At 45.1% G+C, this 110,822-nt stretch overlaps 1 protein-coding gene across 1 annotated transcript; it reads left to right on the top strand.

The window, feature by feature from the left end:
- The first annotated feature begins 23,119 nt into the window (after positions 1-23,119).
- CABLES1 (Cdk5 and Abl enzyme substrate 1) lies at positions 23,120-98,029 on the top strand. Its single transcript, XM_059815282.1, has 10 exons — positions 23,120-23,628; positions 62,547-62,618; positions 64,913-65,005; positions 72,042-72,119; positions 82,529-82,628; positions 84,138-84,294; positions 85,070-85,173; positions 95,026-95,132; positions 96,056-96,263; positions 97,856-98,029. Exons 1-10 carry the CDS (start codon positions 23,120-23,122, stop codon positions 97,994-97,996), a joined length of 1,569 nt encoding a protein of 522 aa, XP_059671265.1. The 3' UTR covers positions 97,997-98,029.
- Positions 98,030-110,822: the final 12,793 nt, after the last annotated feature.

The raw sequence follows: 110,822 nt of genomic DNA, 5'->3' as shown, positions 1-110,822 counted from the left end.
TGTGTGTGTCTGTGCAAAGGCAGATGAGAGCATCCGCGTCCAGCCACTGGGTAGACTGGTGTCCATGACTGGTTACTGGAGGGGTCCATAGCCTCTGTGTGTGTGTGTACACACAAGGGAGTCTGTGTGCCGGTGCCTGGAGTGGGGCTGGGGCCCTCAGGGGCTTGTGTGCCCCCCAGGTGCCAGCAGCTACTGGGTAGACTGCACGTATGAGGACAGCTGCTGTCCACACGGTATGTGTTTGTATTTCCCACCGACTGACCTTCAACCTGATCAGACACAGAGGGGGACAGGAGTAAGGCTGTTTGTGCTGCTTGTGTGAGTGCTGTGTTTTCTGGGTTGTGCTGTGTGGCCACATGTATACAGGTTTTTTGTGTGTGTGCCTGTTGGGAATTCGTGCTCAGCCTGGTACAGGCCATCCTCGCCTGTTGGGCTGCTGGATCCAGCAACGCCCAACAAATAAAGCCTGATGAACATCAAAACGGAGTCCCCATGTCCGGGGCTCTGCTTTGCTGAAAGCAGTGGGGATGAGTGAGTGACCTAAAGTCTGATATTAAAAGAGTTTTAGATTATTGGGGTTTGTAAATGAAGGATTTTCCTCAAACAGGAAAGGCTTACACACACATGGGGTCCGCCTGGTCTCTGCTGGTGGCTGCTCAGGGATCTGTACAGGGGAAATAATTTCTGACTGCTGCACTGGGACCTCTAACTCAGCCTCTCTGCAAAAATAAGAGAAAGAAACTACGGAGGGAGAAACTTTGAGCTTCAACTAGTGCAGAGGCTGCAGCTTCTCCCATCAGATTTCACTAGTGCAGGGCCGTGCTTCCAGGATGGCCGTGCCTGTGGGTTTCATTCTCTCATGCTGCGAGGGATTACACAGCTTCGAGCACAAGATCATCAGCTACATGACCTGGGCCTGCAGGTCTCTCCCACTATCCAGTTACTAGGAATTTTCCAGTAAGCGAGACCCCATAACGAGGTGTGAGTGATAAAAGCCAACCTGAGAAGAACCCTCTCAGTGTCAGCGCTGAGCACACTAATAAATCATTTAGCCCAGCACCTTCTAAATAACAGCCCCAAAGCAGCAATATTTACATAAGTTTCTCCAGCTCATGCACAGATGGTCTCCTACCGCTTATGCTGCGAGAGAGCTCTCAGTGTGAGCAAGAAGTGCCCTGAATGGGGGAACGGCTCAGATTATTCATGGGGACAGTTTGTGTGCTTAGTTTCAGGTACTAAACAGTGCAAAATAAAGCAGAGAGTATTTCCTACAAGCCTGGGAATTCTGACCTGTTTCTAAACAAGCATCTGTTTGCTCCGAGCATCAAAATCATAAACAAGCACAGGAAAAACCTTCTTGCAAAAACAGAGTGATGGAAAGCTTTCAAACCCTTTAAAATTCCTGAGATCCTTTAAAATTCCTGAGATCCTTTAAAATTCCCTTTAAAATTCCTGAGACATGATATCAGGTGGAAACGTTGCCTCAGCACACGCCAGGATGACTGGCTGCTTGGCTATGATGCTGCTTGGAACAACTGATCCACTGCCCAACTGACCAGAGATGGCAAACTTCACAGGTGATGCCTCGAGTCCTTGCACCAGGAAAACAAAAGACGCAGTGGAATCAGGTCAGCCTTGTTCACTTGTCTGCCTTTTGGTCCCAAGCAAGAAGGTTTTTGGAGACGCTTATCTTGAGGGCGATCACGGGACACGTGCAGGATACCCAAGGGATCAGGCCCAGCCAGCACGGGTTCATGAAAGGCAGGTCCTGCTTGACCAACCTGATCTCCTTCTATGACCAGGTGACCCGCCTAGTGGGTGAGGGAAAGGCTGTGGATGTTGTCTACCTGGACTTCAGCAAAGCCTTTGACACTGTTCCCCACAGTATTCTCCTGGAGAAGCTGGCGAATCGTGGATTAGACAGGTACACTCTTCGCTGGGTAAAAAACTGGCTGGATGGCCGAGCCCAGAGAGTTGTAGTGAATGGGGTGAAATCCAGCTGGCGGCCGGTCACAAGTGGAGTCCCCCAGGGCTCAGTTTTGGGACCGGTCTTGTTTAATGTCTTTATTGATGATCTGGATGAGGGGATAGAGTGCTCCCTCGGCAAGTTTGCAGATGACACCAAGTTGGGCGGGAGTGTTGATCTGCTCGAGGGTAGGAAGGCTCTGCAGAGGGATCTGGACAGGCTGGATCGATGGGCTGAGGCCAACCGGATGAAGGCCAAGTGCTGGGTTCTACACTTCGGCCACAACAACCCCAGGCAACGCTACAGGCTTGGGGAAGAGTGGCTGGAAAGCTGCCCCGCAGAAAAGGACCTGGGGGTGTTGATCAACACCCGGCTGAATATGAGCCAGCAGTGTGCCCAGGTGGCCAAGAAGGCCAACGGCATCCTGGCCTGTATCAGAAACAGTGTGGCCAGCAGGAGCAGGGAGGTGATCGTGCCTCTGTACTCGGCGCTGGTGAGGCCGCACCTCGAATACTGTGTTCAGTTTTGGGCCCCTCACTACAAGAAAGACATTGAGGTGCTGGAGCGTGTCCAGAGAAGGGCGACGAAGCTGGTGAGGGGTCTGGAACACAAGTCTGATGAGGAGCGGCTGAGGGAGCTGGGGTTGTTTAGCCTGGAGAAGAGGAGGCTGAGGGGAGACCTTATCGCTCTCTACAACTACCTGAAAGGGGGTTGCAGAGAGGTGGGTGTTGGTCTCTTCTGCCAAGTGACTAGTGACAGGACAAGAGGAAATGGCCTCAAGTTGCGCCAGGGGAGGTTCAGGCTAGATATTAGGAAAAAGTTCTTTACTGAGAGAGTAGTGAAACATTGGAATAGGCTGCCCAGGGAGGTGGTAGAGTCACCGTCCCTGGAGGTATTCAAGGAGCGTGTGGATGTGGCATTGTGGGATGTAGCTTGATGGACATGGTGCTGTGTGGTGTTGGGTGGGTTGGTTTTTGGTGTGTTGTGCCTTGTTGTTGTTGTGTGGTGGTTGGCTTTTTTTTTGTTTCCCTTCTTTTTTTTTTCTTTTTTTTTTTTTTTTTTTTTTCAGGTTGGACTTGATGATCTTACAGGTCTTTTCCAACCGTAGTGATTCTGTGATTCTGTGATTCTGTTTCACTTTGCAAGCATCGCTAAGTGTGAATAGCTGGTCAACACTCTCACTCTCCCCTGCAAAGTAGCTTTTTAAAGTAACCTTTTTAAGCCATGCATTGATAGGAGGCAGTCCTGTCACACAAGATGCACGCACAGCTGGGGCTGTGACACGGTCCTGGGCTGAAGGCTTCGGTTGCAGCCCTAGGTTGAGGAAAAGGGTGAGAAAAAAAATAAATGCTTCCTGGGTTTTAGAAAAGCATTTCTAATGCTTTCCATGACAGAGTGATAGGAAAAAAAAAATAAAAATAAAAAGGAGGCAATAAACATGTCAGTTCCAGCCGCTTGCTTTGGAGGTGTCCTTGGGGACAAGGTTGGGTTTACCTGGTGATGTTTGCAAGCTGGGCAGCCAATATCACTGGGCCTCCTCTTTTTCTCTGTATTGTCATCTCCCGTTTGCTTCTCTCCAAGCTGTGCTCCTGCAAGTGCTTCAATAGGCAGAAAGCTCACTCAGTTGGGGTCCCGCCTGTGGGAGGGGGACAGGCATCTGTCCCCATCTGCATCACACTGTGCTGACATCCACCACCCATGTGCAGGTGTGACCATTGCTACAGCAAAGTAGGAACATCCTCTGCCTCAGCAGGAGTGCGGAGCACATCTCAACATGATGGTCCCTCAGCAGAGACCACTTTTCAGCCCCCACTGACATTTTCAGCTCCCAGATAGATGTGAGTTAGGATTTAATTCCACCCAACAGCCTCGTGATAAGAAAAATATTAAAACTTGGAGGAACATACTAATTTAAAAGTCCTAATATAGGAACAGTGGATAATGCACCAGCTCCACGGAGTATGGTATAGAAGCATTCCCAGGCCAGAACTTTACTGCCAGGTGCCGTGACCACCAGGTGCCGTTACCACTGTGTGACTTCCCTTGCAAATCTTGTGTCCCATTCTGCAGCATGTTGCACAGCTTAGTGTGGTCCTTTTTCCAAGACACCCCTCTCCCTGGCTTGTGCCTGTATCCCCAGTCTCCTCTCTAAAGCCAGAGCATTTCTACCTTGCATGATCTTTCTTCTCCAGGGCTGGGGGAAGGGAAAAGACCCAAGGTCCCTTGCCTCTCCCTGTGCTCACAACTTGCAGTTCCCTCTCCTTGGGTAAGTTCCTTGAGACAGCAGAGCCACCATGAACATGGGGTCAGTGAGTCACAGGAGACAGGGGAGGGAAGGGGGGAAGGTGCTGTACAGAGGCAGAGGGGCACATGTAGCTTCCAAGGAGACCAACGTAGGAGAAAGTGCACAGGACTCCTGCTACCCCTTCTATGCTGCAGCCTCCTCCATTGGGTGAAGTTGCAGGTCCGAGAAGGATTAGATGGGTGGGGAAATTGGAGTTGACAAAGCAGGCATCCCTGCCCTAAACCACTGATTCCTTGTCACAAGGTTTAACAGCACTGAAAACTTGACAGTGTGTGGCAACGAGCATCCCCCATTGTCTCAATAAGGGGCCTTAAAGAAGAGAGGAGATAGGGAGAAGCAGCCGTTTTTGGTAGCAGTGCAAAAAATGCACACTTTGGTGATGGTGAGTGGGCTCAGAGAGGCACATGAGAAGAGTGGCTTAACCCTTGGTCTAAAGGAGACTGAGATGGGTTTTCAAATTCAGCTGTCTAGAAGGAAGCCTGATCCTACATCTCACCAGTTCCATACTATGTGGCAAAGAAACTCTAAAGTGACTGAAACAGCTGGGTGAAGGCAGATGTGCATAGCGTCGTCTACGCTTGAGCTGCAAAACCCTCTGCATTGGGTTTGCGTGGCAAGGTTTTGGTAGTGGGGGGGCTACAGGGTGGCTTTTGTGAGAAGCTGCTAGAAGCTTCCCCTATGTCCTATAGAGCCAATGCCAGCCGGCTCCAAGACAGACCTGCTGCTGGCCAAGGCCGAGCCCATCAGCGACAGTGGTCGTGCCTCTGTGATAACATATTTAAGAAGGGGGGGGAAAAACTGCGCAATTGCAGCAGGAGAGAGGAATAAGAATATGTGAGAGAAACAACTCTGCAGACCCCAAGGTCAGTGAAGAAGGAGGGGGAGGAGAGGCTCCAGATGCCGGAGCAGAGATTCCCCTGCAGCCCGTGGTGAAGACCATGGTGAGGCAGGCTGTCCCCTGCAGCCCATGGAGGTCCACGGTGGAGCAGATATCCACCCGCAGCCTGCAGAGGACCCCATGCCCGAGCAGGTGGGTGCCCGAAGGAGGCTGTGACCTTGTGAGAAGCCTGCAGCAGAGCAGGCTCCTGGCAGGACCTGTGGACCCGTGGAGAGAGGAGCCCACGCTGGAGCAGGTTTGCTGGCAGGACTTGTGACCCCATGGGGGACCCACGCTGGAGCAGTCTGTTCCTGAAGGACTGCACCCCGTGGAAGGGACCCACACTGGAGCAGTTCACAAAGAACTGCAGCCCGTGGGAAGGATTCATGTTGGAGAAGTTCGTGGAGGACTGTCTCCCATGGGAAGAACCCCATGCTGGAGCAGGGGAAGAGTGAGAGCAGTCCTCCCCCTGAGGAGGAAGGAGCGGCAGAGACAACATGTGATGAACTAACTGCAACCCCCATTCCCCATCCCCCTGCGCCGCTGGCAGGGAGGAGGTAGAAAATTCGGGAGGGAAGTTGAGCCCGGGAAGAAGGGAAGGGTGGGAGGAAGGTGTTTTTAAGATTTGGTTTTATTTCTTATTACCCTACTCTGATTTGATTGGTAATAAATTAATTTCCCCAAGTCAAGTCTGTTTTGCCCATGATGGTAATTGGTGAATGATCTCTCCCTGTCCTTGTCTCAACCCATGAGTTTTCCATTACATTTCCTCTCCCCTGTCCAGCTGAGGAGGGGGAGTGATAGAACAGCTTTGGTGGGCACCTGGCATCCCATCAGGGTCAACCCACCACACCCTCTGACCCTGCATGTCTTAAGAAAAAGAGCAAAGACCTCTCTAGCCTCCACCTAATATTCAGCCTGCTCACTCAGCAGGTAGACATTTCTGGAGCATGGATTTCCAAAGCATGTACCAGGGAAACAAACGGTGAAACATGACAGTCAAAGTGAGAGGTCAATACAGTGACTCAAATGCAAAATGGTCTGGCACTACCTGTTCCACGTCAGCGCACTGAGCGTTTGTGCATGCTGCATGGACAATCCTCCTCACTGAGGGCCAGATCCTGACAAAGCTCCCCTTTCCCCGTACTGAAATTTTCAAATCGAAAGGCAGCTTCAAGGCTTGGTCTGTATGTCTAAAAGATAGCCACAGGAAGAACAGCACACCTAGTAGGAGCAGAGGTCCACTAAATCACAGCTGTGACTCAAAGAAAGAGTATAGAAAAAGACACAGGTAAAGTATAGCAAGTCATTCTTCCCACGGCACAACACCCCAGCTTCTTAGAGTTCGGAGATTTCCTGCACCAGATGTTATGCCTGGACTATCATCTGGACATACAGCTTACTCACACCCTCCACGGAGGGGGGAGGCTTGTTCCTATGTGAAATAAGCAGATATCCCAGTGGAAGTACTAATGAGCAAAACATCTCTGTGGGAGAGCGCTGTCTCACGTGCCCCAACATGGAGGGTCAGGAGCGTCCTGCCACCCTGCCAAAGGGTCCCAGCTCAGAGCCGGCTAAAGCTCCCAGTCAGTAACGGTACCCCTGTGCTGGGCATTAAAGGAAATATTTCCATTTTTTCCTTTCAGACTGTGTTCAGATTGCCTCTGTGCTGTGGGGCTGCGTTACCAATGCTTGCTCACGGCAGGCAAAATCCAAATCTCAGGTGATGTTAATTCCCTCGTAGGTCTTACTTTAGGTCCCATCTTCATCAAGCAGGGGGACTGAGCTGTACACGCAGCAGCAACGTGAAACCAAGGAGAAGGAGCAGGCTGGCCAGCAGAAGTTGACGGTGTCCACGTTGACTTGTGACCCACCTGGAGGTCTCAGTATGATCTCAGGAGGCACGGTGGGGTTCAGCAGTGAAGAAGAGAGGTGCTTTTCTCCCTGCAGACTACACTGCCAGCACTACGCTTGGGGCACTGCTGCTTTCTGCTGGCTCAGTTAACATTAAAAGCATAGACTGTCTCCATGAAAAATCCCCAGGGAAAGCAATCTTCTGCCATTACGCCGAGGAGGAGGAGGAAGATGCAATCCCCAGGGAAGCTCTGCTGGCAGTTGAAGTCTGCGCACGAGCCTTTACTGGCTGGGTTAGGGCAGGCAGGGGAGGAAGAGGGCTTCTTATGGCTCTTTATCCCCAGCACGTGCATGGCTTCAGACACAGGCTTACATCTTCTACACTTCGGCCACAACAACCCCAGGCAACGCTACAGGCTTGGGGAGGAGTGGCTGGAAAGCTGCCCCGCAGAAAAGGACCTGGGGGTGTTGCTTGACAGCCGGCTGAAGATGAGCCAGCAGTGTGCCCAGGTGGCCAAGAAGGCCAACGGCATCCTGGACTGTATCAGAAATAGTGTGGCCAGCAGGAGTAGGGAGGTGATCGTGCCTCTGTACTCGGCGCTGGTGAGGCCGCACCTCGAATCCTGTGTTCAGTTTTGGGCCCCTCACTACAAGAAAGACATTGAGGTGCTGGAGTGTGTCCAGAGAAGGGCGACGAAGCTGGTGAGGGGTCTGGAACACAAGTCTGATGAGGAGCGGCTGAGGGAGCTGGGGTTGTTTAGCCTGGAGAAGAGGAGGCTGAGGGGAGACCTCATCGCTCTCTACAACTACCTGAAAGGAGGTTGCAGAGAGGTGGGTGTTGGTCTCTTCTCCCAAGTGACGAGTGACAGAAATAGAGGAAATGGCCTCAAGTTGCGCCAGGGGAGGTTCAGGCTAGATATTAGGAAAAAGTTCTTTACCGAGAGAGTAGTGAAACATTGGAATAGACTGCCCAGGGAGGTGGTAGAGTCACCCTCCCTGGAGGTATTCAAGGAGCGTGTGGATGTGGCATTGTGGGATGTAGCTTGATGGACATGGTGCTGTGTGGTGTTGGGTGGGTTGGTTTTTGGTGTGTTGTGCCTTGTTGTTGTTGTGTGGTGGTTGTCTTTTCCAACCGTAGTGATTCTGTGATTCTGTGATCTATGAAGACTAAGATTTGGTTTTAATCATGTCTTTAAGAGAATGTAACAAAAAGATGTGAGCATATTGGTTTGAGGTATGAATATCTAATGGAGCAAATACCAACCCAAAATGAAAGCTGCTATAAGTAACCGCTGTGTAACAAAAATTTCAGTTCATCGTCACAGTACTTTTTAAAGTGGGGGTTTATCTGCATGTAAATCGTTAAAATATTTTTTTTAAAAGGTAGTAATCCTAAAACAACTTGATTTGCTCTAGTTACACATTCTGGAAGTCAAATTTCTATTTATTTATAGACAACCAAAATGAAAATATTATGTCTATTTTCATGTGGCAGGCTTAGAAAACAAAACCAGTCACAGGAAAAGCATTTGTGATGGAAAGTTACTGTCTTCTCACTGGAACTGCTCAGCCTGTTAGAAGAGAAGGAAAGGGGAGGGCAGGGCTATGTGTGTATATATATTTATTGAGATATATATAGTGTGTGTGTGTGTTTATTTTCATATATATATTTATATATAGAAATAAGAATCATAATTTCAGGAGAAACCTATATGAATATTTTTAGTTAACATGAGAAGAAATAATAGTGTTTCCTAGGCTAGAAGGGAGCAATGTGCGCTCCACAAATGCGCGTGTCCTTGCTGTGAGCTGGAGACCCGGCCATTAGTAGTTTCAGTGAGGGCACGAACAACAGACGAATAAATCCAGGCCCTGGCTCCCACCACCGTAGCTCCTAGCACATGTCCCCAGGATGTAGAGGGTGGCTGGGTACAGAGAAGTGTGCCCAGGGGCCTGGGCGCTCCCCCAGCTTTCCTGTGGGAAGCCTCCAGGGAGGCTGTGGGCTCTATAGGAGTCCATGTGCTGCGCTCCGCATTTGTGAAAAGCAATTATAAGGTCAATCATAATATTTTTCTTCTTTCCCTGTAACAAAGGACATCCCTAAGAGAGAGCATCTCATCCAAACTCCTTTGCTCTGCTGCACCCTCCATTTCCCCAGCTTTGGCTGAGCCATCCCTTAACAAACACCAGCCCTGACCCCCTCCCCTCTCCATCTGCCCCAGGGGCTCAGCATCTCTGTAAGAAAAGCTGTCATTGCCTTGCATCCCAAAAAATCAGCATCTAAAAATATCAGCTGGTGCTTTTATAAATAAAAAGGGAGGCCCATCAGATAAACCCCATCGGAGACCCAGCAGATGCTCGGTGCCAGCACGTGTGCATGCACACCATGCCGCCCACCCGGGCGGACGAGCAGCAGGCAGCGAGGCAAACCTCACACGCAGTGATGCCGGCCGACTTGTGGAGAACAAAACCCTCCACCAACTCTTCCAGAAAAAAAAAGGCCTTGAACAAACCAGCCCTGGGCCATTTCAGCCAGCGACAAAGCTAACAAGCAAATCAAACAGAGAAATATCCCAGCAGACCTCAACTGGCTGAACAAACAAACTGAGAAACTCAGGTTCCAAAGAGCAGGGGAGCTGGGTTATAAAACAAGATTTTTGATACAAAAGGAAGCTTACAGCTATCTCTGGTGATTAGACACGGAAGAGGAAGGTCGCTCTGGGTGTCAGGCCGCACTTCACACGCATGGAGATTATTCAATCAATATTTGTCCTGGAATTACATGCAGTGGAAAAATTTGTAAGTGAATGGTCAGCAGAATTTAATGCTCGTATTCATTCATGTTGTGCTCTTGGATGGACATGTGTTTTTAAATGTAGCACAACCTAAGCTTCAGAATCCAGCAGGTTTTTAATCAAAACACAGGAAAATCTTGGAATTAAACACTGTATTTGTATACGCCTTTAAATTACATTTTCAGCAGGACAGGGACCCCTCACCTATGATTTTAGAAAGGGATCTGTGGTAGGAGGAAGATTATTTGAATCTCCACATTCTGGACCTATCGGGAAAAATAGTTTAGTTAAGGCTCCAGAAAGACAACCCTGTCCACAGAAACCTCCCCAAAGCAGAAGGGAGGGATTTATTCCTGACATCGCTGCATTCCCCAGCCACGCCGCTGCGCTGGCATTAGAGGTTTTATTTAGGGTCACGGCCGTAACAGCGTGAGGATATAATCCTCTGATGAACAGACAGCTGTTACCCCCTGCCTTCGTGAAAATGATGATCTCAGGTTGAGGATATTGTTGCCTTGAATCATCTTTTTTTTTTTTTTTTTATCCTGCCATGAGTTCACCACAACAGATTGTTTGCTTATGTTCAGATCATAAGGTCATGACTCAGTTTCGCGCCCACCCCCCCCACCCCCCCACCCCCCCCCCCCAAGAGTTAAAGGAAATTTGCCTGTAGGGGCCCTAACCATGGACTTTAGAATTTGGCTGCAAATAATGATGATTAAAACACAAAAAAACAGACAAACCCCAACCCTCTTGCCTAGTGACTTAATGACAAAATACGCGCAAGGCACAGCACAATGTCCAGTTCACTTCAGGTTGTGATATAGTTGATGGGTGGCATTCAGATAACTCACGGGGTCAGGATGTCTCTAAGTCCTTAAAATAGTGGGTTTGTGTGACTATAGTGAGGTATTAGTGCTCTCTAAGATTGCATGGGGGGTAATTTCAGCTGCACAGGGGATAGCCTGGGAGAAGTGAGCCCCATTCAACAGCACAGACATCTATAGAAAGAAGGCAAATATAGAGGCAGGGTGGCTGCTTCAAGGCAGAAAGCTTTGGGGAAGAAGTTTATTTTAATACCCTAGCTGGAAATTCACTGGAAAAACAGCTCCACCAGCCCTGGCCAGAAAGAGTGAGGGCAGAGATGATGTTCCTCTGGCAGTCTGTCCTGCCGAAGCCCCATGCTCCAACATAAGACAAAGCATTGCCATGTCCTGCATCCAATGTGCTTTATTCCTTCTGCAGCTAATGCAAAAGAAAAAAGCCTCTAAGTCCATCACACTGTATTAAAGATCACTTTGATGGACTTCAAACAGCCTGCTGAAATCATCCGCTGTGCATGCAGGGCCACACTGCTTCCAGAGGAGATGCTGCAGGAGGGCAGAGGGATGAGCAGGGAGCACTGCCCATCTCAGGGACCACATCCAGGGGAAAGGCTCTTTGTCTATATGGTAGGTGGGAAACCAGCAAACTCCATGCCAAGGGGACTTGGCGTAGCACCATCCTGGTGCATTCACAGGAAAAAGCAGTCCTGCTTCTCCTGCAAACTTCACTTGCAAATTTCTCTTCCACCTGCACACCTCCTCCCTCCTAAAAACACTCGCCCTCAGGGCAATGCTGACCCATGTCGCTGTCGTTTGGGGAGAGGAAACTCCCTATACAAAGCAGGGCACCCTAGCATGAAACCGGCTTTATCCTGTGAATGGTGAACAGGGCTGGCACGCTTCACACAGACGGAGTTGCTCTTTCTAGGTTTCACTCACACAAGGCTATCGCATTTACATTTTGTAACACTTGCAAGGGAATATTCAAATGGGAGAGGGAAAAGACAGACCCTCTCTGAATGTGATCAGTCCCTTTTCAGAGCTCAGACTGTTTGGCACGGAGTGTTAGTGTCCTGCATCACTGCATGCTGTCCTCTGGCTCTGAATTGGGGCAAAACTGCACAGATTCGGGCATAATGAAAATGATGTTTCATGGGAGTCGCTCTTAATGCTCTGTAATGTATTTCCTTAAATAGCCACATATTTGGCCTAAAATTACTTGGTTTGATGCCCTTTAAAAATATCCACTTTGGAAACAATTGCATACTGAATTAGAGTATTTGAAGTTCTGGTACAAGTGCATTCGTCATCCTCTTACCTTTATGGGCCATCATCCTCCTGCTTCTCTCTGCAGTCCAGGTATGCATCGTACCGAGCAATAAAAGCAACATATCCCTCACCTACCTTGTTCTGGTTGGCAAGCAAATACTAAAGGCTCAAGACCAGCAGATGGTTATTCAAACAAATTCACATCTTATCAAGCCTACAAAGGATTAACACACCCATGTTTTCACTGTGTGGTTCTCCTGTGAGCTGTAAGACAGAAACCGCAGAAGGTTGTTTCCAAGGGCACAGTATGCTTCATGATGTATTATCAGATATTATATTCAGTCCACTGAAATGCTGCTTAGGTGTCAGTCAGTTTAAAATTCCTGTACCTTCTTAAGAACAAAAACAGGGAGTGGTAGCAGCATGTCATTGCTGTTCAGAGCCATAGGAAATCTAAATCAGGACATTTCTTGAGATTAGAAAGAGGAATCTCAACACTAAGTGAAGTTCTGCAATTTTCAAACCTTTACAGTCTGTTCCTCTTCACTCCTTTTTCTCACAAACATGCTTTCTGCCCCCAAAAATAAACACTCACTCAGGTGAAAATCCACAGGGAGGTGGGACCTTGTGGCCCCTTGTGAGATGCTGAGATGACCCATAACACCAGTACCACATAATCCAGTGCAGGCAGCAGATCTCTCCTGAAATGTGCTTCAAGTTTCTCAACACCTTTTCTTGGAGGTTTTTACTGGTGTCTGAAATCTGCTGTCTTAGCACCTATAGGATTTCTTCCTAGGGTCATCTCACTATCGTCTGCCCTAAGGATGACAGGGGAACTGGCACACACAAGGTCCCTGTGCCTTCAGCAGGTGGATGTATCACTCTGGCCACCCTCTGCACCTCAAGCAAGGTGCAAAAGCAGTTGTACTGCACTAGAGCATCAGCGAGTGAAGCCAGGACCACGCCAGCAGGGACAAGACATAGACCAACTGAGAACAGCACTAGAGAAGTTTCAGCAGCAGTTACAGGAAGGGTAAGACCAGGACTGGAAGATGCAACTCTGACATCCTTGGTTCATTTCTTTCCACTAGAAAACTGGTATTTCTGGATTCGTAGTACCGGATGGGACACAATGAGACCACGCTTGAGGCTTCATTTACATCTCTGCCCTTGATGTACAGCACATCTGACTCCATTTAACTGTGTGTTTCCCCCAACTTAGAAGCTTGCCTTGAAATTTTGAGTCCCAGCCTCCCCATAACTTCCAGTCTGTTCATTCATGACCTGCTGGCAAAGAACTGCATGTTAAGTTCTGTCTCTTTCATATCACTTATGGGCATAATGGCTACTTTGCTGGCAATTTTAACAGCTTGGAGTTAAAAATAAGGCACAGATACATTTGATCAGCTTCAGTTCAGGGAATGAACACTCAGAATATTGATTCAAAGAAGTATGGGGCTAGCTGCAGCAATCACTCTGGTCTCTGGCCAACTGGTCAGATCAACGCTTTTCTTCCCCAGAAGCCCTTCTTTCAAGACATATTTGACAGATCTTTGAAGTTCCAGGGTTTTCTCCTGTAAGCATTGTTCCTGCTGCAAGTCAACATTAAGGCAACAGAAGACTCTTACAATATACAACACAAGACCTTGTTTTTCAGAGCAGATATGCATTTAGGGCAAACATTAAATCAAGCCAGATTCTAATATGCTCCCTCACAAAGAATAGTACTTTAATCCAGCAGTAGTCCCATTAAAGCCTATGGGATTACCCCTGCAGTATGGTGCTTTTCAAAAGGGGTATCATCATTAGAGTGCATCATTAGAGTGCATCTCTAACAACATGGTTCCAAAGAGGGTGCGAACAAGCTTTTACTACTGAGGATCTACTAGTTAGTCCTAACGATGGCTTGAATGTGGGTGATTGCATCTTGCCTCATTGGCAGAGTAGAATAGAACTCTTTCAATTAGTTTTGAAAATGAGTGAATTTAATCAGGATATTGCAGAATAATTGATATTTATAGAATATTTAGTTTTGTGCTAAACCCCAAGTTTTTAGCCAGGATTCACCTACTCTTGCTATAGAAGCCTCTTCTTTGAGGCAGCCTGTTCCCATAGGAACACAGTCACGCTGGCATCATGGAGACGGCTAAAACATTTCCAAAATGTAACAGAATAATTCTGCTATGTATTCGTTCTCCTGCTCTAGTTTGAGGATATGTATTATGTCCTATTATATCTAGTTGGAATTACATCCCCGCAGGGCAAAGTGAAATATATATATATAAATATATATATATATGCACACACACAAACATTCATATATATATATATATACACACACATCCAAAATCTTGTTAATTCCTTTTGGGGTGTATCTGAACATTTCCTTTTTTTCCTGAGGGACTGGCACAAAATCCAGCCCCCTCCAAAGACATTCCAGTAAATTATAACTAAACTTTGGAAGATTTAGTTGCAGTAAATTAGAACTAAACTTAACCCTTCACTTTGGAAGAAGGAAACACTGGTGTGTCAAGCTTCCCAACAGAAAGACCTGCAAAGGCACTGAATATGTACCAAATGCCATGCTAGGAGATGTGCTCCCTCCTGCTACATTGCCATTTCTTTCAGTTTGCTTTCTGGCCCCTAAGTAAGTTTTATTTTGTAATATATCTTAGAATGGATCTGACAGACTCTTTCCATCACTTACTTCTTCACAGCTTAATGGATTTATCCTTTCCTTGGGGCTCAAGGAGGCTTGAATTTTAGTCTTTTGATTTGAATGTCATCTCTCTTCCCTTACTTTCTTCTACACTTGAATGCTTCATTTACTTAAACAGCCTCATTGATCTCAACATGAAGATTATTTCACTGAGGTGCTATTCAATTTGAGCAGAGACAGCAGAAGACTTTGGATCTGTCTTGCCAGGGCATCGCCTTTCCATTTATGTCATTTCCATTTGCTGCTTACAAAACTTTCCTGCCAAAACGTTCAGAGGAGAAATGCATCCTGTTTAGACCAATTTTTAGCAGCTTTAATTTCTATCGGATTACGTGAGACGTGCATGTGGCACGTTACAGTTACTCGGGCTGGGGTTGAGCTGCTGGTTTCCCCCCGATGGCAGCCAGCTGTCCCCTGCCCCATAGGCAGCCAGCTGCCTTGGTGGACCCCAGCGCAGAGCTGGGGCATCCACGGCCATTCCTCTGCAGGTGAATTTGCTGTTCCTTGAGCCGGGGGCTGGACTCCCTCCCTTCCCAGTACGGAGGCAAGAAGGAGGATTTGGGAAGTGCAGGCAGCAGCCCCACGTGAGCACCGTGGCGGCAGCCCAGGGCTGCAGGGTGCCATGAAAGACCTCCGGAGGGCTGTGGTGCGAAGCCCGTGACCTGATCCAGCCTGTGATGAGACCCCCCTGGCTGGGCACATGCCAGCACCAGAGGTGCACAGCCTTTGGCAGCTCAGAGGTTTTTGGGGAGACAAGCTGCCCACCATCATCCTCCCACTCAGCCCGCAGCTGAGGCTGGCCCCGTATCTCCCCGCCACCAAGGTCGCCACCATTTCACCTTCCTTTTCAGCAGCTCAGTTGCTTGTGCCAGTTTTTCTGGCTGCCCTGGGACAGAGGCAGAGCTGACCTGGCTGGGTTTTATTATGCTGGAAATTTGCTGGTAGCAAATACTTACCTGGGAGTACCGCTTGGAGGATCCAGGCAGGACCCGTGCCCCCTCCTGGGGGCAAGGAGAAGTGGCTGCAGACCCCCTGGACCCCCATGCAGGTGGCCCGAGGTGACAGGACAGAAGGGTGCAGGCGCAGGTTTTATTTGTCCCCTCTGGTTGCCTGCTTTCCACACCGGCCTGTGATGAGCACTACCCACTGAGGATCTCCTGAAGTTAAAACGTCTCTGAAACCTTCCCTGAAGTTTCAGAGTGAACTGAGCGTGGCGCTCATGGGAGATCATGTTGCACGCAGACCAAAAAAGGCCACTGAGCTGAACGCAAAACTCCAGCTCCCACCGCCAAAAAGTTTTCCGTTTGCCTCCTTCGTTCCCCTTGGAGTCACACTCCTTGAATTTAACATTTTCAAGAGGAGAAAAAAAAAATCCTTTGAACTTTTTTTTCATTTTCTTGGATAGTAAACATTTCCAGTCAAGCTGAACTCATAGGAGAGTCTCTGAAGTGAAACACTCCACCAGCACGTCCCTCCAGGAACTTCAGATGCTATTTATTTAATGTTTTTACTCATTGAAGACTGTGTCTGAGAAGGTGTCAACAGCGTTTTCACTCTCACCCAGCTCCTCAGTCTGACTGTCCCGTGAACTGGAGGATTTTCCTACCCTCGGCAGCCAGGAAACTGAAGGACTTGCTCACATGAATGTTTCAGAAACCTGCAGCCTGTTCTAAAATTATCCAGAGGTGATTAAAAATTAACAGATGCTGTGATGAAGACGGATGTTCTTCCAGGCTTCCCTCTGAAACCTTAATGTCCAGTGATTCTGTACTTGATTCAAATTGTCTCAAAATGGTAAAGAACAGGATAAATCACAGCTATCACTTAATGAAAACCTTAAAAAAAGCTCTTTTTAGTGACCAGTCGTTCTGTTCTACTGCAGTTACAAGTTGCTTTTTATTTACACCGCTGCTTAAGGAGATTTCCAGGCAGACAGGACATTTGCCCACTCCTCGTTTCAGTGAAGACTACTCCATTTTGAACCTCATGCCTACGTTAACTTATTATGATACTGCAAAGAGAAATAATTGTGATTTCACAGAAGAAAACTGCAGCAAGACAAGGACAAACAGAGACAAGGGTTGATTTCTGTACAAATGCCCACAGTTTTTGTTTTTCAAGGGAGGGAGGAGCTATGTGGCCCTGTTCCCACTTCATCACTCCAGTAGGAGCCAGCAACGGCCGCATTCCAGTTGCAGTTCCGACATGGCCACCTTCCTTGTTTTGTCTAGTTATCCTGCAAGCTCACTGAGGCATAGGGGAGCATTTTAGCAGCACCCAGTAAAACAGAGCTTCCATTTCAGTGTGAGTCTTTAAGGGATCCAGTAGTATGTAGAGTGAACAAATGACAGCAACAACAAAAAACCTCAAAGCCAGCTTAAGCTGAATGAGGAATTTTAAAAATTCCAGCATGCAAAAAAAAAGTGAGGAGGAATTCAGGTTGGATGTGCAAGCCCTCAGCCCCCCCCTCCGTGTGTATGCATCAACCCGAGGATGGTATCTTTTCCTCCTGCAGCTCCTTCCCTCTCCACATCCAAACAGGCTGCTCCCTCCTCTGCTCCACTTGCCCGCTCTGCACCCGTGGTCTGGCAGCTGCCTCCACCGTGCCCCAGAACAGCTGGGAACATCCCTCCCAGCGCTCCTCTAGGTCTGGGGACTGCATGTGCTCAGACGGTTCAGCAAATGCGGAAGGCTAAGGTTTGCTCCATGAAGACATATCCTCACTGGCAGTTTTAGCTGCTAGGGGGGAATAAGTCCCTAGCTAGCATAGGTGAGCTATGATTCAAAGGCTTAAAATTGGACAAAGGTGGGTGGATTTTGACAGGAAGGGCACCCCCTCCTCCCTCCCCAGCCCCACCTCAAAGACAGAAGCCCACCTCCTGAATTCTTCTCTTGGTGCAGGGATGCTGGGGTATTTCAAAGGAAAGGTCACAAGAATTTCTAATGTGAGCGAAGCAATGTGTTTTTCTTGGTCTTGCCCTTGGAGCTGACCATTTCGACCAAAGTTTTCCAAGAAATGTTTGGCCTGAATTGGATCTAGCATGCATCTAGCAATGGAAAATGTTAAGTATTCTTAATAAATGGCTGTAGCCACCAGACCCACCTAAAGGTACTGTAAGTTGGAGTAATGATACAGATGCCAGTTTTGACCACTTAACTAGACTGCCCTCATTTCTCCAAGAGACAAACGACTATCAAATTGGCTCTACTGCCCGTATGTGCACTACTAGCTTACTAGAAGATCTCAGGAACCTTTCAATGCACACACAAACACCACACACGCCACACCTCTGACAATCGAAAATAAGCAGCAGGTTGGGTGCCCTGACCATCCACACCTCAGCTGATCTGCAGAGACACCGTTTCATCTTCGCTGAGGGCATTTGCTTCTGCACGTCCTGCCCCGCAGTCACACATGACCATGATGTTAGGCACTGACAAATCTCTCCCACTTTCCCACTGCCATATGTGAATTTGGTTTTACGTTAACTTGGTAATGTTGGCACCTACCCTGGAACGATGCAAGCAGACAAAGTTAGGTTCTTCATAGAGAGACAAGTGTGGACCTGCACCTATCCAAGCAATACTGCTCTTCAAACAAGGTGACGCTCATGCTAGTGTCAAGCTTTTACGTTTCAATTAGCAAAGCCGGTCCTCAACAAGTAAAACACTCAGGCTCCTGAAAAATCACCAATAGGAAGCATAAGTACTTAGTATTTCTGAGAATCAGTCTAAATTTACAACAGGCTGAAGGTTAGGGCCTGGCACCAAAACAGGCCTTGCTATCCAGACGCAGTATTAGTCTTTTGTAAAGAATTTGTACTGTCTTTATGCAATTTCCATTCTTAACTATGGCTCTCAGTGAAATGTGTTCAAACTCCCTCTACTTTTTTGCTGCCAGACACTCCTTCTAAGCAGAAGGCTTATTAAATTCATATTCCAAGTCTTTCTCCAATGTTACAACTGCTTTCCTCTTTTGAAGTGCAATTCTCTTCCAAAAAGGGACTCTGGGAAGAAAAGAAAAAAGCGTTTATAAAGATCGCACATTTCTTGTTTCTCCAAAGTCTTGCACAGCAAAACTGCTCACAGGCTACAGGAAACCTGCCTGACTCTTGGGATTTGAAAGTGCTATCTATGGCCACCAGTAATAACGATCTCTGTTCTCAACCACAGGAGCACAGAAGCATTATCTCCAGATTACATCTTTGCTGAGCTTTGCGTAACAGCGTCACCTGATTGATCCGGACAGTCAGAAAACAAGCTTGTCAAAATTACAAGAGACAATTGCATTTACTTTTTCTTCCACTAGTTGCCTCAGTTCTGCAGCTCTAACAAGTATCAGTGACAATAAGAAACTTGGTTTTGTCACTAAAGCAGGCAAGCCCTATGCTGAGGCCACTCAAGAACTGGCCTGGTGACTCAGGACCGGTTATTTCTGCAGAGTTAACTCTCGGTATAATAAAAATCTTGCCTCTAACTCAAATTCGAGGTGAAGTTTTTGATTCACCTGCAAAGATATTTTTAAGCTTGGCTTGGCAAGCCGCACAGGAGCCCAGCTTTAGCCCAAGGGCCTTTCAGACTGGCTCTTCTTGTCCTGCCGGCCTCACGCTTGCATTGCAGCAGGACTGCCCTCATGTTGCCCTCTAGTTGCAGGAAAACCAAGACAACGTGAGGCTTCCACACTTGGATTAACTTTCCTCTGAAGGCAGGTGCACAGAGGCACCATTTCTACGATATTACTTCTCAGACTGGTCAATTGCTGAGCTTTCATTTTCATCTAAACTCCCTCCACCCTCCTCAAGCTCTTTAAACCCACTCACCTGTGTTGACCAGCCCCCCAAATTCCATGTTGTCTCCGAACACCCACAACTGATGAGCGTCTCTCCCAGCTTGGTGCACTGGGTGAAAAAGCCATCATGCTCTCCCACTCCTATTACTACTTGTCATCCAACCACTTACATAAGCCTGTGACCTCTGAAATAAAAACATTTACTTGCACTTGGGTAGAGCTGGTTGGTTGGAAGAGAATTCGGAGAGGGAAATGATTGAAAACACAGTCACAGAAGCAAGCTTCCAGAATATGTCTTTTCGGTTTTCCTTTCAACTTCGCTATTTCCTCTAGTCAACCACTGGTTCCCCATCAAAGAAAAAAGTTTCAACCGGCAAAGTCAATTTGTTTAACATTTCCACATATCCTCCAGCAGGCAGAACTACTATAGCACATGTAATTATCTATAGTTTTGCTAAGCACAGATCAAAAGGACATAAGTAACTGGAAAGAAACATTCACCTTAGGCTGTGCACGTTCATTTAAACTTACTACTAAATGTATAAACAGGTCTACAGAACTTGGTATTTCTAACGTGACAATTATCTTTGTATTGCGGTACCCCACTTGCTATCAAAAATAGCTTCACTTCAGACTGAAAAAGTCATGCACTTCTTCTTGTATGTGGCTTTCTCAAATGGCTTTATTCTCACGTGCAGTGGAAGGGATGTTTTAACACACCTTCAATGTGATTTTTGGAAAAGGCAGTCTGTGCACACGCAGTACCCCCAGAGGGGCCTGTGTGTGTTAGACCACGGGCATCAGTTTAGGTCCACTGAGGTATTTAGGCTGGTGAGCACAGACATGCATTTTGCAAAGGTTGCGCTGGGTGACAAAGTGAGCTCAGCTGAATAAGCCAGGCTAGCAAAGACCTACAGTTTATCCCGACGCCTCTAATTTTGATGCAAGGAGGTTCGATAAGCTCAACCATTCACATGAGCATTCCTGATCTCAGAGACAGTACTGTAAAAATCAGGTGCCAAAAAGCATCTGGACACAAGAGTGGACAAGGGGGGGTAACGCTTTCCTCTGGGACAGCTCTAGAGGAGCTCTAGAGCAGAGGTTGTGGCTCCATTAAAAATAATGCTTGCAACAGAGCATGATTTATCCTATCACAAGAGTAATTTTGTGAAAGGAGTGCACACTTCCACACTCATAAAAATTGTCCCAGGTTAGACAAACCTCTGGAACCCCACCTGGCATTTTGGTGGTGGTTCTCTTTCACAGACCTATCTCTCGTGAGAGGCTGGATTTGGAAAATATGCTCCAGGACACGGTTGCCATAGCAAGCTTTTGAGCTCCAAAGAAAAAAATAAACACTGTGGCTGCTTCCCCTCAGAAATGCAAGAGGAAAAAAATAATCCCAGTGTATACCTTACTCGGCTGTAATGTGGGAGGCCTGAGTTTCGTGACCTATCAACCATCTAGTAGTAGTGCTTGGACCAGAGGTCAGCATCCAGGGAACACACTGACCATCAGGCTACAGAGCTGTGACACTTCTCTGGAGCCCAGAAGCCCTCCTCCAAAAAGTTCTGAATTCTTTTAAGAGCGGCACTGTCTCAAAAGGAGCATGGAGCTCCTCCACGGGAGCCGAGTGCATCGTTGCCCCAACACCAGCCAGCCCGCTGGTTCCCACTGCAGGGATGGGGCCTATGGTCAGAAACGGGCATTACCTGCCCCATCAAAGGAAGGCAACAGATCTGCAATGCCTCAGACTTCCTCTCTGAAACAGAAGTTTGAAGGACACTTTGCAACCACAGGGCTACAGAGCATCCTCCCAGCATGTGGGAGATGCCAGATGGGCTCTTCTTTGAGGAGGTAAGTCTAGCACTCAGGCCGATCCACTTGCCATCCAAATGATCCATCCCTAATGTGCCACATAGAGAGGCACACCAGTGCCCTCTGTTAGGAAAGACAAGTATCAGCTTAAACCTCAAGAGAGCAGTCTGAAATGAGAGTGCCTATCTCAAAATAGCACTTACCTCTCTAAGAAGGTGGGATCTGGGAAACATCCCTTTCCTCCATCATTTCCCCTTCCCTTGCTCAGCACTTCCTGCTCAGGATGCAGCATTCTTACCATGTAAGGAGCCCACCCTAGGGACTTGGCTCCTTAAAGTTCAGGTTTTGTGGCACTCAGTGTCAGTAAAGGCCAAGCTTTCAGAAATCATTCCAAGTCACAGAGTTCAATTCTAAAGTCACTGAATGCTCAAAAGGTCAATTTTGAGAGGAACACAAACCTGGGTCTATAGCTTCCTCCAACAAGAGAATAGGTCCCCCTCTCCAACTGAACAACCTCAGTTTTTTATCAAATTAGCAAACTTCTGATAAAATTGTGGGGGCCACTACAGTATTTATGCCAGTTTGGGATAACTGTAAATCCTCCACCAACTATAACTGGAATATAGTACAAGTCATTGTAATGCTGTATGAAGAAGGCACATGTCACTCTCTTGCAACAGCCATATGTTCTGCTGTTTGTATCTGTTATCCAACCCTTACATAAGCTGTTGGTGAAATTATCACCACAGGACAAGAACACTTGCACCACGGTCGAGTTGATCAAAACAAAGTAATGAAGAAATGAAGGAGCTTTGTGCTGAGGTGGGACAGGCCACTCGTCCTCCCCGGCCACAGCTGCAGGAGAAGGGAGCGTGCAGACCTGCAGTCAGCTGCACAACAGCCATCACTTTGGGGAAGACAGGCAATACTCAAATTCTGGGGCTTGGGCTACATAGGAGAGGGCAAACTAAATACCTGCACTTTCTCTGGTGCAGGTGAGAGGGAAGGGTTGGGGAGGGGGTTGCTGTAACTGTTTAGGGAACTCGTGAGACTTTACTTACACACACAGGCGCGCACGCACACACACGCACACGCGCCTTACACTGCAGCACGCCGCCTGTGCGAGCTGGGGCAGGCCAGGCTTGCCGCACCGGCGGACGCGCCGCCGGCAGCCAAGCGCATCCCCGGGGGCTGCCCCCCCGCCCCTCCGCCTCCGCCTCTCCCCTCCCGCCTGCCGGGGCGCCAGCGCCTGCCCCGGGGCACTGGGGAAAACCGCGGAGCAGCACCCGCGCCGCTTGCCACGGCACGGCTGCAGCCCGGTGCCGCTCCAGCAGCCGCGGGCGGGCCCGGCCGGGCCGGGCCGAGCCGCAGCACCCGGGTCCAGCGGTGCTGGTGCCAGCCTCCGAGGGCCATGTGCCGTGTACTACGGGGACTGACTCCACCTTCCACGGCTCCCGCCCGCCCCCACGCATCCAGGAAGGGAAACAGAAGAGGAGGAGGAGGAGGAGGAGGAGGGAAGGGGGTGAAAGGGAAAAAAAAAAAAAAAAGAGAGGTTGAAAGGAGGGAGCTCGCCGAGACCCACCCTTCTCCCTCCTCCTCCTCCGGGCTGCTGGCCGGGCTTTTGTTTTCCTCCAGCTCCCCGTTTCCCACACGTGATTGCCGTGTTATTGCACAGGGCGCTCGGCGGCGCGGCTGCACCTATAAATACGGAGCGGGCAGGCGGCGGGGGCCCGGGGCAGCGCGGTGCGGCGCGGCCGGGCGGAGGGCACCCCCGCGCCACCCCCATGCATCCCGGCGGGCCGACGGCACCCATGCCCCGCCGCCGCCCTCCCGCCTAAGGGGCAGGCAGCGAGAGGCAGCGCCCGGCCAGCGGGGAGGGGAGGGGAGGGGGAGCCGGCCGACAATGGCGGCGGCCGCCACCGCCGCCAGCCCCGGCAGTCCCGCCGCCGGGCCCCTGCCGCCGCCGGAGCCCTGCCCCAGGAAGGGGCCGCCGCAGCCACCGCCGGCGCGCAGCGACCCCCGCCGCAGGCAGGCCGCGCTCTCCTTCCTCACCAGCATCTCCCTCGACGGGCGGCCCCCGCCGCCGGGCAACGACGGCCCCGCCGCCAGGCCGCGCCAGGCCCCGCCGCCGCCGCCGCCGCCGCGGCTGGGCAGCCCCCCGGCGGCGCCCGCCGAGCCCCCCCTGGCCCAGGAGGAGGAGGAAGAGGAGGAGGACGCCTTCGCCGCGGTGCAGGTGCCGGCCGCCGCCTTCCTGGGCGCCGCGGCGGCGGGCAGCCGCGGCCGCCTCAACTCCTTCACGGCGGGGGTGCTGCCGGCGCCCTTCGGCCGCGCCAGCCCCCAGGGCCCCGCCGGCAGCAGCGGGGAGCTGGGGCAGCCCGGCCCCGCCGCCGCCTTCGAGCTGCAGCGGTCCCGGTAAGCCGCGCCGCGGGGATGATGGATGCGCGGGATGCGGGGATGAGGCGCGGGATGCGCGGGCGATGGGCTCGCCCCGCGGGAAGGGCGGGCACGGCAGCCGGGCGGCGGGGGGCCGCCGGGCGGCGGGGGGCAGCCGTGGGGAGGCCCGTTAGCCGCGGGGCCGGGCGGGCGCCTGGGCGCTCGGCTGCCGCCTGGCCGGGGGGAGCAGCGGCACCGGCGGGGACGTGCGAGCGTGCAGGGGCAGCTCTGCAGAGGTGCCCAAGCCTCCTGGGCGGCAGCGGCCGTTCACGCCCGGGCGCGAGTGGCTGAAAGTTTCGCTCCTGCTAAGCAATGCAGGCGACCGGCTGCACAGCCGCCGTCCCTTGCTGCAGCCGAGCACAGCTCCGGAGCAGCTGTCACCCCTTTCTCACGGCTGGTGGCGGGTTCAGCCCGCCGTGCTGCCTGTCTTATAGGCAGCAGGCTGGGAACCAGCCCTGAGCCAAGTACACTGTAGCCAGATCTGTAGCCCACAAAGGGGAAGGAAATCTTCCCATCGATGTCCACGGATTACAGTGTAAGCACACGGTGTGAGCAGCATCTCACTACCTCCCTAAATAAGCTCTTTATCTACAAGCACTTCATGTTCCTCTGGGTTGTTCCTTGCTGCTGGGTACTCTTTAGCCTTTTAATTCCCAAAGGAATAATCTCACCTGCTTGAAAAGCTGAGACTTTTGGCTAAGAAGGTGCACTCATGTAAAAATGTGCAAATGCGTATGGATTAATTGCTCCATGGCTACAAAATCATCTTCCTTCACTTATATCAAAGGCTGGGGGAGGGGGGGGAGAACCAGGGAAGAAGCTGGAGGAAATGACTGCGCTCCCCAAGCCCACATCGGTCACCACTCCCACATTCTCCATTTGCCATACTCCCTTCTTGTTTCTCCCTTGGACAAATAGGTAGAGTTTGAGTCACATATTATTGCAAGGGTTTATAAGTGTAATTGAGCATAGATTGCTGTAGAAAAATTCCTTTCAAAACCAACCAGCTTGGAGAAATTGGAGGTATTCCAGGAGAAAGTTGTCTTAGCTGTGTGCCTCACCATTGATTGTTTGTTGGGTTTTTTTCTTGCATCTGGATTGTATTGGTGGCTTTTCTGAGCCCCTTTTCAGGTGCTGTGCTAGGGAGCCCCACCTTCCCAAGTAAAGTGCCTGCTGGTGGGTTACCACCCATCTTCTGCCAGTCATGTGTCTCTCAAAACATTTCCTGCAGGGACAACCCTCTAATTGGACTGTGCGTTAGTGGCACAGCAACACGACACACACACGCTTGTGCATTTTAGTCTGTGACATGGTTCTGCACACTGCTGCCCATGGCCTTGCGAGTTAGGAGTGACCCACAGGCCGTGATTTGGGAATTGCTTTTCTACTCTTGAACTTTTTTTACTTGTTGGTGATAGTGCACTTGGCGGTAGCCTCTTAGTGTTCAAGAGACTGGTTTCTCCTTGGCCTTGCAGGTAGTGAGTTTATTTTTCATGCAGGATTCCTGTGTCATCTTTCTGGATTCCCAAGGATCCTCCTTGGTTTTGCTTTCTTGCATGCTTTGATCCTGTGCTCCGTTCTGGGAAGGATGCTCAGATCTCACCTGTATCACTTCATCCCTCTGCCCATCATTGTTTTCTCTTGCCCCTGTTTGCCACTCTCTGAATTCCTCCTTCCACAATCAATGCTTTTTTTTGTTACATTAGAACAGTGTGGAGTTTAAGAGGGAAAGGCAATTACTGTTTTTGTTTACAACCTAGAAATCCAGCATCATGCAAGTTCAGCTGTGCTGCTAGCATGCAAACAGGCTGCATGGATAGCCCAAGTCCATGGCAAGGGAAATCACCTAATGACACCTTGTCAAGGTGCTCCTCCAGCCCTATAACAGCCCTCCTTTGTGCTGTATATTTTCTTGTGGTGTAAGATATAAGGAAAGTGTTGGTTTTCTCATTCTTTTTTGTTTTCATCACAGCTAGATTCAACACTGGTGGAGACCTTGCATAACTCCGGTGACAAGTGTGAGGGTCTCTATTGTAGCACTTGCTTACGGCTGGTGCAGGAGAGCTCTGGGTTATGCCCCTGGCTTTGCTGACTGCCGTGACGCTGCACATGTGCAGCCTGGGTCAGACTTTGGCCTGCCTTCAATAGATCTGTTTCGGTTCTGGAAAAGGTATATATTTTTAAACATCAGGAATGGACAGCTGCAAACCACAGAGGTTGAATCGAGCGTCTGCTCCTCCTCCTCATCTCAATGAAAAGATGTGGTAGGAGCTCCAATTGCTGGGTTCACTCTTAGCTGCACAGAAGACAAATTGCAGGCATGCACAGGGCTGGTGCCAGCCCAGGGACGGAGGGTCGAGCAGACCTTCTACTGCTCTCTTAATGGAGAGGAAGGAGCCAAATGCCCAGCACATGGCCTGCCCTTCTTGGCGCGTCAGGGTGGGAATCACAGCAACTGCCCAGAGACAGGCATTAGCTCACCTGAAGGAGGATGCAGAGAAGCAGAGAGGAAAGTCAGAGATTTTTTTTGTAGTTCGTGTGTGCATCTACTGTCTCTCCTCCCACCCTTCTGCTCTCCTTGCAGCGGGCTTGAAATTGAGTTAGATGCACTGTTTGACAGACCAGTCCTCTGTGCCGAGACATGTAAGTTATGTTGTAACGTGAAACCATTTTCTATTACAGTATCAGACAAGACAGGCTGCCTTATGTTGTTGTTTTTATTTAGTTTTCAGAAACCGTTGTGAACATATAATCAGAGTTTCCTGGCTTTTTTGTTTGTGTTAGCAGTTTGTATAATTGCATACTAGTTTATATTTAACAAGGTTATCATTAATGTGGTTTGGGTTTGTGCTCTCTGTGTATTCACAAGAAAGAAATGATACAAAAAAAGAACATGGAGCTTCTAGTTGTTCGGAGGCTAGTATGTAATTACACGTAAACGGGAAAAAAAAACGCTTGTTCAGAAGTCGCCTTGTTGATGCCAAAGGCTCCTGTCTGGCGCTGAAGGAGTTTGTTTCAGTGTTGTGGTGAATGGGTGGCTGAGGACACGAGGCTACTGGAAACTAGGGCCAGGTTCTGCCAGGTTTTCCTTCATGTCAAATTACAATTTATTTGAATAGCTTCATCTTAAATTAGTGAGGAGCTCTGTGGAACAAGATTTCAGCAACGCTGGTTTAAAATAATCTCAGATCCTGTAGATGAGGTGATCATCCCAGATGCTTGTTTTTGTATATGCCTAGAATTCTTGTTGCCGTAGTTTTCTTTGGGAAAAACACTGCTGTTTCCATACGTGAAGTTTCCTTTTCTACATAAGGCCTTTTCCAGTGGGCTGGGTGGTTAGAAACAAGCACATGCTTTTTTGTGGTGGGTTTTTTTTTTGCTAAGGAAGCAAATCAGTGACTGGATTTGGAGTTTGAACATCACTTACAGTTGCATTTGTCTGTGTTGCTGTGTCAGGCTTGAAGGCAGATGGGCAGGAGAATTCTTCTGGGAGCAGCTGGTGCTGGGAAGGAAGCAGAGAGGAGTATGTGCTGAGTAATTGCTGGGGGGGAGGTCCACTCAAAAGGACATTGAAGTTATCGTGGTCTAAACAGATTTATCTTCAGGATTTATTGACCTACAAGACAAATCTCATTTCCTGACTAATTCTAAAATTAATTTATGATTAGTAAAGCTTGTGAAGATTCAATTTGTTTCTACCCATTAGAAAATACAGAGCTGTGTATGGCCTCACTATCATCTTCCGGAGAGACCCAGTGGAGGGGGATGGATGCTGGAATGGTTGACTTGCCTGGCTTTTGTAGGGCTCACAAAGTGCGATGCGTTGTTGGTGCTGGAGGAAGCCTCCAGGATGTTGCTGAGGAGCTGAATCCCACTGTTTAGTTTCGCGGTGGAGGACTGTGAGGTCAGAGCCCGGTCCTCCATGGCCTTGGGCGGGCAGGCAGTGCAGGCTCAGCCCACCACAGAAGATGCTTCCAAACTGAACATGCCGGAGACAAAAGAAGAGTCTCTCCGAAACAAGTGTCTTACAGGCAGAGTCCTGAAAGAGGAGCAAAACAAAGAATTGGAGGCACCATCCACCCTGCGGGGTCATCCCAGCATCAGGAGTAGGCTTGTGAGATGCTGGAAGCACATCGGACCTTTTGTGTCTGATGGAGCATCCGCTATTCACTGAACCTAAAGCCCTTCAGGCAGCCTGAGTTTCAGAATGCTGTATACAAGAATAGCGTGAAAACAGCAATTTAATGGTCTGAGAAGTGAATGGGAAGTGCACATGCTGAACTAAGTCTTTTCATAGGTGTGTGACCTTGTATACCACTGATGGTTGCTGTCTCTGAAGAAGGGGATGCTTATTGACTTCAGCTGTCACTTCAGGAGGCTAAATGGCCTTCCTGTGCCACCCTGAAGAGGGGACGTTCAACAACAGGGTTAAGACTCGGGTAACAAGGGCTGTTTCACTGATTGCACCAGTGTCCTGCTGCATCTCTTGTGGCGGGGGGGCGGGGGTCCCTCGTGGCCTGTTCTCAGTGCTACAGGCCCTGTGTAAGTCTTTGACTCAAGGGCTGACCCCCCTGACAAAGGGCTTGCAAGTCCCCATGCACACAGCTTGCAGGGTCCTCCTGGAGCCCTGTGGGGGACACTGAGTGCACCCATGTCCTTTAGCATGAGTGTGCTGAGAGGCTGGGTCCTCACAGTCACTTCAAGCTGTGCAGGAGCGGTCACTGACTGCCAGTGGCCTTTCTGAGCTGTGCCTGTGCCGAGCATGGCCAGCCCCACATCACACTGACCGTCATCCATCACTGTTGGTCTCTGCCTGCCTTTTCCCTTGTTCAGGGCACAGGTTTGTGCCTCCCGCTGTTGCTTCCTTTGAAACTCGTGGAAACGTGGTCATCTTCCAGCTGGTAGTTGGAATTTGACCGGTGGTTCAGAACTCACTGCAATATGACGATGCACAGACAGATGGACAGCATAGATGCATCGTCCTTGTTCCCTTAATACACAAAGCTTTTAAAAACAAATCCCACAGAAGTTTGCTCTGGCATGTTTTAGGCTCTTATACTACTTAGCAAGCATCTCTGGCAGATAAAAAAAGTAATACTCATCAGACAAGGAAAAAAACCCTTTACTGTCAGTTCTGGAGAGCAGCTGGGACAGAACGTAGTGTTCATGACTACTAGGGAATTAATTAGCCACCTTCACAGAGGGACAGACGCTGAGAGGGAGCTGCCTCTGCCGAAGCCCCAGGACTCTGCAGGTTTTGGTTTTAGAGTAAGACACCCTTAGAGCCGGACAGGTGAGAGGGCTCTGCCTGGGTGGGTGCTCATTAACCTGTGTGAGAAAACCTGAGCCGGTAGCACATAAAGAGTCATGTTTGTGTTGGCTGCCTTTGCTGGCCACCAAGTCAAAGCTTTCTATGTCCAACCCTGCCTTGGCAAGTCCGTGTTTATACCATGCAGGTGCCTAGCTGGTATGCAGTGACCCCTCATTAGCCGTCAGGAGAGCGGAGGGGCAAGACATTTCAGCAGGTCTGCTTATGTGGTTGGTGCAGTTTCATTACTCGATCTTTCTTTTCACCCTTTTCTTTACTGGCAAAGCTCCTGTGCAGGCAGACAGACTGGCCCTTTTCCTTAGGAGCCTGCTACACAGCTTTCCTCTGCACAAAACTGCTGCAAGCATCCTGAAATGGTGAAGATTGGTAGCAACTATGTGAGTCACCAGCCCTCCAGACCATCACAAAAACAGAGTCTGATGGTAGATAGATAGGATAATGACAGATCATAGTTTGATGACAGCTTCTGGATAGGAAGTATGCTTTAATCTATAATTACTGTGACTTTGAGAACTCTTCTGGTGGAGGATATAGCTTAGCTTGGAACAGTTCAAAACAGCTAAAACACAAATACGAGATTCCCAAGTGTGCTTTCTGAAAGGCAAAAAACCCAACCCTCTGGTAATTCTGTGGCTTCCTCGTTTCAAAGAAGTAAATACCACGTGGGCTGTCCAGAGGCTCTGTAGAGTGGCAAGTGTGATAGGAGGTAAAGATGAGAAGCAGAACCAAATCATGATATTTTATTTTCCCCCTGATTTCAGCTCTTCATAGTCTCTCAGGCGAGATCTCCACTACATGAATGTAAAAGTTCGTCTTCACAAACCTGAAAATGCAGAAGTTTGGTTTTACATGTTGGGACTTCTGTACATTGAAACTTCAGTAGACACCAACTTCTCCCATGATAAATACAGGAAATCAGATTCTATTTGAGCCATGCAAATATCCGCAATATTCACCTCTGGACGTATGCTACTACCTCCAAGGATGTAATCAGTCCTTTCTGACAAACACTTTCTTCTACACCCAGAATTGCTGTTGATGGCTGTGGAGCTGCTACCAGATACCAGGCTTAGCAATGCCGCAGATGCAGCGAGACACAGAGCTGGCTCTTTTCATAACCCAACTAAAACCCCCCTTGCCAGTTTGCTGTAAGAAGTATTATTCCTAGAAAATGGAAATTACATAATTTGGCATATGGAGAGTATCTGTCTGCTGGCCTGCAGTTTGCAAATAACACGCTGAGAAATTTAAGGAATGGTATTTGATTTCATAAGAAGGGCTTAGCAGAAGTTTTGTTTGCTGCAAGGTTAGGGTAAAGAGCTCAGCAAATCGGTTAGAAGAAGAAAATTTCACTGGTGGTTGGAGAAGACACGATGTGCCAGTGGGAAACTTTTCGGACTCTCAGAGTTTGCTTTTCAGGCTGCAGTATGCAGATTTAGAGGAGTACATATTTAAGGAACTGTGAGGTTCCTTTACAGGGGCTACTGTGTTATATTCGTAGCAATTGCTTTCCTGTCATGAATGCTAAATGTATTTTCTGGTCTCATGATGTCTTTCAAAGTCAACACTGCTTTTAGCAGCTACGTTTCAGAGTTTTTGCCTAAGAAAGGTTTTCTATTGTGGAAAATTTAGAAGTGAATGAAAAATGAAGTAAAGGCTACCTTCCTTTCTAGAGGAATTATTTTTTTTTAAAAAAGCCTTTCACCCTATATATGAATAGAAAGGACAAGCACGTGTTCTTAGCAAGCAGTTGTATTTTCCTCCATGTTGTTACAGATTAGGCTAGCGATTTTGTGAAATTGAGGTCTGGGAAAAAAAGATTCACTCACCACAACTGAAATGTGTTTTCCCCTGCTTGACTTGGATGGCAGAGGAAGCTATGTCCTTTCTGACCCAGGATCCTGCAAAACCTGAACTGTACATTTACATACATATAAAATTACTCAGTTAAATCAAGTGCCAGTGTATAAAGTTATGCTAGTAAGTAAATCTTTACAATATCAGGGATTTTACAGTATAATATTGGTGGGACTAAAAAATAGAAAGCTAGAGAACTTTATTTATAATAATTTTTCAGACAACAACGGATTGCATTTTGGTGCTTCTACAGATAATTGTATTACCAAGGTATATATGACTAGGTTTTCAAATCTACATGCTGTCAAGGCAAATCGGACATAAATTTATGGGTAAAGGCATTCCAAAGAAGCATAAATTTTCCTGCAAAGAAAAAAAATCCCCTGATTTTGTGTAACGGGAGGAATCTGTAAGGTGACATTATGCTGACTTCTTTCTGCACCACATCATGCAGCTGGAACTGAGCCACATGGAACGAAGAGGGATGAAGCTCTTCAGCTTGCTTTTCTCTTTCTCTGGGCGTTGGGTAGGATGTTGAGCACCAAGAAGTCAGTAGTGCCACTTGGTCTGTAGCCTGCTTGCAGGTAACTGTTTTTTTCAGCCAACCGCATGCCGTCTGCTCTGTGTGGCCTCACCCATGACCGTACAGGACATATCTGCACATATTTTTTTGTGTAGACACAAGGAACCAAGAAGTGATACTGGGATGCAGTGGTGGTGCCAGTGCAGCCTCAACAGGTACCAACCACTAGGCGCTGTTGCTATCCTTGGAGTTGAGCTTGTGCCTTCTGCAGAGTGGGAAGGCTGGTGATGAGTCTCTCCCCTCCATGGGGCATCATTTCCTTTCCCATTTCAGGATGAAGAAAGAGCCACTGCAGGTACAGGGTCAGCAACTCCCAGTAAGGAAAGTGGATAGGGAAACATGCAGGAGGCTCCAGCATTCCCAGCATCATTGTTTCTGGTGGGACTGCCATGGGTGGAAGTGCAGGGAGAGGTCCCAGCCCTCCAAAAAGGTTGGATCACACAGAGGTTAGTATACCAGAAGGGCAGAGGAGGAGGTGAGAGACCCTGAGCTGAGCTGTCTTACTGTTTGACAGGAGGTGTACATGCTGGCATGGTGGCATGGATTTTAATTTCATCACATAGAATCAGTCAGGTTGGAAAAGGCCTTTAAGATCATCAAGTCCAACCGTTAACCTAATACTGCTAAGTCCACCACTAAACCATGTCCTTAAGCGCCTCATCCACATATGTTTTAAATACCTCCAGGGATGGTGACTCAACTGCCTCCCTGGGCAGCCTGTTCCAGTGTCTGACAACCCTTTCAGTGAAGAAGTTGTTCCCAATATCCAATCTAAACCTCTCCTGGTGCCACTTGAGGCCATTTCCTCTTGTCCTATCACTTGTCACTTGGGAGAAGAGACCAACACCCACCTCTCTACAACCCCCTTTCAGGTAGTTGTAGAGAGCGATGAGGTCTCCCCTCAGCCTCCTCTTCTCCAGGCTGAACAACCCCAGTTCTCTCAGCCGCTCCTCATAAGACTTGTGCTCCAGACCCCTCACCAGCTTTGTCGCCCTTCTCTGGACACACTCCAGCACCTCAATGTCCTTCTTGTAGTGAGGGGCCCAAAACTGAACACAGTATTCGAGGTGTGGCCTCACCAGTGCTGAGTGCAGAGGGACAATCACTTCCCGAGCCCTGCTGGCCACACTATTTCTGACACAAGCCAGGATGCCATTGGCCTTCTTGGCCACCTGGGCACACTGCTGGCTCATATTCAGCTGCCTGTCAACCAGCACCCCCAGGTCCTTTTCCGCCAGGCAGCTTTCCACTCGTCCCCAAGCCTGTAGCGTTGCATGGGGTTGTTGTGACTCAAGTGCAGAACCCGGCACTTGGCCTTGTTGAACCTCATCCAATTGGCCTCAGCCCGTTGATCCAGCCTGTCCAGACCCTTCTGCAGAGCCTTCCTACCCTCGAGCAGATCAACACTCCCGCCCAACTTGGTGTCATCTGCGAACTTACTGAGGGTGCACTCGATCCCCTCGTCCAGATCATGGATAAAGATATTAAACAAGACCGGCCCCAACACTGAGCCCTGGGGAACACCGTTTGTGACCGGCCGCCAACTGGGTTTAACTCCATTCACCACAACCCTTTGGGCCTGGCCATCCAGCCAGTTTTTTACCCAGCAAAGAGTGCGCCCATCCAAGCCATGAGCAGTCAGTTTCTCCAGGAGGATGCTGTGGGGAACAGTGTCAAAGGCTTTACTAAAGCCCAGGTAAACAACATCCACAGCCTCTCCCTCGTCCCCTAAGCAGGTCATCTTGTCATAGAAGGAGATCAGGTTAGTCAAGCAGGACCTGCCTTTCATAAACCCATGCTGACTGGGACTGATCCCTGGTTGTCCTGTACATGCCGCGTGATGGCGCTCAGGATGGTCTGCTCAATATTCTTCCCTGGTACTGAGGTCAGACAGGCCTGTAGTTCCCTGGATCCTCCTTCTGGCCCTTCTTGTAGATGGGCGTCACATTTGCTAACCTCCAGTCCACTGGGACCTTCCCAGTTAGTCAGGACTGCTGGTAGATGGTGGAAAGTGGCTTGGTGAGCACTTCCACCAGCTCCCTCAGTAATCTTGGGTGGATCCCATCGTGTCCCATAGTCTTGTGGGTGTCTGAGTGGTGTAGCAGGCCTCTAACCACTTCCCCTTGTATGGCGGGGGCTTCATTCTGCTCCCCATTGCCGTCTACCATCACAGGGGGCTGGGTACCTGGATAACAACTGGTCTTACTACTAAAGACTGAGGCAAAGAAGCATTAAGTACCTCAGCCTTTTCCTCATCCTTTGTCACTATGTTTCCCTCCACATCCAGTAAAGGATGAAGATTCTCCTTAGCCCTTCTTTTGTTGTTAATGTATTTATAGAAACATTTCTTACTGCCTTTTATGGCAGAGGCCAGGTTAAGTTCTAGTTGGGCTTTGGCCCTTCTAATTTTGTCCCTGCAAAACCTCACAACATCCTTGTAGTCCTCCTGAGTGGTCTGCCCCTTCTTCCAGAGGTCATAAACTCTTTTTTTTCCTGAGTTCCATCCAAAGCTCTCTGTTATGCCAGGCTGGTGGTCTTCCCCACCGGCTCGTCTTCTGGCACATGGGGACAGCCTGCTCCTGTGCCTTTAAGACTTCCTTCTTGAAGAATGTCCAGCCTTCCTGGACTCCTTTGCCTTTCAGGACTGCCTCCCAAGGGACTCTGTCCACCAGGCTCCTAAACAGGCCAAAGTCAGCCCTCCAGAAGTCCAAGGTAGCAGTTCTGCTGACCCCCCTCCTTACTTCTCTGAGTATTGAAAACACTCTGATTTCATGATCACCATGCCCAAGACAGCCTCCCACCATCGCATCCCCCACAAGTCCTTCTCTGTTCACAAGTAACGTGTCCAGCGGGGCACCTTCCCTAGTTGGCTCACTCACCAGCTGTGTCAGGAAGTTATCTTCCACACGCTCCAGGAACCTCTCAGACTGCTTCCTCTCTGCTGTATTGTATTTCCAGCAGACATCTGGTAAGTTGAAGTCCCCCACGAGAACAAGGACTAGAGATTGTGAGACTTCTCCCAGCTGCTTACAGAATATTTCCTCTGTCTCCTCATCCTGGCTAGGTGGTCTGTAACAGACTCCCACCATGATATTTGCCTTGTTGGCCTTCCCCCCGATTCTTACCCACAGACACTCAACCCTATCGTCACCATCGTTAAACTCTAGACAATAGAAACACTCCGTGATGTACAGGGCTACCCCACCGCCTCTCCTTCCTTGCCTGTCCCTTCTGAAGAGTTTGTAGCCACCCAGTGCATCACTCCGGTTGTGCGAGTCATCCCACCATGCTTCCGTGATAGCAACTATATCATAGTTTTCGTGCTGGACAATGGCTTCCAGCTCCTCCTGTTTGTTGCCCACGCTCTGTGCATTTGTATAGATGCACTTTAGTTGGGCTATTGATCCTGCCACCTTTCTGGGGGGAGAAGCCCTAATTTTTATGTGACTGTTCTCGGGCACTTCCCTGTTTTCTAGCACATCAACAACCCCTACGTCTTTGCTGCCACATGGGTCTCCGTCCCCTGTCTCCACTGAGATGGCAGACCATCATGATGAAAGGGCCAGACGTTATTGCTGTTGCTTTTTACAGAGATAACTCACAGAACTGGAGCAGCCTGTTCCCCGCTGCAGCTGCTAGCAGAGAAGCAGATTATGACCTCAGTGTGGTGGTGTGCCCTTCGGAGGGTGCAAGCAGCACAGCTTCACCAGCCTACTTCAGCCTACTACATCTGCTGAATTTTAGTTTCCTGGGTGCATGGTGCTGGAGGAGGAGAGAGCAGAGCCTCACCGCTCCAAAGGCCTAGGATGCCTTCGGCATTGAGGGAGGACCGTTGTGTCACCTGGAGGGATATCTGGTTTCATCCAATAACCCCAGCACATGTAGGGATGGAGAAAGGGGAACCAGGAGATGAATTTCACATAAGGCCCTTTGCCTTCAGGCCTGCTTGGATCACATACATACATACATTTATGTGTACACAAATACAGTCCGTACCTACATTTCAAGAAGCTGTCGTTACTCCTTGCTCACACTGGCGTGAGCTAGGAACCTGCACTTCCCACCCCACTGTTCTCACCCTGTCTGAAGGATGTAACATAAAGCAGAAGCTAGATGTCAACTATGGACTGAAATGTGTCTTGAAAACATCTTACTCTTTTTTTTTTTTTTTACTCACCAACTTATTCCTTCTGTTTTATCTGTCATACTCCTCGGCAGACAAAACTTTTATCTCCCTGTTGCTTCTGCACTTGTGTAAGTACCTACAGATCCAAGAGAAAAGGAGATTAATTTCCTTGTTTTTGAGTCGAGGTTGCAATCAGCTACACCCAGGCAAATGCAGGGTGACAGAAGGATTGCCCACGTGTCCATGGGGTGCGGTGGACTTGCACAGCAGGGAGTGAAGTCCTCGTTAGGTGACAGAGAGCTACGTGAAAATGAAAACTCCATTTGATACCTGGGATGTGGGCAGAGTTGTGCAGTCGTGGTACTTACAAGCAAGCTTCATAGTTCTCCGAATTTACTTAAGTGAATGCTATTGTTTCCGACTGTAAATCACAGAGGTGGTTTTGGGGCAACAGGAAGAGAGGAAAAACAGCTTTCAGGTGCTACAGTGCAAAGTACGGTTTAATCGCTTGGGTAGGTGAGTCGCGCAGGTGCTGCAGCAAGTTATGTAAAAAGGCGTGGAAAGCTTGCCGTCTGCTATTAATAGTCTTGGAAGCGTGGTCTTTAAAACACAAAGATATAATTACGTTTTCTAAAATGGAGTTGACGTAACCTCCCATCTTCAACCCATTGTGAATCTTGGGAACCTCCTTAATTTTATGAGGCTGTTTTCTTAATGCAAAACTGGATTTTATTTTTAATTGGTGATGTTTACTGTTTTGTAGAATGCCATCTTTTAGCATTACCTAATCCAGAAGAAGTGGCAGCTAATAAAGGCAGAATTATTTACAGCAGAACACAAAGTGCCACTGTCAAGTACCTCTGTCGTGACCTTTGAGATTTATTTGTAAAATCCATATTTTTCTGTGTGCATGACTTGCCTCAAGCTAAAATGCTCTTCTGTTTTAGAAGGCACTCCAGGTACTGTGGAACTCACGAGCAGCCTCGCAAATAGCAAGTGTCTGCGCACATTTGTTTTAAGCAACAGACTTCATTGCCCAAGGTTTTTTGCTTCTGTTTGTTTTAAAGATATTATTATAAATATTGGTTTCTTATTTGTTTATTAGTTTCCTTATTGATATAAGGCTATTCAAGTCGAAGATAGTGCTAGGGTGTTAACAGGGAGCAGAGTTTGAGCAAATGCATTTAAAAGTAAAAAATGCAAATTGTATGAATTTGCCAGCACCCTTAAATAGGCACTTTCAAGGTGGTGTCCTCTGTTGCTATCCTCATGCTCTGTGTGAAAGTTGAGTGGATGATGTGAATGGAAACAGGTATTTTCTTGCAGTGAGTTTGTGAGCTCACAAAGCTTCCTTCTACTGGAAGGATGCAGCCTTGCAGCAGGAGCGAGGATTTTTTTTTTATGGTGTGGTACCAATGCTGTGCTCAGTGCTGTACAACATGGCTTTACTCCTCCATATCACTTAATGAACTAAGTACCAAGCCCATGAACTGTTTTGTGCAGTAGGGCACCGCACAAGGGTGTGCGTTGTAACTGGAATTCATGCGATGGGTGGAAGAGAAGGGGCTGGAGCAAAAAAGCCCTCGTGAGCCACTATGTGTTTGCAAAGGTGGTGGCATCTGAAAACGAATGGGCTCTCAATTAATTGCAGGGTTGTTCAGGTACAAACGAGAACAGAATTAGGCCCATCTTTTCTATTTTAGGTGCAGAGCTAATATTCCCGATCTGTCGAGTGATTGCATATCTCGAATATCTTAGTGGATAAATGAATGTGATGCCAACAGTTGAGGGTAGCATGGTCTTCCGTGTAACTGGCAGTTGTCTTGCAGTTGTTGCAGTTCTCTTGTTTTGTACAATGCCCAGGAATATTTCAACATGGTCTTATTTGGGGTTTTTTTTTGTGTGTGTGTGTTATTTACGTATGTTAGAAGAAGCGCAGCTTTTGAGAGGCTCTTGACCCTCACATCCACTTTCCCAAGATGTAGGGTTGTGGTGATGAAGACTTGACTTCACTTCTGCAGTGTTTGTTCTGAATCAGATGTCTGTCTTGTGTTATTTTGGCTAAAGAGAGCAGAGCAGTCGAACAGTTCAAGCTGGGATTTTTGAAGGAGCTTCTGAATCACACATTTTGAGGAATACTCCGAGCACCTTTGGAAATCTCACTTTGAAAAGACAGCATGTGCTTTTCCTTTACGGGTTTTCACAAATTTTGCTTACCACACTGTCCAGACCTGCTTCCGCGTGTATACTTGTCCTCCCTGGCGTTTTTTGGGGGAGCGGTTGGCGTTGTTGTAGACTGTAATTGTGGTTCCGCTTTTATTGAAGTTAACAGCACACTTCTGGCTTAATCAGTGGGTCAGAGAGCTTGCTTTGTGCTGACACATTAATAGAAGTGGACAAAAATGCTCTTTATAAAACTTGAAATGTGACTTTGGAGGCCACAGCACTACTGGTTCTTTGTGTCTTAGCCCATGGAGGGATGTGGGCCATAAGAAGCAGAAAATTAAGGTGCAGGTTGTACTTTTCTAATGCAATGTGACTGTAATTCCCTGATTGCTCTTCAAGCTGTTGTTTCCACAAGCTCAGAGCGAAAGCAAAACCGGAATAAAAAGACCTCTCAAAGGCTTGCTCAGCTCCTCACACAGTGTGCCTGTGCCATGCTGTGGGGTGATGGTCAGTCCCACCGGGCTGCACTCTTTCTTGTTTTGCACAAGCTGTTTAAACATCCAGTGTGCTGAAACAAAGCTAAACAAGAACCACTGGCACTATAAATTATTTAAATCTGGAGCCTTTGTGAGAGAATTGGGCCTTCTCCATCCAGGAGGGCCGTGTCTGTCTCAACAAGCAGCATGGCCCAGCAGGAGCAGGTCGGTAGAGCCAGGAGCTTGGTGCTGAGGACCAGATGTCCACGCTACGGACGTTCAGACCAGCTCTAGCCTGGACCTGTGGACTGGACACCTGGCAGCCGTCGGAGGACGGGCACTGTGCTCCTGCATTGTGTCACCTGGCTTCGCGCCGTTCAAACACAGTGGAGATATGCCCGTGGAGTCTCAGTTCCCTGTTCTAGGACAAAGGGATTCATATTGAGCTAATTTAAATTTCTCACACCCTTCCTTCCACTTAGGTTAATAAGCTTTTTGTTTGACCCTATGAATTCAGATGCTTTTTCTCTAGTCATTTCCATTGGGAATTACTGACTTTCCATTGGGGGCTTTATAAAGAGTTTGTAGGGGAAGCATATTTTTTTTGCTGGTTGAATCATAGCACTGGGCATCTGTTTTCTTTTTACTGATCAGTTGTGGGCTTTCTAAATCTTCATTTCGTAACGTGGTAAGTTCTGTGAAAATGGACTTTTTTTTATTACGGTTATTCACATTAACAGGCATCTTTCCCGTCTGTTTATTGGAAAAGGTGAAACAGGAAAAACAAAATTTCAAAATTTGCATCACATGTTGATGGCAGTTTGTGAGCCTGATCAACACAGAGGTCTAATGTCATACCCAACACAGTTTTACCCGCGCCCTGTGCTGTTTTTAGAAGCAAACATGCAGTGGCTGAGGAAGTAGTGGTTTCTGTTCGTGAGGTCTGGGGTGGAGGGTTCGTTTGTTTAATTAGAAGAAAGAAAAAAACCCGCTTTTATACAAAGTATAGCTAATTTCACTTTCAGCGAAAGCAATAAGGCAAAATTTTGCCTGTGACTTCTGTGTAAGTAGCTACCAAATGAGCCTTTGTGTTGGGTCCCACACGAGATTTGCAAGGAGGAACCACACAGGGTTTCGCACAGAGGCCGGGGGTTGTGCTCCTCCTGCGGCCCTACCATCTGCAGCTCCTCACATGCACGTTTGTGCTTCTCCCCTTTCCCCAGCCAGATGCAGGCAGCGTTTGGAGAACACATCTATCTGCTCTGACTCATCCAAGCACAAAGTGGTTCCCCTCTCCCCTCCACGTTAGGCAGCCTTATTATTGTTGTTCAGGTCTGAGGAGGCAAAGGATGGCAGAAGCAAAACAATAGAAGTTTTGTATAATTTGGGGTTTTGTCTGCTGCTGTGGGGGCCATGGGTCTCGTACAGCGACACTTAGCAGAGACCTGCGGGAAGGAGGGAAAATGCTGTGTGTGCTTGGACAGTCAGAGAGACGGTGCCAGAAGTGCCTTTTTGGTTCTTTGGCTGGACGGATTCTTTGTAAGGTGATGCTGTTTCTAAAGGAAAAATAAAGGTGTATAAATCTCCTGTTTTCCAAACAGGGGTTAACAGATGCCGCCCAAGAGAGGAAATCTTCCCCGTTCTCCTCGTAGCTCTGTTACAGGTGACTGAATGCTGCTCTGTTAGCACTTCCATCTCCCATTTTACTTGTTGAACATGTACAGCTGGTTTCCCGCTGTCGGGATCGAGTATCCCGATTACTATTGCCGGGAGTGCCACTGGCTGCCCCACGACAGCTCCTGTGGGAGAACCTGAGCATCGGCTGCAAACCCCTGGTCCGATCCCCTCTGCGCTGCCACTGCCGCCTCCTTGCACCTTCTTGCTCGGAAAGCTTCACCGCGGGCACATAGATTACTTGACCATCCCTTTTCTTGTTGACATTGTTCTTGCGGTCTGCGAGGCTGCGTAGCGCCTGTTGGAGCATGATGGGATGGCTAGAGCTGTCACTGAAGACTTTAGATGTGCTTTACTTCAAACAATAGCTGTATGTCCACGTTATAGTTGTCCTTATTAGTACAAGCAAGGATGTTTATTCTGTATTGATAGCTGTATTTATCCTTTACGACGTGCAAGGATAAGTTTTTCCGGTTGCTAAAACAGTTTTTTTCCTGTCTAGTACTGCAGTGGTTCTATTCCCAAATTTGGTTTTCAATTGATTTTTTTTCTTAAAAACCTTCAAAGCATGGTACACTTGTTGTGGTTAGGTGCAAAATTAGTTCCGATAGACAAAAACAAGGAAAGGAATTGGGAAGGGGAAATACTCAGTCTTAGGGCCTCTTTCTCTGTACCTCTTCTGGCTAATATAGAGAAAAATACAGAGAAATTTTTATATACAAGCAAGTTTAAAAGGATGCTAAACAGTTAATCTTCATATGTTGTAGTATTGCCATCAGGATACTGTTTTCTGTGTATTACTTACTTACTCAGATACTACTTTATATATCTAATTTGAAAGCTTTAAGTAACCAAAAATATACTACAAAAGTGTATGCTGCCTGAGTTCCTACTTAAAGCCAAAACAGAGACGTGTATTTACAGATAATAAAATTGTATTGTTTTGGGGATGAATATTGTTTCTTTAATTGCCTGTCTGATATCCTCCTTGGAAGATGAAGTTTTATCAGTAGCAGCTTTGTGGTGTATACCCTGTTTGCTTAATATCTGTCATAAAATGATGTAACTGGTACTGGCACAGGTAAAATTTGAGCTTGCATTCAACTCCCCGGGAGGGGAGTTGTAAATGGGAATTTGTTGTCTGTACATAATCCCATTAGGCAATATTGTTGTTCAGAATCCTTTTGGGTTTTTTTTCCCTCTCTCACAACAAAGCTCCTAGGTCTGCAGTGAAGTGTTTTGTGACACATTTCTGAATGGGCCTTTTGCCCTGCTTTCAGTTCTTTAATGCAAGAAGCTTTAGCAGGAAACAAGAATCTCTTTCTTCTCTGTCTGTGTTTATTCAGCTTGGGACTGTGATGCTGAATATGCAGACAGACACACAAGTCAGATGATCTAAGATGTGTGATATTATAAGGTTAGCCTTTTCACACAATAATAATTTAAAATCTGTATCGGAGTTGTTAGGTCTGCGTTTAATGTCTGTGCCATCTAAATATGTCTTAATCCTTTTTAAAAGATAGGGTTTTGTGTGTTTTTACCCACCCCCCCCCCCCAGGCTGTTCTAAAGTAAATCCTCCTTGCGCTATATTTAGTTGCATCTTTTGAAGGAGGTGATTAGTTTGAAACAAGTATTTCTAAATCAGCTTTTGTCATTGAAAAAAGGTCTGTATAAAAATAGAGCCTGATCCTGCAAACACTTGCAGGTACATTCGGTCTTATTCTCCCAGGTAACTTGCTGCCTTCGGCTTATAAAGTCATTGCCTAACACAGTCAAAATGAGCAGTTTCGTAGTTTCATTTGAGCATGAGCCCCATCAGCCGAGGTTTCTGCAGAAGTGCATCATTAGTCATGCAGTTAGGACCTTTCTTAGGAATATTGAAGTGGGTGAGTTTTTGCAGGATCGGATCAAATTATTGCTATTAGTGACTTTTTTCCAGTTATTAGTCTGGTATATTTTAAAATCTTGGAGACAATGGGCTTTCAGTGGTCACTTTTGAGATGTTTCTGTAAGTGAATGTGTGTATTTAGTTCTTGTATATTAAAAGCTGAATATAACTTACAGCAACCTGGGAGAATACTGGGCGCTGAGATTTTTTTCAAGGCATTTCACACTTTATATTCTCCTTTATATGCTTAGTCTTTAAAGGAGATGTGATGAGCTGCTGCCAGAATTTTTTCCAGATGGTTTTCTGTTTAAGTTTTTTGTTGTCTGTCTGATACTGCTTACAGAGCAAAGACTTTTCTGCCTGGAGGTGCCTCTGCGTGATTTGGGGCAATTAAAGGGATTACTGGCCCAAAAGCAGAGGCTGACCAAAGCAAATGTGCTCACAAGTCCAACATTTTATTTCACAACCCAAAGTATCACCTTAAACTGAATTATCTGCTGATTTAAGCTAACATGCAGGTCTGACTCTGCTCTGTTATAACCCCATGTTTTGGTTTTTCAGTTTTCAGAAATAGGTAGCTTTTTAGATTGAATGGAGCAGAAGAGCCAGATCCACTGCATCTGTTTTCAGGGACTCGCATTTTTTTCTTTTCTTCCTGCATATGCAAGTGCCTTCAGCAGAACTCCTCGAGTTTGAAAGGTAGCATATGCATGCACATCACACTCCTGGCTTGGGGAAACAGAGGAGCAAACAACAGATAGTGAGCCACGGCTTAGTGATTTTTAAGATTTTTAGCAGCAGTTTTTAAGATTTTTAGTATGTTTTTTCATGACGGTTGGAAGCACTAGCAATGTTTCTAAATCACACCATCTGATAAAGGATCCCATGTCTCCTCTCTGTCTTTGTTGCAGAGGAACTTAGTCCAGCTTCAAAGTCTTGCAATGTATGATAGAGGCTTTTTAAAGTTCCTGGACTACTGGGATGAGGTGGAGATGCTCAGCCTAACCTCCTTGTATTCTGTCTTTTTGACAAAGTTCCTAACTTTCAAGATCAAAAACAGCTTTAAAAAGATGCAGCCTTAAAGACCTACATACCAGAAGGCAAAAGTAAGACTCTTTTAAGAATTCACAGAAATTCATAAATTTTTAATACGTTTTAGCTTTGTATTTGTTGTTTAAATGGGTAATACAGAGTCACAGGTCTTTCGTGCCTTCTGCTTTCGGAGAATCAGCAATGAAAACTTGAGGCACCGTATGCACATGTAGAGTCCTTGCATATATTTTTTCATGGAGATAAGGCTCTCTGAAAAATGCCGAATACCACCACGGCGGTGGTAACAACTGTCCCCATCACAATGTTGCTTTTAGCGTCTGCCTTGGGACCTCTGCATCTTGGGAAGACGCAGCTTCTGAGGCAGCTGTGGGTACAGCACAGATGGGTTGGGGCAGCTCGGGCACCTTGGTACCGAAGCGTTCCCCAGGAGTAGGACTGTCTGGTGAATTGCCTCTGTGCTGACATCTCTAACAGGAACCAGGGTGAGGTAGATGTGAAACTGGAAAACAAGGCAACACACCCTGACGATCAGCAATGCAGTTCCTGAGTTTATAGGAGGAGGTGTAGAGAAATGCAAGGGGAACCAGGCATCCTTCTGACTGTTTAACTTCGTTCTCCCATCCCCACCCTTCCAGTGGTATTTGTGGGAAGGGTGTGGATATGGGGACCCCTTTGTCCTCTTCTCCCAGAAATTTGTGATACTGAACTCAGTCAGGAGGGACTTCTGATTTTATTTTTTTATTATTACTGGGTTTTTTTCTGCAAGGCAATTGCCTCCTGTTTCGAAAATGCCTTTCGCCTGTGGACGTGACCCGATGGCACCCTTGCCTGTCTCAGCAAAACCAGCCGGCTGCTCTGGGGCGTGTTAAATCCCCGACAGGTTGTTAACCTGTCACGAGATGGCGTGTCATCTCCTGCTGGACTGAGATGTTAAAATTCATCTTGGAGCTTTTTCAAAATTACCTGTTTTGCACGAATACGGGTTTCATAATGGTGTTTTACGGTCACACCGGGGGCGGTGCCTGTGAGTAGCTCATCGCCGGCTCTTGCTGAAACTAGTCCCAACAGCAGCCGCTCGCGTGGGTTACAGTGGCTGCGGGGCTGGCTGCTGCCCGTAATCCTGTCTTTGGGGTATGAAGCCAGCTATGAAGTGTCTAATTAAAATACCTGGCTCTGAATGACTTAATGATTTTTGACAATAACAGAATTACTGGCAATAGTAAAAGTTCCTTGAAAAACAAGAAGCGGTCCTGCAAAATTGTCACAGCGCATAATGTTGGGATGTGACACAGAGTTGCCCCTTGAATTTGTGACCCTTATTTTTAAGAATTTCTCTCCAATTGTTGTAGTCTGTGAACTGAAATAACATCACATCTCCTCCTGAATAGTCATGAAATTGGGCAATGCCACCCATGGCCAGCTCCCCAGTGGAACTGGACTGATTTAGTGGCTGTCATAGCTCGGGAGGTTGGTATTACTGAGTTTCCTTTCAGTTTGTGTTTTTTTTAATGTATGTATGGTCTGTCAAATCATTTGCCCCTGCAGTCAGAGGTTGGAATGAGCGTCTTGCAGACATAAAATATTTTTAAAACTAAAGGCTTGATTCTGTGAAAAGCTTATTGGGCATTTAGTTATGCTCTGGAGTAGTTCACTGGGCTTCAAATGGGATTTAAAAATAAGAAACACTCGGAGTGAAGGTCATCTCTGTGCAGGACTCTGCAGCCCAGTGAAAGCTGCTGCTCCAGGGCTTCAGCTCCCCAGCGAACCTGGCAGGGACGGGGTGGGATATTTGCAGGAGTAAAGGAAGGGGGGGCTTTTTTGTCTTTCTTTTTCCAGGACAGGGAGAAAGAAAGCAGCTCCTGTTTTTCCTGCATGTGTAAAGGGGAGAGCAAAGCTTTCAGAGGAAATGCAAGGTTGGGAAGGGAAAGCAGCCGTTTCCTTCTTCCTTCCGCTTTCCTCTTCACTTCCCTATCCCTCCCCTAATGCTGGGAGGATCTCAAAAAGGTGCGGAGATTTGGGCTGAAGGCTTATTTTGTAGTGAGTTGTGGATCAGGAGACTGGTTGGGGATACGACTTCATGTAATTTTTCTGACGTTCGTGTTAAGTGCAGAGCTAGAAGCAGCATTCCTGAGGCCTGCCCTGAAGACGCAGTCTGTTGGGGTGTCAGCCTGTGTGTTGCCTCGGGAAACTGCAATTTCATTGACGTAAAAAAGTGTCTCTTGATTGTTATAATTTAAGAGTAGGATAGATAATTAGGCCTTCCCTGTTTCAGAGAGTCAGTGCTCCGAGTTGCTCAGAAAATTGCCATCTTTAGCATGAAAACTTGCGGTTTTGGGGTGTGTGAAGCGACACGCACACTGTTTGCCCTCAAATGAAACTAAGCAGGTTGTTCAAACGACCGTCAGGTTGGTGTCCTCACTATTTCTTCAAATGCTTGTGGCAAATAACCGGGAGAACTAAATTCAACGTGACTCCTCATAAGAGAGGTAGGACAGCTCAGGAAATACGCAGTAATACAGGATAAATATGTTGTTTTAGTGATGCCTTGGTACAGCATCACGCTGTGGACAGATGGGCAGGAGAGAAACCTCGCCACCTCTAAGTGTTTGGACCACTTTGCAAAATCGTTTGAAATTATTTTTTTTCCTTTTCCGTCCCCCACTGGCTTGCCTGACAGCAGTGGCAGAATACTTTCTGCTCCTCCTATGGTTACAGCCTGGAAGTAGCTGCTGAAAGAACTTCTAGAGAATAAAATTGAGGGGTAATAGAGAACAGCACGGCCACGCTTCGTATGTTATCTGTAATGCCTAACAAAGCTTCTTTAATAGAAGAGATTTCTTCTCTGCTGTCCTTGTGTTAGTGGGGTACAAGCCTACAAGCAAAAAAAAAAAAAAAAAGATAAGTCAATATTAATGAAATATGTCATTAATTATAGCCAGAGCATGCTCTGGGAGAATTGGGTTGCATTTTCAGTGGATTTAAATACAACTTTGCTTATGCAATCCTATTAAACATTGTATGTCACTGAGAAAGCTCATTATATTTGCTATATAAAGATTACAACTTGGGGGGGGGGGGGATTAAAGTTTTACTGCTAGTGGCCGTCTTTCTTGTGGTCACAACAGCGAACTGTTAAATGTGGAGACAAGGGGGGAAGCTGTGGGTAAGCCAGATTTTCCATCTGCCTGGAAACACAACCTTTAATGCTGTTAAGCCAAACCAGAGGGAACTCTGAGCTTTTTTTCAGGAAGCAAAATTCTTCAGAAAGGTGACATGTTCCAACAGTGGGAAACGCTTTTTTTCCTGAGTATGAGTCTTTTATATGATATACGCAGGTGAATATATATGTGTGTGTATATATAATAAGAAAAAAAAATAATTTAAAAGTGAAACATTGGCTTCAGGCAAATCAAAATGCTCTGTTCCCTACAAAATCTGAGATTTTTTGATTTTGCTGAGAATAGCGGCTAATATGAAAAAAGAAATATTGGGGTTTTTTGTAATTGAGTCAAAACCCTGCACCCAGCAACTAGCAGGATCCTCTGCCCTCCAGTGTTGTAGTCCTTGTTCCTGATTGCTGGAGCTGCTTGGCATTTTCAGCCTGAAGATTTTGCCCGTAGAGCTGTGTTGTCCATTTTTTTTGCTGCTATGAACGTAAGCGTGTCCCTTTGGCCTGCTCATGTCTGTTAGCAAAAGTCTGAGCTCAGTGTAAGGGAAAGCAGGTCTGCCTTTGCTAGCAGCATTGGTGCACTGGGATATGGCCGAGGGGGTTGATGTTCAGATGCTGTTCTGCAATATATTTTCTTCACACCAAGCAGCGCTTGCTTCAACAAGTCATTTGCTGACCTCGGTTAAAGCAATGTTTGCAGACAGATAGCTCTAATTGGACACAAGGCACCTAGTGTATCGGTGATTAAAAATAAGAAACATTATGACTAGTTATTGTACAACTGGCTTGAAACCACTGTATAATGATGGTACATTTGCCATCAGATTAGGTCATGAAGCAGCTTTACTGCAGCTTGGAAAATTAGGATTAAAAATAGTCCTCTGATTAAAACTTGAGCTTTTGAAAGCTCTTCAAAGATGTACAAATGCAAATGTATGGGAGAAATTAAGCAGTCTGGATATGCACAGTTCTAATATAAAGAGAATAATTGATCGAGCCACCGTGCTAGCTCATTTCTCACAGCCACCCTGTCTTAACAAAATTAAATGAAACATCAGAATGATCTGGGAATAAGTTGTCTAAAATACAGTCCATAAGGGGTCAATGTATTAACAGTGAATTTAGTAGTTTCTGTGGACATGCAGTTGTTCTGCGTGTACCAATGTCAGCCTGCAATAGCAGTTATCTTGGTTTATATTTATGAATGCTTCCTACATTTAAAAAAACGTTTCATACACTTTATCACACATTTATCAGCAGTAAAATAATTTCTCTTTGAAACAACATTTGCTTTCTGATATAATCGGGAATTAGTCTCTTCCTCCTTCCTCTGCCCTTCACTGGAGCAGTGTGATTCCATCAACCATGGGGCATCCTACCAAGTCCCTTACATCCTGCCAGGCAGTTTTTAAACACCAGAAAATAAAAAAATGTTTGAACCAATAAAGAAAATTATTAGGTTCTCATTTTGCTGCTGTTGTGTGGCTTTCTTTCCTTTGCATCAAGCAGAAAAGCATCAACGGTGCTGGAGTTGTGCAATCGAGTACCTAAAGGCTGAATCTGGTCAGTATTGGCCACAGGCCATTTGGCGTCTGTATCTGTTGAGCTTGAAGGAGTTCAGCCTAAACCTGCTCCCTGTGACTGTTTTACATGCCCGCTAGCTGTCTGAGTTGAAGATGAGACCTGTAGTTGCAATGGAGAAAGGCTTGGGGACGGACGGGAGCTATGGGAGCAGCTGCCAGGGATGCAGGAATAGCAAGTCTGTTGCTGTGATTTGAGGATTGTTTTGGCCTGATCCTGTTGAGGACAGGAGGTCTTTTCCTCCCTCACAAAACCCAGTGAGAGCTGATCACTAATCGGGTTTTTTCACTTGTGTGCTTTTTAGCAGGATCAATTCCCTTACTTGGCTGGCTGTCCAAGCCCTTCTGTTGGCATGATGCAGGGGGTGGGTAGACAGCTGAAGCAGCACAGTGCCCTTTGGTCATAGCGTAAGTTTATTAGCATAAATGAGGCTGGTTTAAACCAATTATGAAGCCGTAGTTTGCAGGAGGTCTATGCAGGGGCTGACCTTTACTTCATTTCATCTTATTTTGGTGTCAGGATGTTCTGTAGGTCTCTGAAGGTTAAGTTGTCCACGAGGACAATTTCTCTGCACATCAAGCCTCCAGCTGTGGGCTATTCTGCATGTAAGGTAGCAGAGTTTGAGAAGTCTTAATGGGGTTCATTTCTTAAAACCTCATACCCATCTTAGACAAAATTCAGTCTAGTGTGGGTTGGCATCTGTTTAACTGATGTCTGTTTACACCTGGCTGAAGCCCATTTTTGTATATTAAAAGTAATGCTGCGTTGAAGTAGGTGTTGCCTGTTATCTATGATGTGGGCATGATTTATGGTACCCATAAAGGGTCATGATGAAGCTGAAGCCATTTGCTGCCTGCTCCCTCTGCAGCAGCTCCATTAGCCTGGACACCTATAAGACATTTTCTCCGTCTTGGAGAGGACCAAGGAGCAGAGGATTACGGGAGAACATAAAATCAACCAGTGAGACAAACAAGCAGTGTCAGATACGATGGACCCCAAGCTAAAATACAACGTACCCTAAGCTCAAAGGTTAGCACGAGCCTCGTGCCTATTCAGAAAATTGCCATGGGCTTGTCTGGAAAGCAACAGAAATGCTCCTGGTGATGAGCATAGTCCGGGCTAGCTGGGGCAGTCAACTTCCCTTGCCTGTTTATCAGTGTTCCCAAGCTGAAAGGCTGATAGAAAGTGCTTCCTGATCAGCATGATAAATGGAATTTTGCATGATAATTATGTTTACAGCAGGACAGATGTACTAATAACACGTCCCCTAAAGACTTCAAATGAGAGCCAAATCTCTACTGAAAATGCTGGCAGCAGTAGTATTAATTGTGTAAGTTACAGCTGATAATTGTCTTGTTTCATTTGAATGAGGCAGTCAGCTATTAATGGCTTGTGCTCTATAGTACCGAAACAGCAGACTGCGCAAAATTTGTCAGTCTGTATAATATAGTTATATATTAGCAATGCATCCTAACGGACATACTCTAGTGGCTAGGGAAGGGAAGAAGTGTTACAGTTAATTTCTAATGCTGTTTCATCTTTTATATCAAAATACTTGCTTATGTGCCTTCAGGAAGAGAACTTATTTTTCTTATCTACAAATTGATGTAAGACAATGCCTGCAGTAAAAAAACAAGCTCTCTTTGTGGTTATTGAGGATTGAAATGGAGAATGACTAATTAGGTGTCTTGTTCCGCTTATCTCATCCACACTGGTGATATGAATGAAAGTCTTACTCTTGTTTTTATGTGTATGAAAGATCCCACTGTTCTGCAAATCTGTTACAGAGCATGCATAAGTGTGCAAGTGCATAGACATATACGTACAGATAATATAGACATGACCTGAAAACCTGTTAGAATAAGTTATCAAGCCTAATTTTTAAAATAGCAATAAAATGAAGTCCAAATCTGTAATCATACTAGGTATTGTGCCAGGTTTACAGTTAAATAAAGATCTTGTAGGTAACTAACCAAGTTTAAAACCCTTTTGGTCCACATTGAATTACTTTTTGTGACATCCTAATTCATTTGCATTCCCAAAGCGTGTTTCATATCATCTGCGGTAAGCTGAGCTGCAGATAGTATCCCAGAGGAGCATGCTTCTAGCAGTCCTAACCCACATTCTTGCTTTGGCTGATTAATCTGTAAATCCTTCAAAATTTCTCTCCCATGCTATTATATCAAAGCATCCCCAAGTAAAACATGTGACCAGAATCCTGAAATGTGTTCGCTTAGCATGAGAAGGACTCTTTGTGTGTTTCATTAGGCAATACTTTGGGGTTTTTTATGGGGAAACAGGCAGTTGACTTCCTAAAGAGTGCAAGATGTGTTCATTGGTTAGCAAAAGAGAGCTGATGGCCTGGAAAAACTGCCTGGAGATGCTCTGTAAAAGTTGTCCTTGGTTCCTTTTAACCTTTCATCAACTTAATTCATTGCTAACGAGCTGCAAGTTCACTGCAATTCATTGCAGAGCTTTAAAATTGCCCTTGAGTCAGATGACGAAGTGCCTTGTTTTATGTTATTAAGAAAAATCCTCCGATTGATGGAGGGCTAGGCAGTAGTGCAATTCTGAAAAAAGTCTTGGGCCCCTTGTATCTAAAGGGTGCTGGTGGAATTTTTGAGAAGAGAAAGGCAGGGGGAGACCAGAAAAACAGAAAATCTTTGTTAGCTTACATCCGCAGAGGTTTTATCTTTATGCCTGCTCACCCTAGGGAAATGGTAATGTGATTGATTTGTTCAAGGCAGATAGGCAAAGCCTTAAATATCAAATATATCCATTTCTGCATTGGCTTAGTGTTTTTCCTTCCTAAAACCGTCTAAGAACTGCATTATATAAATAAATGAAACACCAACAAGAAAAAATGCTAAAAAAAGAGTCTTAGCTAAAGAAGAGCTAAATAATTTTTTGCATCTATAGTCATGGCATTTGCCATCCAAAGGTCTGTTACTCTGCCTAAGGTTGCACTTAGCACAGCTGCAGTTGTAACCACAACACTACTCCTGCCAGACCCTGGAAGTCATTCAGACTGTCAGGGTACGGCACCTCAGCTTTGAGAGGACCGACCACTGCATCGGCTCAGGTTCCCATGCCCGGTGTTTTTCAGGACTGATGCTGTGATTTGCTCCTGTGCTTCCCAGACATTTGGGGACAGGCATCTCGGGCAGCCAGCTTTGACTGATGGGAAGATTTGGAAATGTTGAGTGGTGTCTTAGACCCTTCTAAATGCTTTGTTAGTAAAGCTTTTGGCAATCCCTTTTGACAAGGGAGAGGTCCATCACGAAATGCAGGATTGTGGAAGCCATCCCTGCCTCTGCTGAGCCTTGGAAGCAGAGGAGGGAGATCCGCTAACAAACTGCCCCTTCTGGGACTTTACTGTCATTTTTAGACTTTTTGCCCCCACCTCCTATGTGTATAGGCCCCCATCTGAAGTAATGTACAGGGTATATAAACTCACCGTAGGCAACTTAATGTTTGTGTTAAAAATTTGTTTGTGATAGGAAGAGCTGGGTAACTCACATCCTCCAGACTTCCCATAAGGTTAGGGTATGAACCCATTCTCAGTTAATCAATCATCTCTACCAGAAGATGGGTTGCAACTGTATTATTGATTGCTGTATCTATTTGTTTTCTTACATGCACTGTAGAATAGATCAGGTCAAGGGCTCAAGGGACATTTGAAGTGGGTCGCTGTGACATTAGGGTTAGGTCAGCCAACCTCTTCCCTTCTTCATTGCATAATATGAATGCCACATATCTTTTGCGTGTGCTGGGGAGAGACTGAACATGTGAGGAATCATCACTGGAGTTATTTGGTACAGCAGTCGGTGTGCTTTAAGAGGGCTGCCTGCTCTTTCATCTGCCTGAGCTGCTGCCTCTGGTTCTTCTGGCATGGTGTGGCATGGCTGTACATGGAGATAGTGAACACAGCACTGACATGGGTGAACCAAGGCAGGGGAGCTCGCCAAGTACATAAGCATGACATTTGGGTCTTGTGCTGTCTTCTCATAATGCTGGTCTTAAAACAGCCCTCTAAATTGCACTTTGTTGGCGAGGTTTGTTACTTTGAGATCCTTTTATTGCTCTGGTAATAAAACATATCAGTAGACCCAGTGTAGCAGAGTGCTCTGGCATCTTTCCTCACTTTTGGTGTATTGATGAATCTGCTTTTAGAATAGAATAGAATAGAATAGAATAGAATAGAATAGAATAGAATAGAATACTTTAGTTGGAAGGGACCTGCAACGATCATCTAGTCCAACTGCCTGACCGCTTCAGGGCTGACCAAAAGTTAAAGCATGTTATTAAGGGCATTGTCCAAATTTCTTGGAGATTTCCCCCCCTCCCCAAACTGACTGAAAACTGGTATCTCAGTACTGGGTATTTGCTGGCCAATCAACTAATTGGCACCCAGACAAATTCAGTCCTCTAATAATTAAGTAATTTATTAAGTAGGAGACTGCTTAGATTACCAGAATAAGCATTATTTCTGTACATCTGATAACCCAGCACTTTGACAGTATGTGGGGAATATAAAAGGCCATAAATTTGGGACCCTTTCAGGTTTTCACATCCAGTTGTTTCTGGGGTGGCAGAGCAGTGTGTGTTCCCTGAGTGAGTGAGTGGGGACGGTGCTCTTGGAAGAGCCTGTTTGCACGAGAGAGTAGGGGAGATGCTTTCTGAGCCTCTGACCTCTGCCGATTGTGGTGTATGTTCTCGGGGAAGTATTGATCCTGGGAAAGGCAGTTCCCCAGCCTGCAGATGTAGACTGCATTTGCCAAGTCAATGAAAAATTCATTAGGGTGACTGCTGGGTACTCTCTGTTGTGAAAACAGGAGGGGATGCTTCTGGCAAGCTTCTCTAAATATTGGGCACTACTGTACCACCTTGCCTTAACAGTGAGGAAATGATACAGCTACACAACCAAATGTTACCAGTATTGTGAGGATTCCCATAATACTTGCTTAGTGGGAGTAGGGAGAAGTGAGGGTTCCTTGCAGAGATCCGATCTCTTACATGTCACCCGCTAAACCATGATTAGTCTTTGTATGTGTACCTGTGATAAGCTGTACCATTGTGTTCGGTTCGTAGCTGACCTTTCACCCTGCGGATCATACGAACTAAATGTTCTGAATGGAGTAAACTGGTTTCTGAAAACATGTGAATTTTTGATAGAGATCTGTACCAGGAGAGAGCAACCTCAGGCTGGGAATGTGCCAATTACGGTATGCCATGCTGAGCAAGGGACCTCAACAGAGAGAGGAGAAAATGATCTAATACTCTGCTACCACCTATCAACCCAGTGCCCGGTCACAGTGGCAAGGGCGGGGGGAAAGAGGAGGTAGTTTGCTTTTCCCAGTGCGATTATTCTGGTTGGCTCCAGGATCTGTCCCTAGCAAGAAGAGCAGGGAAGAACCGAGCTCTATCTTGTGAGCCCCAGGCCCACAAGCTCACAGGCATGTTGAAGCAGTTCTGCTGGACAGTAAGGATCTTCCTTTACCCTAATAATGGATCTTGTTGTACTGTTTTTGAAACGTGTCTTCATTATTGCAGATATGTTTTTAAGTAAAACATAAGCAGATGCTATATTTTAAGTAAATACATCTTTTTGTACTCAAATGTCTTTGGCATTAAAATTGACTGTGCGTGAACTAACATGCAAGAAGGCATTAATCCCTGTGGATGTCATAATATTTAAAATTATGGCACTGGACTGTCTTGCCTTATCACAGATATCACAGATACCCAAAAGTATACCCAGTGTTGGGTATCTAAGCTGTCCAATATTTGACTTCTCTGAACCATACGAATTGGCTTGGGCTTTAGCAATGCATGGCCAGGGAAAGGAGGGCATTGACTCTTGTGTATGTAATAGGATGGTGGGAAAAGCGCCTGATCCTGAAGGAATTTGTAGCAAGTGTGCCCAGAACTAAATCCAAAGTATGCACCAGTAAACACTCTGATTGCCACCACCTGTGCCAGTATTAGTATCTCATGCATGAAATGCTTCATGCTAGCTTTCGCTTGTTCGGTTTGGTCTTTATGTCCTGCTCACATAGGGGACTTCCTTTTTCCATCAAAAGAACTTTATCCAGGCAATTCACAGTGTTTAGGAAACATTTTTTTAGCAGTGAGATTTATTAAGTGCCTGTTCAGATCTCATCTAAGTCTAATGTTAAGATGCGGGATTGCAGAGTATGTTTTCCCAGATAGCACATGTGCATCTGGAGGCAAGACAGGAATATGAGGTTGGGCTGTAGGTAACCCAAGAAATACCACAAATTAAATAAAGGAAAGCAAACAGGAAAAGGCAGCCGTTTTAATTGCATAGTTATGTATGCAGGCTAGAATTAAAGTCTTTTTTTCAGATGACTTAGTGGTGCATATATGTAGTTCCATGTGTTACGGTAGCTACTGCCTATAGCCTTGACTTGCAAGTGAGTTTCTTAGTTAATTCCAGAACTTTGGCTGCTCTGAAATGCGACATTATGGGATTTGATACTTTAAAAAATGGTCTTGCAGTGTGGCTTACTCAAGTAGTTTCCTCAGTTTAAGTGTTGATTCTTTATTTCTTTTCTTTGGAATAGGTATCCTTAGGCTGTTACTTTTAAGGAGCAACGTTGCTTGTGGACAGACCTAAATATTCATCGTTTACAACGCAGAGTTTGTCAGGCAGAAATGACACATGAAGAATCTGTTAGATTAATGTTGATCAGACAAAGGCTATTATGGAGTGGGTTGTACTGTAGAAAAAGGACATAAAGATGGAGAATTTGTACGTTCTTTACAGTGCTATTGTATCTGCTTTGGCAAGCATCCTTGTTTTCATAAGAAGAGATGATTAATCTTGTTGTTTGCTCCTTTGCTAGTTTTGAGTGTCTTTAATTAAGCTGGTGCCCACTGATGTCTTACCATGGTAATATTTGTTAGGTTATGAGGTAATGGCTGTTCTGAAAAATATAGCTGTGGCAGTGTTCGGGCATATTGAGAATAAATCACTCCGCACAAGCCTTCTGAAAGCTATCACGTTGCTGCAGAGTCAGTAAAGTGAAAACAGTGAATCTGTAAATCACTGGTTACGGATAATAGAGGATGTAGATTTTAGGCGCTTCAGGAACCGTGAGAGCACTGCTCTCTTTAAATGAGTCTTACTGAATTGCAGCTGTAGCTCCTCATTACAGCTTGGGTAGAGCCAACAGTAAAAGGATTGGGTGCAGAGGCAGCTGCCTGCAGAGAGAGGATGCTAGGTTTCAAACAAGATCTGTCTTCGGTGAATTGCGAATCCAGCTGGGGAAGGTGAAAATGAAAGGGTCCCCAGAATCAACAACATGTGGTGATGGCTCTTCCATTCTCCCTAGACTCAACCCTGTTTTTTTCCTTCACTAGAGATTTCATATCAATGCCCAATTTTGAATGCATTTCCTCCCAGAATCATGTCTTCTAGGAAGACTAATGATTAATATATCAAGTTGTATTGTGCAAGATGCTAAAAAAACCCCAAAACCCAGTTTTACCATACCTTCTGTTTTTCTGCACACATGCATATATACATTCACACTATACAAATGCTTTGTCAGTGAACAGTTTTCTTCTCAGCAATTCTAGTGTAAGTCCCCTGTCTCTTTGCAGTGCTGGTACTCGTGATTTTATATTTGATATAACCAGACCCAGATGATCCCTCTGGGACACTGGGACAGAGCCGTGCTGGAATTTTGTGGGCCATTTGAAGGATCACATGTGTAAAGCTACATAATAATTTGTGAACAGAGCATTATGTTGCACTGCATCACTATGAAAGGTCAGCAGGATACTTCAGTATTGTCATGTTGATTTCCTTCATTCTTTCTTACCTCTTTCTTTTTGTACTCTGTATTTGACATGAGTGGGATTTATACACAAAAAAAATCCTACCTTTGGGATGGCAGTGTAGGTATTTTTTACACTGAGATGTTGTGTGCAGACAGGTCAGCAGGTAGCAGTTTGAGTGCTGTGTTATATCCAAGCTTCTGCCTTGGGTATTGTGGGAGGATGAGGCTTGGAGAAGGAGTAGGTAGGATACTCAGTGTAGGGGGGACATCTGGTTTGGGAGGAGTCTGGCATGGAGGCATGTTCATGCCATAGCTCTCCCCTCATCCACTTGTTTTCTGCACGTCTTCCTGCTTACCCCCGAAAGGTTGATGGAGACCGAGGAGGCATTTTGCATGGCATTATTCTGGTAATTATCGCTAGCCTAAGGTTTGAAGGTCTCCCTCCTTGCAGTACGTATCCCAAGAGGAGCAGGTTGTTGGCGGTCCTGCTAGCTCAGGATTTCTGCATGGGAGACTTCCCTTCACAGCCCACTGCAGAAGGCTGTGGTCTTAAACTGTGTTTGCATCCTGCCTGCACATAGGTGACGGCTAAATGGAGGTCTCTTGGTATATTCTCTGTGTGTTTGGGTTGGGCTGCTGAATTAACAAAATAACCCATTTTCAGCATGCCCAGATGCTTTTAACTCCCGTTGTGGGCGGCCTTGCCAATACGCTGCGCAGCTTGGATGTTCTTTGCAGAGAATGGCTCTGCTGTGTAATTATGATAGCACACAATTAAATACTGCTTTATATCGATTTGGGTAGCTCCTGGAAACTCTGTTTCCCTTAATAATTTTTAATAGTCTCAGGGTTTGTTTTTCCTGTGTTTGTCTTCCTGTGATATTGGCAAAAGATAGGAAGAAAATGAGCTGGGACATAGGAATCCCAGTAAAAACTTCAGAGGGAGGGCGAGAGGTGGCTCATTAGCGGGTCTTTCATCTGGGTTCATGCTGGGTCATGGAGTCAGGGGTCAGGAAGTGAATGGGGATTCGTTCACAGCTGATACCTTGTATAATATTTCAGAGAAGTGTATTAATTGACGGCAGCGTAGCCTGAGGGTTTGGGCAGAGGCGTTCAGCTGGTAGGCTGAGGAGGAGTCAGAGAGAAGTGGCGTTTAGGTTTCCCCAGGGTGACGAAGGATCTGGGGCTGCTGGGGACAGGGCATTGCCTGTGTCTGGCAGCTCTCTGCTGACTACCTGCTCCCCTGGCCCCGGAGAGAGCTGGCAGATGCGTTTCTGTTCATACCCAAATCCTAACTCCAACGGAGGTAGGGAGGAGAATGATAAATGTGCCTTACTCAAAACTCAGAGTTGCTTGGAAGATACATTTGTAGCCAGCACGTGCTGAAGGAACTAGAATACTGAACAGCCAGGGTTTGCTGTGGGCTATAGACCAGAACTGTGTTTATATATATATATTTACTTGTAATGTATAGTATATGTATTTGCTTTTTATGTTATTTTTTTTTTCTGTTCTAGCACCTAGAAGCCTGATCTACAATCTCATTGAATACTCTTCTTGTTTTCCTTTTACTGTTCAAGCCATTTTGGTGCTGGAGGAAACAATATGAAGCACAATGAAAAAACAGCCCTAGGGTTGCTGTTCCTGTAGAGGTAGCATCAAGGTGATGCTCTGCCTGGTTTGACCTATGGGAGCTGCATGTCCAGAGCATGTTTTGGTAACTCCCTAGTGAGTGTTTGCAAAGGACTAGGTTGGCTTTTGGGCAACAGTAGGTTGGCTTTTGGGCAAGAGCTCCTCTTTGAGTCCAGAGCTGGCACCTTTCAGAAGGGTGGATGGGTGGCAGAGGGAAACCCTCCACTTACACCCCTAGGCAGGCCCTGGGGTATCCGTACAGGTATCTTGATCTCATTCCCCATCACTGCAAGTTTTATAATGACTTCCTTTCCACTCCCCTTGTGTACATATCTGAGGTGGTCTTCCTGCGCGTGGGATACATCTTTTGTGACGAAGGCATCGTGAAAATAGGGAATTCAACATTTTCCAAGTGCCAGGCAGTCTTGTGCTTTTCTGATGCTCCCAAGCCACAATATTAGAAATGTGGTTGTGACCAGAAGGTAATAGCCCTGATGTTTCTGCCCTGTGGCTCTTCTTCATGCATGTTGATATTCCCCGGACACCTGAAGGGAGGAGAAGACCCAGTGGGCATGTGAACTACCAGCAGTCTTCAGCTGCTGAGATGTCTTTGCCCTCCCAAGTTCTCCCATCAGTGTTACCACAGTTGGCAGATGTTCAGATGATTAGCACTCGTGTGTCCCATCATCACTGCATCTCTGAAGGGATTCAGTTGTCTCAGACAAAGTGGGGAATCTTGTCCTGAGGGATGCTTTTGTTCTGGGAGACAGCAGCACTCACACTACTGGCTTCAGCCTTTGTAGGTTTGTAATCTTAACAGAAGCAGGGGGGATCTACACCCACAACTTTCAAAAAAATTAGGCGTATTTAAAATGCAGCTTTTTCTTCCTGATTTTGTAGCTGTGCTAGAAAGTCATTACACATGGATTTATTTTTCCTTATCTCTTGGATTATCATCGGCTTCCTTCCTTCCTTCCTGGATGAATTTATCCAGTGCTCTGATTGCAGGTCCATTTTTTTATTACCTCCTGTCTATGGGGCTTAAGATTTTGTATGTTTAACATAATTGAGCTGAATATTTTGCAACAATTGACAGTGAAGATAATTTTCCACCAATTGATGGGTTGGTTACAGGGAATCTTTTTGCAGTCTACTCACTTTGGCTATTTGCTGTTTTGGTTACAGACCTGCTTTGTTTTATTTGTCCTTGTATTTTTTTTTTTTTTTGTCCTTGTATTTTATCTCATTTTTTGCAACTGAGCCTCATATTAATCTGACTTTGGAGAGGGGAAACAGAGACAACATTTTAGGTTTTAAGAAACTTCCACAGACATTCAGACAGCCGGTCAAAGATAAATCCAGTATGCAAACAGGGTCATGAATATCTTAGAAAACAGCCATTTAAAATGCCAGGGCATCAGAGATCTCTTTAGTTTCTTTCTTTGGACTGGGCTTGGAATTTGATTGTAGGGTATTGTTTATTTCTGGGCTCATGTAACAATTGCACAGGGAACAGGGAGGAAACAGAGAAAAATATTTTTGATAGGTGTTTAAGGGAAAGTGGTATTACATGATTTTAAAATAAAAAAAAAAAATCCGTAAGTTGCATGAGACTGTGACCGACAATGGCCTACAGGGGCTGATTGTTAGAACTATGAAGTCATCGTCTTCCCAGAGCTAAAATGCTTTCTTCTGTGTTCATGAGGCTGCGGGAAGAGAGGGGTGCGTTTGGTATACCTAGGATGTGGTAGTTAAACTAGAAGGAATTTTTTTAAGGCTTTCTGTGAAATAGCAGAAATTAACATCTTTACTGAAACATCTTTAATTTTCTTATTAAGGGCAATTTTATTTTATTGCGTGTTAGCTGGCTGACATTTACTCTGCACAAGTTTTAAAGCATTTTATATTGAAAATCTATCTGCCTAAAGACTTATCCCAAAGCTTGAGTGTTGTATGAGTCACATAGTGCTGTTTCATTTTGGTCTGCGTATAGATACTCCTCCTTAAAAATAGAAGGATTTTCCCCTAATTATTATTGAAAAAGGATATTTTTTATTGTAAAATAGGTATCAACACAGCTTTACATCAGAATGATGGTGATGTGTGATATAAACCAGTTTGGGTTATTTCAGTGCAAGTGTCTACGTATACCAGCTGCTATAGCACGGTAATACATTTTTGAAAAATAACCCTTTTAGAAGTTGTATAGACAAGCCCTGACTGCTTGCCTGAAGAAAGAAAGGTGATAAATTAATTTAAATATTATATACCAGTTGAGATGATTAATTTTTAATGAAGACAATGAAAAACTGATTTTGTTTGTATTCCCTGGAACACCCTTTCAAAAGCTTTGCTTTTCCAAAATTGATTTTTTCGTATATGTGTGGCAAAGGATGTGACTTGGTTCACAGCAGGTAGGCTCATTAGTTGGCATTTCTGGTGTAATATCCAGCTGTGGAAATCTTATAAAGTATTGGTATTTAGGTCATCTTAATTAGGCCTCGAAATAAAGATTTAAGATAAAGTGGAAAATTGCACATACTTCATTGCGGCTGAGCTTCTTCAGTGAAAAGAGAGTGCAATTCTTGGGCAGTATGAACTGATTTCAGCAGAGTTGCTGCAAATCTGCCTCACCAGTGCTCCCGTGATTGTGCAGGGAGCTGAAACGCTGAAAACTAATGATTTCGGGAAAAGATGTGGCAGTTTTCAGCTGGGTTGGGTGCTGGACTGGATACCCCTGCTCTCGCTACTGCTCATGCCAGCACAGGTTGGGGATTGGGCTAGGGCAGCCCCCGTTTCTATCACTGTAGGCTTCTGTGTGACCCATGCTTCTTCATTGCTGGTGATTTTGAAGGGTTTATCTGCTTCCTTCCTTACTTTCATCCTGGATGAATTTATCCAGAGTTGTGCTTATGTTAACACTAGTCAAGAGGGAGCTCAGGTATCGGTGCTCCTTTCCCAGGTTTGGATGAGCAAAGAGCTTCCCCTCCTTCTTTGTGCAGACTCACTTGCTATGTTAGGCCCCCAAAATACAGCAAAATCACTACCCCTGAAAATCAGTGTGAGTTCCTTTGTGCCAAGAAGGGTGGCAGCAGTTCCCGTCCAGCCTGTGTTGGATTCAAGGTTAGCAAGCGAAAACCAGGAGGCAGCATCCCTGGTGCTGGGTTTAAGAAGTCGCGACCAGCAAGGTAAGCCCGAGGAATCTGAACAGTCAGCAGGCAACTGGATGACCAGCGTTGAAAGCTGCCCTGGAGCTGGTGAAATGCAGTTGTATTTCCACCAACCAATGCATCTGCCCTAATAACAGATGCAAATGTAGGATCTTTAAACCTGTCTCCGCCAAGCCATTGGCAGTGAATTTGAGGATGGTGCATAACTTTGGGTGAGGAGAGGCTTGGAGGAGGGTTGCAGTGGCAGCTGGAATATGCATCTGGTGTTGTACAAGCGCCTTACGGCATCTAACAGGCATCTAGGGGAAATACCGTGTGACTAGTTTGATAAATTCAATACGAAGAAGGGGGCAAGGTTGTACTGTTGTTTATCTCTCTTTGACTAACAACAGGCAAAGTATGCTTTTTGTGTTGTAAGATGGGAGGGTACCATAATTTAAGTGTGTTATAAAGCTAATGAAGTATAAAGAGGTGTTAAAAAGCAACAGCTATCATCTGCTACATCAGTGGTGCTGGTAGTTGAAACTTCCAACTTCTATTCATGGACCTATGTAACTGAAAATGGAGGGGGAGTTCTTCTGATCTGAATTTCTCACTGTAAGAGCATCTCTGTGTCCTCTGACTGTGGATGGAGCCAAGGGAGCACCCATGGGCACAGGAGGCAGATGTTTGGTCTCTTCTTCCTTGTCTACATCAGCAAGTTCAGCACACCCTGAAATGCAGACTTCATTTCTTCTTAGCATTTTGAAGGCACATGCTGTCTTGCACCAGATCTTCTAAAATTCTAGTTTAGACAAAGCCTGAGGGAATTTAGGTTTGCATATTTTCCTAAGAGGATTACGCTTCACACTTAGTTGCTATAAATTGTTTGAGGGGTTTTTAATGATTTTCTAAGTACACAAAAAGCTGCATATGCATTCAAACTGTTCTGAAATATGTTGTCTGGGCTTTAGTGATAGAAATCTGGTGTTTGAACTAGTAGTAAACTGAAACACTGAACCCCAGAGTTATTTTGAACTGGAAAACATTTCTGTAATCGGATTTGCAGCATGGCTGCAGGAACAGTTGTAGCAGCACAACTGGAGGGCCTGGCAAATTGCAAGAAGGATTAGAAACTGCTTACACTGGCATCAGAGAAAACAATTTATTGTGAAAATACAGCCCAGGAATAAATTCATGAGCACCCTTGCAAGCATGGGGGTGCTCATAACACACTGAGATTCTGGAAACTCTTTATTTGCAGATCAAGGGAGTAAGGCAACCTGGAGGGGAAGGATATTAAGGTGATTGGGGAAAAAAATAGTGGTAGTCCTTGAGGACTTAAATCATTTAAGTTCATACTCGTAAAATCACTGGCAAGGTACAGTGCACCTCAGCAATGGCCCCTAGGAGCGACGGGTGCTGCCAGTCCTTGTGCTAGCCGGGTGCTGTGGCACAGCGCCTTTGCTGCGCTGGCTGTCGCAGCTGCTTAACACCCACCAACGGGGTCAGTTTTTTTGGATTATTGTCTGCTTAATTTTTCATTATGTGCCTGCGGGTGGGCTGTATCTTACATATTTATTTTTTGTATTTACGGTGTTTTTTGGAGGGCTGGGTGCAGCTCCTCCTTTTGTGCTGCCATTGGGGTGTTTGGAGGTTGGGCAGCAGCAATTGCTGCTAAAACCAAGTCTGTACTGGGTCTTCTTCCCTGCCTGCTAGAGCAGTCTTGAAATGCTAAGATTTCCTTAACTTCGTTTCACTGAAGGTGGAGGAAGGATCCGACTCAGCTGTAGAAAACTGGTTTAAAACAGGACTAAACTCATCTGTGCTCCTCAGAGGGATGGTCAGAGCTCCCTTTTAAACTGCTGCTTTGTGCCCAGGGCTGCCAGCTCCGTCATCTTTCATCTGCCTTCAGTCACTTCTCACAGGAGTGATGAGATAGACATCACTGAGAAACAAGTGGCATTTATTTGGTAAAAAGGCCAAGGGGCAAAGAGAAGTGTCCCCTGTGGCAGTGTGAACGACAGGCAGTCTCTGTAGATCTATGTCTGCATTATTTTATCAAAGAACTGCGCTTGTAGCATTGCAAGCTATACCACAGCAAATGTGGGACTGGTGTTAGGTGGGTGTTAAACCCTTGGAGGAAGGAAAACCTGAAAGCAGGAGGAGCTGTTGGGAAGTTTCAACTTCTGTTTTGCTATAGAAGCTTGTATGGAGTAAGTTTGCTTCTGGTTGGGATTAAATTGATTTAGTAAGGTAAGCAGAACAGAAGAAAATTGATTAATATCCAAAGGTACGGTTTGGCTAGTGAACGGCAGTTTGTGAGCTTTACTAAATAACAGCTCTGAGGACTTTCTCATGCCCTCTAACCCAAGGTGATCTTTTGTGTTCTGTTTTCTCTGCAGACGTCGGCTGATCTCTCAGCGATCTTCTCTGGAGACTCTGGAGGATATCGAGGAAAATGCCCCACTGCGGAGGTCATTTTATTTACTGTCTCTCTGGTTACTTGTCTGTAAGGCACGTGCACGGACGGACTTGCTGTCCCTGCGCATGTTGGAAAGTAGCTGGGTGTTCACGTTAAGATGTCCTTCATAGTGCGTAAAGTGAAACCTCACGCACGCTGCATGGTGGTAGGTGACATGAATTGCATGTTTCCTGGCTTTAGGTTATTAAATAAAAAGTCAGTATTTAAATAAAATGTCAGGAAATAAAAAGTCGGATTTGATTAATAGAGAAGCGTAGCTGTCACTAACAGGAATGACTAGCCTCTAACCTAGTACCTTCAAAAAGTAAGTACAGCTGGTTTAATGATGTAAGCTTTTGAAGACTAGTATTTTTAGTATTCTTATTTTTTATGGATTTTTATTGTTTGTTCTCGCAGCACATGCAATCTTATTTTGGTAACCAGCATTACTGTCTTTCTGTGTTGGTTGGTAGGTTTGTGACTGCTACCTCACTAATAAATCTGCCCCCATCCTTGTTATATCAGCAGTTTCAGAGTGGTTTTACTTCTGCATCCAAGAGGCCACAGCTTCTCTGGGGACTGCAGTAATTAGTCACTAGGCAGTTCTCTGGGGTGATGGAAAATGGAGCAACTGCTTAACAGTTCAGAAACGGACTGATCAGTAATCTGACCAGTATATGGTATGCTTCCAGGTCAGCTGTTCAGCGAGACAGCAGCTTAATTTTGAATGCTGCTTTATCTTGGGACCTGTAATTCAGCTGGTTTATATTGATATTTAGCCTATAGCCTTGTTTATCCACATACAGATTGGCTGTCTCTCCCCACCTGGAAGCAAAGACTTAATAGCAGAGGCTGTACCAACTGGCCTATTACCAAGGCTTGATTATTTTTACCAAGCTTACTGTTGAATGCTTAACAGCGTGTTATGAAGCATTCTCATAAATGATTCAAACACATATAATTGGCAAAAGATATAAACAAAGTATGGCTTGTGAGGCAGTATTTTTACTTGCTAATTTGCAGAATTGGTGGTAGAACCGCTCTCTTGGTGGTATTTTCCCATGAAGAAGCTAACAAGGCTAATTGCAACCAGCAGGTGAGGGAATCTCAAGGATTTTACTAACAGGAGGAAGGCAGAAATAGCAAAGTGATGGGGTCCCCCCCCTCGGGGTGTGCCCTTGCAGCATGATGGCATTTGGGTACAGCAACAGGGACTGGCAGTCCCTGGTGGCTTGCGACTGGTGGTCTGTGGTTTCAGTCTAACAAAAGGACCTCTTGGGGTTGGGAAGCTGCTGAACTCTGCCTATGCATAGGAGAGGATGCGAAAAATAGGTTAGGGAGGTTCAACACAGAGGGGCTGTGCTGGTCCCGTGCGATGGCGGAGGATGCTTGTCCCTTAGCTCCCACGGAGGATGCAGCAGCTGCATGCAGTCCAGCGGTCCTGGCCGTGCAGCGAGCACAGGAGTTATCTTCGGTGCCTGCGCGCCATGACGTGCCTTGCAACAAAACAGCACTGAGATGAAACAGAGAAAGCTTTCACATGCATTGTGGTTTCAGCTGATTAAAAAGAGCAAGGCTGGAAGCAGGGGGGTTGGATATTTCTGTTTGTCTCTTCTCTCTTCCCTCTGGCAATTTCTTTCTCTAACTGCAATTTTAAAAATGCATTCAGATGTAAAATAGATTTAAGGATTAATGTTTTGAAGAAAGATATTTTTTTTTTCCTGAGGTAATTTATTTTATTTTCAGTTGTTTTGTATGCTGTCAGGAATGTAAAAAGTAATATTTAGAGTTAAAAGCTAACAGGAATTATACTTGCAAATGAGAGATTTTAAATCTTTCTAAAATTTAAACAAGGAAGAACTTTTCCTCAATAGCTTCTTTATCAATAGCTGAGGAGGATGCAAAAGTGTGGGTGTTGGTGTAAGGGGGGAAATCACGTATTTACCAGGTTTTGTTTTAGTTTTTTTTTTTTTTCTTTTCCTCTGAAAGCGTGGGCTAATCTGTCATGGCAGATTACAGGAAGTTTTATTTTGCTGAGATTTTTTTTTTATGATGTGGTTTTTTGCGTGAAGGGAGGGGTGGTGGTGCCTTCTCTTATTATTATTTTAAATATTTTTTTTATTTGAGCTGTCGCATTTCCAGACTTACTGTCTTTATTGTTCTTGCTGATTCCTAACACAGGGTGACTTGAATCATTTGTCTCGTCTTTCCTTCCTGCCTTTGTGTAGACTTCTTGGCCGTACAGCAGGGAACTGAGTACTTTTGTTTTTTTCTTTCTCCCCCGCCCCCAATTGATTTATTTTTCAGATGTCGGACACTCTCAGGATCACCCAGACCAAAGAACTTTAAGAAGGTTCATTTTATCAAGAACATGCGGCAACACGATACCAGAAACGGCAGGTACTGTGCATCCAAAGGCTGCTTCTGCAAAGGCAATCCATAGGGCGCAGGGCAAAGGGCAGGGTCAGCATCCCCATGCAAGAGTGCAGCATGCCATGGCCACTTACCACATACCTTTAAAACGGTCTGTGAAAGTGCAGGCTGCAATGCACACTCCTTCCTCGGGTGAAGTACAAGTCAATGGAAGTGCTAGCCCATGGATTTTTAAGACGTGCATCTCCGTAATACAAATAACTTGCGTAAAATGAAAATCAGTTGGAATAGACTAGGCATAATCTGGTTGCATTTCCTCGAGGGTAGCGCCAGGTACTAAGCGTGAGAGGGGCGCATGGCCAAACATGCTGGGAACAAGTTTAAGCAATGGCTGAATGACATTTCAACATCTTTTAGTGGGTGTAAGGGTAGGCATCAAGCTAGCTGGGTTGTCAGGGCTGCCTGTAGCAGGAGGCTTACTGGACAAGTGACTCAAGCAAACAGCTTCAGGGAAAGGTATTAAGATTATCCTAAGTCTTACAAGATAAATTATAACCATGACAGATCCCAGTCACACCACTGTGTCCTCCCGGATGCAAAGTGCCGGTTGGTAAACGCGCAGCTGGTGGTAGTTGTGGCAAGGTGAGGAGTGGGATCCTTGTTTTCAGGGCAGACGCAGACAGAGGGTCTCCCAGGGGATGTGTGAGGGGTGCAGCTGTGGTTGTGGCACACTTTGAGCTGGGGCGTGCACTGCCCAGATTGCAGCCGTAGGCACCGGTGGGACCTGTACAGCAGCAGTCATCTGGGACTTCCCTTACTGCAAAGGCATGGTGCCTGTCATGGTGTTCCCATCAGCAAAACGGATTCTTTATTGCAGTATTGTCCAGCTCAGAAGTGAAGCTAGCTCCCCCCTACTTATAAAGATGATACCTGCCCTCTCTTTTTTCCCCAAGACAATTTCCTCATGTGCTTCATGATTTTGTTCTTGTCCTTCCAAACCTGAATAGGTTTGAAATAGGCTACCTGAACGGGTTTCACGTAGACTAAACCATCCCACTGAGAGCTGACCCTTGCACATACCTGTTCTCATACAACTGCCATGGGCGAGAACCACGTATGTTCCCGTGGACTGATTTGTGCACATAACCTGTGGTTTCCATCAAGCCTGGAACCAGGTCAATAGAAATCCTGATATTACATTGAACCGCAGGTTTTATGAATTGAATTCTGGTAGGTGTTACTTGGCTCAAGCAAAATTTTCCTTGCATTTATTCTCACATGTACAATTAAATAAAGTGAAATGTAGTAATCAACATAAATATTGCAGAAGGTGGCTCTGAGAGATGACAGCTTTTTAGAAACAGCTTTTGTAGCAAACAGACTCATGCAGAACTGTTGACTTAACTATTGTCTGGCTAGCAGCCTATTATTGTCTTCACAAAAATACATGTGGAATCAAACTCTGAAAAGCAGCCCTGTAATTTTAGTCTGTTTTGTGCATAAATATATGTATGCTCTGGGGATTTCTTATAGCAAAAAATACTTATTCATAAGATATGCAAATTCCACAAAGAATGAGTAATTTCTGAGATGCGTATATAAAATACATCCATAAACTTGATAGAGATATTACCTGCAAAAAAAAGAATAAATATTTGATTTGTGAACTCTGTTCTCCATCTGTTGCAAAAAAGTATTTGTAGGATACATCCTAGCATTTTATCTTAGTTTATATATCAGCCATTACAGCTGATAATATAACTGAATATTTTTCTTGCTAAGAAAACAGTGAGTAAGCTTCTGTTATTCAACTGGCTTCTTATCTTTATCAGCAGACACAGTTTTCCAGAATATTTCCATAATAATAATAAAGATCCCTTTATCTAGAAGACAGATACAGTAAGAATAAGATACACAGTTTTGGAAATGCTTTTCATCCTGTGGACGAAGAGTCACAGCAATATTAGCTAAAAATAAAATGCAAAGTCAACACTTTGTGTCACCCCTAAGGCCAGCTAAGTCTAGCAGTAAGTAATCTGAGCACATACCCTGTTTTTCCAGGGGTCTGGATGCTGTTGCAGTCACTGAAGTTAATAGGCATTCTGGATGAAAGGGATCTGCTTTACGTGTTCATCCTAAAATCAACAGAGTTTCTGGGTACCTTAAGACCTTTAAAGCTGGTGTCCTCCTTGATTCCCTGCGACATGGAGGAGCACAGGTATTGCAATGAATAGAAAACCCTCCTGGAGCTCCTTCCCGTGCCCGGGACCTTGTCCCAGGCGGCTCATGCATGGTTGTGCAGGAAGCAGGTGCTGAGTCAGGCTCTCCGAGCTCTCCCCGAAACCCTTGACCCTTCTGTTGCGGCATGACAGCCTTTCACTTAACTTGAGGAACCCAGCTTTGAGAACATTTACACAGAATGTATTTTTGAGTGGTGAATTTGATAGCTGGGCTTTAAAATAACTAGCGCTTTCAGTAATTGTTTCACTTGCGTGTGAATGTGACTGTCACAGCAAGGAAAACTGCAGTGTGGATGATAGCTCGGGGCTCATTTCTCTGTTAACTGCCTTATTTGCAGCTCTCAACCTGTAAAGTGAGGTGTCCTTGTCCTGCAGCACTGAGAGCTCTTCCCCTCTGAGCCCCGGGGATGACACACGCTGAGCGACGATGCTCTGAGTCCAGCCTTCGATGCTCTGAGTCCAGCCTTCGGCAGTCCAGCGGTAAGGCAGGACTGGCTGTGGTTAAAATAAGAGTTCAGCTATTTAGGACAGAGAAAAAACACCTATACACAGACTGCAGCTTATCAGCCAGTCCTATCCTGTTATCCTATCCAGCTTCCTGTTGATGCTTCTGTGCACTGGTGAAACAGATTTCTTTGGATTTGTAGGACATGGCTTATTAAAGGAGCTGGAAAATTAGGTTTCCTAGGCTGTATTATCAAAGCAGTCTTGTAAAATAGTACAAAATAAATTTTCCCATTAAAAGACAAAGACAAGCCAGCCCTGACTTACTAATTAGCACAGGTAGCCACCAGTGTATGGTTTCACCCACTTTACTCATCAAGTTTATTAGTGGTATCTTCCATAAACTGTGAAGCAGAAGATTTCCTATCTAGGAGAAACAGGCCGCCAAACCGGCAACCTGAGCCAGCTGGACAAACAATTCAAGTTGAGAATGGGACAAGAACACTTCTAGAGTCATCCTATATAGCAGATATAAAAGTGATAAAACAATGCTCCTCTCCCACCCCCATGCCATTGCTTTCTCAATTTTTTTGCTAGTATACAGATCTAAGCCAAGGCCAAACACCACCTGTAGACTATGAAAGGTCTCTTTTGCTGCCCTTTTAATTGTGGAAATGCACTCTAAGAGGCTGACTATTCGCAGCGTCCTCACAGTTCATAATTACGCTCGGCGACCTTCCAACAAACCCAACTTGAACTTCGAAGACTCCAAAATGATGTCTGCTACCCAGACAGCATCCATGGTTTGTGTGTTCACCTTTGCATGCAGGGCAGCAAAGCCCTGGTAGTCAAATGTCATCTGTCAGGTATGAGAAAAGAGGCTACGGTATTCCGCATGTATATGGTACATATGATGTGCCTTCTGGTGCAACATAATCAAACCTAGACAGAGGCTAAAGAAAACAGACGTTATTCTTCAAGTCAAGCGAATTACTGATTCTGTTGAGAGTCTTGTGCTTATTAAGTTTTTGTAGTTTCATAGCATACACCTCATTAAAGAAATTGGAAGATTAGCTTTTACAGTCTCAGACAGTTGCACATTGTCAGAGCTCTCTTGCAAAATAGTAATTGCTCTGAACCATAGTAGTTAGTACAACTTCTGGGTGAAATGTGAGAATTAGAGAGTGAAAACCTTTTCATGAAGTAATTTTAAACATGTCTAGGTGGCACAATGGCAATCAGGGCATGTAAACGCACTCTGAGTCAAGCTGCTTCTGATGTTGGAGATAGCTCATTCAGAGCTGCACAGGATCGTAGACGCCCTTTGTTGAAGAGTTGAAATCTAGGAAAATGCTTTTCTCTCATAAACAATAATTCAATTTTCTTGAACAGCAATGGGCTTCCACCACACCTTCTTCTCCAAAGCATACTTTGTGACAAGTTCCTGGACTTTCTGCTCCAGCAAACCATTGCTGGTCCTCAGAATATTTTCATTTTCTGTGCATATCATCAGACCTCTAAGTAAAATGCTGGTTTAGGCCTCCGTGATGAGCTTCTGACCACTGCCTTCCCTGCTTCTCTTCCAGTCCAGTTCCTAAGGCTGTTTTGCACCAGCCCCCTCCAGCAGCTCTACAGCTGAAGTTTTGTGGCATCCTGACAGTGGAGGCTGTGGGCTTCTCTCACGCTCTGCCTGGCAGATCTTTACATAAAGAGTGTCCCCGGTTTATAGAAAGCGAGGCAATACTTGGGTCCCAAGGGAAAGAAATATGAAAAAACTAGAGTCTGGGCTGGTGCTTTTTATTTCCTTTCTGGTCTGATTCCTTCTGATACACACACCCAAGTTTTCTGTGGTAACTTCCCACTGTTGTCTCTGCTTGTGGACATGGAAGCACCAGTTTGTTTTTCTTGAAGTATTAAGATTGGGGTTTTTTTCTAGGGAGGTGTAGGGCATTGGTGGAAGAGCTATATTTCCAGAAGCAGCCAGAGGCAGTGGGGGGAATATGCTTAGTGGGTGCCGTGGTTTTCCGAATTCAAAGATGCTTTCTGATGTCAGCCTCGAAATCTGTGCCAAGTTTCATACATCAGCAAACAAGGCTTCCAGTGAACAAGCAAGCTGTTGTGAATAGCAACCATTCAGCAGTAAGCAGTGGCAAGCATAAAATTAATCATATGCCAGGTTTTTTTTGCTTGTGGATTGCCTTTCTCAAATGTGAAAAATTATTCCCTCCTGCTCTATGACTTACTGCTGCACCATGAGACTATCTTATAGGATCTGAGATACTTACCGTAGGTAAGGGGTGTTACAGCATTCAGACAAACAATGAAATCATACTTCATCTGCTGCAGGAGAACTTCCTAATGCTGTATGCATGTTTATTATTAGAAACCCTCCTTTATTAAAGGGTAAGTACCACTTCGCTTTTAAACATGCTTTTAAGGAAGAAAATAGGATTGCTGTAACAGAATGATCCAGGAGAAGGAAAATTGATCATTCTGCATTTTTCCAAGCATTACATGCAGCAGCTCTCTTGGGGTTCTAAACCTTTTCCAAGAATGATGACTAAGTTGGTCCCTTAAGGAAACAGTGTTTTAATAAGAGCGTAACTGGTACGAGATTTATAGGTGGGTTTTGGACAGTAAAGAACAAAATAGCTTGCTAGGGTTTGTTGTCCATCTTTGACCAGTGTAGGACACAGGATGAAAAATTCGGTGAAATCCTCACATACAGATCTGTGGCACAGAACATCAGAAAAACCAATGTTGGGGAACAGAGCAAGGAAGTGCAATAGGCCTGACAACCAACCTAGCAGTAGGTCCTAGCATTTGGACCACAAGTGGAGATTTTTAGAAAGGTAAAACATCAGTAAATTCTAACAGTAATCAGATTAGATAATGGAACAAATTGCCATCACCGTGTCTTTAGAGGAATTTGAGGGGATGCAGCCTGTTGGCCAACTTCAGAGGGAAGAAGGGTGTTTTTAGTGTACGTTGTACAATTGTACAATTGTTCATGTCCTAAAGGTAATAAGGAAAGAGGGTATATTTACAAATGATCAGTTACTGGCATTTTATATCTTACATCTTGATCAAGCTTCCCTTTGTTTCTTGCCAATCTGCATCTCCCAAAACTACAATAATGTAGCTATTGGCAGTCCACGCAGTTTTATGGAAAGTGGGTCTTGACCTCAAGGTGGTTTTGACGTTGCTTAATGATACGTCAGAGCTTGATGGCTAAAGGTAATAGAGTGGCTGTAAAACAGATAGGTTGCTCTAAGGTATTTTATTTAGTGCCACACAGTGACGTTGCAGGTGATGCAGAGATTTGGAGACTGGTTAAAAATACAAGACGTTTGCTTGAAGAGTGGCCTGGATTCTGAGATAAGCTCTGTGCAGGCAGATAATATATGCTTTCATGTAGCCAAATCTTGAGCTACCTGCCCATAAGGAATGCAAGCCAGCCATGCTTACAGGAGGGATTCAGCCCTGACAGTTAGTGACTGAGATAGACATGGCGCTGGAGGAGAAGGGGTGAGGAGCAGTGGGATCACTCATGCCTGAGTGTCGGTGCAACATCATCATCAAGAGAGCTGATGTGATTACTGAGCACAGAGGCTGGCGGGTCATTAGGGCTAGGCACTGATCTTGAAGGTAAGACTGAAAGATGTAATGTTTATATCTGCCATCTGTGCAACTGCTGAAGCCAGTCATACTGCCCAGAGACCAAGAAGGGCAATGGGGAAAAACTGGAGGAAGGCTGAAGGAGGAACCTGGAAAACAGTGAAAGGATCTGAAAGCTTATGATAATAGCAAACTTTGACTTCATCCATGAATCAGGCTGTTTCAGGAACAGGAAGCTGAAAATCAAGGGAGTCCTTTGATTTAGCAGAGAAGGGTCATGACGAGCAGCTGGAAATTCTTGTCTGATAAACGCAGACTCCAAGTCAGCCACAGAGTTGTGGTATGTATCACCTGGGTTGCTGTTGGATTTGTCTGTTTAGTTTCAGCCGTAGTGATGAGTTGTCAGAACGGCTCCTTGCCTCTCTGAGTGGACTCCTTTCACTAGGACTCCTTTCACTAGAAAAACATCTATTCTGGATTCCAAGTAACATATTCAAGATAGTCTTGCTAGAAAGCCTGTAGAGGGGATGGGACTCCACTACTGATTCGCTGTGTAATGTATGGCACAGGCTTCAGCACTTCTGTAAAGACTCAGTAGCACGATACCCTGCCCGTGAGATAAAAAAGAGGAGGGAGAAATCATCCGTGGTGGAAGTTTTATGATTATGAATTCCTCAATAGTAACGTGTCTTGCTTTGCTTACTGTGGTCGGATTTTTAAATTTTAGTCTTTGATTTCTTTTATTTTCTTTTATATTTTAGAATAGTCCTTATCAGCAGCAGAAGATCCTTCTGTAGCATATTTTCAGTGCTGCCATATCGAGACTGTACCCAAGTCGGGTATGTATATTTATACATGTACTACATAGTTTTTCTAGACCTGCATGTAGACCTGATAACAGACAACAGCATGATGGAGGCTAATGTTTTTACATAGCTGCTCTGAGAAGAGGTAAATGCACTTAGATATATTTGCCTTGTGGAACATGACCAAGTTAAAACTACAGCTCTCAGTCGCTGGTTTATTTATATGTGTTGTGGTATCTTTGCTTATTAAACTGGAGAAAACTACCCCCCTGAAATCAATGTTCTTGAAAAATGCACTGTTTCTATTGTTTCTTCTGACTTCACTCATCTTTGACAAAACAAGTACTCTAGACAGCACAACTTTTATTTTGTAAGTAGTCTTGGCTTTCTCAGTCTGCCATGCAAACATGGTGCTACTGTATCTAGTTTTCCAGAACTATAGAGAAATACTTGTATTTAAACATAATACCTTTTTATTGTACATTTAGCCATTGGTCAGATAATTCAGTCAGATTATTTTGGCCATAATACCATACAGGTTCTTAGCTGGTGTAAGCAACGTCCGTGGAGCTGCCGTGCATCCCTCAACGTGCTGAGACACTAGACCTCTGATAGAAGAAAAGTCTTTTCAGATTGAGGCAGTTCTCCAAAGACTGAGAAAGCTTTTTGCTCTTCCACTGAAACTGCAGAAGTGGAAGAAACTGGATTTGGCTAGGAGATGTCTGGCAGGCTCCAGGGCACGGCTTGCTTGGGTGCCTTCAGAGGTGCAGTGCAAGGCTGGGAAGGGCAGTGCTGGTCGGCTGCAGCTCTGTGCCCCTGGGGCAGAGGAGTAAAGCGTGGCCACTGCGGCCACTAGCTGGAGAGCTGAGAGTTGCCTGTAGTTGGGCTTCGCGCAGCACCTGCAGGGGACAGAATTTGTGGGAAATATTCATCTGGCACACTGAGGTGGATTTGAAAGACCCTCAAATCATCTAGAGTCAAATTTATCCAGTGCATAAAAGACTAATTTGGCTCGTATTTTTCAGCCATCTATTTAATTCTGGAGAATGATTTGCCACAAGCTGCTTGTGCATCAGTAATTAAAAAAAAGGGAGATTATTTTTAATGCACAAAGAAAAGGAGGCACCTTTGTAGGAGAGTTGACTTGCTCTCCTGTATCTTACAGTAATTTTTTTCCCTTAATTAAACTGGGGTGACACATCAGGCAAATTCTTGACAGACTGGCAGCTTTGTTCGTTCTTCTTTGGTATTCATTTGTGGTCATTGCCCTGTGGAAATTGCATCTTTATTGAAGATTGAAATTTTGAAATGCTGATGGCTGGTTATACCTTCTCAATCACAGCAGTAATGAGCCCAGCTGCAAACCTAAATATTATTTCAGCATGTGATGTCTTGTACCATGCTTGTGCAGCAAGAAGGGCATGGGATGAGAAGGTAGCAAGTGCCAATACAAAACAATCCGGCCCTGTTCCCTTTGCTAAAAAGCCAAGATTAGAAAAAAATGCCCTCTGTCTTTCTTCCAGAGCATCAGAGGAAGAGAGAAGCAATTCAATGGCACCTCCTTCCAGGAACAGCTAGTGCAAAGACAAAGAACAGATGAGGCAGTATAGCATAAACTGTAGCCACTCTGTTCGGGCTGCACAGTGCTTGCTTACTTCGTTGCACATTTTGGATGTGTGGTAGGAGGGGGGAGAGACGCTGGTACCCTTTTGAAGTACTGTAGTGACAGCATCCTTTAGCTTTGCTTTCTCTGAATCTCTGGATTGCTGATGTCTGTCCCCAGGCAAGATGTCCTAACTGGTTTATGTTCTGCAAACATTACTGAATAGTTTACAAAAAGAAACAAATTGTTGCAGGGAACCATGGGCACATCTGCAATTAGACTGGAGTAAGCCCTGGCAGGAGCAGGAGAGTGGGGTGGACGTGCATGCAGGGGGGACTGTTCCATGTGAGAGGAGCACGTGGTGGAGCTGCCTCTGCTTCTCCACCTCTGCTCCGATTTGCGGGTACTGTGGCCAGTGAGGAAATCTCCAGGCACAGCTGTGTTTTGGGGAGGCTTCCAGCCCCCGTTATATTGTAGGCAGCACAGAAGAGCTCCACTGTATCGATGCTGGCAGCTAAACTGCACTAACAGATCCATTTTAAAAACCTGTCTGAAAGGCAGTTCCTGCAGTCACAGCTAAACTCTGTGTACTTGGCCAGCCAGGGTGGATGGGGCAGCGTCACCCCTTACCAACGAGGTGCAAGCAATGTACTCTAGACTGTGGCCCTTGCTTGCCCACCCTCCATGCTGAGGTCAAGCTACAATAGCAAGAACCCTCCCCAAACCCCCAAACTGTGTTTTTTAAGTGGTTGTACAAATACAAATGGAGGTCTGAGGGGTGCGAGGAGGAGAGCCGTGGAAGTACATGAAAGGATGAAGTTTGAGCTGTCCCCTGAAATATGGTTCCCAAATCTCCCCTCCGGCAGCTGGGCAGCTGCCAGATGACCGGAGTGCAGCTGGCAGCAGGCTTTTGAAGGGAAACATACTCCAAAGCAGTGCAGAGGCTGCCGGTGATGAATGGTAGGTTTTTCTACCTGTGGTTTCAGAAGGCTGATCTGGTGGTACTTGCTGGGGCTGAGAAGGAAGGACACCGTGTGCTGGGGGAATGACTTTCTCTAGTTTTCTCTGTTAACACTGAAGAGAAGCGAAAAGTACAAAGCAGAGGGTGACATGGTGGGGACAAAAAAGTCATGAACAGAAGTAATCACTAGAGTTTTCTGTCCTCAAAATTTTGTCCGTACCTTGTATCTGATGGAAACCTAATGCTTTAGCTTATAGTGCTTTTGTGCAAGGGAAAAGGGGAGAATTAAAACTAAATTGACAAAGGTTTTGAGATGTGTTATCTCCTGCTGGAGTCACTGAGAGGTAGGTTCTTCTGTGGATCTGGGCCATAAATTCTCCTCTCCAGGTCTGGCTACATTAAGATTGCTGGCATCTTTGCTGGTGACATGAAGACGGGCACAGCTTCACCTGTTCCATGGCCAAGAGTAGGGTAATGACAGGACCAGAGCTTACTTTTCTTGCCCTATCTAGACCAGCAGAGCAGAGCAGCTGTGAGAGCAGACATAGCCAGGTGAAAGCAATGTAAGGAAGGCTATACTGCAAGTCAGGAGCTGAAAGAGGCACTGAGCATCTTGCCTGCAGGCTTCCCTTGGCCCCCAGCATCCTGCAGTGTTACAGCCCAAAGTCATCAGACCCTATGCAGGGTTTAGTGGTGGCTAAGGGCAGTGACGAGAGGGTTGCTTTGTACTGAGAGCACTGTAACAGTGTTATTGCCTCTGTTATTAAATTAACAGACACACACACAAACTCTTGTTATCATTACAGGCTGATTGATCTGCAGAGGCAGGTAGCACCCACAGGATCCAGCAACACTGATAATGTTGTCTGAATACTTGGCTTTGATTACATTTTTATGAAATACAAAGTCATTGTGTGATGCACAGGTTAGAGGCAAGGCAATTCAAGTGCTAGTGGTGGTACTGCAGGATCAGTTGTGCAGTTGCTACTCTTTTTTTTAATGTATTGGAAGTCTTCATGGCTAAAGGGTATTCACGATCTGAATTCTTCTGCTGAACAAAATCTTGCTCACCTGTGAAACACACATTGTGTTACCACACAGATATTTTGCAGTAAAGTTTACAAATAAAACACATGCATGAGGAGATGGAGCAGTGACTACTGAACTTTTTTTACCATTGTGGAGAGATACTTGTGCTTTATAAAAATTGTTTCTCCTCTCCTTTCTCACCATTCACTGATGTTATACCATGGATCATGTTCACACCCCAGTATTCTTTAATAATACTTATGAAGTTGAAGCATTATATGTAATGTTTATGCTAATACTATTCTTCAAGTTCCTCTTTATTATTTAAATATAATACTGCAAAAGATGGAAGAGTTACTTTGTGAAGGGTATTGAAACTGGATTTCTGGCTCAGCATCCACTTTATATCTTCCTTGTGGGAGATGAGAATTAATCCCCATCTAGTTCTGCAGATAGGCAGAAAATGGGAGGTAATGACATTTATAAGAGGTTCGCTTTGTGCAACCCCTGAGCTGCTGTGGCACACACCTCCTTTGTCAAAGGTTGTCACGGTGGAAGCTCACAGCAAAGGGAGTTGAGCCTTGGTGCTGTTCCTCTTCCAGGACAGGGGGAGATGCCTCAGGTCACTAGGAAATAGCTGCCCCAGCACACATGCAGTCAGCACGTGCATGTACACACGCATGCTGACCTGCTTTAGCACCTCAGAGGGGATTCGTGTCATGGCAGACCAAAGAGTGGAGCCGTTTGCAGATGCATTAAACAAGACTTGAAGGAATTACTCATTTGGAGATGGGCTCCAGATGGTTTGAGGCGAATTGGATTTCAGCCCTTTGAGACAGGAACTGGGGATCAGACACAGCAGATATTAGCCTTTTAGCCATTAGGCAGGTCATGCTCCAGGTGCACTGTGCATGTCCCCAGAGAAGAATTGTTACAACCAGGCTCTCCCTTGCAGCCAGCACAGGGAACATGCCCACCCCACTCCCAGCACGGTCTGTGCAAGGGTGCTCTGTGGACCCTCCGTGTGACCCCAGCGGGGATGGAGAAGGACCAGGTTCAGCTCTGCCTCCAGGTGGCTACCCTGGAAAAGGCAGATTTCCTGGGCAGGGGAAGAAGGGAACCCATTCTCCATTGCTTGCCAGCTCTTGGAGCTTCTCTAGGCACCACTTCTCCTTCAACTTCCAAGGAGATGGTACAACTCTGGCAGTCCTCATGGATGTTGTCGGAGTTGCTCCATGGGCCTGCAGGACATGGTGGCCTGCAGAAAGGCTCTGCATATGCTTGCTGCCAACTGAGAGCTATCCAGTTCTTATTAGTATTTTCAGGTGCCTAAGCATTTTCAAAAAAGGCGATGGCAATGTATGTCTGTCACTGTTAGAGGTGTTATAAAGGAGGATGAAGGTATCGTATTGTCTTTCCCTCCAGGAGAAGAAGGTAGTGCAGTTAGTTGGGCTTATAGTTCTGTTGTGTTGTGGGTTTTTTTCTTTGGCAGGCATCATTATGGTTCATAATTTAAAAATATGTTTTTGAAAAGGGACTTTTTAAGCTTGTTTTTGTTACTGGCAAAAACATTCACAGATTGAAATCATACCTATTCTAATGATATTTTATTTTGTGATGTTATAAGAACATTTTAAGAGCTGCCAAGTTCCTGTGAAGTCCCGCCCAGAAGATGAATCTAGAGGACCCAGGGGAGGAGGAGAGCTGGCAGTGTCTCACGAATGTGGGACTGCAACACGGGTAGTCTTACATTCGACTCTCAGCCGCTGGGCTCGCAGTGACTGGCTGCCATTGGGGCTGGAGGTGATGAGCTACAGGACAGAAAATCCAGAGCATCAGATAGTGCATGTCCTTATAAAACCAGCCAATTCACCTGATCTTTTATTCTTCATGGCATTGAATTCATTAAGTGGTTAGAAACTTACCTGCAGGAGGCATAGCTGCTGAATATTGCTGTCTTGACAAGAATATAGGTATTCAACTGACTAAACTTGCCTCCAGTTAAGGGAAATAATGCAATATGAGTAATCGAATGGATTGAATGCCGGGAGACAGACCGTTCTTCTGAAGTAAAGCAGCAAGTCGTCAGATAAAAAGAATTTCTGTCCTCAGAAATGCTACAAACCAGCTTCATCCAGTTTCTAAAGATAAATCACCGCTGAATTTAACTTTGAATTTAACTAAGTGCTGGCCAGAACGCTAGTGAGTTCAATGATGCTGAGGGCAAGAGGTTTTCAATACCATCACCCCAAATAACATGTAGCCACAACGATCAATGAGTCCATAGGCCAGGCATTCCCAACGTCCTTCGTTACCTAAACTCTGAAATCTTTGTCTTCAGTGTTTAAACTGGGTAAGAAAGTCATATGCAAAATGAGGCAAAAAGCAGCATTTAGGTGAGGTTGTCTCACATGCCGCACCCCTGCTGTCAGTTATTTGTCAGGGTCAGGTAACAAGCATTGCAGTGAGTGTGGAAAACAGGAATATTTACAGGAGAAATGAGAGCATCTAAATTGCCATATGGATAGTAGCAATAAGCACACAGCAAAGCGGGATACTCTGTTATATCCTTCAGATTTGTTACCCAGTTCCTCGCTATTCTTCCCCAAAAGATTTTGTATGCCAGGCAATTTTCATTAAGTCATCAATCTCGAGCACTTTTTCTGAACATTTTTCATTCCGTAGGCTTGGGGAAGAATAACTATGTGGTTTTAGCCTTTAACAGGGAAACTGAACTATCCCTGCTTTTCTTTACCATTGCCCTCTTTCCTTGCTTCTCCCAAATCGAACAAAATCCAAAACCAAGTGCATAATTAGCTTTACAGAAAGACATGTAATTCTGGGGGTTTTTTTCCTGCAACAGGACATTTCAAAACTAATCATCCCATATATGAATTTTATAGAGTCTCCATTGCTCATTTTTGTGAGTTGCCCTGTTCCCTTAGACTGAAATTAAGCAATGAATCTGCAAAAGCTAATAGGTTTAAATTTTGAACTTCTACTCTCAGTTGGGCAGAACATCAGGAAAAGAGCTGACATGCTGACACCTGAATATGTTTGGAGAGCGAAAAAGGATACTGTCTCATTAGAGCCACCTTTCCAGGAGCTTTTCCACCTCCTCTCCCTGTAAATTGCCACTGGAGTTGTTGTTCTAGCAACACTAATGGCAATTAGGATCTGAAAGTTCTCGCTCAATTAAAGCAGGCAGTCTCAGGCAGCGGGACATCTGCTGCTGGACTGGCTGGCAGCATGTCTTTTCCAAAGCTGTCATTGTCCTTGTCCCTATAAACAGAGATGATAAGTAGAAATTATTTACAGTGACAGATAAGAACAGTATCTTTTCTTGATGTCTCATGGACCACCTTTGCTTTTAGAATAAATCTTCACAGTCAGGAATCACTAAGCATGAAACATAGACACAAAAGGCTTACATCTCTAAATAACAATTATCAGATTCCTTTTTGCAATAAGCAGAAGGCTTGTTCATGTATCTAGACATCTATTTAATATTTAATGGATTCGTAAATTATTCATAGGTTAAAGTGTTCAACTGTTGCTGTCATTTAAAGAGCAAGTGCCCAGCAGGAGTCTTGCATGGGGCTTTGTAGATCACGTCAAAATATAACATTTGATTCATCAAAGAAATGTTATACTTCCAAAGGTAATAGCATCCAATTTATATTCTGTTTATCCTGGCCTGACTAATAAAAGACACGGTGAGATTTCCTGTTTTGATTCTTATCTTCCTGCTCAGTAAAACTTTTCACTGTCCCACAAGAAGTTTGGGATCCCAAGTCACCTGCTACTGTTCCAAGAAAATCTGTGAACTCTGTTAGGTGAAGAAACTTTCATTTTTTTCTGTAGTCCTGGATAACTAAACCAATATGTTTTGTTATGAGTGTAGTTTGTAACACTGCTCAGCTTTCTGGAAATGGCATGCACAAATAGAATGTATAGAGCTTGACATTGATGTAAATCAGGGTAACTCCCCAGACTTTGTCATAAACTGGAATCTAGTTTCTTGCCTCTAAGGAAACATCATCCCTGATCTCATTTCCTCAAGCTTTCCCTGCTCAAATAAAGTGAAGGTAGTAAAATCAAGTTCCCACTATTTATTTTTGCTTTTCGGTGTCTGCTTGAATCCCTTGAAAACTTTGTTAAAAAGCACTTTTGGAAAATAAAACAGGAAAATCAAAAATGAGGAAGAGGAGGAAGGAAGTTTTCTTCACTTAAAAGCCTCTTTGGCAAGGACCATCTTTCCTACTCTGCATTTTGTAAGGACTTTTTACTACTGGATATTGCTTTGTGCAGTTCCTCAGTCCCATCGGTAATCTAAATAACTCGAACACAGTGAAAGCTTGAATTTTTTTTATATAAAGTGCCTATCCTCCAAATGCTCCTGCCCCGCGGGGCACATTGACCGTGGTGCCACGCGAGGGCATGTGTCCTGAAGAACTTGGTGGTGGTGGTGGTTGGCAGCCCTGGTACAGTGGCTGTACCCAAACAGCCGTCCTGACTGTTCCCCAGACACGACTCACCCGTTTGGAGAGGGCAAAGTGGAGGCATCCCCCAGGTCTTTCCTAGGTGGTCTTGGGATTTTGGGGGGTGTGGGGAGGAAGCAGCTGTGCTGGGGCTCGTCCAGCAGCAGGGTGGCAGCCCTTGGGCTTGCTCTCCCAGCAAGAGCTTTGCTGAGGCATTTGTGAACTTTTTGTCTGTAATACGAGGGAGGGAAAAAAATCAAGGCTTGTCCTGCAAAAACTTGACTAGCTTGCTGTTGCTCGTAGTGATAGGGAACTCAAGAAGGATACAGTAAATTTGCCTAGGAATTTCTTATTAGGTGTTCACCGAGATCTTTCACCAGTGAGAGGAGGATGTGTATAAGCCAGGATGAGCATTTCCATTTATACGCTGATAAGAAACTGCATTGTTTAGTAGTGATTTTCCTCAAGAGAGGGAGTTTAATTCTCTGTTTTATGGACAGGTTTCTCTCCAAACAGTAATATTGAATTACTCTGTTTTACAACACAAGTAATGATATACTGCCTAGAAATATAGAGCACATGTAGAGGAGGGGAAGATCCTAAGTAGCCCTTGCAAAACACCTAGGATGAGGGAGAATGACTGTGATGTTGTTCACAGGGTCCTGAAGGTAGAGTCTTTAGAAACATCAGAAAGATGGGAAAATGGAGGCATTAATGTCCATCGATCTTCAGCTAATGTCCAGGAATCGTTCCTGTGTGTGCTCACATGTGCCAGCTGACCCTGCTCCCTGCTCCCAGAGCACTGATTTTCAGTCCCCAGAGCTGCTCGTCTTTTTTTAAAGCTGCTGTGCTGACTCTTCAAAGGGTGCCGGATTTTCATTATATGAATTACAGAGTTACTTCTCCTTGTCTGTTAATTGCATGGAGAAATTTCTCTGTGACTTGTTTTCAAAGTCATAACGGCATTATTTCTTACTCTATGTCTGTAAGGTTTTGAGTGGAAGGAAACTAAACTGTTCTGATATTATTTCAGGTAATTCAGATATGTGTTTTCATTTTTGGGTTTGGGGGCTTCTTCAGGTTGTGTGTTTGTTTCGTAGGTAAGACCTGCTGAAATAGTTACTATTTGTCATTTATGAGAAATAGTTCCTTTAAGCACGTTTTGTGCAAGAGCGGAGAGGCTAATTCCATGCCTCTGACAGAGGGTTATTTTTATGTAATTATTTGTCCAGCCCCTCAGTAACATGATATCAGGAAACAAGAATGATAATGTGACACTGTGTTAAGTGAACCCGAATCAAGAAACTAAGAGGACTTTGTTGGGATTAGAAACTTGATACAGTCTTTTCCTTTGTCACAGAAGTATGTTTTCCAGCAGATAGCCGTGTTGGATTTTTCCAGCAGTAAGGTACATGATGTATTGGGGACTCACCAATTGCCATGTTTCAGAGAAATAAAATGAGTGACATGTTGGAAAGGGAAGACAAGGAAACAGGGTGTGCAGAGGCACAGTAGGAGATAGCCCAGCCCTGCAATCGGGTGAAGAGCCTGCAGGGCTTCTTCCTGCCTCAGTGTCAGCATCTCTCCCACACAGATTTTTAAGCACATACTTGGACCTCAGTGGAAATCAGCCAGGAAAATATTGCAAGATAAATACTCTGGAGTTGTATACAGCTGTCATTTGCGGAGCACAAATTTGCTCATAGTCTTTTTTACCTTCACTCACATTTTGATCATGAGGCTAAAGCATGGGATACAGCCTGGTTGTCTCAGGCATCTCATTTACCTCCAAGTGTAAGATGCAGAGTGGGTCAGTCCTTCTAAAGTAGATCCCCAAGTTTCCATTCCGAGGCGATGGAGAGCTGGGTTTCTCTGCCAGCCTCCAGCAGGAGGGTCACTGGGCTTTGGACACTTCTGCGCTCGGAGGAGCAGGAATCCCTCCTGGAGGCTTTCACAGGCAATCACCTCTATCCGACAGCATAGGGGGACATGGGTATGTACTCTGGGAGCGTCTGTCTGCTGGATACATGGCAGTCAAGTTCAAGCTAGATTGTTGGATCTCACCTGAAGTGTATATGATTTCCAGTTCCTTCCCAGTGTCAGGTTCTGTCAGAGACACCCAGTGATGGGGAACCTTGCTCTGCACCATGGGTGGGGTATGAGGTGCAACCTGGAACGAAGTGGGGGTTTTCTCTATAATGTATTTTAGACAACACAGGTGCTGCTGCCCATAGGAAAAGCTGTCTGGTCTGTGCATTACATTGGCATGTTTGGATTAATGCCGCTACCTTATTTCAGCATTGGTTGGTGGAAGGTGAACAAGGCGTATGTATTAAGAGCTGTTTCTGCTCTGGTTTCTGTTCCCCAGGGATATGAAGCTGGACAGTGGACGCCAGTGCCATTCTACTGGAGTGTGTCTGAAAGAGATAATTGGTCTTGAAGGTGTGGAGCTCGGAGCGGACGGGAAGGTGGGGATCCTTCAGTTCCTACTCCCTTAGATTTTATATAATAAAGAAAAAAAAAGTCTTAACTAATAACAAGCACAAATATAAACATAAATTATAACGTGCAGCGTAACACAGTAGTTAAAGCACAGTATGTGCAAACTGCAAATAAGCTTAGCAGAAATTCAGGAGGACTGCCCAAGCTGTCAGTGCAAACAACTCTGTCTCCTTGAAGAAATTTGCCTCTGGCAACATCTGAGTCTGTAAAACATTACTGAATCGCGCAGCCTTCCCCTGGCTCTAGCAGGAGGTATCACTGCAGAAAATATTGTCAGGGGCTTGAAAATAATTTCTGGTGAGAGTTGTAAGCTGTAATTCTGTTTGCTCTCAATTTTATTTAATAAAATAAATTGTATATTTTTCCAAAGAGCAGGAAGACGGTAGTACAAATCTGATGAGTATTTCAAAATCCAAGAGTACATTCACTTGAAAAGAATAAGTAATTAATGACTCTTTAGGGAAAGTGATCCATTTTAAACAAATATATAGAGGAGAGACAATTTTAATCATAAATGAAAACAACTTTTGCTGAAAGCCTGATGTACTTTTTACAGTTCAGTTTACCCAATCTACTGTCTTATATGGATTTAAAGGCCCTAGGTCAATGCTGCTACACATGGTGTGCTCACCTAACCAGGTGTCAGGCCAGACCACAGGCTGTAAATTCCTGACGACAATCTGTCTGCCTATAAATAAGTGAAAGCTCACGTGTTTTATTTGAAACCTGTTCTGACCTCCTCGTAAACCAGTCTAGAGTCTGAGACTCATTTTTTTTCTTCACTATAATGTTATTTTTGGAAGATAAACCTACAAGAAGCAAGGCGTAGCCTATTCCTGGTCAAGGGTATGAGCAGAGAATCAGTACACTTTAAAAATAATTTTGTCACAAGTTATTAATTCACAATTAGTCCATGTTGGGAGGTAATAAATGATCTCCCACAACCATTGCTATAAACTGGAGCTCACTTACGACACCAATAAGACTCTGCCAGATGAAGTCCTATAGGAGAAATACCAGAGAAAGTGCTTAAGTTTAGCAACGTTCAAGTGATTTGCCTCTCGCAGCTCAGTGCTGAGGGACCCATGTAGATGATGCTGTTCCAGTAAAGAAGCTGAAATCTGCCACAGAGAAGGCCCACTGAAAAAAACACGACCAAACTGACATATTTTTAAATCTGTCCCTTGAGTAGGATTTTGTAAATCCAGCGTATTAGAACTTGTGTGCATATGTTTGTGGTTTTGTTTTGTTGAAGAATTAATGCCTTTGCAAAAGCTTTTTTTGCATGGATAAACTGGCTGCACTGAAGCAAATGTAGGTGACTGGTGCTTATTCATCTGTGCCTAACTATTAAATCCAGGAAATCCTTCACTAATTTGGCTTCCATTGCGTCCAATTGGGATGCACCAAAGGCATCCCACTGTGGCCGAGCTGGGCTGATAGTAACTGTCTGTCCGTTCTGACTTGCTTTTTAGACGGTGTCTTATACGCAGTTCCTATTTCCCACCAATGCTCTGGGAACTCGGAGAAATACGATAGACTCCACCTCATCCTTCTCCCAGTTTCGCAACGCAAGCCATCGTAGCCTTTCTTTGGGAAGAGCTAACAGCACCCAGGGGAGCATTGATGCAGGTAACTTCTCAAGAAGCTTGTTTTAATATCCTTGCATAGCCTGGTCATAGGCAGTTACTGTGGAAATATGTCATGTTTTAGCCCCTTTTTTTGCTTAAATTAAGCAAAATGTAGTCTCATGTGGGTGAAACAGAGCTCGTTCCCTGTTTTTGTCTAGCAAAGCTGGCTTATGGATGATGGAAGGTTAAGTAAACAAGACTGCTGGTCGTATTGACAGCCCCTGATGGCACTCCGCGTGCCTCCTCCTGTCACCAGCATTGTTTGTTCTTCCCTCATCAGGCTCATCATTACCTTCCTTTGCTATGGAAAATTTACAGGGCCAAGACAGTAGTCACAAGCTGAAGGTGTAAATCATACTTGTGACCTTTATTAGGCTGGAAAGGGCTGTGTTTACAAAACGGGCACAAAACATAAGCCAAAGCACTATATGCTTAAGATATTTTGGCATGTTAAATGAAACAAATCAAAACATCTGTATAAACAGATGAAAACTTGTTGCCGGGAATAAGAGTCATTGTGGAGCTTTATATAATTTTGCAGTTCTCTAAGCCCTAAATTCACATTTACCGGCTAATTCATAAGCTGTGGGTCCAGTATATCCTCGCAAATTGTATTAGTAGAGTTTTCAAGATTTAGAGAAATCTTTCTACTCTTTCAAAAATCTTGCATGAATATCATGTTGTGCATTGTCTGAGAACTTATTTGCCTCTTCTGTTAAGTCCAGAGATTTCTTGATGTAATGAATTCCTTTCTTATATTTACCATTGTTTCATAGGTAGCGACCTGGGAGACTTCGTTGAATATGACCCAAATCTTTTAGATGATCCCCAATGGCCATGTGGCAAACATAAGCGGGTTTTAATATTTCCTTCATATATGGTAAGTTAAAATGCAAAATTAGGTGTAGCACAGATAAATTTTGGTAACAATATTTTGAAGGTTGAGGTTACATTTGGCCGTATTTTAAGAAGATTATTATTATTTTTAATCTACTAATAACAGCTGTTTGGAATGCTTTGTTCTAAATGACAGTTACTTACCAGGACATGTGAAAACAAACTCGTGGAGTTATTACAAAAGTAAATGCTTTTATTACTGCTGTATTTCATAAACGCTTTAGATGAAAGGCTTGTTTGAACAATGCGTTCATTCTCTTGCATTTAGAGGAAAATTTATACTTCCTCTAATTGGCATCTATTACAAAATAGGAGGATGCCCATTAGGGCTTTTCTGAAGTCATGAAGCTGCACTGTGTTTTGATGCTTATCATTCACTCCTCAGAACAGCGCTTCGGTGTCCAGTAGAGCCTTTGTTTCCCAGGTATTTACTTCACCATGGCATAGTCCTTCCTTTAATTGCAGCAATTACGAGCAGAGCCTGTATATTTTTCACTATATCCAAACCCATAACAATACAGACACCTAACTGTTCCTTGATCTGTGCCCTACCTCAGTGTTTTCTGTGGTGAGAGAATTCTGGAGCCTTTTTTCAGTTGCACCACGTCTGTAGACTTTGGTGTGCTATTTTGGCAGGACTATTGCAAGATGCAGTGCTGTCATATGCATGCGAGCACGTATCTGTCTGAATTATACATCCGAAGTAGTAGTAGGCAGCAGGGAAAAACTATTTTTTTTTCCCCCTGAAGTGGTAACCTAGCACTCTTAGCTATATACACATAGGATAAGATTTGAAACACTGAGGTCTGAAGCGTTGTCCATGTCCTCACTTAATTTGGAACAGAGATATGATTTAAGAAACTGCTAGTGTATGTAAAGATACAGTCTTTGTAGGTTCTTTTCTGCCCCCCACCCTGGCCTTTATTTGATAATAGGGCTTTTGAGTGCTCCTTCTTCAAAATAAATTGATTTTATGTGTTCCATGTAGACTGAAGCTTCTTTCCTTACTGGCAGGAGTGTTCTGCCTGTTGCTCAGAAAGGCTTAATCGAGCTCTGAGGCTGTGTTTGTGCTAAATTTTCAGGTGGGAAGTGCAGTATGTCCTCTGCTTACTTTCAGCCAGTTTTACTTTTAGGGTTGGCAAGTTATTTTTTGGCTGCCAACCCACAAAGTGTCAGCCTTTTATGGCAGCTACAGCTGGGTGGGAAAATATTTGTTAGGTTTTGATATGGTTATTGTCATGGACAGGAACTGTCTTCCCTCAAACAGAAAGACATTGTTAACTGGCATCCAAAGTGAACATAGCTTTAGCAGTCATGGTTGTGTTTCCAGCCTTCCTCAGGCTGCGAATGTGTGCCAGGCAATCTGAGTCCTCTAGGATCATCTGAGGTCTTTGATCCCTTTTCAGCTTGGTGCTGAGATGGACATGGTTGGGCAAGTCAAAATAGAACAGCCAGGATAGCGTCCTGCAGGGGAGGTCTCCAATGCCCTTCTTTTCCGTATGCTGGTTAACCACAGCATTTTGAGGTACTTTTATTGCAATAAGGACCTGACTGGGGATTTCCACTGTGACAGAGGTATGATTATATGCTTTAAAGGTGAAAAACGGACTTCAAGGGCAATTGTTAAAATCAACGTCATTTTTTGTCTAGAGTATACCTGCATTGACAGGCGTTTCCCTGCTTTTTCATTTTGTCTAGGGGTTAATTACTGCTGTGTCTGGAAAAATGCCTTATTTCACATTTTGGGGGTTTTTTTGCCTGAATTTGCCTTCCAGCCATCACTTCTTCAGCATTGCCTGAGGGTCTGCAGCATTTGCATCTCCCTTTCTGAAGGCAGGCATTAATCTAAGAAAGGGCTGAAGGACATTAAATGCTGTTTTTCTTTTGTTGGTGGGAATTACTGGCACGTGCCAAGAGCTGTCTTGTCCAAGGTCGAAGCAGCATAGCTGTGACGCCATGCAAGACCTGCATAGCTTTGCAAGAAACCGAAGGGTGGGTAGCTGTTCTTCAGGGCTCCGCTGAGAGATTTCACAAGGGGCTGGTGCTTCCTTCAGCGGCGAGAAGGGAGACAAGGTAGTGTCGGAGTGTCCGGGGAGCTTGCAGGTTATATAGGATATTGCAACTTGGGCTGCGGGTAAGGAGGGCTTGTGTGTCGAGCTGGTGAATATAGGGCCATATCGGCTATGTAGGAGACTTTACTCGCATCTATATTAGACTTTCTGGACTCAGCTGGCATTCCCCCTCCCTGCAGTTCACATCAGTGTGAACAGGAGCATAATAGGCTGTAATTTTAAGTCATTTTCTTCCTCAAATATAAAAATCGGCATATGCTACAATTAAAGCAAATTGCAGTCTGAGGCCAGCAAGAAACCTGTGTTTTTTTCCTGACTGTGCACAGCCATCGCGGTATTGACAGACCTCTGCCAAATGACCGCGGAGCTGTAGAGCTGCTGTACACAGATTGAAACCAGTCTCTGGTCCTGAGCGGAATACAGCTGTAATTACTGCCTCTCGCAAGTGCCGGAGCAGCTGAGAGTGGCTCTGATGTCAGCACCGAACGTTTTGTTGTGTGTGGAGAGCTGCAGCTTGTAATTAAAGTTTCGTTACTTGGCCAGCATTTAGCATTAATGCTTGGCAGCTGCAATCTTGCAGATATTTCCCCCTGCCCCTTATGGATGTCAGAGCAATTAATGGAGGTAAGGTATGTGAGAGGAACGTGAACGCATGGCGGTGTGGATGAGCAAGGCTGGATGCTGGGCTGCAGCGCTGACTGCAGAATAGGGCTACGTGCACCTCTATTACTCTTGGGAGCCCGGCTCATTCTTTGCAGGCCAGGATTTCTCCGCTGGTAAAACTCTGTTGAGGTCTGGGTGAATGCTGCATCAGTAAACACTGCAGGCTTTATCCTGAGGCATAGGACAGGCAAAATGTGTGGTCCTGCTTGGATTTTTCTCTGAAATACGTGCAGTTAGCACTTCAGCCTATGCGACACGCAGTTCCCTCAATTTTTGTGGAGCCTGAGCTTATCATCACTGACATTGACTCTATACTTTTGTAACTTAAAGCTGAATTAGTCCTGACTTGCAGAGGATTTTTAGCTGCAAGTCCTCAGCTGTTTTCAAGGAGTAGCTGAGCTTCCTCCTTGAAGATAGCTGTGGGGAAGGAGATGTGCTTTTGGTTTGGTCTTTTTTTACAGCAAAGTTCCGAGCTGTCGTGTTTCTAAAAGTAATATCCACAAACAGCCTGTCAGGGGATGATTCTGAAAAAGCAGCTTCAATACTTTCCCAACACAAACTCTACGGCTTCTATTAATTGTGTTAGTCATATTTAGATTCTGGTCTACCCTGGAGAAATTATTTTGCTTTATATTGGCTTTGTAGGAGAGTCTACAATCTCTACCGCAATATAAACAGTAAGAGGTAGAAGAATTTCATGCTGGGGGGGCAGGGGGAGGAGGGAAACATCATGTCATGGTTAACAGATGTCTTCCTGGCTGATACTGCTAAAACAGGAATTCTTGCAGATTCTTAAACCTCTCTAGAATGGGAACTTTACCAGACCGAGCAGTAATTTCTCTGCTCAAGTCTGGCATTGACCAGGGTACATCCAAACTTGTCAGTGCCTTCCTGGCCTCCCTGCATTCTTGCCACCAGAAATAAACTCCTTTCATGCCGAAGGAGCAAACTCACCCTGCAACGGGCATGCAGCTGACCCCCACAGTCCTGCTTTTGTCCGTAGCACAGAAACACAGGAGCGTCTTCAGGTGGCCGCTGTGCACTGCCAAAACATTCAGCAAAAGAAGGAAAGCCCGTATCAGTAGCGTCCTGACTTTGAGTGACCCTTCTGTAATAACAGCCCTGCAATACCCATCTATCCATGCCCAAGGGATACACTTGGAAATCAGTTTGGGTGCTTAACTACAATTTCAGTGTATTCGTTTAATTATGTCAAAATAAATCGACATCGCTACACCACTAATAAAAAAGCATGTCGCAAAAGTCTGCAGTGCCCTTACAGCAGGCTGTCTGTCAGCCTGTATTTGCCAGGTACTGCACTGGTATCAAGCACAGCCAGGCTGCGTTATTAAATATTAGTCCTCCAGTGTGATTTTAAAATTAGAACTGCTTGCTGCCCTGGCCATTTAGTCTAACAGAAGCCCTGCATGATGATATAGCGCATTCAGTCTCTCGCTCCCCCGTTCTGTCTTTCACAAGGAGTATCAAGGTCAGGAGGACTCCGCTACAGCCAGTGTGCTTTGGTGCTGTCACCCTATTCTTCAAGCCGCTTCCGTAGTTATAAATTAAGCATCTCCAGGCTGCTTTTTTTATCAGCTGCTGACCTTGTACCCAAAAGTCTCAGGGAGCAGAGGATCACAGTGGTGGTATATATCCATATTTAAACTCTGTGCTCTATGCATTTGATGATATATTTGGCTGAGACTCCAATAAACTAACTATTTTGTAACAATGGCACACTGTGTTAATTGAGAATGATTCCAGTGTGTTAACCATATAAAATAAACTGGTGGCCTTCCATGTACTTTAATTCAAAGAGGCAGTTTTGAGATTATTTGCTTTGTGAAATTTGAAATCTTTCAGTTTAAGATTTCTAACAACAGAAACATCTTCTTTTAGTCTTCCTTTTCCTTTTTTCTGTTGTGTTTTTTTTTAAATTATAAATAAGGAATCACACCCATTTTCCATCACTGTTTTAAGCCTCTGCTCTATCAGGATTTCCCATATATATGCATCTTCAGCCATAAGTATATGAATTATGTTGATGACCGTTTATAGCTACATAGCTGGTCACCGATGGTATGCATTAAGGTAGCCAGGCAGTGCAGAGTCATTGGCTTCTTTTCATTTGTTATGTAGTTGAGAACTTAATCACTGACCTAGTGAAAGTCTGTTGAAGGTATCAGTCTTCTGTCTTCTCTCTGTGAAGTAGATCTATCAGGGGTACACAGTAACGACAGCTGAAGAGAGCCTATCACACATTTTTCATTTTATTCACCTATTTCTGATTTTATCCTTCTTAAGCAGAAGATAGAGGCATCCAAGGCTAGATCATCTTTTACTGGTAGCGTGCCAAAGTAGGATTTATTTTCAAAAATATTTCATCTTGCCCGTCTTTCCAACCATTTCAGGCATCCTCCCTCCTCCCATATTTATGAAACTATATATACAGCTTTCCTATGAGAAAGCAGCTGCTTGAAAACGCTTGTGAGTAACACACACGCTAACCTCCAAGTTCAAAACTGCCAGCCATGCAAAAAGTGTGCAGACTACAGACTTTGGCTGAAGCATTCATCACGTTGTCCAGCCATCTGTCAGCTACCATATATCAAGGCTTTAATTTGTCTTGTGCAACTTCCATCGCCAAAGTAAAATATACATCCACAGATTTGTATACAGAGAATGTGAACAGAGCTCACAGAGGAGTATTGCTGAATACTGAAGTGAAATGTGTTTTGTGCAAATAAGCTGTGAGAAACAAGACAGACATTTCTGGATGACAGAAGTTACAAACATTCATGATTAGAGTATGTGAGACAGTTTGGTAGTTCCCAGTGCCTTGCTCGTGTGTCTGACAGCTCTGGGAGTGCAGAGTGCCTGCCTGGTGGGGAATAGCATTATTTATAAGAAAGCATGTTCGGATAGAAAAATGCTGTGCTTCTTTCAGGGAAATATTTGAAAACCCTTTGTAAAATTTGGAGCATCGGTGTTGAACGGTGCTCCTACACTGCCAATACCAGAATTGTTCCAGATGATAGACAAAAATCCACGCCATTTACAGTCATGTCTTCTCCTCAACATGGCAGCTTCGTTTGGGACTCAAAGGCAGCTCAAGCGCAATGAAACGGCCTAAAACAGAAGTGTAAATGCTGAGCAGAGGAAAGGTGGTGAAGGATGACGTTAGGTCAGAGCCCTCCACTGTCAGATCCCAGCTGGTCCTTGTGGGTTGCTGGGCCACCCCAGAGGTTTCCTCTACTCCATTCCTCATGAGCAGGGGCAGCAGTGGGGGGTTGCTGCTCAGTGCTGAGCCGTTCGTGGGGTGCAGGAGGTGCCCTGGGCAGGAGCGGGGTCGGGGACCAGGATTTCTATATAGCCTCGTGGGTGCTGTGCCCCAGCCATGGTGTGACAGCAAGAGGGGTGCTTGGGTGCCTGGTCAGAAACAGTTAGAAGGGGTAACAGACACTAATCCAGCATTGCTTTTAAATTACCTGTCAACAGATAGTCTTTTTTTTTTTTGCTGCCTGCCTCTCTGGTGAGGAGCAGAGTCCCACATGCACTCATTTCTATAAGCACCAGCTGGGCAAACAGCATCCCATGCTCAAAGTTGGGCTTCTGCAGCAGCTATGGAAAAAAACATCAAGAGGAAAAAAAAAAAAAGTTGCACAATTCTTTGTCTTGAGAATAAGGGCAGTTAGCTGAGCTCTCCAGCATGGCACTGACAAGATGAGACAGCTGCCCTAGAGCCAGTGTGTTCAAACATGCTGCCGTTATCCTGTTACATGAATCAAAACCAGCACACACCAGCTTTCATCTGGATTTCATTATTGTGATTTATATCGTAGAGACTGTTGTCTCACAGGAAGCAGCAGTATATGGAGTTGGGGGGGGGGAGATTCTTATCAACAGGACAAAATTGACAAATCTCTCTGTTTAAAAATAGCCGTACCTCCTTACCATTTTCAGTTTTAAGCTGTCTGCTTATTCTCAAGCCTCTGAGTGCTTTGCTTTAAATAAAATTTAAAATAAGAGCTTTTCTCCTTGTAAAGAGAATTCAGCTGAATTCTGGCAAATCTCCCATGGGCTGGAGGAGTCCCAGGTAAAACAGACGGTGGCTGCTCTCAGCCGTGGGGAAAGGTGCGCCCTGGGGGGCTGCTGCTGCTGTGTGGCAGAGCCCAGGGCTCATTCCCCCTCTATGCAGTCATCCCCGGAGCTGGGGTCGTGCCGGCACCTACTTGTTAGAGGTGAAAGCAACTGAAACTTGCTGTCCGGCATGATTTCTGTGCAGCTGAGTCCGGAGGATGGTCAGGCCCTCCCTCTGCTGCCATGCCCTTTCTGCAGCAAGGTGGTTTCTGTCGTGCAGGTGAGGTTTGTGTGTGATTGCATCCTCTTCTGTGCGAGGGAAGATGATTACCTGGGGAGAGCCAGATGTAAGTGTGCCAGAAAAACCCATGATCGCTTTGAGGGAGATGATTAAGGTAAAACTAAGGAGCTCTGTGGTAATGGAGAGCAAACATTAGGTTTGCAGTGAAGCACAAAATAAGGTGTCATGTAGCTTTGCATAGTAGCACCGAGCTCACTCTTTCTAGGATTGCCCAAGACAACCAAAAAATGCTCGTAGTACCTAAAATCATCTTTGGATTTAATAGCGGGTAACGTTTACATGCTCAGTGTTTCTTGACTCTGTAAGTAAGAGCAGCATGGACTGATGCTTCTGTTCTTCGAGTAGCAGATGGCACTGGTCTAAATTACGTTATGTGGCTTGTTTCAGTTGTCCTCTTACAGCAGTAGTAAGAGGAACCCTCTTAATAACACATAAAACTCCCAGCCTATCTGTGTGTCAGAAGCACCCAACTTGCTGATGATACTCTGGCAACAAAACCAAGGAGTAGGCAGGCAGCAACATCCCAGGGAAAGAAAGGAGAGGAGTAATTGGTAAGATCTTTATTCTTCTGCTTTGGAGCGCTGATCCCTGCTGGGTGAGATGAAGCACATTAGAAGCTGACTGTGATGAAGAGCCATGGCCGCACAGGTGCCTGTGTACGTCCTTCCAACCTCAGCAAGATTAAAAGCAGGCAGACCCACACATTCAGTTGAAGCCTTTCCCTCCGACCCCGGGTAGGGCAAGGTTTCTCCTCCCTGTCTTTTCCTCTCTTCCTTTTATTCAGGCATGGTAGTGCGTTGCCTGCCTCAGCATCAAGACAGTGTATGAATTTTTAACCTCAGTGGCACTGCAGTGTCTGCCTGGACCTGCGCTCGAGCTCGTCCATGCGCATGCTGAAGGGGTGGCTGAAGAGGGTTGAGGTGGCTTTCTCCTTTTTGACAATTTCTTGTAACTGGCAGCTTTCTGTAATAGGACTGAATTTTCTTAATAAATTATCCCCTTTATTGAGCAAAATTTGAGCTGGTGCTTAACAGGTAACTGTTGGAGGAGGCTCACAAGCATTTATACTTAGGACAATGGCAGGCAACTGTTGTGCGTGACATGCCCAGCAGAATTACCTGCCAGGATGTAGTGGGGAGCAATTTATCTGGACAGATGATGCTTCTCACACTGCAAATCAGATAGCAGAATGGCCCACATTTTAAAACGTGTGTATGACCATAACAACACCCTGTGGCAAGAATTTGGTTTTTTCCCCTCTCTGTTACAGTATGTTTACCTCAAATACTGCTGTGCGCTATTCAGGGGAAACGCATGCTCTGCTTTCTTTTAAATTCCTATAATTATCCATTATTTCAGTACCATATCTCCTCAACAAAGTGCAGGAAAAGTTAGGTGTGTTTTACTTCCCTTCATGCTCATTTCGGATTCAGTCAAGAACTTGATTGGATAACAAGAGCTGTCCAATTGCTCTCTAGAGCCATTACACTCTCTCCTCCCCAGGCCCTTCCATATACTATTTTAATTATTGAAAAAAACCTGCAAGCGTACGCAGTCAGTCTTTTGGGCTGATTTAGATTCCCTTGAGGATATAATACAGTGAGGCTCCATCTTCTAGAAAGGCATGACTTGCGACAAGTGTTTTGCGTGCCTCTTTCCACGTCACGTTGCTTAGTGTTAACAGCCCTTTGCCATAATATAGGTTAATCATAAACAGAAGTTAGAAGAGAAAAATTATTTTACTGGAAGGAGAATGCACTGCACTGCAGACTGCTGCTCTCCCACTGCCCGCGCTTGAAGCTGGCCCAGAGCTGGGTGCCCGGCTTCCAGGTTGTTCCCTGGCTGCCCAAGCTGGGGCTCGTCTCTGCTTCTGTCCGAGGGGCACAACAGCCAAAGTCAGGAAGAGAATTGGCACATCCCCAAAATGAAGGTGGGTTTGTTGTTCAGCTGATAGATTTTGGCCAGGTGAGTGGTGACAGAGGATTTGAGTAAAATGTTTCCTGAATGAAGACTGAAGGAACGAGAGAAGTGCTGCACACCCATAAATGTGAGTACTGGCATTGCAGTACTGCTGGGATCTCTGCTACTTGGGCAAATTCTTTAGGTTATGACAAAAAGGAATAACAAGCTCAATGTAAAGGAAGACTGTACACTTTGAATGTTGTTCTAACTCAATATTTTTGTCCACTTATTGCCTAATTTATGACAGCATTACTGTCTTGCACTCTACTGAATGACCTGCCTAATTACCTGTTTCATCACAAATGTACGCTATGGCAGTCAAGAATTTGTACCAGCAGTTCCTTTGAAGAATCAGTTTGAGAGAAACTCACAATATGTCTCAGAACTGCACAGAGATATGCACACAAAATCTGGTCATCAAATCAGTTATTGTGATGACTTTTTTTGGTTTAACAAGACTTCTCAGTTAGGTTTTATCCACCCACATTTAGCTTAAACTCACTCTTGGTGATACTTGGAGGATCCTAATAAGGTGTGTGTTGTTCGGGGCTTGTGCTGAACAGTAATCTCAGATTTCAGGTCACTTGTTCTGATGGAGCAGTCACAAACAAATTGTTGCCTTAATTCAGACTTAATTTTCCCCTCTACTGAAAGCACTGGGACTGACTGGCACTTGTTTGGTTTCCCTTGCTTTTGGGAATTGAGTGGTCTTTGTTACAAACTGAAAGAGCAATTATCTCTTGACCGTGTGTTACAGACCACAGTCATAGACTACGTGAAGCCATCAGATCTCAAGAAGGACATGAATGAGACCTTTAAGGAGAAGTTCCCTCACATCAAGTTAACCCTCAGTAAAATAAGAAGGTACGTTGCAAAGCTTGGTAAGGCTGCAACGTGATGCAGCTGTCTCAGATTTCAGTGCAATTGCTGCTCTACATGAGGGGAAGCACAGCACTGATTGATCTTCCAGGAGCAGTGACTGGCAGAGGTGCAGAGTAAGTCAGCTGATTGCTCTCATTAGCGGGCTGAGTAAACAAGATAGGGGAATGTACAAACATGCACTGGTCAGTTGTCGAACGCGGCATCTAATGGGATGAGGATGCGAGCTGGGCATGCACTATACTAAAATGCCCAGAAAAATAACAGAGTCTCTAAGCTCATTGCACTTAGCTTAAAAAGAGACTGAGGAAAGAGAAATGCTGACTTTTGTGCCTTGTCCAGAGAGCATGGCCAGAAGCAAAACAGCTTCACGGCAAAGTTGTAGTATTTCTTCACTGTTTCCAGTGTAGCAGGCTAGACATACTGCTTCACTGAAGTAATGATAATTTCATTTGACTGAAGTGGCCAGGAGGATACAGAGTTGTGTTGCTCTGTAACCAGATGTTACTGCAGTATGTGGGAAGACTGTCGGTTTGGATTTGACCATCCATAACCATCAGCAAAGCTGCATATAGAACACATGCAATCAAGCTGTTGTTACTAAATAAATTGTATGCAGCTTAAGACCTCTCATGAAATATTGTTACTAAACATGTCAAAGCTTTTCAATTGCTTTTATAGTTTGACACGACTATCTATTAGGGGCAGTGAGAGGGAAGACTGAGGTCAAAATGTGCCATGAAATGTGTCCCCAAAATAGAGCATAAAGATATCTGCCCAGTAAATTATATTTTCCTTTTCCCCTCCATTTGAGTAAGCAGGAATCTCTGAAAGGATGACTCTTAGGGTGAAATGAGAAATACTTTAAAATGCAGTTCACAGCATACTTGTCTGGTCTCTTTACTCAGCTTGAAGAGAGAAATGCGCAAGCTTGCTCAAGAAGAATGTGGTTTTGAAGAGCCCACAGTGGCCATGGCCTTTGTCTACTTTGAGAAGCTCGCTCTCAAGGGGAAGCTGAACAAGCAGAATAGAAAGCTTTGTGCTGGAGCCTGTGTTCTTTTAGCAGCCAAAATTGGCAGTGACCTCAGAAAACATGAAGTCAAGCATCTTATAGATGTACGTATCCATAGGTTTCCCGTGTTCCTTCTACATGAAGTGCCAGTGTGTGGTCTACGCAAGCCTCTTTGTCAGTGATCATGCTCTCCTCTAGGTTTCCGGCTGTACAGCCAGCTAAATACCGGTTTTTGTTACACATTTATGTGGAAGTAGTAGTGATCAATGTCACTGCAGAAGCATGGGAAGCTCGTTTGATGTGATTGAAGACCCTGGTGGCAGATACTGTGAGGTCTGAGAGGTATCTGACCATCATTCTGTCAATACAAGTCAAAAGTTAACCCTCAGGAACTTAATTTTGCTTTTAATTATGTTTTCAATGTACGTCAATGTATGTCAATAAGGACCCTTCTTTGAGAGGTAAATGCAGATACTAATTTCAGAGGGAGTCTAATAGACTACTAAGTTTGTATTTCTTTCATCAAGTTAAGCTTTTGGGCAAGAAAACCTGAAGAAGTGTTCCCATTAGAACACCTCGTCCCAACTGCTTTTTTGTAGAGTAAGGTGTTTGGTCTTCCACCCATTCCATATGAAAGAGTTAACGGAAGGGAGTGTTATTCCATAATCTGTTTGCAAGCACCGAGATACCAACATGATTTAACGCTACAGAAAGTAAGGGCAGGTAGCTGGGTACTTGGCTACAACCAACTCAGTTCAAGAGACACAGAAACTTGGTTGGGGGTAGAACAGGACTCGTGCCGTTCTGCCACAGTCACAGAGCTGGGTTGACAGTCAGTTTGTTAGAAAGCCCTCTGAATAACCAGAAAAAAAAATCAACCCAGTGGGAGCTGGAAGATCTGGCCTCTCTTGCTACGCTGAAACATTGGTCCATCCCTAAGACACATTGAGCTTTTCAGTAGACCCAGTGGGCAGAGAAGTAGCAAGCCAGGGAGATCATACGAAAAGGACAGCAGGAGAAATATCCCTGAAGAGCTGGTTGCCTACTTGTAGCATCCAAATCCAGTGAAAACAGAAGAGCAGATGGGAGGTTTAGCACATTACAGCAGAAAGCCAACTATGAAACCCATCTCATCCCCCTTGAGGATAGTAGTTTCTATTACTCACTGTTCTTATGGTTGTTGCAGATGACACCTTCTGCCTCTGAGGTATTAAGATCAAACGTATCTAATTGTAGCAGAAGTAATTTCCCTAGTAGAGTGTTGTAACACAGCTTAATGCTGAAAGGAAAATAAGTGATTTCAAGCAGCGCAGGAAGTTTGTGGGCAGTACGAGACGCATGTCTTCCATTACACAAGTGATTCCGATGTTTGCATGAAGCCAGGAGTTTCCTCTTCCTGCAGTGGTAATCACTATGGTCATTAGAAGACATATCTGCTGGAGATGGAATGAGTGAAATGACAGAAATAGCATGGCTGGCTAGGCTTTGCAAGTTTACCTTTGCAATAAGGAATCAGTACATCCAGTTCATCCTGCTCTCATTTTCTAAACCGAGAGCCACGCAAGTCCAGCAGGGCAGAGGTTTAATGACAGCAGCATGCGTGTTTTGAATAGTGTCATCTGTAAGAAAGCACTAGAAAGTCAAATACTTGTTCACAAAGGCTTTGGGTTTTTTTTTTCCTTGGCTGTCATTGCAGAAACTGGAAGAGAAGTTCCGGCTGAACAGGCGAGAGCTGATCGCCTTTGAGTTCCCGGTGCTGGTGGCCTTGGAGTTTGCTCTCCACCTTCCTGAGCATGAAGTGATGCCGCACTACAGACGCTTGGTGCAGAACTCCTAGCGCTGGCTGCCCTGCGGGGAAGGGGCTCCTGACTGTTCCCGCTTGGCTCTCCTGAGCCGCAGTTACTACTGGAAATGCAAAATCAGACTCCTAACACTTCACTCTCTCTCCCCAAAACAGTTTTTCCAGCAACATATAGGAAACACTGCATCGACATAAGACTCTCAGCTTTGACAAATTTACGTATCTTCTCAAAGCAGGTGAAGACTGAACTGTTGGTAAATGGTTAATGTGCTGAAACTGGGTGGCGACTGACCCTACCTGTGGGGACTACAGCTATAAAAGTAGGCAAAAATTTGAAGGGCAGCCTCCATGACCACCTCTCTCTCCATCACACAAACCCTGGAAGCCCACATGAGTGCATTCTCATAACGCTTTTTCTACAGACCTGCTGCAACTTCCAAGAGGACTTCTTAACGTGAAAAAGCTTTTAAAGAGGATATCTTCACTGTGTCAAAAAGAATGTGCCAATCTATTTTTGTATCAGCAATTGAAAGTGCACTTTTTCCTGTGGGGTGTTTGTGTATGCATCCGTGTGTGTGTGTGTGTGCGACACCGAACTGATCTCAGTCCAGGTGGTTGGTGTAGCTGTTTCCGAGTGTATCAGTTACCGATGGTGAAGATCAAGGTGACCTTATGTGTTTACTTCTTGAAAAACATAACTACTGGAAAAGTGGTATATGGGATCATTTTTGGACACTTAGTTTTTTTATTCTCTGATCTTTCCAACATTATACCTTTGAAAGGATTACACTACTACTACTACTATGAGAGAAGGATCAGCAACTGACCTTGAGTTTTCAGTCATGTTTGTGATAAAGATGAAAGCATTAGTATGAGATTTCCATGTCATGTTTTTTAAAAATATCTTGTGTTAAGCCACATGCATATTTTTAACCTTCGCACTTTTCCCACTGTGGAGATGGTTAGACTTGCACTCTGTAGTGTTGTATTTCTGTGCTCTATGTTAGAGTGCGTAATAAGCACATTTATTGTGCTGTATCTTAAAACAGTGTTTTATTAAAAAAAAAAAGAGTAGGGCTCAGCAGTATAACAGGTGTCTTAAGGCTCCAACAGCAGGGGCATCAGCTATCGTTAAAGTTTTTGGTTTTTAACTAGCGTTGACTGTGCAAAACCTGAAATCAGTGCCCATTGAAGTTAAAGGTCCAGTTCCTTTAGACATTTCAGTACTGGAGTTTCACAGTAAAACTTCTTGCAGCTTCCCTGGTTCTGACTGGACACCCAGAAAGCTGGAGCATTTCATCCAAGCTCCCCGATGCTACATACACACTAAGCTAGCACCATGCTTACGGACATCATTCAGTTGTTATCCTGTGAGATTACACCCCCATCCAATCTTCTCCTCTGCTGCTTTACTTAACAAGCCTTGCCCTCGACGTGCCCCACATGGATCCAGTAAAGTCAAATACTTACAGTTATTGTATTTATAAAAATTTAAAATCTCAAGCATGAGATTTTAGCTGAAGCCTTACCTCTGTAAGTTTGGGAGTGCTTACTCAGTATGGAAAGGGCTTGTGAGCAGAACATAGAGAAGTGGGACATACCAGAGGATGTAAACATGCTAATGCTTACTTTCTTTCGCTCTTACTTTAATCACTTTTATTATTTCCTTCAGTTAGGCCAGAAAACATCCAGTTTCTTTACCAGCTTTGACTCCTTTAAATTCTAGTATGAAAAACACCTGCGTATGATTGCTGTGTAGGATCTGGAAAGGTTACACATGTCAGGACAAAGGGTAATTTGTTTGATGCTGTTGCTCTCCCTCCGTTTTAAGGGCGAGGGTGACTGTGCTAGCTTGCAGTTATTATTAATACTTACCTAATTACTGATCAGATACATTCCAATGGGATTGGGGAGGAGGGAGTAAAGAGAAAAGCATGCACTTACCTCCCCGGTGCAACACCCCATGCCCCTGCAACCCATATGTCACTCGGCTGGCTGCCGAGCGAGGGAAGGGGGGGCCCTTGCCGGCGCTCCTGCTCCCTCCTCCTCCTGGCCCCCACGCAGCCAAGGAGCAGAGGAGCCAAGAGCCTGGGGCATGCCTAACGCCTAGGGCTGCCCTGCCGGTTTATTCAAGGCAAAACGGCAGTGTAGTGTTGACCTACAAGCCAAAACGGTCTGCGGGTCTGCCAGGAGGTCTTCCATCCTTGGCTCCATCCCTTCCCACTGAAATCGTGTATATACGTTCAAGATTGGCTTCTGATTGCAGAGATCTGTTTCTAATAGCGACCACTCAAGGCTAAGCAGGAGCTTTACCTTTCTGTAAAGGCTTCTACCTTTTGCTTCTGAGTCTGATTTTTTTTTTATGTTGCTTTATAGTACTGCAGGGAAAAGCAAATCGTGATTGCAAGATGCCGACTAAAGAATGACAGTCTTACAGTAGTCTTTAGAGACGCTATTGAATCACACTGTCACATCTTTTGTCTTCTGTGCTGCTACCCAACCCTGATCTACAGTTTACACAGATTTCTGGGATGAAATCTGATTGCTAGAGACTTTCTGCTTTTCGTTGTTGTTCTTGTTGTTGTTGTTTTGGGGGCGGGAAAGGGTTTCGGAGTGATGTTCAGTTACAGTTTGAATGTGGAATAAACACTTAAGATGGTAATGATGTTGCACTGTTCACTTAAGAACGTATATAAAGCCATATGATGCTAGATTTCAGAGCACAAAGCTTGGTCAGTACAATTATGGTTAGGACAACGGGCAGGATTTGCCCCCCTTTTCTCCCCAACCCTGGGAAAATTCAGGCTGAAGTGGTAGAGGAAATCTGTACCAAACAAAAAAACATGTTGATTGTTTGCCTTTGTCTTACATGGTAATGAGTGTTGATTTACAAATGATTTTAGGTTCAACTTTATATAGTTTGGGAAAGTAATCCATTCCATATCACTTGTTCTGTTTTGAAATTATATACTGCACACTCTACCATGCAGAGTTTATTCCTTTTCTAAAAAAATAAATAAAAAGTTTTAAAAAAATTGAAAAACCTAGACTCTTTTCCACCAGTGACAGTATGTAAAATTATTCTGTTCTCTCATCTGTATGTGTCAAATGGTTTTGGTTTTGTCTTCCTCTGGGACATAAAGCTGCTTATTAATAAGCCAATGGTGGGATTGCCCAAGGGCCCTCACCATCTCCTGGCATTCATCTCCCTGCAGAGCCCTCACTTCCAGGAGCTTTCCTCCAGCCAAGATCTTAATCTTCCTCTTCCCAGACCATTGTTTTGGGTTTGGGCTTTTTTTAAAGCCCTTCTTTTTTGGCATCAGCTCCTCCTCCTGGAGCTGCCAGGCCCTGGTTCTCCCAGTCCAAACCATCGGTGTGCAGAAAGACGAGGCATAAGCAGGCTCCCCAGCATTGCTTGTGTCTCATGACCCCTTGTTCACTGGAGAATTTGGGATACGCCACTTTGGTTTAGGCCAGGTGGTAGTAAAATTTACAACTGACCCCCCTACCAGTTACAGTTCACAAGCAGCCACTTGCACTTGGGAGGTTGAAAGTTCGGTTTTGGACATTCATGCACGCACACACCCAATTATCCACCACCTATTGGCATTCAAACTATTTTTTTCCACCTATGACACCCCCTAAATCCAACACCTAGCTAGGTGGTCTTACCAAACGATACCCATTTATTGTGCATTTTCATTCCACGTTAATAAATTTATGTGAAAGTCTTGGCTCCCTACCTCCACCCATCACTGTGTCGCTTCTCTACAGACCTTCAGCTGTAAATCGTATTTGTGGCAATATGAACATTAGCTGGATTTACACAGACCCCAGAACATACAAATACACAGAAAAATGCTTTACTAATAATTTTCCAAAACTACTCAGTAACAGGCAATGGCTTCTTTGGGACAGTCTCTAACGTCTTTAAACAATGTAACTTCAGCTAATTGCTCCAGCCTCCTGATACAGGGAGCCCAGACCGTAAGTCTTCCCTGGAAGCAGTGAGGAGTAGTTTGTTAGGAGATGGTAACACCTTCCCACGAAGGTGGCACCAGGTCCCTCATTAAACATTTAAAAAAAAAGGTTAAAGTAGTTTAGCGAGGTGAGAGACTGAGCAATCACAGCAATAATGCCACCACCACCAGCTGAGACTGAAATCTGTCCCAAGTTGCACCTTTGGGGAGGGGGAGGACGGGGTGTGGGAGGCAGATTTGAACTTAATTTGTTCATCTTCCATTGTAAACTTTGTAGTGAAGAGAGGAAAAAAAAGAGGAAAAAGAAACTTCAGGTGCATCCCTTCAAAGAAAGTTGCACACAAGCAAAAAGGCTTCTCTGAAATCCTAAACCTTGTTCCTTCCCACGGATTTCACTGTGAGCCCATACAGCCAGGGACTCCCGGCCTCAGCCTGGAGCCTGCTGGTCCGGATGAGCTCAGAGGAGAGGTTTTCAGCGACTGTAGAAAAATCCCTTGCCCAGACCCCAACAGCAAATACCAGGACCAACAGTGAGAGGAGGAGCAATGCTTATAATGTCCTACTGGGAAAGAGCAGGAACTGTGATCCTGGAAAATGGCCTGTATACCTTCAAAGCAAGACAGGGGGGACCAAGAAGTTACAGAATCATTTAGGTTGGAAAAGACCTTTAAGATCATCAAGTCCAACTGTTAACCTAATACTGCTAAGTCCACCACTAAACCATGTCCTTAAGCGCCTCATCCACACACCTTTTAAATACCTCCAGGGATGGTGACTCAACCACCTCCCTGGGCAGCCTGTTCCAATGTCTGACAACCTCTTCAGTGAAGAAACTTTTCCTGATATCCAATCTAAACCTCCCCTGGCGCAACTTGAGGCCATTTCCTCTTGTCCTATCACTTGTCACTTGGGAGAAGAGACCAACACCCACCTCTCTGCAACCCCCTTTCAGGTAGTTGTAGAGAACGATAAGGTCTCCCCTCAGCCTCCTCTTCTCCAGGCTAAACAACCCCAGTTCCCTCAGCCGCTCCTCATAAGACTTGTGCTCCAGACCCCTCACCAGCTTCGTTGCCCTTCTCTGGACATGCTCCAGCACCTCAATGTCCTTCTTGTAGTGAGGGGCCCAACGAGGTGCGGCCTTACCAGTGCCAAGTAGAAAGGTACAATCACTTCCCTGCTCCTGCTGGCCACACTATTTCTGATACAGGCCAGGATGCTGTTGGCCTTCTTGGCCACCTGGGCACACTGCTGGCTCATATTCAGCCGGGTGTCAATCAACACCCCCAGGTCCTTTTCCGCCAGGCAGCTTTCCAGCCACTCGTCCCCAAGCCTGTAGCGTTGCATGGGGTTGTTGTGGCCAAAGTGCAGAACCCGGCACTTGGCCTTGTTGAACCTCATACAATTGGCCTGGGCCCATTGATCCAGCCTGTCCAGATCCCTCTGCAGAGCCTTCCTACCCTCGAGCAGATCAACACACCCGCCCAACTTGGTGTCATCTGCAAACTTGCTGAGGGAGCACTCGATCCCCTCGTCCAGATCATGGATAAAGATATTAAACAAGACCAGCCCCAATACTGAGCTCTGGGGAACACTGTGACCGGCCGCCAACTGGGTTTAACTCCATTCACCACAACCCTTTGGGCCTGGCCATCCAGCCAGTTTTTTACCAAACCAAGAGTGCGCCCATCCAAGCCATGAGCAATCAGTTTCTCCAGGAGAATGCTGTGGGAAACAGTGTCAAAGGCTTTACTAAAGTCTAGGTAGACTATATCCACAGCCTCTCCCTCATCCACTAAGCGGGTCACCTTGTCATAGAAGGAGATCAGGTTAGTCAAGCAGGACCTGCCTTTCATGAACCCATGCTGACTGGGACTGATCGCCTGCTTGTCCCTGGCAATCCCAGTTGCTGAAGTTGCTGCTGACTTGAGCAGGAAACACTTCCTTCCCTTGGCAAGAGCTAAATACTGGCTACTAGCAGAAGTTAATTTACCCTTTCTATGCATTCCTCTAGCCTGTGATACACCCCTTTCCATAATCTTGCTGAGCATCATCTTAAACCAGCTAGGACCCTTGCCTCTGCTACACTGTTCAGGCAGGTGCTCTAGGACTTAATTTCTCAAACCTTCCAGTTTGCAGTCAGATTTCATTGGTGACTATTTTATAACTGTTTGAACTCATGTCAGTGTTTCATCTAAGTTGAAACTGAAATTTTTCCCCTGTGGGAAATTTGGGATGGGGGTGGTCCTCAGCAGAAGCTGCTATTCTGGCATTTAGTTAGACAAGATACTGAAAGCAGAGGCAAGAAAATAATCCTCTTCCAAGAACTTCCAAGCGCAGTGAAGTGTTGCTTTGGCTAACATCAGTGGGTACGTCCATCGAGGAAGAAGCTGTGCAAGCCAGGTTTTCAGAACCACTGACACGAGACCTAAACTTCCTTCATTTTCAATTCACCAGCATCCATGAGCTAGCCTTTATACTCTGCTCTCCTTCCCTTCAAAGCACATACAGACACAAAGGGCAAGTCTCCCTCTTCCCCATTGCTTTCCCCTCTACCAACAGCTGGAGGGTTCTTATTTTGAGAGTCGACTGGGAGAGCAAGAGGATGAAGAGGTAGAAGGGTTTATTTACAAGCCAGTATTAAAACCCCTGTGTTCACCAACAGAGACTGGTTTACCAGAAATGGATTCCGTTCATTGATTTAGGAGAGGGAATATTGGGATTTTTCTTTTAGTTTTTAGGCTGAGCTTTAGACAAGCTTTTCTTCAGCACCTGAGAAGCTGAAGCCTTACAGCAAGGAAAGTTTTGGAGACACCTAGACTACCTCAAGCCACCTGTTTCTCCTCTGTTGCCACACCAGTTATTTATGTTGCCCGCATGGCTGTACTGTGCTGGGTTTTTACAAAGGACAAAGGGACCATGTCGCAGCACAAGAATGGTGGGCGCAGCATCGGCTTTTAGTCTCCCGCACCAGAAGGCAAAAGCGTCCCCATACTGGTCCCTAAATTTCTGCCCATCTGTTAGCGTATTAGGAACCCCTAGGAGTGCATAGGTCTCAGCTCTTTCTCCTTCTCTCGCACTCAGCCAATCATCACATATGCAGAAATTAAAATAAAAAACAGGTAAGAAAGCAAATCTCAGTATATTTATAGGATGCTAAAAAAAAAGCAAGCTTACCAAACGATAAGCACAAGAGATGCATTATGTGCTGGTCTGCTCCCCCCTTGCAAGGAGGTCAGGTGGCAGTCCCCGGCTGGTAAAGCCGCACACTCGTGGTGGCCTCTCCCACCCTTCCCCACTTCGACATTGGCTTGACTGAACAGCCGCTCTGGATGGGGAGGGGAGATAACGCACCAGGAATAGACTCACTCAGAAGAATTGCAGAGCTGAACAGCCTGACATAATGCATGAGGGAGGGAGGAACCATTCAAGAAATTATAAATATGCAGAAAACAATGGGAGTCTGTGGTTTCGAGCAGTATTTTCTGCTGGCAAGCAAAGAAGCCCGATTGAATTTTTTTGTTGCCAAGAAAGATAAAAACCTCATGTAGAAACATAGTAGCTGTAAAATTTTAAAAAGGTGGATAAAAGGCTTTTATTTCTAAACTGCTCTCATCCCACTCAGAGCAAAAATGACTGAATTGTTACCATCCGAGTTGGATTCACAGTCTAGACCGTGCTGTTTCCTCAGTCCCTCCCCACTTGCCGGCAGCTGGATGTCCCTGCAGAACAACATGTGTGAACACCCCTAACTAGAGGCCTGAACACCAGACACCTTCCTCATGTCCTCCCACTTCTGTGGGTGACCGCACAGCCTACGAGGCAATCGACTCCTTCAATTAAACTGCCACTTGCAGTCCTTTTTAATCGGGAAAGATACTAGGTCTGTCTTCAGTGCAGGGCAGGAGCGTATGGTGGGCCTGGTTCCCACCTGTATACATTGGTTACCTCTTGGTTGCATGTTGGGGTAAGAGCCGGCTGTGCACCCACCCACCACCTGTTCAGCTTCCCTTTAAAAGGAAACCCACAGCGCCAGCAAGAAGGGAAGCAAGGGGCCATCACCGTATTTGTCCATGTGAGTGTCCCTAGAGGAAAAGGGAGAACTGAGGCATGTTAAAGGCATGCCCACCTAAAGAAAGAATTGAAGCAATGACTACCCACTCATCATCATCATCACCTTCATCATCATCTCTTCTTAAGGAAGGGATCTCTTCTCCCACCAGCTGTGAGAGGACTAAATGCTGAACAGCACGGTTGAAAAACAATCATTAGCAACCTTCCTTCTGCCTTCAAGGCCAAAAGTGAGCTATTCAAAGAGGGAGAGGTCTGTGCTCTGACCTCCCATGATGCAATCCACAAACTAACTCTACTGTAGCTCCTCATGGAGCACAAGCATTTTAAAGGAACATCTAAGCATGATTTAGACATTTCAGATGGACAAAGTCCTACACATTTCCAAACCTCAGTAGGTTGCTCCGATCTCAGTCTCTTCTGGTTGTAAGCATTTTTTCTTGCCAAAACTAAACCAACTCAAGCTTATAAGCAATCCCAGGGCATTTAAATGCACATCCTTCAAAAGCACAAAGTGCTTTTGAAAGCTCAATATTTAATGCCTTCTTCCACAGCGACATCCTCCCAACTATCTTGAAACATCCTCCAGTGAGCAGCAGAAACTGGACGCCAGTCAGCACCTGGGGTATTTCTGTGGGCAAAGATTACAACGCGCACAAAGCCAACACCAGAACTGCAAGGTGCTCATCTCCCATGAAAGCCCGAGAGGTTCATTAATGTTTTCTGAATCCAAGACTCCGCAAGCTGTCATCTGCCTTCCAGGGCAAACTGTGTATCATCTTATTTCTGTATAGATTGGAGTTGAATTAAGACACCAACCTACATAGAAAAAAATTGACTTTTTTTTTGTCCAGTACCCAATCTTTCATTTCCTCTAACCTGAGAAATAAGATGCCGAGTTAGACCTCTATCAGTCAGTGGAGCATACGAGGCATTGCATTCAGTTGTACTCTCTAAGGAACATCTCAGGTATGACAGTTTAAATTATGGATCACATAGATGGATTAAGAATTACGAGATCCTGATTCCTCTTTTATTCCTTGTTAGGTGCTTTTCGCTTGACTGCTGCTGTTTAGGTGTCTTTTTTCTTTTCCCTTTTGGTTCACCTTTTATTATTTCAATAAATGCAAAGATAAGCAGAAAGAAGCCAGTGCAGCGCTGGGAGTTGGGTCTGGCTGACTCTTTCACCCAGTGCATCCGGAGCTGCAGACTCCACCCTTCGTCTGATTTATTTTAAAAGCCTGCTGTGTCCATTAATGGAAAATTGGACTCTGTTCAGGCTGTGGTGGTGTCCATGGACAGGAAAATGGAAAGTTTCAGATTAAAGCTACAGGAGGTCAGGAAGAAAAATATCTGGTGAATTTAATTGATGGTGGCAGCACAATTATTAGGACAAATATTAAAGAAATGGCAGTCTGTGACCCAAAGCAGCTCCTTAGTTAGAAAGATAAAGGAGGGTAGCATGAAAGTCTGCAAGGCTACAGGGATGAGAAATTGAAATATTCCTCACCAGCAGGAAGTTCAGACACTTTGCAAAATTAATCTTTTGAATGAATATGGCAGGACATCTATCGCTGTGATGTTAAATTTGCTAACCATGCAAGTTATTCTCTCCTTAATTTCTTAAAGATCCGAGACAATTCTGATGACACTTGGGCCTTCCCTGTTCACTTTTGTACTCATCACTAAGTTTGAGAAAGTGGTAGGAGGCTCAGGGACATCATTCTGTAGTTTCATTAAAATAAGCAGCTGAGTAGAGGGAAGAAGTGACAGTAGCAGCCTTCACTGGAGACCTGATCAGACATTGGAAAAGCCCATCAAGGCATGTGGAAAACCATCTACGCCTGGGTTGCTGCTGCCCACAGAGCAAAAGCCAGTAAATCAGTGAATAGACTTTTCAAAGAGCAACGGAACTTAGATCCTAGCAATGGGATTCTTAAGGGTAACAATAGGTAAATAAAAAGCTGGAAAAACAGGTTGAATTGCTGCTCTTAAACCTACTGATTTAAAACAATACTGCCCACATATGATTTTTTTTTGCAGTTAACAGTATAGAAATAAAGTAAAAGAAGTATTTATTTTTAGCATAACTGTAACTACGGTTATTTATATAAGACTACTATAGAATATAGGAGGAGATGAAACCAGTATGATGACATGGAAACTTAATGGATTCTACACCAAAAAACCCCCCAAAACTCCAAAACCTTAAAGAATGCTCCAGCTGAAATCTCATGCCATGGGCTTGGTTTATTGTTTGTTTTTCAACCATCACATAGAAAATGAGGAAAGAATTCTATAGCAGGAATATATTTTTGGAGTGGTCAAAAATACTTCAGAGTACTTTGTACCTTCCTATTAAGGCAAGGCAGCCGAACCTCCAGCCCATGAAAGAATTTGTCGTGAAGTGAGTTCATGAAGTCTCTCAGAGAGACCAACATGAAAGACATTGGCTGTTGAAGAGTATGTTCCCTTCTCTCCTTTCCCTAAAAACCATAAACACTTGCAAAACCCTTCCAGTCTTTACCTTTGGATGAAATGATTGAGTGAACTGGGAGCTGGTGCAGTATAATATTCCATTATTTTCCTCCTCCTAGCTGAAGTCACAGCCTAAGACATTCCCATCAGCACAACCAACTGTTTAAGGGAGCTGTATCCAGCCTGAAGCCCATACAAAGTGAATAGAGTATCATGATTGACTGATAAGCAGATTTAATTTGCATCAGTTTAAAAAAAGATGTGGTTTATTAACTCACAGCGCAGAACACGGTAATAGACCTAAGTTTCCTCAAGTCTAGAAAACTCTCCCCATTTTCCCATGAGCAGCTGAAGCCCCAAATGCTGGCAGCAAGAGGTTACACAATCATCTTGGCTATCATTCTGAGATTCCACTGCATTTACTCCTTTAAAACTGACTTTCCATGGGTCCAAAGAGGAGTTTGAACCAGAATGGTGCCCTTGTGTCACGTTTTCAGAAACAAGAAGAGTGAAAAACATGAGAGAGATTTTGAAGGGAAAGGGGAAGTTATTTTCTAGCTTTTAAACCAATTTCTGTAGCAGGGGGTTAAGGGTTCCTCTGTCAAAATTTTCAGTGGCATTGCCTTTGCAAGTCAGCAATTGCTCTGGTGAACTACACTGCTTTTCTCCAAAGATTTCTGAATCATGGAGGGTTTGTTTTATGGGTTGGTTTGTTTGTTTTAACCCAAAAGAAAACAATATAGTTGAGTTTTTTCCATCTGAGAGGCTGTGGTAAGCAACTTACTCATACACCACGGCTATTCACAACACAAGCCACTCAATTCTTTGTTCAGCAATTTTAATATTCCACTTTGACTACAGCTGAGCCACATGAAATTCTGTTGTGTAAGGCTCTCCTTGAAAGTAGAGATTTATTTTCTTTGGTTACAGCTCATCAAGTCTTGAGGCTACAACCATCTGTGTTAATCTCCACACAGTCTGTTCTTACTCATCATCAATAATAAGCTCAAGGAGCACCCATGCCGAAGACAGTATGAACAGACAAGTATAATAAAGAAATAAAAGCTGCCTTGCTGAAATTTTTAGCTTCTGTGTCTATCCTACATCCTAATTCTTTGAACATAACTGGAGACATTAAGTGAGAGAAAACAACCAACTGTGCCCTGAAGGAGCATAATGTTAGGAAAAAAGTTTAACTCTGTTTTCCGAGCAGCCATTGCTGGAGTGATTTGCAAATCTCAGTCTTTGGCAGAGGGACAGCCAGAAGCAGAATGGCAAAGAAAAGAACTTGGATGCTGTTTTCTTCTGCCTGCTAATATTTATTGTGTCCCTTACACTACAGGTATTGGGGTGTTCTCCACTAACTGCTGAAGTTTGCTACACAAGTAGACCGGGTCATTCAACTGCTGGCAAGTGAGATCCAGGGCAGTGCCTGCAGATTCATGTACACCTTTACCTCTAGCTTGATCTCCAGCGACACAAAAATGGGGTTGACACTTCTGTCATTCAGTTTAAATGAAGAAATTCATTGTAAAGGCTGATCATGCTGAGCACCCCTGGCAACATGCTGATAATCTTTTTGCTGGCATTGGACTGCCCACAGGGTTGCAGACTTACAGGGATGGAGGGTCTCGATTACAAGTGTCTCCCCACTGCTCTAACCTGAATGAACTTCATTTGCTAACTTGTGAACTTATGGAGGTAACTGGCATGGAGGCACAGGGACCCCTCCCCTGAGAAGGCAAAGAACAGACTGGTTTCTAGGCATCAGTAATGGAGAGGTGACTCCATGAGAGAAGTTGTTCTCCATGCCTTGTTCAAAGCCAAAGCTCATCCCTTGGTGTCCCAGAAGGTGCGTGACAGAGAAACAGCAAAAATCCCTTCTGGTTCCCATTTCCAGCCAGGGCTAGAGGGGACAATTAGCCAGACTGGCTTAGTCTCCACAGCTTTCAAAGGAAGCTCTGAGAAATATTTGCGTTGCAGTGTTTCCCACCCCAATCAACAAATGCTTTCTGCTTTTGCGATGTGACTGCTAATTACAGCAGCGTAGTTCTTACAGTGGGCATTTGCAAATCTCCAAAACATTTCTGCTTAACAACAACCTCATGCTTGAACCATAGTCCTCTTAGCAGAAACTTTAACCTTCCTGTTAATCTATCTGGTATTAGTGATACTCCTTCTCCGCTCAGGCATGGCAAATGGCGTTCCCAGCTCTCCACCTTTCCTTTCCATCTTCGTTGCCTAATGACTTAAGGAGTGTAACTCCAAACTACCAGTTTCTCAATCTGAATATCTATTTCCTCCAAACAACATCAACCCTTCTCCCTACCGGTTTC

Source organism: Gavia stellata, chromosome 3 (genome assembly GCF_030936135.1).
Source record: "Gavia stellata isolate bGavSte3 chromosome 3, bGavSte3.hap2, whole genome shotgun sequence".
In the NCBI taxonomy this organism is placed as follows: Eukaryota; Metazoa; Chordata; class Aves; order Gaviiformes; family Gaviidae; genus Gavia; species Gavia stellata.
Note: the sequence above shows the minus strand (reverse complement) of the source record. Positions and strands in the feature narration are given on the sequence as shown.

Coding starts and splice junctions, on each gene's coding strand:
- CABLES1 (XM_059815282.1), top strand. CDS start 23,120: ATGGCGGCGGCCGCCACCGCCGCCAGCCCCGGCAGTCCCGCCGCCGGG. Junction 62,619..64,912: donor GAAAATGCCCCACTGCGGAG/GTCATTTTATTT, acceptor TTTATTTTTCAG/ATGTCGGACACTCTCAGGAT. Junction 84,295..85,069: donor CCAGGGGAGCATTGATGCAG/GTAACTTCTCAA, acceptor ATTGTTTCATAG/GTAGCGACCTGGGAGACTTC.